General features: G+C 43.3%; 1 protein-coding gene and 1 long non-coding RNA gene across 2 annotated transcripts; one reads left to right on the top strand and one right to left on the bottom strand.

Moving 5' to 3' along the window:
* Positions 1-30,112: 30,112 nt before the first annotated feature.
* On the bottom strand, positions 30,113-63,204 carry LOC109907432 (teashirt homolog 1-like). The gene is made up of 2 exons (XM_020505396.2): positions 62,210-63,204; positions 30,113-37,176 (listed from the first exon to the last, which is right to left on the bottom strand). Exons 1-2 carry the CDS (start codon positions 62,247-62,249, stop codon positions 33,767-33,769), a joined length of 3,450 nt encoding a protein of 1,149 aa, XP_020360985.1. The 5' UTR covers positions 62,250-63,204; the 3' UTR covers positions 30,113-33,766.
* Positions 63,205-63,973: 769 nt separating this feature from the next.
* Positions 63,974-86,022, top strand: LOC109908400 (uncharacterized). The gene is made up of 3 exons (XR_002257661.2): positions 63,974-64,356; positions 67,600-67,720; positions 85,584-86,022. It is a non-coding gene; the product is annotated as an uncharacterized LOC109908400 (long non-coding RNA).
* Positions 86,023-144,179: the final 58,157 nt, after the last annotated feature.

The raw sequence follows: 144,179 nt of genomic DNA, 5'->3' as shown, positions 1-144,179 counted from the left end.
ATTACATTCAGGCACAACGTTAAAAGATTTATGTGAGTGGAGGGATAAAAAAAAGGAGCGAGGGAGAGAGAGAGAGAGAGAGAGAGAGAGAGAGAGAGAGAGAGAGAGAGAGAGAGAGAGAATATGCATTGATTAAAAGCCTCAGATAGTCCATCCAATACCGCCCTGGAGAACATCAGTTATTTCGCATTCTGACACAGCGATTGATAACTGGTAAATGTGTGCGGGAATGACAAATGCAGATTGAAACAGGCTTTGACAAAAACGATAACAGCATCGGTCTCGGAGAGCAACTGAGGTATGAGCAGAGGCTGTTTAAAATATTTAATCATTTTATGAAGGCTGCAAGATGTTGTTTGACCCTGGAGGAGTGTGAATGTCATGAGGATCAGAAATTGCCAAGACCTTGACGTAAAACAGAGGGGGGAGGGGGGGGGGGGGTATTCCAATTTTCTGTTACTTGGTCTGGACCCCTGTCTTGAGGATATAGAAAATAATATATTCACAGGCAAGACAGGGAGAGGGGATGATATGAAACTATTTGCACTAGTTCTATCATTATCAAATATTAAGAACAGAGCAAATACAAATAGGTTGTTGTCTGCTTTCTTGCCAACAGGCAAGATGTTAAGAAAAACAAAACAAATATACAATATGTATATTTGTTACAAATTACAAAGCAATCTGAACATGATAACAAAACAGGAGGAATTTAATTCCAATAAGGTGGCACAGTTACTTACCGTATTAAACTTCCAGACATTTTAAGTCGCTGCCCAATCATGCCCATCATCCTCTTTTGTAGACAGCAGCATTCTGAATCCCTCTCCATATGGCACTTGGCGGGGCCCTGAAGAGAAAAACAGCGGGAAGTGGGAAATATGAAAAGATTCCAATCCCCCCATTCCTCCCCACCTCCCCAATTCCAAAGACCCCTATAAGGGAACTTGGTCATGTTCGTTGAGGTTTGCATCGGAAAGTTTTGCAATGGGGAACGAAAATTAGCGTTTCTTATTAGACAAGTTCCGGGAAATCCCTCCCTGTTTCAGTCAGTTTCTTCCCAATTGGTGCCTAAAGAACATGATCTTTATCTTGTCTACTATAGCATTTGGGGAAATCAGCCCCCGAAACATTGACCACCAGTACAATCCTCTTATCAAAGTCTGATGTCTGAGAAGCAACAGACAATTAAGAGGTGCCCACTAATGAAGGAGATTAAGGACTCATAGTAACAAGCATTAAAAGGATTTGTGTACATGGGTCACAGACAAAGGAGATAATACACTGCATGACCAAAAAAGTATGTGAACACCTGCTCATCGAACATCTCATTGCAAAATCATTGCCATTAATATGGAGTTGGTCCCCCCTTTGCTGCTGTAACAGCCTCCACTCTTCTGGGAAGGCTTTCCACTAGATGTTGGAACATTGCTGCGGGGACTTGCTTCCATTCAGCCACAAGAGCATTAGTGAGATCGGACACTGGGCAATTAGACTTGGCTCGCAGTCGGCGTTCCAATTCATCCCAAAGGTGTTCAATTGGGTTGAGCTCTGTACAGGCCAGTCAAGCTCTTCCACACCAACCTAGACAAACCAATTCTGTAGGGACCTCACTTTGGGCAGGGGGGCATTGTCATGCTGAATCCGGAAATGGTCTTCCCCAACTTTTGCCACAAAGTTGGAAGCACAGAATCGTCTAGAATGTCATTGTATGCTACAGCGTTAAGATTTCCCTTCAATGGAACTAAGGGGCCTAGCCCGAACTATGAAAACAAAACTTTACAGTTGGCATTATGAATTTGGGCAGGTAGCGTTCTCCTGGCATCCGCCAAACCCAGATTCATCCACTGGATTGCCAAACTGCCAATGTTTGTCTATGGAGATTGCATGTCTGTGTGCTCGATTTTATACACCTGTCAACAATGTGGGTGTCCACATACTTTCGCATATGTAGTGTATGTAAATTGAGAGCTCAAGCAAATTTGCCAAGTGTGATGTACCTGCTTTCGACATTGACTTATAATGTCCGGTAAATCATGCATTGATTTCAATGTAAGTACGTGCAAGTATTCCAGACTCTATGATTTGTGTGGTTCAATTGGAACTTCCTGCTTGTTACAGTTGCAGTTCATGAAACAACCCCATTCCGCCCACTGAGAGAGAGAGAGAGAGAGAGAGAGAGAGAGAGAGAGAGAGAGAGAGAGAGAGAGAGAGAGAGAGAGGCAACGTCTTGAGCCAGGTTCAGGAGATATTTCACAAGGATTTGGCTCAGCCTCTTAAAAACCTCATTGACAACTGAGATCGAAACAAACACTTCCACAATAGTTACCGTCAACTGTTCAGGATGCCATCATTGCAAGTAAGGTATTATTTAGATTTAGGAAGGAATCTAAATGTGATATTTTGTCATTTGTAGCAGTATTTCGGTGAGCACACACACAAAACACACGTTTCTAATTCCTTTAATACAAATGTAAATGTAATGGCAAAAATAATTATAATATAATATAATTGCATGTAAATAAAAAAACAAGCTTGTAAGCTAGGATTGGGTACCAATTCCTTTTCAATTATGGAAGTAAACTGGAATTGGATCATAATTTCAGTTCAATTTCTGAATTGAGTGAGTTGAAATGGAATTGACCCCAACCTATCATCATTGTTGTCTCTCCTCTGAACCATCCTTGTTCCAAGACATGGGAACATTCACCGATGCCAATACTCTCTGTTTCTCAACAGCAGCCCAGTTTTACAGTGCTCAGTGTGCCAGTTGGTGGCGTTTGTTGGCCCTTCTAGGTGCGTACACACATAGCATGTCCTTGAAAACATTGTGCTCTTCCCTCTCACACCTGCAAAGCTGTCATATTGGCTCTTGTCACTTTTCCCCTAAGGTTACTATACACGCTGTGGAAGGTGACTGAGGAGGAGAGGCGGACAGACAGTCAGTTGTACACCAAACCTGTCTACGGTTTGAATCAGACCTGGTTTCAACATTGTATTTCTTTTCTTTCAAATATTTTAGCTGTGCTTGCTTGAGCTTGCATGGTGCAATGGAAACACTTGAATAGTACAAAAAATGCAAATCCATTTTTAGAATTTATGCTACGGCAATGGGTGGTGAATTGATATAGTGTTTGCCAAATCAATGAGATTTCCGGTTCAGTTACCAAATCAAAATACTATAGACGATTTAAAACGAACGTCCAGATAATATTGAGCAAGAATAAAGATAATTTATTCAGAAATGACATCAACTCAATCTTTACACTTTTTATTAGGCAGTTTTAGTTCAGCATTCCACTTTGACTTCAGCACATTAGGGCCATGAAGCAAATGGTCCCAATAACTCTAATCCAACACTGGTAATAAAGTGTTACCTGTCCGTTTTTCATCATCATTGCTGGAATTTGATAGCTGTAATCTCAAATATACAGCTATGAGAGACTACAGAGGACCTTTTAGAGGGAGAGAGAGAGGCAGAGAGAGAGCATCGTTACGACACTGTACATAATAGGACATTTGAAACGTCTCTATTCCTCTGAAACGTTTACTGTAAAAAAAATATTAAAAAATCTGTCTATTTCACTTTTGTTTCGTATTTATTTCACTTGCTTTGGCAATTTAAACATACACTATACAGTGCTTTCGGAAAGTATTCAGACCCCTTGACTTTTTCCACATTTTGTTACGTTTCAGCCTTATTCTAAAATGGCTGAAAAAAAAACTAATGACAGCCTACTTGGAGTTTGCCAAAAGGCACCTAAAGACTCTCAGACCATGAGAAACAAGATTCTCTGGTCTGATGAAACCAAGATTGACTTCAGGACAAGACTCTGAATGTCCTTCAGTGGCCCAGCCAGAGCCCGTACTTGAACCCGATCGAACATCTCTGGAGAGACCTGAAAATAGATGTGCAGCAACGCTCCCCATCCAACCTGACAGAGCTTGAGGGGATCTGCAGAGAAGAATGGAAGAAACTCCTCTGGCTATTTCAGCCACACCCATTGCTGACAGGTCTATAAAATCGAGCACACAGCCATGCAATCTCCATAGACAAACATTGGCAGTAGAATGGCCTTTACTGAAGAGCTCAGTGACTTTCAATGTGGCACTGTTATAGGATGCCACCTTTCCAGCAAGTCAGTTCCTTACATTTCTGCCCTGCTGCAGCTGCCCCGGTCAATTGTAAGTGCTGTTATTGTGAAGTGGAAACATCTAGGAGCAACAACGGCTCAGCCGCGAAGTGGTAGGCCACACAAGCTGACAGAACGGGAGCACCAAGTCCTCAAGCAAGTAGCGTATATAAATAGTCTGTCCTCGATTGCAACACTCACTACTGAGTTCTAAGCTGCCTCTGGAAGCAACGTCAGCACAAGAACTGTTTGTTGGGAGCCTCATGAAATAGGTTTCCATGGCCAAGCAGCCGCAAACAAGCCTAAGATCATCATGTGCAATGCTATGTGTTGGCTGGAGTGATGTAAAGCTCACCGCCATTGGACTCAATCACGCTTCACCATCTAATAGTCTGACGGACAAATCTGGTTTTAGCGGATGCCAGGAGAACACTACCTGCCCCAATGCATAGTGCCAACTGTAAAGCTTGGTGGAGGTGGAACAATGGTCTGGGGCTGTTTTTCATGGTTCGAGCTAGGCCCCTTAGTTCCAGTGAAGGGAAATCTTAACGCTACAGCATACAATGACATTCTAGACTATATTGTACTTCCAACCTTGTGGCAACAGTTTGTGGAAGGTCCTTTCCTGTTTCGGCATGACAATGTCCCTGTGCACAAAGCGAGGTCCATACAGAAATGATTTGTCGAGATCAGTGTGGAAGAATTTAACTGCCTTGCACAGAGCCCTTACCTCAACCCCATTGAACACCTTTGGGATGAATTGGAATGCCGACTTCGGGGCAGGCCTAATCGCCCAACGTCAGTGACTGACCTCACTAATGCTTTTGCAAGCGAGAGAGAGAGTGTGTACAGGATTAATAGTACTTCAGGCATCTGCCGTATGATGCACAACAAATTTGATTTACTCCATCACTCACTTTAGGAGGATGACTCTACAACTTCACAACCAATCCCTCATCTTTTATTCAAAACCGCCCCTCCCCCCCATCTCTCTCTCATTCAATCTCCATCTACACCACACGCCTTCACACTTCCCAAACTTTGTTGTCATACTCTATGGCTAGACGGCAAGACACAGGTATAGCATAGCTATCTGACAGAGACATACTAGCTGGGTGTTTTAGAGGGAAAAATACTCCAAATGCCTTTAACCAGTCAGTAACACAGCGGGATGCCATGGCAGCCTCATGCCCTTAATAACGGTAGCTGTCAATGCAGACAAGGTTGCTGAACTCGAGAGGAACCTGTCAAAAACTCTGAGGCTGTGACTAGCAGAGCCACTAAACATGAGTACCCATTTGTACAAGCTGGGAGGGTTTGGCTGATAAAACGACCATCTTTCTTTCAAAGCTGGTTCAAATCAAGACCATAGTACGGTTTACCTATTGACATTTTAAGGCCTTGGTCTGCTTGTGTTAGTTGTAATTTACTGTTCTGAATTGGTCTTATTGAACATTGTGTGACATCAGGGGTTTGTTTAGAAGGTTAAAATGTCTAAAAGAATGCAGGTATGTCTATGACGTTGCGCTCTTGAATAAGCTCCATGTGTTAGACCATCAGACCACTAAAGTGTATAAAGAGCTGAACAATTTGTTGAAGTGACGGGGGTTCTCACTTTGTTTCATTGTCCAGGGACAGGTTACTACAGTTGTATTTCCTACACATACAAACACCCCTTTTATGGTAGAATGAATACATTTGGTACATACAGTACTATCTGACATACCCTAATGTGGAATGACAACCCTAAAACACCAATGACAACATGATGGTAAGGTACTTAATATTAATTCCACAAAAATATAAATTGTTTGTTATCACTGTCTTCCCAGTGACAGACGTTAAGCACAGTGACTCAGACAAAAGGAAGGAGAAGTTAAGTCAACGAGAATGGAGGCATGAAGATAAGTGAGAAGGGTATCAAATTTAAAAAAGGGGCAATATAAATGGATGAAAATTGATTTTAAGTTGTGATAGTTCCAATAAAGAAAATGCCAACCTAAAAAATGGGCTCACAAAAACACCTCAGAAACAAAATGGTGCCATTAACGATATAATAGGATTATAGTTTCCGTCTGTTTGTTTGTTATGGTGGATAAAGAAAATCAGCGTTAAAGAGAAAAAGCTTAACAGCACCCTGATATCACTGCCTCTGAAAATTAGCGGCAGACAGAGATCATTTGCATATTAATGTATTGTTTTCGGGAATTTGCCTCGTTAACTAGCCCTATCGCAGCGAACTAGCTATTGCCAATTATTTCCGCCAAGCACGCTGTCATAAACACGTAGAAAAATCTGCTGGTTCTGGGGTGTCATTTTTAGATAAAATGTATCGTCAAACCTATATGAATTTGCACCCCAATTATGAGAGCTTGAGTGATGCGTGAGTGGGAGGTGATTTATTTATGAATAACATCAAAGTTGAAGTGCGGCCACTTAATAAAATGTGGTGAAAACAGGCATTCTTTGTGTGTGTATGTGTGTGTTTTGTGCTCGTGTGGCACATCTTAAGTGGATCATTTTTTAAAAAACAAGTGGAATTGTCATTTGATTTTAATTATCGTGTACAAGTTGAAACAGTCCTTGATACAACGTTCTCAAAAAAGGCATATGGCTGAATACAAGAGGATAATGTGACAGGCTGTTAATTACAGACTTGGGTTATTGTCATTCTCTGGGGATAAACATGGTTTACACCACTACACACCTACAGTAAACAGAGGTTGAGGACACACGGGCCAGAATTCAATTGTACATTGAACAAAAATATAAACGCAACATGTAAAGTGTTGGTCCCATGTTTCACGAGCTGAAATAAAATATCTCAACAATATGAAGGAGTATTTCCGTCTGTAATAAAGCCCTTTTGTAGGGAAAAAAGTATATTTCAATTGACTGATTTCCTTATATGAAGTGTAACTCAGCCAAATCTTTTAAATTTTTGGCTGCATGTTGCGTTTATATACCAATTCAGTACAGACAATAGAGTTGCAAAGTGCAGTGAAAGTAGACAACAAATACAGTAGATACCTAGGCATTCGTTTAGAGGGTTAACACAGCATGCAGAATAGCCAGATTGAAAGCTAGTTGGTCATGCTTGTCTTACATATTCAGGCCCAACCAATGTAACTAACTCAAAACATTAGTCCCTCCGTTTTCAGATTCATCTCCCTATTCGGTTGCACTTCCACACAAGTTGTGTCCCAACTGATGAGTTTTATAGGGTACCCTGGGCTCAAGGTAGATTAACTTCCGACTCATCCTCTTTGAACTGCAGATTCCATTTCAGTGATTAATTTGCATCTTTCGACCATGTCGTTACACATCGCTGGTGGTCTAACTTGTTAGTGCTCTGTGGAGCTGCTATCAGAGGATATGAGGGTCATTGATCTCAGTCTCTGGTGGCTAACCCGTTCTCCATTCGTTCTCCCCTCACCGGTTCTCCATTTGGGCTCCCCTCACCGTGTCGACTTTCCCCCACCATGGTTCGCCAACATAATGACCATCTCTGGGCTAGTTTAGTAAAAAGTTGCCTTGTCGACATGACTGCAGTTGCTTGGGTTCAAAACATGGACCTTAGTGAAACGTAACCCCTCCCCACCCCCCACCCAGCCACCCACCCAGCATCCCCAAGAGAACGATGAAAAGGGGCCTGGAGAAAAGAGAAAGAAAAGAGAAGATGGGAAGGATGAGGGGAAAAAAAGAGAGTGAGCCCAGCTAGACGGATAAGATGGCAGGCGGTTTTGGCCCGGGCTTCACTCCACATCGCCCTAGCTACTGATCTGTTCTCCCGACACTGCCCACCGAGCACATTTCCATCACAGCAGCATCAAACTGATCAAAAAGCTCCTCAAATGGCTCCAGGCACTGCTTTCTGTATGGGCTTCATATTAACCCTTTCCTGGACTACTGGGGTGGTGTAACACAGTACATTGAGTGTCCATGTGTTGTACTATCAGAGAGTGAGATTCTAATTGTGGTGTGTGTGTATGTCTGTAAATGTGTAGGCAGTTTAAAGACTATCAATTCAAATTTGTACATGTGTTTTGTAAAAACAATACACTTCAATGTGTGTGTGTGCGTGTGCGTGTCTGTGTGTGTGTATACACTAGCGTAATTGTTGTTTGCATCTGAGTGTGTCATATTGAAAGTGATTAGCACAACGAACAGGCCCCAAGGTGCACTCAACCCGTGCTTATCTCTTATCTCTCACACACACATGCACACACACACACACACACACACACACACACACACACACACACACACACACACACACACACACACACACACACACACATGCCCCTCTTTCTCCAGCAGACAAGGCTACATGTGCTCTTGATGTTAATGATAATATTACCAGGCCCCAGGCAGGGGATTGGAATGGGCCTTGGTAATGACCCATTAAAGGAGGAGGAGAGTGGCAGCCATCCCTACTCACTCAGTGAGCCATCACAGTATACGCCTTGGCTTTAGATTGCAGTATTCATACAAGGTACACCATTGCTGTTTTAAAATGGTAGGGTTATGAGTACTAGTTGACGCTGATATGAACATTGATTTCGTATGTTTTACCACTACAAACTCAAATGGATGTTCTATAGGGATTTCGCTGTCTGACGAACCTACATCCCAACACGCACACACCCGCAAGAACGTATGCACGCACGTAAGAACACATGCACACAATCACTAAGGACTACTTTGAGATAGTACAATAAGCACAACTCTATAGCAGCAGACAATAGAGAACATGTTAAATTGATAGAGTTGCATGAACCAAAGGTCATGTTTATTGCATATAAACTAAAGGGTGTTCAGCTGGCGTCAGCTTGAAAACCTGCAGTAGGACGGATCAGTAGTTTCTTTTTTACAAACACATAAAAAATGATAACATCATACAAACATCAACTACATCGCACCTGCCCAGACCCACTCGCATATAGCCCCATCTCCAGCGCCCACATCACTTTCCACCACATGGCCTGAAACGGCACCATTTTGTTTCTCTCCGTAGCCCACACACTTTCAATATTTAAGTAATAAATCATTTGATTTTTTTCCATTGTGCTAATGACGGTGAATTGATCGATTTCCACATTGTTAGGATACGTTTTTTTCAAGATGATTGATGAGAAGAGAATCGTCCAACCCATCGGGAATCTCGCTCCACCCCCATATGGCATGTCTGGAAATATGCAGACAAATGGATTAAGAGTATGTTTACATAATAATACTTCTGACAGCCAACTTTCTAACTCCACCCACGACGTGACATAAAACTTTAACATTCTGTCATGGAAATAAATGTATTACTTAAGTCATTAACTCTTTCCATGCCTTTTTCTTTTCCATCTTGGACCAATTTATCTGAGAATTCTGAAAAGCTATTTAAGGATTTTTTCCGTGAGGTTATGTTTTTAGGAAGTGATATTAGTATGTATTGTAGAATACATTTCATTTTCTTCCATATTGTTCTAGTGTTCTTTAACTATGAAGTTGTTCATGTTCTTAGCGTTATCCTTTGAAAATGAACAAGTAAACACATTCTGGGGATCTTCAATATGAACCCATTGTTCCTCTTTAGTGCATTTAACAATATGTCGCAAGTAAAAGACTTGTTGATACAATTCCAAGTCTGGAAAGACTTTTGCCATTCGATTGCTTATAATTTATTAAACTTATGGGTGTCATATAATGGGACTCTCCAGATTCTTCTGGGTTTAATATAACTGAAATAACTGTTTGACACATGGAACTAGGAAGTACTGAATTGAGTGACGTGTGTGTTGTCAGTTGTGTAAATAAGGTGGCTACTTTTCCCAAAATGTTGAATAGAATTCTATAGAAAAGCCGTCCATTCCTGGTGCTTTTCTCTGTGTGAATGTCTTAACAGTATCAACATCTTCTTCTTTGGTGATCTCTGTTTTTAGTGATTACTTTTTGTCTGCTGATAATTGCTTCAGAGTTGTCGAGTCTAAGAAGGCTGTAGGATCCATCCAACTATTGTTTGAATTCTGATTTATATACATACACACTTTTACATGTTTTATTCATTACGTTGTTGTTTGTAATTAGCGCTTTTGTATCTTTATGTTTTCAAATTATAATTGGTTTAGCATGTATTTGTTTTGTGAGAGCTGTGCGATATTCACCAGGTTCATTTTCCATTAGGTAGTAGTATGCTTTATTTGAGTTTAACCTGTAGTTGCTGGCTCTCTTCAAATGTAAAAGATCGTATTCATTCTTAAGTTCCGAAATTGTATTTTCTTCTCTACCTTTTTCTAAGATAATGATTTATAACATTTGCATTGAAATGTAATTTCTGAACCAGATTGAACTTTGCAGAGTATGAGATTATTATCCCCCTAATGTACTCCTTAAAAGCATCTCAAATTCTATCAGAGGTCGGCTTTTCTCTGTCCTCTATGTCTACATTTGTAATGGTAAAAGGTTTAGATTTTTTAATTTACGTATTTAATACATTGGGGTCCAGAAGATTACATCAAGCGCTCTGGTCATTCTCCAAACTCTGTCACGAAGTGTATTTTCTATTGGTGTAATTAAACATGTTACCGGAGAATGATCCAATATCGGGGCGGCAGGGTAGCCTAGTGGTTAGAGTAACCGGAAGGTTGCAAGTTCAAACCCCTGAGCTGAGAAGGTACAAATCTGTCGCTCTGTCCCTGAACAGGCAGTTAACCCACTGTTCCTAGGCTGTCATTGAAAATAAGAATTTCTTCTTAACTGACTTGCCTAGTTAAATAAAGGTTATAAAAAAAAATTATCATGAATTCTTTTAATACAGTAAATTGTTTGGTGTATTTTTGGAAATAAGAATGTAGTAATTTCTTGAATAGCTTTTCTTACTTTCAGAAAAAAAGGAATAGTCCTTTGTAGTTGGGGATAATTGTAACGGTTTTCTTTAGGTGAAGTAGAGGCGGACCAAAACACAGCGTGATTATATTGATTCATGTTTAATAAACAAAAAAATAAACACGAACACTACAAAACAATAAACGTGGAAAACCAAAAACAGCCCTGTCTGGTGCAAAACACAGAGACAGGAACAATCACCCACAAACACATAGTGAAACCCAGGCTACCTAAATATGGTTCCCAATCAGAGACAATGACTAACACCTGCCTCTGATTGAGAACCATATCAGGCCAGACATAGAAATAGACAAACAAGACATCCAACATAGAATGCCCACTCAGATCACACCCTGACCAACCAAAACATAGAAACATACAAAGCAAACTATGGTCAGGGTGTGACAATAATAACATCTCCAGGTGTCCGGTAAATCATTTACAGAGATGAACATTTTCAGCTTCTTTGGAGGCTCCCTAAATTTGTGAATAAAAACTATGGATACATACATTGCACATACATTTAAAGAAAGAATTCCACTTTTAAGAAAGAAATACAATTACATTGTAGTATAATTAAGTTTTTTTTTTCACTCTCTCCAAAACCAAATCCATCCTCCTCCACCACCCCTCCCCATTCTCTCCCCCAAAACCAAATTTGTCACCACCTCCCTTCCTTGCTCTCCCTTAACCATCCAGACCAAGTTTATCCCAACCTCCATCCTTTCCCCTCTCCCTTCTTTTCAAACATATTTACACCCCTCTATACTACTACTTAATCATCCATTCTCCTTTATTCACACAGAACATACACCCAATGCCTACACACATCCATTCTCTACCGCCCTCCTAAACATATTCATATAGGTCGTCCTGTCCTGTCGTGTCCCTGTATATATCGTTTATTTTTAGTTTTTTACATATTTTCTCCACATATCTCTTTAAAAACATTTTGCTAAACCCTAAGCTTCCAAATACTCTCCTGCAACCCGACTCACCCAATGTAGCTATTTTTCCTAAAGTATTTATATTTACTTCAGGACCCCTCAACTGAAGCTAGCCAGCTAACCAGCGGGTATGCTAGCGGTCTCCAGCTAACCGGTCATCAGCTAACCTGTAGTTCGGAAAGCTCTCGCCTGTTCGTACAACGCGACTTTAACCAGAGCACAACGGACCTATTTATTTTTCATCCCCGGATTCCCACCGCAAACGGAACATCTTTCAGCTGGATTTTTCAGCAACTAGCTATCTAGCTAAACCGCAACCTCGGATTACTCCTGGCTAGCGTTTCCACCCACTTAGCTTGAAGCTAGCCCAGCCGTAGCACCTGCGCTACCACCGTAGCATACTCCTGAGCTACAATACCCGGGCCCACGACCGGTCTACCGATGTCATCGCATGAAGAGGAATAAACAGACTCACCCCATCGCGACGTCCCCCAAAGGCTAACTCTCTAGCCCTCGCTATCTCCCTGCTTGCTAATTCGGCCTGCTAACTGCTAGCTTGTCCAGCTCCGGCCCGCTAACTGCTACCTTGTCTAGCCCGGGCCTACAAACTGTTAGCTTGTTAGCACAGGCCTGCTAACCGCCTGAATCGCCGCGTCTCAAACGCTCACCGGACCCATATTTACTTTCTATCTCTTTTGACTTTTAATTTGTTTATACCTTCCGGAAACCTGCCTCACCCAATGTGATACGGAATCGCTATTATTTTTTAATTTATTTTTAGAACACACTCAAGAACCTCCAGAAGCTAACCAGCTAACTAGCTACAAGCTATTTAGTCATTGTTATTTTTTTTTTTACCTGGATAACACTTGCCAGGCCAGCTTCCCTGCCCCATCCACCGCTGCCCCCTGGACACTGATCTCTTGGCTACATAGCTGATGCACGCTGGACTGTCCATTAATCACGGTACTCCATTCTGCTTGTTTGTTCTATCTGTTGGCCCCGTTGCCTAGTCTACGCCATTTTACCTGCTGTTGTTGTGCTAGCTGATTAGCTGTTGTCTCACCTACTGTTTTAGCTAGCTTTCCCAATTCAACACCTGTGATTACTGTATGCCTCGCTGTATGTCTCTCTCAAATGTCAATATGCCTTGTATACTGTTGTTCAGGTTAGTTATCATTGTTTTAGTTCACAATGGAGCCCCTAGTTCCACTCTTCACGCCCCTGATAACTCCTTTGTCCCACCTCCCACACATGCGGTGACCTCACCCATTACTACCAGCATGTCCAGAGATACAACCTCCCTCATCATCACCCAGTGCCTGGGCTTACCTCCGCTGTACCCGCACCCCACCATACCCCTGTCTGCGCATTATGCCCTGAATATATTCTACCATGCCCAGAAACCTGCTCCTCTTATTCTCTGTCCCCAACGCTCTAGGCGACCAGTTTTGATAGCCTTTAGCCGCACCCTCATACTACTCCTTCTCTGTTCCGTGGGTGATGTGGAGGTAAACCCAGGCCCTGCATGTCCCCAGGCACCCTCATTTGTTGACTTCTGTGATCGAAAAAGCCTTGGTTTCATGCATGTCAACATCAGAAGCCTCCTCCCTAAGTTTGTTTTACTCACTGCTTTAGCACACTCTGCTAACCCTGATGTCCTTGCTGTGTCTGAATCCTGGCTCAGGAAGGCCACCAAAAATTCAGAGATTTCCATACCCAACTATAACATCTTCCGTCAAGATAGAACTGCCAAAGGGGGCGGAGTTGCAGTTTACTGCAGAGATAGCCTGCAAAGTAATGTCATACTTTCCAGGTCCATACCCAAACAGTTCGAACTACTAATTTTGAAAATTACTCTCTCCAGAAATAAGTCTCTCACGGTTGCCGCCTGCTACCGACCCCCCTCAGCTCCCAGCTGTGCCCTGGACACCATTTGTGAATTGATCGCCCCCCATCTAGCTTCAGAGTTTGTTCTGTTAGGTGACCTAAACTGGGATATGCTTAACACCTCGCCAGTCCTACAATCTAAGCTAGATGCCCTCAATCTCACACAAATCATCAAGGAACCCACCAGGTACAACCCTAACTCTGTAAACAAGGGCGCCCTCATAGACGTCATCCTGACCAACTGGCCCTCCAAATACACCTCCGCTGTCTTCAACCAGGATCTCAGCGATCACTGCCTCATTGCCTGTATCCGCTACGGAGCCGCAGTCAAACGACCACCCCTCATCACTGTCAAACGCTCCCTAAAACACTTCTGTGAGCAGGCCTTTCTAATCGACCTGGCCCGGGTATCCTGGAAGGACATTGACCTCATCCCGTCAGTTGAGGATGCCTGGTCATTCTTTAAAAGTAACTTCCTCACCATTTTAGATAAGCATGCTCCGTTCAAAAAATGCAGAACTAAGAACAGATACAACCCTTGGTTCACCCCAGACCTGACTGCCCTCGACCAGCACAAAAACATCCTGTGGCGGACTGCAATAGCATCGAATAGTCCCCGTGATATGCAACTGTTCAGGGAAGTCCGGAACCAATACACGCAGTCAGTCAGGAAAGCTAAGGCCAGCTTCTTCAGGCAGAAGTTTGCATCCTGTAGCTCCAAATCCAAAAAGTTCTGGGACACCGTGAAGTCCATGGAGAACAAGAGCACCTCCTCCCAGCTGCCCACTGCACTGAGGCTAGGTAACACGGTCACCACTGATAAATCCATGATTATCGAAAACTTCAATAAGCATTTCTCAACGGCTGGCCATGCCTTCCGCCTGGCTACTTCAACCTCGGCCAACAGCTCCGCCCCCCCCGCAGCTCCTCGCCCAAGCCTCTCCAGGTTCTCCTTTAACCAAATCCAGATAGCAGATGTTCTGAAAGAGCTGCAAAACCTGGACCTGTACAAATCAGCTGGGCTTGACAATCTGGACCCTCTATTTCTGAAACTATCTGCCACCATTGTCGCAACCCCTATTACCAGCCTGTTCAACCTCTCTTTCATATCGTCTGAGATCCCTAAGGATTGGAAAGCTGCCGCAGTCATCCCCCTCTTCAAAGGGGGAGACACCCTGGACCCAAACTGTTACAGACCTATATCCATCCTGCCCTGCCTATCTAAGGTCTTCGAAAGCCAAGTCAACAAACAGGTCACTGACCATCTCGAATCCCACCGCACCTTCTCCGCTGTGCAATCTGGTTTCCGAGCCGGTCATGGGTGCACCTCAGCCACACTCAAGGTACTCAACGATATCATAACCGCCATCGATAAAAGACAGTACTGTGCAGCCGTCTTCATCGACCTTGCCAAGGCTTCCGACTCTGTCAATCACCATATTCTTATCGGCAGACTCAGGAGCCTCGGTTTTTCGGATGACTGCCTTGCCTGGTTCACCAATTACTTTGCAGACAGAGTTCAGTGCGTCAAATCGGAGGGCATGCTTTCTGGTCCTCTGGCAGTCTCTATGGGGGTGCCACAGGGTTCAATTCTCGGGCCAACTCTTTTCTCTGTGTATATCAATGATGTTGCTCTTGCTGCGGGCGATTCCCTGATCCACCTCTACGCAGACGACACCATTCTATATACCTTCGGCCCGTCTTTGGACACTGTGCTATCTAACCTCCAAACAAGCTTCAATGCCATACAACACTCCTTCCGTGGCCTCCAACTGCTCTTAAACGCTAGTAAAACCAAATGCATGCTTTTCAACCGGTCGCTGCCTGCACCCGCATGCCCGACTAGCATCACCACCCTGGATGGTTCCGACCTAGAATATGTGGACGTCTATAAGTACCTAGGTGTCTGGCTAGACTGCAAACTCTCCTTCCAGACTCATATCAAACATCTCCAATCGAAAATCAAATCAAGAGTCGGCTTTCTATTCCGCAACAAAGCCTCCTTCACTCACGCCGCCAAGCTTACCCTAGTAAAACTGACTATCCTACCAATCCTCGACTTCGGCGATGTCATCTACAAAATGGCTTCCAACACTCTACTCAGCAAACTGGATGCAGTCTATCACAGTGCCATCCGTTTCGTCACTAAAGCACCTTATACCACCCACCACTGCGACTTGTATGCTCTAGTCGGCTGGCCCTCGCTACATATTCGTCGCCAGACCCACTGGCTCCAGGTCATCTACAAGTCCATGCTAGGTAAAGCTCCGGCTTATCTCAGCTCACTGGTCACGATGGCAACACCCATCCGTAGCACGCGCTCCAGCAGGTGTATCTCACTGATCATCCCTAAAGCCAACACCTCATTTGGCCGCCTTTCGTTCCAGTACTCTGCTGCCTGTGACTGGAACGAATGGCAAAAATCGCTGAAGTTGGAGACTTTTATCTCCCTCACCAACTTCAAACATCAGCTATCTGAGCAGCTAACCGATCGCTGCAGCTGTACATAGTCTATTGGTAAATAGCCCACCCTTTTTCACCTACCTCATCCCCATACTGTTTTTATTTATTTACTTTTCTGCTCTTTTGCACACCAATATCTCTACCTGTACATGACCATCTGATCATTTATCACTCCAGTGTTAATCTGCAAAATTGTAATTATTTGCCTACCTCCTCATGCCTTTTGCACACATTGTATATAGACCCCCCCTTTGTTTTCTACTGTGTTATTGACTTGTTAATTGTTTACTCCATGTGTAACTCTTTGTTGTCTGCTCACACTGCTATGCTTTATCTTGGCCAGGTCGCAGTTGCAAATGAGAACTTGTTCTCAACTAGCCTACCTGGTTAAATAAATGTGAAAAAAAAAAAAAATAATAATAATAATATGCACCCTCCTTCACTCTCCCATTCATATGCACAGACACATACCCACGCATACACCCACTCACACCCTCTTGCCCACACACACACACACACCACACACCACACACACACACACACACGCACACACACACACACACACACACACACACACACACACACACACACGCATACGCACACGCACACGCACACACACTCACATGCATACTCACATGTTTGCATGCATAGAATCATTATTGACAATTGTTGACATGCTAATTTCCTCTTTTATATTGTCTTTTCAGTGTCCATGTATCTCATTGGCTCTGGCTAATTCTATCGTTACTTCTTACAGAACAACAGTTTCTTAGGGACAATAGAGTCTAGATTGTATTGGGGGTAGGGTGAAGTACTATTGTCTCAGTATACGATAAACTGGTCTTGGGAATCACTGTATGTAGCCTAGTGTGCTTATCTGTTTTTTCCATTTCTGCCACTCTGCTGGGTACTGGGCTCTCTTTCAACTGGAAAGGTTTCCTGCAGCCGGTTTAGTGCTTCATTGGGTCTTGTGAACTCCTCTCCATTCTCTGTGTTCCCTTCCATACCAACAGTATTGCTTGGAATCAGAGTTGGTTTGAGTCTCAGTGTCGCTTTACCCACAGATTGGTATGCTGTTGTGTATACAGTGGGGCAAAAACTTATTTAGTCAGTCACCAATTGTGCAAGTTCTCCCACTTAAAAAGATGAGAGAGGCCTGTAATTTTCATCATAGGTCTGTCTGAGTTTACATACACTTAGGTTGGAGTCATTAAAACTCATTTTTCAATCACTCCACAAATTTCTTGTTAACAAACTATAGTTTTGGGAAGTCGGTTAGGACATCTACTTTGTGCATAACACAAGTAATTTTTCCAACAATTGTTTACAGACAGATTATTTCACTTATAATTCACTGTATCACTATTCCAGTGAGTTAGAAGTTTACATACACTAAATTGACTGTGCCTTTAAACAGCTTGGAAAATTCCAGAAAATTATGTCATGGCTTTAGATAGCTTCTGATAGGCTAATTGACATAATTTGAGTCAATTGCAGGTGTACCTGTGGATGTATTTCAAGGCCTACCTTCAAACTCAGTGCCTCTTTGCTTGACATCATGGGAAAATCAAAAGAAATCAGCCAAGACCTCAGAAAAAAATTGTAGGCCACCACAAGTCTGGTTCATCCTTGGAAGCAATTTTCAAACGCCTGAAGGTACCACGTTCATCTGTATAACCAATAGTACGCAACTATAAACACCATGGGACCACACAGCCGTCATACCGCTCAGGAAGGAGATGTGTTCTGTCTCCTAGAGATGAACGTACTTTGGTGCAGAAAGTGCAAATCAATCCCAGAATAACAACAAAGGACCTTGTGAAGATGCTGGAGGAAACAGGTACAAAAGTATCTATATCCACAGTAAAACAAGTCCTATATTGCCATTCCTTCAGCAAGGAAGAAGCCTCTGCTCCAAAACCGCCATAAAGAAAAGCCAGACTACAGTTTGCAACTCTGGTCTGATGAAAGAAAAATAGAACTGTTTGGTCATAATGACCATCCTTATGTTTGGAGGAAAAAGGGGGAGGCTTGCAAGCCGAAGAACACCATCCAAACCGTGAAGCATGGGGGTGGCAGCATCATGTTGTGGGTGGCAGCATCATGTTGTGGGGGTGCTTTGCTGCAGGAGGGACTGGTGCACTTCACAAAATGGATGGCTTCATGAGGAGGGAAAATTATGTAGATATATTGAAGCAACTTCTCAAAACATCATTCAGGAAGTTAAAGCTTGGTCTCAAATGGGTCTTAGAAATGGACAATGACCCCATGCATACTTCCAAAGTTATGGCAAAATGGCTTAAGGACCAAAAAGTCAAGGTATTGGAGTGGCCATTACAAAGCCCTGAAAAAGTGGGCAGAACTGAAAAAGTGTGCGTGAGCTTGGAGGCCTACAAACCTGACTCAGTTATACCAGCTCTGTCAGGAAGAATGGGCCAAAATTCACCCAGCTTATTGTGGGAAGCTGGGAATGTGATGAAATATATATATTTTTTTATAAATCATTTCCACTACTATTATTCTGACAATTCACATTCTCAAAATAAATTGGTGATCCTAACTGACCAAAAACAGGGAATTTTTACTAGGATTAAATGTCAGGAATTGTGAAAAACTGAGTTGAAATGTATTTGGCTAAGGTGTATGTAAACTTCCGACTTCCAACTATATAACATCCCGTTACTTAAATACACATCCAATTCTAGTTTTTCTCGTATTGGTGTTGTGTGGCACTTGGTGAATTTTTTTATTTGTTGGCTCTCCAAAATGTGGCTTGTGTGTGTATTAATAACAGAAGTGACTCGCCTATCAGTGATTTGTGTGTGAGTGGTACGTGTGTGTATGAGTGTGTGTGGGGGGTGAAACGTGTGGATTTTTCCACCGCAGTGCTGTCTCGTTCCCCTCGTTCCCGGTGACAGGTCTGATCAGAAAGTGATGACAGCCTATGATTGTCAAACAGCCTGTCGCTGAGTGGCAGATTGGCTTTGGCATACGCTAACACTCTCCCTCACTCCCCCCTCCCTTTGCCCCCTTCTCCCTGTTTTTGTCACATCTCTGTTTCCTGGCAGTCGGGGTTGGCTTAACTTGGAGTGAAAGTTATAAAAAAAACAACAACAGACACAGGCAGTGAGCATACCACCAGGGGAACTCAATCTCGGTGTGTTGTTGTGCTAGGGGAGTCATATTCAATGTCGCACGTCAAAGTTCCCACTGTTAGGTGAAATGAAAGGCATCGAAGATAGTGACAATGTGGGAGTCGCAGCTCGGGCTGAAGAAAGAGAGCTGGGTTTGGCGAGTGCCTTGCTCAACTCAAAATAAGGCCTACACCCATCACACTCAATGACTGGACAGGTAGGATACTTCCAGCACATTCTGATAGTCAGTAAAGAGTGTCAAACAGAGTGTATCCCTGGATTATGCACTTCCAGAGATGTCCACTGTATAAAATAGATTTAAAAAATGCTGTATAGATATTATATATTAAAATAAATGTTTAAATATTATAATAAGTGATAATGCTTAAGTGAATAATAACATTGCCATCCCTAATTTCATGAATTACTGTACCTCCCTACAGCAAACAACCCTGTGTATTAGAACTGAGGATAAGACCCAGATGCAGACAGATAGAATCACAGATGTCTATTGACCAAACAGGGGGCAGGCAAAATACAGGTCAAGGGCAGGCAGAGGTCCGTAATTCAGGGCAGAGTCAGGCAGGTACAGAACGGCAGGAAGGCTTGGGGTCAGGGCAGGCAGAATGGTCAGAACCGGGGAAACTAGGGAACAGAAACTTGCGAAAACAGGAAGACGGGAAAGCACGCTGGTAAGACCTGACAAGACAAGACGTACTGCCAACAGATGAACATAGCACACATGTATACATGCACAGGGGATAATGGGGAAGATGGGTGATGCATGGAGGGGGTGGAGATAAGCACAAAGACAGGTGAAACCAATCAGGATGTGACATTGAGTGCAGTATGGCAATGTCAACAACAATATATGGTTTAAATCTACTATACTATCACAGATGGCTCAACTTAATAAAAATGAGCTAGTCTTTGCTTTATGTAGAACTGGCCATTGCATTGCTTCTAGTTATAACCAGGACACGGTGGCTTCACCATCCAACCAGCTACAAGGGAAGGATGGATATATTAGAATGTATCCTTCAGAAGGACTTAAGCCCCACCCCTAACCCCATCACTGATGATAGGAGAATCTCAATTGGTTTTGCTCGACTTCTCACGCCCTCTCTTCTTCCTCTTTTTGAAAAAGGTGAAAGGTAATCGAGGAGAGGTGGCGGGGAGAGGAAATGTAGAAACAACTGCTCTTGTATGAAATGAAACTCTCCTTCTCCACTCATCAAGCAAATTACATTTACAGAGGAATCCAAAAAAATGTGTAAAGTGTTAAAATAAAATGTAGCTGGTTGTGCCAGACATTTTATAGATAGAAGACAGGTAACATATAGTTTTTAAATTAGTGGATGCTTTTCTCCTCTGAGAAAACAACAGCTGATTTAAATGGGGTGTGGTGGATTTCAATACACTTCCGTGGTAGGGAGCCGATAGAATACCGATGAGGTTCCTCAGCGGGGAGGAGGCTATCGAGGAGAAGAGGACACTCTTCCATTCACCTATTAACGAATTGACACTCTCCTCGACCACTTGGGTCACAGAGGAGAGGAGGATGGAGGAGTGAAGGAGAGGACAGATTTTTGCCCAGTTGAGAATCTCAGCATCTACGGGACTGAGCCATGCCCACCACCCCTCTGATTGGTTCTCTGGTCAATTGGGACTCTATGGGTGCATCTCTATAGTCAGAAGGGGTTTATTCTACTCATCTCCTCTCCTTATCTCCTGTTCTTGATCTTCACTGATCTGAAAACAGAAAGATTTGTTGTCTGCTCTTTCATTTCAGTACAGATGAAAAAGCACAATTAATTGAATTAAAAGACTTAATTATTTATTATAAAGCACCTCAAAACAAGGACTTAAAATCAGCTGATGCTCCCCTGGCTATTTACAGGGAGCATCCCTGGCTATTTACAGGGGAGCATCCCTGGCTATTTACAGGGGAGCATCCCTGGCTATTTACAGGGGAGCATCCCTGGCTATTTACAGGGGAGCATCCCTGGCTATTTACAGGGGAGCATCCCTGGCTATTTACTGGGGAGCATCCCTGGCTATTTACAGGGGAGCATCCCTGGCTATTTACAGGGGAGCATCCCTGGCTATTTACAGGGGAGCATCCCTGGCTATTTACAGGGGAGCATCCCTGGCTATTTACAGGGGAGCATCCCTGGCTATTTACAGTGGAGCATCCCTGGCTATTTACAGGGGAGCATCCCTGGCTATTTACAGGGGAGCATCCCTGGCTATTTACAGGGGAGCATCCCTGGCTATTTACAGGGGAGCATCCCTGGCTATTTACAGGGGAGCATCCCTGGCTATTTACAGGGAGCACCCCTGGCTATTTACAGGGGAGCACCCCTGGCTATTTACAGGGGAGCATCCCTGGCTATTTACAGGGAGCACCCCTGGCTATTTACAGGGGAGCACCCCTGGCTATTTACAGGGGAGCATCCCTGGCTATTTACAGGGGAGCATCCCTGGCTATTTACAGGGGAGCTCCCCTGGCTATTTACAGGGGAGCATCCCTGGCTATTTACAGGGGAGCATCCCTGGCTATTTACAGGGGAGCATCCCTGGCTATTTACAGGGGAGCACCCCTGGCTATTTACAGGGGAGCATCCCTGGCTATTTACAGGGGAGCTCCCCTGGCTATTTACAGGGGAGCTCCCCTGGCTATTTACAGGGGAGCATCCCTGGCTATTTACAGGGGAGCACCCCTGGCTATTTACAGGGGAGCATCCCTGGCTATTTACAGGGGAGCTCCCCTGGCTATTTACAGGGGAGCACCCCTGGCTATTTACAGGGGAGCATGCCTGGCTATTTACAGGGGAGCATCCCTGGCTATTTACAGGGGAGCATCCCTGGCTATTTACAGGGGAGCATCCCTGATTTGATTAATCCATTCTGTTGTAATAATATTCAAGCTCACAAAAATATGATCACCTGGGAATCTGTTTGAATTTTTTTTTAAGTATGTGTGACAAAGTATTCTCAAAGTGTGACAAGCTATAGGGCTCTGTCCCTCGCAAACTTTGTTGAAGTCAGCTCTGCTGCTCCAGTCGCAAGATCTGGGACACGGCAAACTCTCGGTGGAGATGTTAGGTAAGATGAAAGTGACAAGCCAGCATCCATCTTCAACTTGTCTATTTATATTTATATTCATATTCATGAGCCGTCGGACCATCGCGCCACCATGCATTTAGCGTTATTGTTAAAGGTGAACTTCGGCCTCCCTCCTGGCAGCTGACAGAGAACAATGACTCGAGCTGAGTGACAAAATACCAGCAGGCCTGCGTGCTAAATCATCCACCCTGACTCGGGTTCCGCAGAAGCCGAGGAATCTCATCTGGGGGACTTGTAAAAAATGACTCTCCCCTTCACTTTGGGCATTAAGTGGATTGTTTGTTCCCTTATTAATACATCTCTTTAAAATATATACTGTATGTATAGCATTTACTGTCGAACAGTAGGCTGAGTTCCGAGGATATGTCCGGTTCATTTACGGCCTTCCCGTTTTAACTGACCATGTGACTCCTGCAAACTTTTATCATTGTGTCCGTGTAGAGAGGTCCACGGGCACGTGTTGGAACTTTTGGCGCGGGGGGGGGGGGGGCACTCTTCATAAGCAGGAGAAGGCCGTTAACCTTTAAGCGAATGGATAATTCTAAACAGCACTGTAAAATTAATAGACTCTAAACATCAGCGTCGAAAGCAAGCAGCTTTGTCCACCACTCCGTAATCCGTACAGCCGTATATCAGTGGCTCAGCGCGTCCATTCACGACAGTTATGGGACATATGCTCTTAAAAAATAAACCATGACAGGACAAAGTGTTTGTAGACGTCTCTTTACACAGCATCGTATGCTACGGAGTGTGCTGTGAATGATTGCCCTATCTCTTAAAGTAAGCTGTTACATTGTGCACTGTGAGTCAATGAGAAGAGGTGAGTCAGGCACAGTGAGGTACAGTTAGTTTAACTAAACCACTAACATTTTCCATAATATGGGAAAAGCACAATAATGAGGAAGTTGCCCGTACCTTCTTTTCGGTTCAAAAGTCACCCCCTGAATTGCAATGGTGATCTTAGTTCTCATCATACACTACACTTGTTACCTTTGATGAGGCCATAACGAAGCCTCTCCAGTGCCCACCAAATACCCCTTCCCCCTCTAGAGTCTTGTTACTACATCAGATAGAGGGGAGCCAGCCATGTACGTGACCCCAGATATACATTATGCATAGATAGACTGATGGATGAGGATGGAGAAGAAACGGTGTGCCTTCAAAGTGACATGGCGGCAGGGATGTCAATGATGTCGGCAGCACCAGCGGCAGGGATACATATCAACATTGCTCCATCAATTTCAAATCAATGGGACATGTTTGTACATACCGTGAGTGCATCTGGTAGGACACAAGTGAGGTTCAGCCTGGTTCTCAGTACGGATGTATGACAATGTATCACTATTTTAGTTAACTTCTTTGTCTGTGTGTGTCCGTCTGTGTGTGTGTGCGTGTGATGGATATTGTATGAATATTTGAATGCTGCACTAATGGCGGGGGACAATTGAGTGAATGCGATTGTGCTGGTCACGACAAGTGAATGCTATGACCATGAGACTGATTGGGACTGCAGACTATTGCTGTTCCAATAGGGAAACATATTGTACATTTGATCAGTCAAAGTTATTGTTGACTCTTAATAAGAAGGACACTGCAGTTATGGAAAGTGTGTATGACTACCTATCTGGGCTTGTATACGACCATCCATTGAAGAAGGAAGTTCTACCCGCCATCTCCTCCCATCATCCCTCTGGAGTCCCTTCCCTGCGAGATTTCACCTGACAGCACTGCTGTACATAGAAACGCCTTCACCTCTCAACATTATGCGGATGCGTCGTCCGTGGTTCGAGTGAGCCTCGTTCGACAAGTGTCAGCAGCTTGCAGGTTTTCGGCTAATGATGCCGCACTGGCTCGCCCGCTGCCCCTCCGTAGGCTTCCGCAAGCAAGAAACGTCCATCTCGCTGATTATAAACAAAACCACCCCCCCCCCCCCCACACACAAAAAAAGCAGGAGGGAACATGAGCCACTGTCAAGTCAGACTTGACGAGGACACGGGATCTGTGTCACCTGAATTTACAGGCATAATTGTGACAGCCAAGTTGGGATCGCCCGTCTGGGACGTGTCACATTTTGGAGTTTGCGCTTATTCTTATGCAAATTATGTCAGGAATCAGGATTGGACAGAATGTGAATGAAACTCTAGACGTTACGGGACCCACCACAATGTCCAAGGCTTATATACCAACCATGTGACAGCAGTTTCTCTTGTACCTTGAGGGGGGGGGGGGGTGGAAAACACATAGACATTCAAATCGGCCAACCTGTGCCAGGAATAGTCCCACATAACAAGGGAATGTCGACAGAACAATGTTATGAACCTCAGACTACGGGAAAGCACGAGCCATCTCTTTTCCTCAGGCCCTAAAGGCTAAATCTACATTTCCTATACACAAATGGGGAAAGAGCTATCTCTGGTATTACTGATGTACACAGAGGCAACTTTTTTCCTCCTCGTATCAATTTAAGATTTGATTGCTAGAGGAATCCCACCGCAGCAGTGGTAGCTTTTGTTGCCCGTGGAGGCCCTATGCAATTACAGACTGAAGAAATACTATTCAGCCTGGGTGCAATTCAATCATTTAGTCTCGAATGCATGGAAATACATACCAATCTAACCACAATGCACGTGGACTGAGGGAAGAATACATAAATTAAACATAACAAATGTATTTCTTCTCATTGTTTGTACATGAGACGGTGTATCCCGTCAGTCAGAAATAATAATGGCTTATTCAGTCCCTTCTAGGTAAAACTAAGACAAAATAAAGGTGAAATAAAAAGTAAAGCCACTCAACGATGAAGAGGTATGCTTTCAGTTGCTTCCAACAGTGACTGATGCCAAAGCGAAGATGCCGCCGTCTGTCATCACCGCACACCTGCGGGTCCTCATAGAGAACGGGCATCATCAAGAAAAGCGTCTGATAGATTTCGAAAACACGGTTTGGCAGCCATCATTATTCTCCAAAGAGATTATTTTGTCACATCTCCATTCTTCATGAGCGTTAGACTCACCCTGATGAATAGTGGCACGCTCTATCTCTGAACACGGCTTACTTTTGACAGGGACACAACACTTTACAAGATGGCTCTCGAGTGACTGGGACGATTTCAGCAGGGAAAGATGTGTCAACTAGCATTGGAATTAACTCTCTGTCCGACATGAAGGGTCTTTTGGAGTTTTGAGTCTTCATTTCCTATCTTCGGGCCTGGAGACCAGGAACTGGTAATGGATAGATCAGCCATATTCAACAGCGGTTCAAATCCGAACCGAGAACAGGGTCATTACAGCCCGACGGTTCCAACAACAAACAAAAAAAGAAGGATAGAAAGATGGTGCTTTGTTACTATGGCAATAAATTACAATATCCATCCGGACCTTTGCCACCTAGGAAATGTGTGCGACTGGGCCTTCTCAAATAGTAGTTGAGTACCCCTGGGATAGATGACGGAAGTAGAAAGAAGTTAGCAACTAATCGTCTAGAATATGATAGGATCATAGTAGCAATGCAGAGTACGAGATGGTGTACATTTTAGGACATCTGTACTCTCTATGACACAAGTCCCGACTGAGATATAGGTGAGGTACATGTTGTTTAACACTGTGGTAAGGATTGTAATTCTATTCTTCTTCTCTTGCAGGTGATGAGTGGAATGAGAGCACAGAAATATAAGATGAGTGACATGGGGTTGTTGATATTATTTACACATTATTTCCTTTTGTAAGGAGGAAATTAATGTACAATGATATGTCTGCACAAGTCTCAATCCTTTACATTCCCTGTCCAATTGTCTGGCCACCAATACATCATGGAAATGTGATATTTAAAAAAAAGAAGTTTAAAGTCTCATTAATCTGCAGTACACTGCAGTGCTCGGACTGATTTTTCATTTTGATTATTATAAGTTGTAAAAACAAATAGAATTCGTGATGCCTTCTGCTGTACACACCCTTTTTGAACATCATATTTATGCTGTGGCCTTGTAGGGTAATGTTGATGACATCTAGACAATTTATTTATCCGTTTGTTTTACAGCAACAACAACAAAAATGGAATCGCAAGAGAACAAACAAAACATTGTCTGACTGACAGTCATATTGAGGGGCTGTGTTTGTGTGATGACAGCTCTTCCACAAGACGAGCAAAGGACATCTCGCAAAACCTCTATTCATATTTCCTGTGGTTGAAAGCAATGCTGGTGCTGTAAACATCAGGATAGTTTCATTGTTAATTCTGTGATTTTGCTTTTCTATCATGTATGTGTGCCACAGGAGGTTGGTGGCACCTTAATTGGGGAGGAATGGTATCGGAATTAGTGGAATGGTATCAAATACGTCAAACACATGGTTTCCAGATGTTTCATGTCATTCCATTTTCTCCATTCCGGCCATTATAATGAGCCATCCTCCCCTCAGCAGCCTCCTGTGATGTGTGCAGTATGTAATACCAGACCATGGGTTTTAATGGCCTTGAGCCTGCCTGCCTGGTCCTGTGGTCAACATATCAACTTCCCTTTATACATGAAGTTGCTGGTTGAGTGGTATAGTCCAGGGTCTCCCAAGCTTGGTCTCCCAAACTGGGTGCATGTTTTAGTTTTTTTGCCCTAGCACTAGACAGCTGATCCGATTAATCAAAGCTTGATGATGCGTTGGTTATTTGAATCAGCTGTGTAGTGCTAGGGCAAAAAAGTAAACGTGCACCTGGGTGGGCAGTACCAAGTTTGGTAAACCCTGGACTATACCACTCGAACAGCAACTTCTTGTATAAAGGGAACTTGATAAGTGGACCACATTTCAGAATTTCTCCAATATGTTTGTTCCATTAAAGAATATTTCCACCTGTTTGTACCTACTGAACAAACCTCCAGATGTTAGTTTTCCAAAGCAGGGTTTACCCCAATGTTTATGTCTCATGTTGCCTCACAACTTTTCTTCTGTGACTTAAATCTCTTAGTATGTGTTTTGTTTTCTTTTATGACTTCCAGGTACTGAACACAAGCTGCTAGGCACCACGGTTCCTCATTGTTTTGTATGAAGCGCCTCAGGCGAATGTACAAGAGATGTGTGGGGTGGCAGTACTGTGTGTCATCTTAAATACCATCCGGAAGAAACCTGCCATGCCCCCTTTATCAAGTCCCCAGGTGACTCAGAAAAATTGGAGGCTTAATTTTATAATACACCTGAAACAGTTAAGTCCCTCAGAAATCCTGATTTTAATGACAATAGCCCTTATTCTCTGTATTTCGGTGAGAGAAGTGACTAAGCCTACTGTATATTCCCATTTCCTCTGGTAACTTAAATTTGAAGCTATTCCTACTAGGATTAAATGTGCTGAGCGTCAAGTCTTTGAGTTCTGATTTTCCCAAGTAGTCAGATGTTGACAAAGAACCTCATCTCTTACTGTACTATACAATATGTATGTTACCAGTTCTATCTAACTCAATCATTGGATTAGACAATGCAATCAGCAAAATAACAAGTTTATTTCTCCACCAGTCAGACTGTGGTAAATTTGATACTATTTAACCAATGATTTGCCCCATATGACATACATACCACATATGACTATGTTATGACATCTGTCATTACCAATCCATGACATTCAACAGAGATTTGTAATATTATTCGATTGACATGTGTTCGGTTTTGGACAACTATATTTGTCCATTCAAGTAAAAGAGCATTTGAGATGATCGTGCACTCAATGCATATTTGCTCTCATACCCATTATTGTTATTTTCTCTGTGGCCCCGTGTCCATGACACATAATTGGCCCATAATTGAGTTGAAAGGAGTAAACGTTGGATTCCCGAAAGGAAACTGACATTTACCAAATAAGCAGGAGGCCCACGAATCCCCCCGGAATCGAGGCAAAACCATGCAAATCTGCTTAAACTGTGCCTATCTCCCAATGTTGCTGTCTGCTCCACAGGTAGCTGCATTGTGGCATTACTTACGATTACAGTGATTTACATAGTCTAAGTACTAGGACCATGCTAAGATCCTTAACATAAGGGGGAGGCCATCACCAGAACCAGCAAAGCGCTGTCTGCTATGAGAAGATAGAGAAGATTAGCCCTTTCCTGCAGTCAATGACCAAAAGCGCCCTCTTTGGCCTCATGGGTTATGTTAATGTTTATAATTTCATAATTAATAAAGATTTTTAGGAAAATCTGGTGTTTCTATATATTTCAGTCTTCTGTGATGTATATAAAGTGTATTATTGGTATGCAAACTCAAATTGTTATACATTTCAACTCTATATCTTCTTTTTTTAACCCTCTTAAGGGTAAAAAAATGACCCTCCACTATGTAAAACAGCAGAGGAAACCCACCTAAATGATATTAGCTTGTGAAAGCTGTTCAGGGGGCTGATACTTGTCCTGATCCACCTGAGGCTGCAGCTGGGGCAGGTAAGAGGAGAAAATGCCAATTTGCCACCCAAAGAAGGACTGTAAAACAAATACTATGTGCTGCAAATGTCAGAAATATTTCTGCAAAATCCATGCACACACACTTGCATGTGCTAATTAGAGTTGATTGATTTATGCTCTTCGCATTTTTGTTTTGTATCGATTATCTTATTTTATTCTTATTTATTGCTGTTGTTTGCACCCACCAACGAGGTGTATAATGGTTAAAAAAAATGGGAGAAGACTAGTATTTGTAGTTGAATTCCTAATTGTACAGTATATAAGAATATATCATAATATTGCCAAAAAAGTTCAAGACTTGTTTCCCTTCAATAAAATGCATTCAAAACTACTTTCTGCACATTTCTGCTACTTTCCTAGGCTATACAAGTGCTATCTCTTGCTAAAACAAATGTAGTAAAGTAAAGAAAACAATGACAGGTGTGTTGTAATATAAATGAGTGGTGTCCACTGATTAAATGCAGTCTTCCTGCATTGTGAAGAGGGAAGGTTGTTTTTTCATGCAAAATGGATTTGGGGTTTAACATTCAATGAAGGTGCTTTATTTTAGGGGTTTAGTGAAGGGGGGTCATTTCTTATCCTTAGAACAAGGGGAGTAGACAGAATGTTAAGACTACACAAGGGTTAAGCACATAACCATGTGTGTGAGGTGTATACTTTTGTTTCAAAGTAGATTTAAGACGAAGAGACCCTCTGTGTGACCCTAATTTAGCCCACTGCAGTAAAAGGTTAACTGGCGCTATGGTGCTAAAATCACTAATATCTCGAACCCATTTTCATTTAAAATCTCTTCAAAGTGCAGCTTGTTTTTTGTTGGTCCAGGAGACAAATTTCCTCGTTGCTGTGACTATTAATGCTCATTGGTGTGTGTCATCAAGAGGCTAACACAACATATACAATGAGAATAGTCAATATGAGTCTCTCTAATCAGTGATAGACAAACTACATACGAAATGTCATGTCTTGACCACTTAAAGTACATTTTTTGCTGAGGGTCTGGTTACCTTCAAGCCGAGAATTGATATATCCATTAAGAATAAATCAATGTTTTCCTGATGCTACATTGCCTTGTTAAAAAAAATCCCCAAGATAAATAACAAAGCAGAATACTGGTTTAAAGTTTATTTTACAATTGCAGAAACAAAACAATACTTTCATGATTTAGAGGATAGAATTTTGAACAGTATTAATGATACAACATTGAAATGTATAATTTCTTGTGCATTGCATGTTCATTTTGACATACAGTACCATGCACCAGAAGAGATGCCTGCGTAGTTACATTTAATCATGTAAACCACACTGAAGGACCTACTTTTCATTGAAAAAAAGGACATGTTCTGGCTCTACAGTATATATACAGTATACAGTGCCATCGAAAACTAATCAGACCCCTTGACTCTATCCATATTTTTTTTACGTTACAGCCTTATCCTAAAATGGATCAAATAAATAAAAATCCTCAGCAATCTACACACAACACTCCATAATGACAAAGCAAAAACAGGTTTTTCAATTTGTTTTGCAAATCGAAAAATAAAAAGCAGAAATACCTTATTTACATAGGTATTCAGACCCTTTCCTATGAGAATTGAGCTCAGGTTTATCATGTTTCCATTGATCATCCTTGAGATGTTTCTACAACTTGGAGTCCACCTGTGTAAAATTCAATTGATTGGACATGATTTGGAAAGGCACACACCTGTCTATATAAGGTCCCACAAAGCAAAAACCAAACCATGAGTTCGAAGGAATTGTCCGTAGAGCTCCGAGACAGGATTGTGTCGAGGCACAGATCTGGGGAAAGGTACCAAAACAATTATGCAACATTGAAGGTCCTCAAGAACACAATGGCCTCCATCCTTCTTAAATGAAATAAGTTTGGAATCTCCAAGACTCCAAGACTCTCTAGAGCTGGCCACCCGGCCAAACTGAGCAATCGAGGGAGAAGGGCCTTGGTCATGGAGGTGACCAAGAACCCGACAGAGCTCCAGAGTTCCTCTGTGGAGATTGGAGAACCTTCCAGAAGGACAACCATCTCTAAAGCACTCCACCAATCAGGCCTTTATGATAGAGTGGACAGACGGAAGCCACTCCTCAGTAAAAGGCACATGACAGTCTGCTTGGAGTTTCCCAAAAGGCACCTAAAGATTCTCAGGCCATGAGAAACAAGATTCTCTGGTCTTGATGAAACCAAGATTGAACTCTTTGGCCTGAATGCCAAGCGTCACTTCTGGAGTAAACCTGGTACCATCCCTACAGTGAAACATGGTGGTGGTAGCATCACGCTGTGGGGATGTATTTCAGCAGCAGGGACTGGGAGACGAGTCAGGATCGAGGCAAAGATGAATGAAGCAAAGTACAGAGAGATCCTTGATGAAAACCTGCTCCAGAGAGCCCAGGACATCAGACTGGGGCGAAGGTTCACCTTCCAACAGGACAACGACCCTAAGCACACAGCCTAGACAACGCAGGAGTGGGTTTGGGACAATTCTCTGAATGTCCTTGAGTGGCCCAGCCAGAGCCCGTACTTGAACCAGATCAAACGTCTCTAGAGACCCGAAAATAGCTGCACAGCAACGCTCCCCATCCAACCTGACAGAGCTTGAGAGGATCTGCAGAGAAGAATGGGAGAAACTCCCAAAATACAGGTGTGAAAAGCTTGTAGCATCATACACAAGAAGATTCTAGGTTCTGTAATTGCTGCCAAAGGCGCTTCAACAAAGTAAAGAGTAAAGGGTCTGAATACTTATGTAAATGGGATATTTCAGTTTATTTGTAATAAATTAGCAACATTTGATAAAATCCTGTTTTTGCTTGTAATCATGGGGTATTATATGTAGATTGATGAGGGGGAAAAAAAACTATTTAAAACATTTTAAAATAAGGCTGTAACCTACCAAAATGTGGAAAAAGTCAAGGGGTCTGAATACTTTCTGAAGGCACTGTATATACTATTTATACCTATATATAGTTAATTGTATATTTTTTCCATATTTCTCTATAAAATGACAATATAAAAATGCACACAGTACAAATGCTGAGCTGCAGCAAATAGCAAGATATGATGACATACATTTACACACGCTTGCTGATCATTTATGTATGTATCCTTTTTAAACTTCATTTACATGTTGAAACTGAAACTGCACACAATACAAAGAAACGTGGTATCAAAGCAAATATTTCAATACCACCATTAAATAATACTTGATTAGGGAAACAAATACTGTATGCAGAGAAAAGCTAAACAAATGAGTATTCTGTTGCCATTTGACCTACACATCATCCTTTAAAATGGTACATCCCTTACGCAATGTTGAGGTGATCAGGAGAAGAGAGAGTCTAAATGTTTAAATGTCATCTTGCCATGGAGTTTATTTTAACAACCCTAATGTGTACCTCATCATTGTACCCCAAAAGCACTTATGTAAAGTGCAGAAATCCTAATTCTTTTTTGATTAGTTGTAAACAACTAAACACCTTCATATCGATCATATATTTGCAAAATGTGTGGTTTTGTTCAACATTTATTTTAAAATGTTAGTTTCATCTTAAAGGGATACTTTGATTTTGGAAATGATGCCCTTCACTGAACAAAAAAATTATGCGCAACATAAAGCAACATGCAACAATTTAAAAGATTTTACTGAGTTACAGTTCATATATACGGATATCAGTCAATTTAAATAAATTCATTAGGAGATAATCAACGGATTTCACACGACTAGGCATGGGTGGGCTACATGGAAGCCAGGCCCAGCCAACCAGAATGAGTTGTTCCTCACAAAAGGGCTTAATTACAGACAGAAATACCCCTCCCAGACAATCCGACAGGTAAGGCTGTATGTGGAGGTCCTAGGCTGGCGTTGTTACACTTTGTCTGTGGTTGTGAGGCCAGTTGGACAAACTGCTATATTCTCTAAAACAACATTGGAGGTTGGCTTATGGTGGAGAAATGAAAATGTAATTATCTGGCAACAGCTCTGGTGGACATTCATGCCAATTGCACACCCCCTCAAAACTTGGGACATCTGTGGCATTATGTGATTAAATGGCACATCTTAGAGTGTCCTTTTATTGTCCCCACAAGGTGCACCTGTGTAATGATCATGCTGTTTAATCAGCTTCTTGATATGCCACACCTGTTAGGTAGATGGATTATCTTGGCAAAAGAGAAATACTCACTAACCGGGATGTAAACAAATGTGCGCACAGCATTTTTTAAAATAATATTTTTGTGCGTATGGAACATTTCATGGATCTTTTATTTCAGCTCATGAAACATGGGACCAACACTTTACATGTCGCGTTTATATTTTTGTTCAGTGTACTTCCCCAGAGTCAGATGAACTAGCATGCTAGCAGATACTCACAGACTTCCAGTCATTGTGCTAACACTAGGTAGCATTGGCTCGAGAAACTACCTCAAACTTCCTCCATACTGGACACAGAAGCATAAATATGGTATCCACAAGTTCATCGGACTCTGGGGAAGTAGATAAGTAGCCTCATTGCCAAAATCCCAAAGTATCTCTTTAATTCACTGAAAAACATGCAGACAAAAGATCATATAAATAATCTGAAAAAATTTGTGTTCAATTTAAAAATTAAATAAAATCCAAAACAGAACATGGCCCAGTTTTATGACAGCAGTTACTTCGGACTGATTCCAAAGTCTCAGTTAAGATGCAGTGCAGTATTGAGATATAGTGCAACGGTTCAGTAATCAGTCATATCATCAGCTTTTGTCCAGCTCATTTATGCTTTATCAAACTTTTCTAGTTCAGTGACAAAGATGAGGTGGTCCTCCGGAGACTTGCCATGCGTTTTGCTAAGGTGCAGTTTGACTGCATGCTTGCTGACAAAGGTCCGATTGCAAAGCTTGCACTGAAATACAGAGCACGAGTCTTCCTCATTAAGTCCCAGGGAACTGAACGTTTTCTCCGTTATCATTCTGGTAACTGCCTGCTGCTCTCTAAGGTGATCTATGGAAAGCTTTGAGATGTCCTTCATGCTGAAGCCTAAGTGGGACTCCAAATGATTTATGTAAGAGGAAGGAGTCCTAAACTGAGAGGCACAGTCACTGCAGAGAAACAGGGGCTGGCCCGAGTCAATGTTTTTCAGGAATTTTGTCCCGCCTGTCCGCCTCAGCTGGTACTTGACATTGGCCAGCCAATGGGAGATCGTGGTCATGGAGAGACCCGTGAACTTGCAGATATGGACCCGCTCTTGGGGGCCTAAGTCAGTCATGACGAACTTGCCGTCAGCCGTCTCCCGGAGACAGGAGGTGAACTGGGCCTGAAGGATGAGGAGGTGCTGAGGATTCCAGTTGGACTGCCGGCCTTTCCTTTTCTGGAATGCAGAGAGCTCCTCCAAGCCATCCTCGAATGCGCTGTTGTCCGCGTCAGATTTCTCAGAGATGGAGGATGGGGTGGAGGATTTCGGTGTCAGACGGCCGGTCAGGTTCTTGACCATGTCGGAGATGTCCATCAAAGCATTTTCCCGTAAAGGGGACGAGAGAGATTCAGACAAGCTTGAGAGAATAGGCCTGTTGCTGTTATTGGTGTTACAGTTGCTATTGTTGTTCGGCGTAGTGGAGGTGCTGTTAGCAGTGCGTCCATTCGTGTTTTTGGATTTTGTCAAGTCCATGGGTTGGTCATCATTGTCATAGAATCGATTGATTGACTCAACTTGCTTGACCTGATTGGAGTTGTTCATGGGCTTCTCCATCATGTTGTTACTGATCTTGTACAGCATTGCCAGAGGGTCTAGAAAGGGGGTGGCTGTCTTCGAGGCCTTTCCCAAGTGATTGTTCATGATGGACTGCAACGCACTGAGGGGGTTGACAAATGACTGCTCAGGTGAATGATCCGTGATGATTCCCAAGCCGTTACAGCCATTGCTGGCTACCGTTTTTGGCACATCTGCTCCGTTCTTCATTGCCGGATCCGCTTTGCCGTCTTTTGCCTCTCCCTCTCTGCTTCTAGGCTCGCTCTTATCCTCTACATCAATGTTTTTCACCGGCCTGTTGAGGCTATCCGGCATGGGTGACCCCTTCCGCTCCTTGGACAGTGGGGACGGTGACTTGGTAGAGCTCACTTTGCATTTGTCTTCTGACGCCTTCTCGTCCTTCTCCTTCTTCACAGAGACCTTCCCTGTGACTTTTTCCACCAGCTCCTCCATGGCCAGCACATTGTTCTTGTGGCTTGGAGGTGGGGAATGGCTGATCGGTGAATGGATCAGATTGCTAGAGTCAGAGGACATCACCTTCAAGCTGCTAGTGCTGAACAAGGGTTGAACCACCTGGACACTCTGCATGGAGGACTTCAGAGACCCATGGAGCTGGTAGGCAGCGTGGATGCTAGGGTAGCCAGCACCACCCCAGGTGGGCGTCCCAGTCTGGGCCTTGCTGATTGCACTTGACACTGTGAACTCTAAGGACTTCAGGATATCCAGACCTCCTTTGGGAGTCTCTTCCAGGTCTTCCTCTGTGAGATACTTGTAATGTCCAGCTTTGCCAGTTTTCTCACTTTTCTCAGTCAGATCCTCTTTCTCTTCTTTAATCTTATTCTCTGGTTCACTCATCTCCATTTTCTCCTCATGTTCCTCCCTTTTCTCTTCAGTGTGCGAGGAGTGCAGGAGAAGAGAATCGGGCTGTGACTTCACATTGGGCGCAGGGAGTCGTGTAGAGGTCGGCGGGAGAGGAATGGACTGCATCTTTTCCTCAACCAGGGGGTCAAACACCAGCTGCTTCCCCTTTTTGGACGCTGTGTTGGTCACTTTCAAAAAGTGTCCTGTGACCATCATGTGGGCTGTCAGTTGTTGCAGGGTGTCGTGGGAACTCCCGCACTCCATGCATTTGAGGATCTGGGCCTTGCGAGCCTCAAATTGCCAGGTGTAACTGGCGCCATTTTGGTAGCCGTAGCGGTTATTCGCTGTGACATAGGGGTTAACCACTTTCTGGTCTTTCGTGGTCTCCCCCAGGTGTACACCAGGTGTGTTGTGGACAGACTCTGGTGAGCACGGGGACACCAAGTCCTGAAATGCTCTTTTTCTGGTAGGTGGCACCAGCTTTGAGGTGAGGGCTGGCATGGGTTCTTTGAGAGGCACTTTCTGGTAGTGTTTTGTTTTGATCATGTGGACACTCAGGTCCTGTAGGGATTCAAAGGAATGGCCGCAGTACATGCACTTGAGAACCTTTTGAGCGTCCTCCTTGCCTTCCATCTCCATGAGGGAGCGCTTACGTGGCTTGGACCACCTCTTTCCCCGCTCCTCTTCCTTGTCCTTGTTGTCATCACGGTAGTGGCCTGACTCATTCATGTGTACCGTGAGCCCCACCAGCGTGTCATAGGCTCCGCTGCAGTCCTTGCACCGGAACTTGCTGGCACCGGTGAACACCGGACCGTAGAGCTTGTTGTTCTGCCGGTACAGCTGCACAGTGCTGAAGAGGCTCGGCTCGGGGAGGAGGTTATATGGTGTATGCTGCAGGGTTTTGGCCAAAGCTGCTTGGTGCCAGTCGTAGGTCACTCCACCGGTGCTGCCAGTGCTGACACCAGTGCCATTGTTGTTAGTGTTAGCGGTGCTTGTAGCGGTAGTGTTGCTGGTAGTGTTGGTAGGGGCAGAGGTGTTACTGCTGCTGTTGGTGTGGTTATTATTGTTCACAAGTCTGATAGTATTACTGTTGGCGATACCGTTGCTCCCCTTGTGGCTGCTTCCATTGCTGTTGCTGATCACACTGATGACCTTGTTGCTGTTGCTGTTACTTCTTAGCATGTCCTTGGTGATGCTGGACCAAGAGGCGTCCGAGATCAGGTTTGCATAGACAGCTTTCATCTGCGCCAGGCTGTCCTGCAGAGACAGGCCATTGGGGATCTTTAGGTGGTCTACTCCTCCTCTGACTGCCTCCTCCTTATCCAGTCCGTCCTTGGAGCGTGTGCTCTGGAAGTCGATAAGTTGGTCGCTGGTATCGCTGAGAGGAGAGGCGTAGCCAGCGTCGGGGTTGGTGCCATTGCTGAACGGGGAGTTCTGGAAGCTGAATTGGTCCCCGGCATCATCATCCTCGTTGCAGAGGTACTCGCCATCCTGTCCATCCAAGGAGAGCCCATCATCTTGCAGGTGCTCTTCATCGATCTTGTCATCAGCCTTAAATTCGTCCTCGTCCCCATAAGCTGAAAAACACAAGATGAGAGAAAAAAGGGACATCAGGCAACTCATTGGGGCAGAACATTCCTAATGGCACCACTCAAATTGATCAGATGTGTCCACCTGATGTGTATAAAGATTCTCGATGTTTGCATCCCATAATGTGCGTTTAATGTGTGTATACCACGCACGCGCGTATCTCTGAATGTGTAAAGAGTGGGTGAGTGTCGTGATTCTAAAGAGATTTTTGTCAATAGTCCTGGCGGAGGACACAGCTTTGCAATTATAAAGTGGCAAACATCGATATCTTGACTATGATAGATAGTCCCCTTCACTGTGCGGCCTAACGAAGGTATCGAACATTACGGCTCAGCAAGGGTAAAGGAGAACACAGATGAGCAAGATAAATATTTCCCCTTGAGTTCAAAAACTAGGGACACAAGCAAAATTCTACATGATGGAAAACCAGTTCCCAAAGCAGAAGATGTATATTAATCAACACAGAGTCCACTTGACAAAAAAGGTCAGTAGCCTACATACAGTATGTTAGAACTCTCATGTTTGTTGCTTTGTAGTGCCTTGATGTCTTAACTCCAAGTTATCATACACTATATAATATTGATGTACACTGTTGAATACAAAAAAAAGTTCACAGTCCTAAATCCCATCCTTCAAATGATTAGACTGCCCAGTAAAAAGGTGACCACAACAGCCACAAGCCAGTTCATGTACTAAAATGGCTTCCTCTTCTAGTTGGAGGGCACTGACTCTCTCTGAGTTTGATCCAGTCTCTGCTACCACTGTGCCACTCACACCCTGCCCGTCAAGTGTGCAATAAGTGGGCGAGCATGCCAGGCCCTCGGCTGGGCTAGCATAGAGTTGGCATAGGCAGTGGACTCCTCACAGCGTGGCACGTAGAAATCGCCGGTGGAAATGACATGACATGTTGTCACCATCCATGCTGTACTAGTTCTCAGGGAGCGGAGTGTGGCTGCTTCCGGGGGGGGGGACGGGGGACAGAATGTTACCCATAGAGGATGAGGGTGTGACTGAGTATACTTTCTCTACACAGACTCTTATATCAAGGTTCATCTACATACTATTTTGAAGTGCACTATTTAAAAAAAATAAAAAACGACACCAGTTATTTTTTCTTCAACACCAAAAAAAACAACAATCAGGCTGTCCTTATGTGGCCTTTCATCAGATAAAGAAGATATCATAGGTAACAACAGCATGGCTATGGTATGTGTCTAATGAAACTGCATTTGCCTCTGGCATTTACACTTTTAAGTGTTGTCAGCCCTGAAAAGGGAATAATGGAACTCTGTCAGGCCACAACAAGATAGAAAAGACACGCCATTTATTTAATGACCATTAAGGAAAGTGAATGAAAGCCACGTGACTGAGTACTTAACAAGGCACTACCTGTGTTGATCAGCTGCCAGGCTGGTTATCTTTAATGGAAGACAACATGTGATTGCAACCCCTGTAGCCAAGCAGGAATCATGGCAGACATTTTACTTTGAGAACAAGCCTATAACCAGCGTCAACCGTCTCTCAAGTAAAAATCCAGGCCCTCTGGACTTTGAGACAATGTCAGACTTCAACTGTCTCTAAACGGCACTAGGTAGCAAATAAAAAATTGTAGAGGAACAAATGTCCAACAATCAAATGTGTTCCAATTTCACAACACTATGTCACGTTTCACTCGAAATGAAAATGTGCTGTATCTACATTACGTATGTTCCATATTGTAATGGTAAAGGAGAAATACTGTAAATAGAGAAACGGTCAGAGAGAGCGAGGGGGAAAGAGCGAGTGAAAGCGATACAGAGACAGACAGATGGAGACTGCTCGGGCAGTTCACTCTATCCTTCCCCATAAGATGCTTGTCCAAGGTGCCAGTATCAGTCTCTAGCGAGGAGGCAGATGTGCTGTCAGCTCCTGAACTGCGCATGCCGCTCAGGCCCATAATCGAAGAAGACATAATACCTGATGTTTGTGAGCTGCCATTTACTGCTGCCTGAGAGAAGCTGGAGGGCCATAAGCAACTGACTAGTGTGTGTGTGTGTGTGCTGGTATAAATGTGTATGAACATCAACTGTAGCGTGTACTGTATACACACAAAAGGTAATAGTATTTTGCTCACATAATACCTGGAATCTATCTATCCGGTACTACAACTAGGCGTATCCCAGAGCCCCACATCACACCCTTTCACATATAATCCAATTAAAGAACTGACCACAACAAAAAATGTCAAAAGTGCATCCGTCAAGAGCATTCCGTATTTCACTTCATTGGAGCGTTTGGTTGAGTACCTCAAAGCACTGACAACTCTCCCATCACTCTTACTCTCTCACTGTCTCCAAATAGCTCATCACACTAAGCAACACACCAAAAAAATAATCAATTAGCGTCTCCACTATAATTACCCTTAGCTCTGACTGAGCAGAGTGGGTAAAGAGGGAACGCCTTGACAGAAGAGACAGACAAGAGAACCTGACACTTCTAAAAACAATGCCAGTCTTTTCCTGCACACACACACCTACACCTCAGCCTAGATCACCCCACATACACACCCACACCCCAAACACGTACTTCCCCCGACATCCCCAGACTGCTGCCTCCACCTCGGAAACCATCCGTGTCAAATCATGTGTCAGTGTGAGGGTGGTGGGTGTCAGCGGGAGGGCGGTGGGTGTCAGTGTGAGGGCGGTGGGTGTCAGTGTGAGGGTGGTGGGTGTCAGTGTGAGGGTGGTGGGTGTCAGTGTGAGGGTGATGGGTGTCAGTGTGAGGGTGATGGGTGTCAGTGTGAGGGTGGTGGGTGGTGGGTGTCAGTGTGAGGGTGGTGGGTGTCAGTGTGAGGGTGGTGGGTGTCAGTGTGAGGGTGGTGGGTGTCAGTGTGAGGGTGGTGGGTGTCAGTGTGAGGGTGGTGGGTGTCAGTGTGAGGGTGGTGGGTGTCAGTGTCCACCAACAAGCCTTTTCTTTCAGCGAAAGAAAAAAAAAACATAAAAGCCCATTTTTTTTCTTCTTCTCTCCCTCCTTTTTTGCCATCTGTGTAAAAAATAAATAAAATCAAAAAAGCTCCTGGTTTCACCGGTGGCTAATAAGGCAATCAGTGATGGGGAGATGCTGACAAGGCGCGTTGAGCCGCCCGCTTTCAAGCCTCACTCAGAACAACAGAGAGAGGGAGAGGAAGGATTCAAATAGGGGGAGGGGAGGACGTCTGTTGTGGTTGTCAGTCAACAAAAGAGAAAAAGAAAAATAAGCCCACTTTGTGCTGTCACAGAGAATGGAAGAGGAAAATAAGTTTGTAGAGACAAAAAAAGGAAAGACGATTTGGTTAGGTGTTAGCTGACAGAGGTGTGAACAAGAGAGTTTTGAGTTTGTCTGTCTTTGGGTGGGTCAGATGTGAAATCGACTGTAACCTGAGGCAGCGAGATAAAAACGAAAGGTTTGTGTGCGTGTATGTGAGTGAGCGTGGGTGGGTTTGTAAGCATCTATGCGTATCTATCCACCTGGTGTGCTAGGGAGATATTCTGTACGTATCCATCAGGCCTGTCCCTGTGTGTTTGTGTGTCTCAGTACGTTCATGTGTCAGTGTCAATGACGTGTGCGTGTTAGTATGTGTGTGTGCAAATGTGTGTGTGTGTCAAACACAGAGGGGACGTGTGACAGCTGTGGAGAGGAAAGGGAGAGCGAGGCCATCTGCATCCAGAGACGAGCCTGTCACTTTGGCACAGGCTTCCTCCAGACAGGTGACACCTCGGCAGGACACTACCGGGCCTTTACTGTCACACACACACACACATATACACACACACACAAGTTTACAGTACATAGACAAAAACAGACAGACATTCATACAGTCACGCACATGCAAACATGTACAAGCCTTCTCCAAGCCAAGCTCAAATCTGTTTTATAAACTTGGTGGTTTGAGCCTTGAAAGCTGATTGGCTGACAGGCGTGGTATATCAGACCTTATACCACAGGTATGACAAAACACTTATTTTACTGCACAAATGATGTTGGTAACCAGTTTATAATAGCAATAAGGCACCTTAGGGGGTTGTGATATATGGCCAATATACCACAGCTAAGGGCTGTGTCCAGGCACTCTTTAAGAACAGCCTTTAGCTGTGGTATATCGGGCATGTACCACAATTCCTCAGGCCTTATTGCTTAAATATAATACTGCATTCATCAAAGAAATTGTTATTTGTCATGGATAAACATAAAAAGAACCATTGTCCTCTTACAGTACTGTTTCTGCATTGTCTATATGGCCCCGTGTTTGTGATAGTATGCACAGTGAATTCCCAACTAGCTGTGCTTTCACTCACATGCACTGTGTTGACACGCTCAAACATTGCATCGGAACAACTTGAGAATCAACCGGCGAGACAGGCCCCTCTGCTTCAAAACAAATTAGACTAAAATTAAGTTTTGCTTTCCCGAGAGAGAGCCGGCAGTTTCTCTCTCTATATAACGTCTGAAAAATGGAGTCCCTTCATATATATTTTTCCTGGCTCGTTTCTCTTGCGCAAATCTGTCACTTAAACCCGTAACACTATCTATCTGTCACAGGGCGCAGGGGTTACACCATTTGGCTGGTGTCAAACTTAACCAAAGCTATCGTGAGGGAAACAATGTGAGACAGGGAGCGAGAGCAGTTGAGCGAGAAGCAGCACCACCGAATTGCAACTCACACACATGTTATACACACACACACACACCCCTCCATATTTATTTACTCTGTCTCGGAGAAGAGGGCCAATCCCGGCAGTCATTTGCGGTGCTAATGTCCAATTCCGCCTGCTCTCACTCCGCTGATTTAGCCCGTGTCGGACTCTCTGCTATTCCAGACCGGCAACCGAGTCGCCGTTTAGACGCCCTTCAAAATGGGGGCCGAAACGTGGCCAGTCTTATTCCTCTCTCTCTCTCTGCTTTCCTTTGTCACCGGGCCCTCTACTCGCTGCCACTTAGCTGTGATGGCTTTGGACAGGCCTGATCAGTGTGTGTCATTTGACCTGCACGATGTGTGCATGTGTGTGTGCGCGCGAGAGAGGGGGGGACAGTGGGACTGGCTGTAAATAAAATGACATTATTATTTCCTCTGTCCTATCATGTAGAAAAGCCAATTATGGTAATGCACCGCACGTCAGGGGGCATGTCATTTCCTCCCTCTCTCCTTCTCCCGCTTTCTTCTTCTCCGGGACAGCCACTGCTGCACAGGCCTGGGTGGCGTGATGCTGCTGTCTGTTCCAAGCGCTCGCGGGGCCTACGCTACAGCAAGCTGGCGTTAAGGCCTACTGCCTACGTTCGCTAAGGCTAACCGAGGAAAAACGGCCTTTTCATTTACGTCTGTGTGTGTAAAAGGGTCGACAGCATAGTTTTCATTTCGAGATGATTCTCATAGTCGTTCCTTTTGTTCAAAAAAAAGAAGAAAAAAGGCCACAGAGCATCCTATTTTTTGGGCATCTTATTTACTGTAATGGTGAGGGACCTCTGTTTTTTTAGTACATGACTGCTGTTGGTGTACAATCTCCTTTAACATCATTTTTTGCCATTTCAAACCAAGGAACAAACTACACCAGGAAAGAGCATTCAGTTTTTACCCATCTTTTTCCATCATACAACCCATGCTTAGGGAGTTACCCATTCACTGATTAGCATTATTGTTGTGATTATGTCCACTGCCTTTTTTTGTTGCCTCAAGACAGATTAAACTTTATCCCAGCCTCAACAAAAGTGGTGGCCTTTGAAGTTCTGAGGCTTGTTCTACATGGACCCCGCCCAGTATAAAGTGACATTGATTTTGTTTGCCGTGGATCTTGTGGAGTGGTCGCTCTAAATTAATATCTGATTTCCCCTCAACTGCCTGCTTATAAAAATCTGCTCACAGTTCACAGCCCCCCCTTCCCCCTGACCATGTGGAATAATTGACCATATGGCACAATACCTGCAGGGCCTCCAATAGCTGTTGTACCATTCCAGCAGGCCGTGCAAATTCATCTCCTCGGCTTTCCAAAATGTCCGGAGGTGGAGGAAAACCATGTTTATTTTCTATTCAATTCACTAAAATTATCATCATTTAAGCCAAATTTGTGTTCATACATAACATTTCTGCCTATTTTTTGTAAATAGATATTAAAGATACAAAAGTTGTATTAAGATAATTTGATATTATACACCTGTAGCATGGTATCAAATGTATAACGCATTTGTACCTTCTCATCCACCTTTCTCTCTCTCTCAATCTCACACACACCCCAATGTAAAGTCTACTTCGTCCGATAATATATATATATATTTTAAGGTTGTGTAGCACACTTTCCCTATCATCTGCAGTACACTAACTTGCTGGCCACAACAAAATTATGCTAATGACCTGCTAAAATGGGTCATATAGACAGAGCATTTTACATTAGCTTCAAACAATGGGGTGGGGGGGGTCGCTAAGGGGAGGTGACTGGACTAATGGGTTGTGGAGGGGGAGTTCTGTCAGTTCACTCTTATATCCCTGTCCAGAAGAGGGAGATCAGTCCGACATGACTTATCCTGACCACCATGACAACTTTACTCACAGCAACATGAACAAGTATGTCTTCCATCACATGTTCTTAGTCATGGGGAAAAGTTCACCTTGACCATTAGTTGAAAATGAAACAACTATGCAAACCTCTTAACCTAGGCACCGAGGTAATACTAGGCCTAACTACTAACACATTTCCAATACCCATCCAAACCACACAGCATTGACATTCCCAGACGCGGCAAGAGCTTTGGAGTGATCGTTGAATAATTGATGGGCTCAATTAGCGTATTACTCACAGTTAAAAGGATACAGACTGGTGTGTAGATGTACAGTGAAAAGTATTAGTACACCAGAAGAGGAGTATCACCTCCCCAGATCTGTGCCTCGACCCAATCCTGTCTCGGAGCTCTATGGACAATTCCTTCGAACTCATGGCTTCGTTTTTGCTCTGACATGAACTGTAAACTGTGGGACCTTGTATAGACAGGTGTGTGCCTTTCCAAATCATGTCCAAACAATTGAATTTACAACAGGGGGACTCCAATCAAGTTGTTGAAACAGTTAAAGGATGATCAATGGAAACAGCACGCACCTGAGCTCAATTTCGAGTCTTATAGCGAATTTAGTTATTTCTGTTTTAATTTTTTGTGGATGTTTGTAATTGTTGATCTTGGGGCCTCCCAAGTGGCACAACGGTCAAGAGCACTGCATCGCGGTGCTTGAGGCGTCACTACCGACCCGGGTTCGATCCCAGGCTGTGACACAACCGGCCGTGACCAGGAGTCTCATAGGCCGGCGCACAATAGGCCCAGCGTCATCCGAGTTTGGGGAGGGTTTGGCCGGGGGGCTTCACTTGGCTTATCGTGCTCTAGCGACTCCTTGTGGCGGGCCAGGTAACTGCAGGCTGATCTTTGTCATCAGTTGAACGTCGTTTCCGCCGACACATGGGTGCGGCTGGCTTCCGGGTTAAGCCGGCGGGTGTTAAGGAGCGTGGTTTGGCAGGTCATGTTTCGGAGAACGCATGACTTGAACTAAGCCTCATCCGAGCCAGTTGGGGAGGGGGGTAAAAATGTTGATCCTAGGTAGATATAACTCTATAACTCTTCGTAACAAATTAACGATTTAACAACATACCTGTTAGTTCATATACGTGAAGACATTGTGGGTATTATAATTTTGTTTAAACTAACAACAAGCAGTTTGAAACCTTAAAGTTATTTGATTTATTCTTTGCGGAATCAGTTAACTATAAACAAACAATTTTGAATTTCACAAATAAACTTCTGATAATTTGTCATTTTACTCCCCTGCTCTTCGCTCCTGCATTGCAGTACAGTCTCTCTCCTTCTTCCCTGTTCTCCCTCTCTCCTTTCTCCCCTCCCTCTCTGTTTGTCCATGTTCCCTGGGAGCCAGCTTTGAGCAGCCATAGCGACGGTTGCAGTCAATAAATCACCTTTCCCCCCCACTGTCAACTCCAGGCTGCTCAGAGATGAGACAATGGCCATTATATCATAAGCACTGCAGAGCCAACCCCCATCTGGCTGGCTGCTTCTGTTGAAACCCATGTAACTACAAAGTCGCAACGTTTCGCTAATCTTAGCTGAATGCTACAGAACAGAGACTAGTATAGCCTCTGCCCCCATTATTGCCAATTCTTGAAATAATGCAACCAAAAAGTCCTAACGTTTTGCTAATGTTAGCTGAGCGTTAGTGTAGCCTCACACCCACTTGGTTAAGCTTTGGGAGAAACCGCCTGGAAGGTTTAGCTATTAAAGTTAGTGAAGCCTCTGCGTCACATAGTTATTTCTGAAGAGCTACATTGAAAAACGGATGGTTTTGGAAAGGTTAAAGTCAACATTGGAGTGCTTCTGGTGCCACTATAAGCACTCATGCTTCGCTTAGTGTAGTACATTTTAATTCATACACAACAGGTTCTAGGATAAGCATTTTCATAGACTAGCTGCATTGACCATCTTCCCTCATTCCCCGATGTCTTTGGCAATGGTAGGGTCAAATTGAATCATCGTTGTATCACTATCTACCTCTTCATTCCACAGGCATTGTTTGACTTCAAGGAATTCCTGGGAGTTTGACGAAATTCAGTCCTTACTGTTTCTATCTATCTATCCTAGTCTTTTCTCTGCACTGACTAAACCCCCCAAAAAACGGATTAAAACAAACTGAAATCAACATGCACAAGAGATCTCTGGGAAAAAGAACAAAACAAAAAATGGGGCCTGTCCCTTTAAATCTCCCCCTGAAGTCACCTGTGTACTGCCTGCCCCCTGACAGTGGAATTTCCCTGGCCCAAACAACAGCTGCTCCCATCGCCTAGCAACAACAGGTTGATGGATGACCCCAAAGACGATAATTACCATAAATCACTCTCTTTCTGCAGAGGACAGGAGAGAAAATGGCAAGGGAGAGAAAACAAAAGTATTGCTCAGATACACCTTTCCATGACCCCTGTTGCATCAGTCACACTTTATTTGGTGAATATTTCCCATGAGGGAGAAAAATTTGTATGAGGCTCCCTAATTGGATAATCACTGGTTGCTGCCCAATCGGCGTGGCCGTAAAAAAAAACGCCGCAGCAAGACCTTTTGCTAGAGTTTCTCAGGAGTCAGAGACAGTATTTCAATGGTTACATTCAGTGAATATAGTCTAAAATGAAACAGGATAAAATTTATTTAAAAAAAAAACTACACTGGAGAAGGAAAGAAAAGAAAACAAAGTGGATTATGAAGGGAGAAAGAAAGTGCAGGGGAGTGAATAGTTGTGTGACTGAGTGAGTGAGTGAGTGAGTGAGTGAGTGAGTGAGTGAGTGAGTGAGTGAGTGAGTGAGGGCCATGACCTCACCAGTTATGTCTGGTTGCACAATAACCCATCAATCAACCCTTCCCTGTACCCTCAGCCTTCCCCTCTATTTTACATGGGCCATCCGCTCTGTACACCGCTGAGGAACAACATGCACACACACAGGACACACACACACACTCTTCCCTGAAACTGACCCCTTGTCTCTGCGGGGAAAACCCACACAGCTTGTGGATGAGTCAGATCAGAGGAAAGACACACACACGCATGCACATACATACACACGCACGCACGTACGTATACACACACACACACACACACACACACACACGCACGCACATACACACACGCACGTACACACAGACGCGTACGGACACACTGATTGCCAAATCGAATTTGCTGATCATATGAGAACATAGTCTACATTCCACAAAACAATGACAACTCCATTAATATCAATGCAAACAACGTGACAGAAAATAGACCTTGTTACAACATAGCATTACTCTGTGTTGTCAAGTTACATAATTTAAACAGTTTAAATGAAGTGTTACTGGAAAGTTAAGCGAGGGAAAAAAAACTAAAAGGGGGTCAAGAAAGAGTAACAATTCTGTCAGCCCACATGGGAGTGTTTGTGCGTGTGTGGGGGGGGGGGGGGGCGTGAGGCCTATTCCTGATGGCCGTGACAGTGAACAGTGAACTGACAAAAGAGGGAGGCAGAGGGGGAACGAGATAGAGCCCCTGAAGGAGGAGACGCACTAAATCACAAACTGGCCTCTCACAGAAGAAACCACGTCACTGGGGATCAATGCCTACATCTCCGATTGTGTGTTTGTGTCATGTTGTGTGTTCGTATCATGTTGTGTATTCACAGTGGTGTGTGTGCGCCTGTGTTGAAATTTCCCAGGGTAGGGACATGACTCTTAGTAAACCATCCATAACAGCTTAGAAGAGAGAAGCAGTAAGTGAAGGAGGGAGCATGGTGAGAGAGAGAGGAGAGAGAGAGGAAGGAGAGAGAGAGAGAGAGAGAGGGGGAAAAAAAGGAAACCATCGCTCAACACAACATAATATCATACTGAGGGCTGACTATGGAACATTTTAGAAATGGCGCCGAAAGAGAACCTTACCGCCCTGGCAATTAAACTTTTGCACAGCTTCTCAAAGTGCCCACCGACCGTGCCACTTATATACCGCGCCACGTGGAAAAACACACACACACCTTACACACTCACACTGTGCCACCCATGAACACATACACCCAGATGGTGTCCACGAATACCGCAACGATATCCACTGCCCCCCTACCGTAATCAATCTCTGCTTTAAAGACACATCCATCGGCAGCAATGTTGATGGGGGTGGTGGGAGGATATAAGAGACAGGGGGGAGACGAGGTAAAATGGAGAAGCGTGACTGCTGGGTTGACCTCGGATAAGTCGGGAAGGGCGATGTGTGTGTGTGTGTGTGTGTGTAGGGAGGGCAGTAGTGAGTGACTTGCATGTGGCATCCAAAATAAATTAGGCTCATGAAGACAAATGAAAAGGGGTCCAGGCGAGTGACTTGGTGGGAGGGATGGAGGGAAGGAGAGGGAGAAGTCGCAGAGGGAGAGGCGGGAGGAGGAGCAGGGTTATGGATGGGTACATGGGAGAGGAAAACGAGAGAAAGAAGAAGGGATAGAGGGATACGTAGAGGATCGAACAGACACTTACTCACTGTGTCCACGTGTATTCTATCTGTGTATCGTACAGACAACCCTTTCTGAGCTCTCCCTCTTTCTCTCTCCCTCTGTCTCTCAGTCTCTCTCCCTCGTTCTCAGGCAGTGTCATGTGCGGTCCAGTCTGTGTAGTTTCCCAAGGCCTGGCCCCTCTATGATAAATGACACGTGTCATTCTGTCAGCCCCTGCCACCGGAGCTGGGAGGCCCCTTAGTGATGTATGACCCAGCCATGCTGGGCTAGAGGAAATCAGGGCCTTTTTGGCAACAAGCACCAAGAGAGCACAGCCCTTTATACAAGACCATGTGTGTGTGTGTTCACAAACTCTGCATGGAGATATTTGAGAACACACACCTACGTAGGAATGTGGTCACACACACACACATAATGAAAAGTTCCACTGGTTCCATTAAACCCTATCAAATCTCCCTCCACCCACCCCAGGGACACTGACTTCATTTAATATGCTGAATATCTCCAAATTGGACTGTTCATTTTACATCTCCTCAAGGGGGAGTGTGAGTGCATGTGTGTGTGTGTGTGTGTGTGTGTGTGGTGCAGCAGAAGCTGTCAGACACACTAGCAGAGGGAGACAAATCATCTTCATGGTCTTTCCAGCTGTTTCCCAAATTTGGTGTGAGGGGGAGAGAGTGAAAAGGCTTCACTTTGAGTTGTGTTGCTTGACGCTTCCCAGAGCCAGATAGCTGACAAACCGTGCCAAGGGGAATGGGACACTGTGGTACCACACACACACACCTGGTCTGTCAACACCCTGCGCAAGCAGGAATAGGAACCGAGCCAGCATCGAAACAATACATAGTACACACACAGAAGACTGAACAAAAGTACAAAAACAATAATAGACTTTGTTTCGATAGAATATATTACTGTGTAATTCATCATTGTAAATAAACAGTGAAAAAAATGCCTTATTGCACCATAACATACAATCTGGTCTACCTGGCAGATCTGAAAGATATCCAAATAAAGGAAGAACGAAAAACAAAATATTTCACTGACAGAAGTCTTTCATCAACCACGTACTGTAGACACATCCACCCACACCTGCCATTTTCTCAGATGTCTGAAAAATGTGTTTCTTAAAAAACAAAAACAGCAAGTTGGCAGACAAAAACACACACACACACACACACACACACACGAGGGATGGGTGTTGTGTGGGACCACGGTGGTAGTGGGGGTCGTGAACTTTGGATGACCTCATTTGATTGGCCGCTGGGCCGAGCTGAGACTCCCGGGGGAAAAAGGGAGAGAGGGAGAGAAAAAAAGAGAGTCATTAAGGAGTGAGTGATGAGTGGCAGGCATGGCTGACCCCTCTCTCTCTCTCTCTCGCCCCTCCCTCTCACTACTTCTTTGTTGCATGTCTTTCTTTCCCTCTATCCTTCTCATGCTCTTTCTGTCTCTCTCCCCTATGCCACTCTCCCACCCAACCTGATCCTCCTTCCCTCACCGTTTGTCGCTCCTCCTCTTTTACATTCTTTCTGCCCTCCCCTCTTTTCTTCCTCTTTACCACTCCACCTCCGGCCTTTTCTCTCCCCCTCTCACATCATGCCGTCTCCCTCTTTTTCTCAGTCTCTTTTTCCTCACTGTCTGCCCCAAGACTTAGACACTCTATCCCTCTGTACAGTAGCGCACGCACACTCGCACGTGGCTAATAGCCCTTCCACTATTGGCAATGAACAGACATCTCTAATTCTCGATTACCAGGTTATCAGTATAATGATCAAGTGCGATTGAACGTCAATCTGCAGAGCAGTGAAACCACACACTTACACAGTGTGTGTTTGAGCTCCACTACATTCCATGGAGAGAGCAGAATCAACGATCTACAAATCACCTTGCATCACATTATGTGATCAAAGGGATGCCCTCAAAGTAACACTATTAATTGGATAAATTATAATTTGTTGAAATCCTACCAAAAACACCTAATTAACATCTATAGTCAACAATTAGCGTTTTAACCTCTAAACCTGTGACCTCAAAAGGCAGACAGATACTGAAGGCGTCAACAACAAACTGGGTCAATGATTGATGGATGATTGACAGTGATCTGGAAAACATGGATGTTTGAGTCAGCCACAATAGTTAGCTAATGTTCAACTTAGCTAATCATTGCCTGACTCTCGCTGTCTCACTCTCTGTGTCAGACAGACAGAATTCAATCATTGCAGATGGCTTGATTAGTTTTCCCCGCTGTGGGAAAGACGAACAGACAGCAGGATTATGAAACAGAGGGATGAACAGACAGGCAACTTGAAAGAGAGTCAGAATAACGGACAAACACGTCTTCAGACAGACTGTATGAGAGCTTGAGTGACAATGCAGACATGAGAAAGAAAGACAGAAAGAAGGACCACACGAGAGATCCAGTGAAAGGGCATACAGACAATTTGAAAGTCTGAGAGTCAGACACAAAAACAAGTCTTCAGACTGACTTTATGAGAGACCAGGTGACAGGGCAGTCATGAGACAGACAGAGGGGGGACTGGGGGCACCCCACCGTTTCCTAAGAAAGACGACTTAGAGCCGAGCTTAGAGCCCCCCAGTGACTGACACTGTCTGAGTCCGCGTCGGATCAAATAAAGCTTGCAGGCAATTTTGGGGCCCACATGTGGCGTCGAACAATCCCACACACTATACAGTAAATTCTTTCCCCAACACCTATGGAGAATCTACAACTAGTATGTATGGCGCTACATGACTATTAAGAGTGTTATGCAAAGGAAATGCACATATACACATGGGTTTGCCAGAGTACAGCATAGGAAACACTCTCTCCTTTTGTCTTCTAGTACATATTTTTCAAAACAGACTTGCTGGCTCTGTCCGGTTACACCGGAGAGGGAAGGGGATAAATAAAGAGAGAATAGTGAGAGAGTATGAGAGAGTAGACAAAACGAGAGAATATGAAAGAGGACCGAGGTAAAGAGATCGGGAGAGATGGATGGATAGAGAGATAGCAATAAAGGAGAGAGAGAGAGAGAGAGAGAGAGAGAGAGAGAGAGAGAGAGAGAGAGAGAGAGAGAGAGAGAGAGAGAGAGAGAGATAGCAATAAAGGAGAGAGAGAGAGAGAGAGAGAGAGAGAGAGAGAGAGAGAGAGAGAGAGAGAGAGAGACCATGACACAGAGAGAGATTGAGTAAGGAGAGAAAAATGGAAAGAGAGAGAGAGGTGAGGATTCAGCAAAAACCCTGGCGTCTGGTCCAGTCTCAAGGACAAACTGTCATCTGTGGGCCGTATCCATTCCCAGATGCAGTATCTTATCTACAGGGCCCAGTAAACTGTTGTCCAAAAAAAAATGATATTCATTGCTTTTCAAAAGACACTTATCGGTTAAATAAACACTCCTTGGAGATAGAAATTCCCCTCCCGACACACAGTCTCATGTGCTGAGGCCAGCTTTTATCCATCACCTCGCAGTAAAAACAGCACCAATTTTTATTTGTCTTATGTCGTGATATACTGTGAACACAGACTTTAAGAGTTGTGGATTTACAGTGCTTTCGGAAAGTATTCACACCCCTTGACTTTTTCCACAGTTTGGTAGGTTACAGCCTTATTATAAAATGTATTAAATAGTTTTTCCCCCTCATAAATCTATAAATACCCCAGAATGACAAAGCAAAAACAGTATTTTAGAATTTGACAATTTATTAAAAATAAAAACAGACATCAAATTTACATAAGTATTCAGATTCCTGACTCAGTACTTTGTTGAAGCACCTTTGGCAGCGATTACAGCCTTGAGTCTTCTTGGGTATGATGCTACAAGCTTGGCACACCTGTATTTGGAGAGTTTTTCCTATTCTTCTTTGCAGATCCTCTCAAGCTATATCAGGTTGTATGGGGAGCATTGCTGCACAGCTATTTTCAGGTCTCTCCAGAGATATTTGATCGGGTTCAAGTACGGGCTCTGGCTGGGCCACTGAAGGACATTCAGAGTCTTGTCCAGAAGCCACTCCTGCGTTGTCTTGGCTGTGTGCTTAGGGTCGTTATCCTGTTGGAAGGTGAACCTTCGCCCCAGTCTGAGGTCCTGAGTGCTCTGGAGCAGGTTTTCATCAAGGATCTCTCTGTACTTTGCGCCGCTCATCTTTGCTTCGATCCGAACTAGTCTCCCGGTCCCTGCCACTGAAAAACATCCCCACAGCTCCAACTCCAAAAAGTTCTGGGACACTGTGAAGTCCATGGAGAACAAGAGCACCTCCTCCCAAGCTGCCCACTGCACTGAGGCTAGGTAACACGGTCACCACTGATAAATCCATGATTATCGAAAACTTCAATAAGCATTTCTCCACGGCTGGCCATGCCTTCCGCCTGGCTACTTCAACCTCGGCCAACAGCTCCGCCCCCCCCGCAGCTCCTCGCCCAAGCCTCTCCAGGTTCTCCTTTACCCAAATCCAGATAGCAGATGTTCTGAAAGAGCTGCAAAACCTGGACCCGTACAAATCAGCTGGGCTTGACAATCTGGACCCTCTATTTCTGAAACTATCTGCCACCATTGTCGCAACCCCTATTACCAGCCTGTTCAACCTCTCTTTCATCTCGTCTGAGATCCCCAAGGATTGGAAAGCTGCCGCAGTCATCCCCCTCTTCAAAGGGGGAGACACCCTGGACCCAAACTGTTACAGACCTATATCCATCCTGCCCTGCCTATCTAAGGTCTTCGAAAGCCAAGTCAACAAACAGGTCACTGACCATCTCGAATCCCACCGTACCTTCTCCGCTGTGCAATCTGGTTTCCGAGCCGGTCATGGGTGCACCTCAGCCACACTCAAGGTACTAAACGATATCATAACCGCCAGCGATAAAAGACAGTACTGTGCAGCCGTCTTCATCGACCTTGCCAAGGCTTTCGACTCTGTCAATCACCATATTCTTATCGGCAGACTCAGTAGCCTCGGTTTTTCGGATGACTGCCTCGCCTGGTTCACCAATTACTTTGCAGACAGAGTTCAGTGTGTCAAATCGGAGGGCATGCTGTCCGGTCCTCTGGCAGTCTCTATGGGGGTGCCACAGGGTTCAATTCTCGGGCCGACTCTTTTCTCTGTGTATATCAATGATGTTGCTCTTGCTGCGGGCGATTCCCTGATCCACCTCTACGCAGACGACACCATTCTATATACTTTCGGCCCGTCTTTGGACACTGTGCTATCTAACCTCCAAACAAGCTTCAATGCCACACAACACTCCTTCCATGGCCTCCAACTGCTCTTAAACGCTAGTAAAACCAAATGCATGCTTTTCAACCGGTCGCTGCCTGCACCCGCATGCCCGACTAGCATCACCACCCTGGATGGTTCCGACCTAGAATATGTGGACGTCTATAAGTACCTAGGTGTCTGGCTAGACTGCAAACTCTCCTTCCAGACTCATATCAAACATCTCCAATCGAAAATCAAATCAAGAGTCGGCTTTCTATTCCGCAACAAAGCCTCCTTCACTCACGCCGCCAAGCTTACCCTAGTAAAACTGACTATCCTACCGATCCTCGACTTCGGCGATGTCATCTACAAAATGGCTTCCAACACTCTACTCAGCAAACTGGATGCAGTCTATCACAGTGCCATCCGTTTTGTCACTAAAGCACCTTATACCACCCACCACTGCGACTTGTATGCTCTAGTCGGCTGGCCCTCGCTACATATTCGTCGCCAGACCCACTGGCTCCAGGTCATCTACAAGTCTATGCTAGGTAAAGCTCCACCTTATCTCAGCTCACTGGTCACGATGGCAACACCCATCCGTAGCACGCGCTCCAGCAGGTGTATCTCACTGATCATCCCTAAAGCCAACACCTCATTTGGCCGCCTTTCGTTCCAGTACTCTGCTGCCTGTGACTGGAACGAATTGCAAAAATCGCTGAAGTTGGAGACTTTTATCTCCCTCACCAACTTCAAACATCAGCTATCTGAGCAGCTAACCGATCGCTGCAGCTGTACATAGTCTATTGGTAAATAGCCCACCCTTTCACCTACCTCATCCCCATACTGTTTTTATTTATTTACTTTTCTGCTCTTCTGCACACCAATATCTCTACCTGTACATGACCATCTGATCATTTATCACTCCAGTGTTAATCTGCAAAATTGTAATTATTTGCCTACCTCCTCATGCCTTTTGCACACATTGTATATAGACCCCCCCTTTGTTTTCTACTGTGTTATTGACTTGTTAATTGTTTACTCCATGTGTAACTCTTTGTTGTATGCTCACACTGCTATGCTTTATCTTGGCCAGGTCGCAGTTGCAAATGAGAACTTGTTCTCAACTAGCCTACCTGGTTAAATAAAGGTGAAATAAAATAAATATAAATAAAAATGGTGATGGTGCCAGGTTCCTCCAGAAGTGACACTTGGCATTCAGATCTTTAGGTGCCTTTTGGCAAACTCCAAGTGGGCTGTCATGTGCCTTTTACTGAGGAGTGGCTTCCATCTGGCCAAGCTACCATAAAGGCCTGATTGGTGGAGTGTTGCAGAGATGGTTGTCCTTCAGGAAGTTTCTCCCATCTCCAGAGGAACTCTAGAGCTCTGTCAGATTGACCATTTGGCTCTTGGTCACCTCCCTGACCAAGGCCATTCTCCTCCGATTGTTAAGTTTGGCCGAAAGGCCAGGTATAGGAAGAGTCTTGGTGGTTCCAAACGTCTTCCTTTCAATGTGGCAGCAATTTTTTTGGTACCCTTCCCCGGATCTGTGCTTCAACACAATCATATCTATGAGCTCTATGGATAAGTCCTTCGAACTCATGGCTTGGCTTTTGCTCTGACATGCACTGTCAACTGTGGGACATAATATAGACCAGTGTGGCCTTTACAAATCAAGTACAATCAATTAAATTTACCACAGGTTGACTCCAATCAAGTTGTAGAAACAGGATGCAATAAAAACAGGATGCACCTGAGCTCAATTTCGAATCTCATAGCAAAGGGTCTCAATACTTATGTAAATAAGATATTTCAGTTTTTTATTTAACAAATTTGTAAAAAGATCTAAAAACCAGTTTTTGCTTTGTCATTGTAGAGTATTGTGTGTAGATTGCTGAGTATTTTTATTTCATCCATTTTAGAATAAGGCTGTAACGTAACAAAATGTGGAAAAAGTCAAGCCGTCTGAATACTTTCCGAAGGCACTATATTTTATTTTACCTTTATTTAACTGGGCAAGTCAGTTAAGAACAAATTCTTATTTTCAATGACGGCCTAGGAACAGTGGGTTAACTGCCTGTTCAGGGGCAGAACGACAGATTTGTCGGTTACTAGTCCAACACTCTAACCACTAGGCTACCCTGCCACCCCATGGTCAATCTGACAGAGCTCTAGAGTTCCTCTGGAGATGGGAGAACCTTCCTGAAGGACAACCATCTCTGCAACACTCCACCAATCAGGCCTTTATGGTAGAGTGGCCAGACGGAAGACACTCCTCAGTAAAAGGCACATGACAGCCCACTTGGAGTGCCCTGTATCCTGAATGAAGGGACAAAAAGATGAGTAGCATCGCAATGTAAAAATCTCGACTCTAACCCTACAAGTAAGTTAGGGAAAACAAAACAAGGGCTTGACACATTTCAAATTAAACTTTTACAAGATGATACAACAACGTCTTGTAAAGTGGCACATATTACTTTTCAGTTAAATGTGTTGTTGTTAGTAGATGTTTCTCCAAGTATGGCAGTTCAGTCACAGATTCGTATGGCTTATTGATGCACCCTGTTGTGTCTGGAAAGCCTTATAGACTGAAGTCTGTAACAAGCCACTGATTAGGGGTTCAACATACTATTTTCACTGGGGCTGGCTAACAGAAATGCACTCAAAGTATTTTGGGACTGGTCTTCGGGACTAAAAGCAATTTTAAATGGAGATTCTCAATTGAGAATGCTTTTTATTGGAGGAATAGATTTAATCTGGGTATGGGATAAAATTAACCTTGCTGACACAGCAATGTCCTCTGAGTGATAGGAAGAGAATCTGATATTTGATCAACGCAGACGTCAAATGAATCCGAAGAATGTCCTCGCACAATTTACTTGGAGCACTAAACTCCAACACCCATCCATCCTTAGTATTTGCGTGCTCTAAGCATGAGGAAACTTATGCCGATGTCATGAAAATTGTCAAGTGTCAATTGGCTGTTCGTGACAGGTGACTTGATTCTATGTTAGCATGATTCCACTAGCTAATATGGAACAATGTTGCCACCGTTAAGTAGTCGTTAATACACGCTACCCTAAAAAAAAAAGCCTCTATCCAGAGTACAAGTGCACACAATGAAACTACTATCTGAAATGGACCTGTATTTCATTCTGCCCCCTCCCTCAGCTTGCCCAAGGGTCTTAAGGCTCCTCAGCATCAAATGTAGGGCCTGTGATATGATAGAGAGTGATTGTTCTAAACCCTGCTGCCTCTAAGGAACTATATATCCACCTAGCAACAAGCTGTAGGACAGTATGTGTGTGTGTGTGCGTGTCCAACATATATCCACCTGGCAACAGGGCAGTGTGCAAGTGTGTGTGTGTGTGTAGTGCAGACATCTAATTAAAGGCTAATAACACTGCATGGGGAGTTACTGTCCCTCGTAAATCAATGGGCAAAATAATTGCTAATACACTGGTTATCGATTAGCGCAGCTAGCTGCCGCCCAACGGCTAATTTTCAATGGGGGGGCTGCGACTGTGGCCACATGTTAACACAGCGACAAGGGTAAAGTGTTATTTCTCTCTCTCACACACACACACAAACACAGCTGGGTTGGGGGGGTGGGTGTAGTAGAAATGACTGGGGGCCTTGGCAGTAATTCTTAATTGACACCTGTCAGGGTAATGGCAGCAGTCACAGCTGCTGGGGGATAATTTCTCCCCACTCCTGTTCATCTGTCACTTTTAATACCTTTTCCTCACAGCCCCCCACCCCCCTTTCTTCCTACATTTTTTTCTTTCTTCCCTCCACTCACCGTTAAATGCACTCTACCACATTAGTGTTCAAAGCCTCTGTTATGGAAATAAAGAAATAATAAAGATGCTTTTTATTTGTATGATTTAGTTTAGTTTAGTACAGATAGACTCAGACAGGAAGTAGGAAACAGGAAGTTGGGGAGGAGCTACACAAGGTTCCAGAATGTAGATTTTTTTTCTGAAAGGCAGTTACAAAGTCGGACATCAGAGAGATGCATTTTGTTTATTTTTAATTGGTCATTCGGATTAAATATAATCAATGCTAAATATGGTCACAAATACTATTTGCTTAAATGTATTGGCTGAAAGTCACTGTCCAAAATATAAAATATAATATTGGCCTTGTGCCACATGCACTAAACAGGCTCTTCACAGTCCTATCAATCTTTTCCTCATAGAACAGTTTGTGAAAACAAAAGAAAAATGAAGAGGTCATACTGTGTCAGTACACAGCGAAATCCAGTTGCTTTAGCTAATTGACAAAGGACTGCCTAACATCATACACCCGCCACAAAAATCCCATGTGTCTGGTACTTATCAGTTAACACCCGGATGACTCTGACACACGTCCACATTCTCAATCACACACAGAAGCCTTGACATAAGCTCAGAGACGACTGGAGTATAAGCCTACAAATGACCCCTATCCTCTAAGGTCAAAGGAAACATTAGAAAGGCGGGGGGAAAAAAATAACATACACATTGCTTTGTAACAATAACACACAACTTCCTCCAAAACACACACACAGAGCGTGGGCTTAGATGGAACCCGTTCAGACAGGGACTCCCCAGAGTACACATTGACCTCAAGAGAGTGTACTCTGGACTTCCACTCTCTCTCCAGGTCATGACTCGCTCTTTCTTTCTTCTTTTTATTTTATCGTCTCGCTCTCCGCCTCAGTCTCACGCTGATAGAAACGAGTGGACAGATGAGATGTCAAGCCACACCGAGGGAGGGGGAGATGAAGAGGAAATACAGCTGCTCCGTTCTCCTTGGATACTATGGTTTCCCATACACGTACTGGAAGACTAAACTGCAGGATTGTAGAAAGTTCTTCATTGTTGTAGGTGTGGAGATTGTGGAAAGATATATATATATATATATATATATATATATATGTGTGTGTGTGAGAGAGAAAGCTCGTTAAACCCAGGGATAGTTTTACCTCGGCGGCGCTGCTCCTGAGGCGGACGCCTTCACACCGCCACTCTCTCGGCGCTCTTTTAATCCAGGCATATTTTCAACACCCTTTCTTTTCCATAAGAGCAGTCATCGATCTTCATTTGTCACTTAACCTCCACGTAGATGAGGAACGGGACTATGTGTGTGGAGGGGTGGGTGTATATATATGTGTGTGTAACTATTTGATTTCCTATAGGCCTACTGACCCCACATGCAAATTGAAACTATTTGCGTTGAGAAATAGGGGGGCAAACATGACTATCGACTTCTAGAGTCAATGTCGACTGTTAATGACACTTTGCATATCTCCGACTATAGCTAGGGTAAAGAGACAGTGGCTGCTACATACAGACACGCACAGACTCACACATACTGTACTACAGCTTAGTTTAAGAGACCTGACAACCTGCAAAGCTGCAGTGCTACCAAAACGTTTAGTCTGAAAACACAGGAAGAGAAACCCCAACAGTACGCAACATAATCTCTGTTCGTAATGGAACACCCGCTTCATAACAAACTGTACAGATGGAAGATAGAAATCAAGCAGCGTAATGCAGGACAATATGCAATACAACATATCCAATGTACTGATGCCTAAACCAGCACATCTTATAACCCTGTTATAGGACACCTGTACAAAACTCATGGAAACTCGGCTTAGATCAGCCATTATCTAGCAGTGTTCGTTTGCCTCGGCGACTTCAACTTGATTAGCCAGATAGTCCTTTTGTCACCTAGCTGCAAGCCCCCCACCCTGAACCCCTTCGAAATAATTGAGTTAATACTGCAACTGGAGGTGTGTGTGTGTGTGGGTGTGTTAGCAAATGTGCCTTGTGTGTGGGGACCTTGGCTAATATCAACTTGATTACATCAAGCCAGCTGCAGAACTTGACACCTTGCTGAATTTGTCAGCATTAATCGGCGGGGCCCTGTCGCTAGATCCGTCAGCATCCCAGATAATTATGGAGTCGTGCTAACGATGCCACTAGCTGCCGCCCGCTTGTCGTCGTACGAAGGGAGGAAGCTTGACTTATTTTTCCCTCCCTCCCTCGTTCGGGTGATAATTAAGAGACGGAGACTCCTTTTCATGTAGCAGGCAGGGTTTGGTTGGGGAGAAAAGGAGGCATAGATCGACATCACAGAAAAGGTGTGTTTTTATTGGTCGCCGTTTCTTGTTTTGGTGTCATTGAGGTGATGATTAAGTATCTGAATATTATGGAGTTTTTCCTGGGTAGGTCTTACCGTGACATTTTACAGTGTAGAGGTATAGAAGAAAATTTTCCTGAAATCAACACATTACAATAAGTGACAAAGGGTATTAGTACTACAAGACAAGGCCTCAATTTCATAACCCCCTTGGAGAGAATATTGGCATTCTGCACTCTTGTGGTACAACATATTTAAGCAGCATTTGCAGGTCAAAGGTTATGTCACACATACGCTCTAGTATGAAAATAACAAAGCTTCTCTGGACCCATTTGTTCAGAAACTATTATATAAAATGACACTCGCGCTACATAGGCTACCGATTTTTTAAAATCTCTGGCTTGAAAATGTATCAAAGTACAGTAAGCCTACCCTGGACTTGCAGGTCACTCCAAATAAGGGTGATAAAACACACCCAAAATGAAAACGAAGCACCCTCCTGAGATCAAACGTCAACAAATGACTGCAGCAAAAGTCGATGCTGCTCAGATTGCACCGCATTGAACGGAACTGCCAAAAGGAACAGATGCAGCCATGTTGTTACAAATGGAGGGGAGATTATGTATAGTTACTGGCCATACTAGACACAAGGTACAGCGGCATCCAAGGGGCTAGAATCCACCACTAAAGCATGGACCTCCATTTTAAAACAGTCGCTTTCAGCTAAACAAAGCTAGTTGCTTTCACATTCTTATTTTCCTGACTGCAGTGTGTGTTTAAGTCAAGATTGTTATTTAACTTTCAATACATGATTTGGGTTGTGTGTGTAAGTGTGGGGTAGTGGTGCTTTTTTCAGTAATGAAGAAGTCTCTCTGTCACACACACTCAAACAAACTATTTTTTGTCACAGTGTTTTGATGGAGACCACCATGTGTCACACAATGGAAATAATGGAAAGACGATGCCTGCCAAGTTTTGATTGACCATTACTGCCAGTGATGTATGTTCCCGTCACAAATCAGACAATTAAATCAATATTCAAAAGCTGGATGGGAGTCGAGCAGGGAGCTGATGGCTTGGTTGAGTGCACAAGCTGCTGGGTCAGATAATTCAGCAGCATTTTGTACATTTCAGTGCATGGTAAAACTAGGCTAAAGCACACAATATAGTCCCCTTTAAGTGTACACATTGGATATGTGCATACTATGTTGAAGTGCATTGCAGTTTACCGGTCCAAAATAATGTCTTTTTGCACAAGGTTATTGAATGCTCCGATTTAGTACATGCATTCACAACAGTCTCAAGCCATTGTATTTATTAGGAGTTGACTGTAGCCTACATGCTTACTGACAAAACCCCTTCCCTTTTGCCCTTTTCATTCGGAACAATTTTTTCACTAGTTTATCCATATCACCTATTTATACCAGAATATCCTCACATTTATATTTCTGCTTTCAAACTGAATTCACAACCCCACAGAGTTAAAAGTAACTCCTTCCCAACCTGCTTAACTTCACATTTCCAAAGTCTGTTTAATATTCTAGAACTGTTTTGTTCAGCAGCAGTCGTTAATGCCTGAACTTCAAAGGAAGATTTCTCATTAGGTGATTGGTGGAAATCCTTGTCAATCATTCCATGTTATAAGAGACAAAGAAAAAACGTCTCCAAAATGACAGGCTCAACTCTGGTCATCTTTCATGATACTTCATGAAAACTCGTTTGTGTGTCAAATACATTTTTGTGCACCTCCCCAAAAATAGAAGGAAAAAAACCGCACTATCAAAGCGGGGGAAAAAGTGTGCATACTGCATAGTCTATATCCTAGAATAGAATCTAGGCTACTCTGAAAAAAGCTCTTTCTATTGTGGGTTGAGTATAGCATTGCATTGGTAAAGAGTAGCCTAGTAAGTCTGGGGGAAAGTTAAAGTTGCTTCTTTGAGGAGGATATTGTCGACGTACTGTAGGTACTCTTAAGAGTATTTGAGTGTTACTTTCTGATCTTGACACGCCCCAGCACCCTCCCTCTGCTTCATCCCTTGTCCCTCCCCCCATGGTCATTAATCGCAAAGTATTTACCCCGCTTGGGAACTTTTCTTTCAATTTGTCTTTTCTCCTGCTCCTCGACAGGGGGAAAAAGTTGTCCATTGAGTGGCTCAAGCTGTCAAGCGCATGCGTGTTTCCATAGTGAATGATTTACTGACGCTTAACAGGAATGAATAGATCAAAGGTAGTCGCATGACAGACGATCAATCAGGCATCAAATCAAGGATGGCAATCCCCGAGTGTAACGCAGAGACTTAAACTACGCGCCAGCGACTAGTTTTTCATGGGTACTTAAAGCCGAAGATATGCTACTAGATCAAACACACGTCCAATTGCATTAGGTATATTATATGTGTTTAAAACTTCAATAGGCCTATGGGTTTTGACAACCTATATGTGAATATGAACCCGTGACAAAAAAAAGAGGAAAGTATTCGAATTAGGCTTAAATACTTTTCTGGACCAAAAAATATATATGTTGATCTCCTTTTGAGTGTAGCTAAATATGTATAACATAGTAAGCTATATTTATGTTTCGAATGTGTGTCTACTTAGGGCTATTTGAAATAAGGATGGGAAAATGCGTCCTTGAGAGTATTTTATGGGAGGGAATTGGGGAAATAGACTTCAGAGTTGTACTTACCTACGGACCGCCTTGGCGCTTGCTGCTTTCTCCTCGGCATGCTGCTGGTAGACTTTCCGCTTGACTTTCATGCAGAGACCAAAATAAAAGACGACCCAAGAGGAAACCAGTATGACGAAACCAAATAAAATAACGTAGTTTTGTCCTTCTCTTCAATAGAATCGGAATAGAAATTTAGATTCCCGTTCTTTTGACTGGCAAAGGAAGTCTAAACGTCAGTGAAAGTATTATTTAAAAAGAAAAAAACATCTTTCAGCGAATGTTTGTCAAATGTGAAGAAACAAATAGCCTGTCTCTCAACAAACTGATGTTTCTCTGGAAATGTTGAGTTGAAAACAGTTTTTATAAAACCTCTGTTTTAGGTTTCAGTCTAGCAGTGGAGAACATGGACATCCGCCAAAAGCTTCTTCAGTCCGCGGAGCTTCCATTAAAAAACAAGGATTCCAACCCCGGGAACGACACTTTATAACAGATTTTCGCGTTGAAAGTAGAAGTCTTTCAATGTATCAAACTTCCACGGCGATGGAGAACGTTCCAAACTGTATTTCCGCACAGGTGCTGTTCCGTGGTTCAATCTCTGCAAGTAGACACAACATGGGATAGAAGGAGATTGGCATTAGAGGGTTATGTCAATCAGTCCGTGTCAGTCATATCACCACGGCATTACAGATCAAATGGCTATGCCGCCAATAGGCTACTCTCCGTCTCCTCGCGCAAACTAAACACCCACAGCTAGGCTCGGATAGCCTATTCCGACGAAGCTCACAAAAACGATGCCCTTTCGGCTTTCATGTGGACAGTTGATGTATTACCGCTCCAAATACTTTTCATAAACAAACGAAACGCCAACAGCTACTCCATGAACCGATACGAATGTGGATTTATTGGTTATTTTTTTAAACTCCACATAGTGAAGCTGGAGTCTCGTCTCCGCAGTGAGAAATATGTACCGGGGATGCGCGACTGATCAGACAGGCTCAACTGATAGACAGACACATCGAGTTGCCTTTCCTGCCTCTCTGTTACTCCACCCCTCTGGAAGCGTCACTCTGACAGTCAGAGCCCACCTGTCAATCTTTTTAATTGTTCTGTTGTTTTCTCTCTATTCTTTTCTATAACAGGATAATAAAACACCTCATGTCCAATGCAATGCTCTGGGAAAAAAATACTCTCCACGTCCATGCATTATGATAGTTGGTTTCACCAAATTCGTTTTGAGTGTATGAGGCTACACGTACTGCATGTCTTATGCTACTGTCCTCATGTTACATGGACTGCAAAATGGAGAGAAATTATCAACACAAAAACACAGAAAAGAACACTGACGGGATATTCTGTATCTGGTCTGATATTCAATTCTCTTCTGAAATTCATTCTTTCATTAACCTTTTAGACCATATATTAGATTGCAAAGCTTCTGTATCTTGAAAAAAATATATATATACAGGCAGCAGTTGGGAGGAGTTTTTTGTTGTTGTACCTCTTCGTTGACACCTCTAAAAAGGGGGCATTGGAAGTTGCAGATTGATTCGTTACACCTTGCTAGGAATTGACTACTTTGCATGGGGAAGGGGAGGGGCACAGAGTGCAGAAGTCCACTGTAACTGAAACAGTGCACTGCTCTCCATCCCTGCGCATTTATTTTTAAATCCATTTAATTCACTATGTTATTAACATGTCAATACAACAACTTATTCTGCCCGACTGCATTGAGGCAGAGTATCTATTTGGTCAATAACTCAAATAGCCAAGCTGTTGAAAGTATTCTAAACCTAGGACATCAAGAGAACCCCAATTTACCGTGAAGTTGAGTTTTCTTCTATTTTTTAATGAGATGCTCTTTTATTTTGGCTACTCTGTGGGTACATGTGTTACATAAAGCACGTTTGATGTTGCTAAGTAGGCTAGTTTATAACTTCGGTAGCATTGAAGCGGTGTTACGTTGCTCAGCGGTAGATACGCACCGTTCCACCTACCACCCCATGCATCAGATATTTTGGAGATTTTCCATCACCACCATGGCTGCCGCTTCTTGCTAATGCACCAACTCAATCCACATTCTCGGGCGCACGACTTCATTTTTGCGATACGGATTAATTTCCCAACGCCCAGGCGGCCGGCAGACGAACCTTGTTTAACTGACCCTGGTGAGTTCTCGGAATTTGCACCATATGTTAACCTCTCTTATCTGTTCATGCGGAGTGCACTTCATTTTTTTAAATGTTAGATCTTTTTCTCAAGTCAAAAGGTAACAGATGATGAACCAATAGACTATCGTTAGGATTTTACCCACTCAAATAAATCCTTACCTCGCAGTGCGCGCGACATACTTGAGACATTGCCAGCATGCTATCAAATTTATCATCTATGCAGAATGGTTGTCGGAGGGGGCAAATAATGTGGCAATATTTCCAAGTACCGCCCCAACATCTGCCTATCTATCCATTCCTCCATCTACCTCGACATGCCTGTCGCGATTGATGTTTCTTACGTCACTAATCTTCAATCAGAAAGTGCATCGTGGAAGTAGAGTTGGCAAGGACAGGCGAGGGTTTTATGCACTTAATGGACAGAGCACTCTGTGTTACAGGAGCTTCTTCATAGGGAATAGGCCTACAGCGTTGTTAACGGTTATAAGACTTCTCTAGCTGCGTTTACAATTGTAAGTGTTCAGTTTGAACATTGGAATTTAATTGGTCTTGAAAGGTTTTGTCTCATGTAATTTCATATTCTTAAACTACATTATTTTCCACAGATATTGCTATTATTATTAATATTGTTGGTATTATTATTAGTGTCATTATTATTATTATTATTATTACAGTTAATTTAACATAGGATACCAATGAGATTTGTTCGGCTAAGACTTATAACAAAACCAGAAAAACATTTTGGTCAACTTTGTCCAAAAAAAGGAATATATGTTTTGTGCAGATTGATACCTTATTGAATTCTATACAATAGATCCAATGTTGATCTTTGAGAACTTTTATCCTGCCTTAGTTGTGCGTCCTTGTGCATCTTGTTTGGTCTTGTTGCTTTGATAATTTCTTTCTATAAGCCATTGCTTGCACCTTTGGTGTAATTTAGGTATAGACCAGTTAACATAATTTAGAAATTAGGCTATTAGAAATATTACAAAATATTCATCCAAAACTATGTAGAATAGAGTGTATTGCATTTATTGTAGGTCCTAAATTGTTGCCTGTTATTCACTATTGAATGCTCTAATGATTACAGAAAACCAGAACTAAATATTTTTCTCAAGGCAAACACCTGCTCAGGAGAACTTTACGACTACTTCATAAAGGTTCATAGTGAATGGAAACACTTCTAGACCATACTTTCCAGCCCAGGCTCAATAAGGATGCAGTTCAACTTTAACTCAAAGGGATTGTCATTTGACATTCCTGATTAACTTGCACACAATATTCCTGCTAAAGAATTTGTTTAATTCAGAGTTCATAGTGTTTTTGTCATCTAAAAAGCCCTGAGTGTAAATCATTTTCACTAGGCATTGTGTTGTATTCACAATAAGATGTAATGGGGAAAATAATTAGGTCATCCTCATGTGTGTTTTTAACCTTTTGTATTTGCTAAATTAATTATTTTAGAGAAAATAAACACTTTCATAATATGCATGGTATTGAAAATGTGGTAAAATGTTTATGCGATAATGATCATATGGAATGAAATCTGACTTTGAGGGTATATTGTAGGCTTATACTTTAATTGAGGGTATATTGTAGGCCTACATTTGTTTCTTATGGAATCTAGATACACATATTATGTGTTATGTGATATTATCCAGATTTTTACACACCAAAGATCACATTATGCTGTTTGCTTTCTTATCTGCCCAAAGGAAGGCAGTCTCATGCAACTCACACATACACACATGCATGCACAAGCCTTCACATTGCAGACGGATGCAGGCTCGCAAACACATACACTGGCCTGCAAACACACACCTACGCACACAAACATACACACACACACACACACACACACACACACACACACACACACACACACACACACACACACACACACACACACACACACACACACACACACACACACACACACACACACACACACACACACACACACATAAACTCACACACATGTGGTGATATCAGTGTGTTGTGGCCCCATTACAGATACATTGTAACTATAATTGTTGCTGAATGTCCCCGATGACTCAACGCAAGCCCTATCACATAGGGTTAAACTGGAAAACAAGATGGTGGTTTCTCTGCAGGTACCCCGTGCACATGCATAACCTCTCGTAATGTGTAAGTCAATGTTAACAGCAGAGTAGGTTCTGTAGTGTCCACCACTATTCACAATTTGCTGGTCTTTTATGTATTCGTGAAAGGAAGAAATAGAGGTAAGGACGCATTACTCCTAACACGTTATCGTTTATTGCCCGTGTGAATGCAATTACATATTGGATATACCTTATTTTAGGTATTTAAGACTCTTACAAAGAAGATTCCACAATACCATAGTGCCAAGGCCCAAGAAATCTACAGGACACAAAAAAAGCAGAATTTGAAGCCAGCATTTGTATTAACTTTGAATAGAACTTTAAAGCAGCCATCCTGATAATACTTTACACCACACAATTCATGCTATCGCGAACATTGGAGAGTAACTGAGTTTTTTTTTAAAGAACAGTGTGATCATAAGAGAGACATGGCTGAATGCAGAGTCGGACGGCACCATGGTATGACAGGAGTGAGAGCATGGCTACCATTGTCAGTAACAACACAGAGCGTAAACCGGGAGGCCAGACCATAACTCGCTGGGCATTGGGTCCACGTCCACGCTCCCTGGAATTTTCTGGAAATTGTGTTGCAGTTCCCTAGAAGTGGGTGTCTGAGGAAAAGAATGGCATATCCTGTGACAATATTGAAGGGAAAATGGGGAGATTTTTGTTTAGATTTGAAGTTCCAGGTGGTAGCGCATTTGAAACGTTTCTTTTTTTCCCTTCTTTCTCTTTTTTTCTCTCTCTCTCTCTCCTTCCTTACAGCCAGTCATAATGAATCAGTGCATTATGGTCCAAAAAGCTTCCAAGCTACACAATCCTAGGACGCCATCACACATGTCCACACACATGTATGTCAAGATCTTACACATTCGCAAACAATAACATGGCATAGTCCCATTTTCCCCCCCTCTGCGCATATCAAGTACCTTTTCAAACTGACACAATGACAACACGATGACGAGTCACCCTCGTTTTGTGTCACCGTCGTCTCCCTTTTTTTATCTACGTTGAAAAACACTCCCCTCAGTACATGTGAACATGTTCGTGTAGTTGGCATGTACTGTATATTTGCACACATTATGTTCTTCTTTCTTGTTCTTTCTTTTTTTTTTAGATTGGTTGACGTGAACACGCACAGATTGTATGGATGGTGTACAGTGATACCAGTGAGAATGGAACTACTATTTCACCCCTGCTTCTAAATACTACATTGGCTGAAGGCCCAGTGCTAGAAGGTGAGGGAACATTCCAAAAGTAGTGTACTGTTTACGAATACAAACAACCTCATCCCAAACATTTATGTGATATACAGTATACACAAAATGTACCTGTATATAGTCAAAACATTTTGACCCTTTTATTGATGAAGTAAGGATAAGATATTTAGCTAGAGATAGATTACTCTCTACCCAAACTTTACTGCCCCTTAATGTAAGCCTGAAATGGGTGGCAACAATGGAATATCCAACAACTAAAAGTAATGAAAGTTAGAAATTACTTTTATAGGCCAACAATTGGAGAAAATATGTTACATACATTAGCTGATGACACTTGATTAACGCATTTAGTTTTTGCATTTTATCTTCCAATATAATAATTATTAAATGTAAAGTTTGGATACAAAGTGCTATGCCTACATGCACTTTTTATTAAGTACTAAAAATGTTTTAAATCAAAGCTTCAGATAAAATGTTTGATGCCTCTATTGACCTGCTATCGCACAACCTCATCAGTCACACTAATAAATATTTAATCAGACAAATACAGTTGAATGCAAACATGCTGTTTCTACAATAAAGAGAAAGACATTTAACTGCCTGGTTATATGTGTAGCATTATCACTATTACTATCACCATTATCATTGTTTGAGGCATCACCTCAAGCAAACAGAGACCCTCCAGCCGTAACACACCAATGCAAGGGTAACTGATGGAATGATAGAATCAAGGGTTTTTAGTGTGGGGGATGAATTCCATGTCGCTTCAACTCCATAATATAATTGGACATGCCATTCGAATGTTATGATGCTCATAACGTTGCAATGTACTGTAACTTGTCCTATTGATCCATAGCTATACTCTTGATTCACCATTGAGACCATTGTTACATTGATTACTTACTGCCTCAATCAGTAATCAAATGGTATAAGTACTATTTACAATTGAAGCACTATTAACTACGTATAATGTTATGGTGAAATGACTTTGTGCCTGAGGAAGAACTCTAAGCTTGTCAGCTCAAGATTGCAGTTCTTCCACATGCACAAAGTCTTTTCACCATAACATACTTCTACTAAACTTTGAATAAAATATAGCCATTCACATATTAAGTTTCTTTTTGCGCTCATTGTCATTCAAGTAACAAGACACTTCTAATCGGAGAGATTTGTGGCTCACGATAAACCTCCTCTATATGGTACATAATCTTCAATCAATGATGGGTCAAATGAAATCCCATGCATCCATTGACAGCATGAATATAAGCATATATGATTAAAAAACAATAAAGAAGTGGGGTTTACTTTGACACAAGGTATATCTCCCCATCTATCAGATAAGGACGTATAATTAAAATGTCACCTAGCCTAGAAGAACAAGAGCTCTGATAGAGCTTTATACCCACAACTCAATTACTTCTGTAGTTTTTCACCAAATGTTGATGAAGAAACGTATCTGAAGTAGAGACGCGAGAGATGACACACTATGCCGTAATTTTGACAACGCAATTAAAGGTTCATAATCTCTGCCGGGGTCTTTTGATTACCCCAATTTGCACGCCCCAAGATGATGAAACGTCCCATGGACGTTATTTGAGGATGACAGATGCACAGCAAGTTCATTATGAGCCATACTACTAGGTAGCTAAATTAAAATGGTGTTGAGCATGCTATGGATATGTGGACATGTACAGTATAAGATCTATAGATATCGATTCACTCATGATTAAATTGCTCTGCTATAGCCAAGGCCTAGCCTTTTTGGGGCCCTAGGTGAGATTTGATTGGGGGGACCCCAACCTCGCAGATAAAACATTTAGGTGACCCCCCTCTTGATGGCGGAGAGAAAAATCTACATTTTAAAGTACATTTCCTGCAATTCTACAAAGTTTGCCATTGGATGTAGAGAAAGTATTGCAGTTCAACAGCAAGTGTTCTGCAATTCTACACATATGTTACCCGATTCAGGAATCTAGGTGTATGCCGCAATTCACGACTTCACAGGAAAGCCGTTGGAACATAAAACATATTTGTTTTTATCCAAATGCGGTTTTTGGCAGAAATGCCTTCTTGAACATGTGAACTTTCATGTGCCTTAATAACAAACGTGTATGTCATCTGTAAATACAAATACATTTGTTAAATTACGAGCCTTGTTGGTTGAGCCACAGAAAAAGTTAGCAAACTTCCCACTAGCCATGATTGGCTGAGATAATGAGTGGGCTGGAGATGACGAGGGAGGAGTTCAGCTTGGTCTGCCATAGAATCTCATCAGTCTGTGTTGATAATCCTGTCGAACGTGGCTTTAAAAAAATTGTATTGTGTAGTGGAGGTGCATAAGTGTGTCTCACCACTTTCTGGAGGATCAAGTTTTGAAATCAGTGGAATTAGAGTATGATAGCTAAAGTCTTTGGATTACATCTTCAAACTAAGGGCAATGGTGGCATGGCATTCCTGACACGGAGACGCATCCATGCACGATGATGTATACAGGTAAGATAGCCTATTGTTAGCTAGTTACATTTTCAGATATTACTCATTTTCTAATTTTGACAGAAAGTGGTTTAATTTCAAACTAAAGTGTACTGTTAGCTAGCTAGCTAACATTAACTGGCTGGCTCCGTAGCTGATGTTATCATTCGTTTCCCAGAGCCGTTTGCTGTTCTAGTTAGCTAACATTAACATGGTTGGTTAGCTCACAGCACTGTGGCATTGTTGGCACTGTTCATTGTTGTTTAACTAGCTAACATAATGTTAGCTGGCTGGCTCGTTAGCAAACATTATGTGACGTGTGTGAACTTACACTTTACCTAGCTAGGTACATTGTTTACCTAGCTAGCTATATGTCTTAAGCTAAAGTGTATTGTTAGCTACCTAGCTAACGTTAGCTGACTGGCTCCCTAGCTGATGTTATTATTCATTTCCCAGAGGCGTGTGTTGTTCTAGTTAGAGCCTAGTGTTAGCTAGCTAACATTGAACATGGTTGATTAACATGGTTTAACTAACTAATGTTGGCTGGCTGGCTCGTTAGCTAACGTTACTTGACGTGTGTACAACACCCAATGAATATGGCCAGTGTCAGTAAACGTCTGCAAAAAAGCGTAATGAAATTGTTGCCAGCAGAGCTGGTTAGGCTGTTTTCATGCTATTCAGAGTGTCAAGTGTGTGCTTCCAGAGGGAAACGAGATGGGTGGGGCTAAATCGAGGCTGAATGGGTGTAGGCAAAGAAGAGCTCTTCACTAGATACCAAAACATTCAAAAGGCAATTTTCTCAAAAGTGAGTTTACAAGCTAATCAACTTTCAAAGCAGAATTAATTTCCCATTGTTCCTCAAATGCATATACCATTTTGTAGCTCTGAGTCTCTACTTTTATCTAATGTAAAAAACACAATTTCAAATTTTGCTACATAAGTCCGAATCCAGGGGGTGAGTCACATATTGCCATGGTGCATATTTTTATTGTTGTTGCAATATTATAACTAATTTCATTCTACTCATTTTGCTATGGGGTGGAGAGAAAGACTTGCAGTAACAAAATCAATGGGGGCCACCTGGCCACGTGCCCTTAGTGCCCAGGTCGGTAATTCAGCCATGATTACTACAAGTTTAAATAGCTGGGTAGACTAACTTACCATTCTAAAAAAATGAATGACTGTCAGTGACTGAAATAGCAAGAGGAAAACTGCTGGTGGACAAGCAAATTTCAGGATATTGCATCTTGTTTATTCTACTATTCTAATGCTCAACAGTAAGTTGAGACCGAGTTTTATTTATTTTTATGGCCGGGGGCCCAAGGTGATTGCCTATGTCACTTATGCCCAGGGTCGGCCCTGACTATTGCTATGCTATTACAATTGAATTGATCCCAAAAAATAATGACTCTTATTAAAGAACTTTAGATGATTGACTAAGATCATTAAAAACAATATCGCTCGCTGTTAAGATGTAAAGGTTAGACTGTGAAGCCTAATTGTTTGAAGGTAAAAATTCACACAGAGAGAACACAAACAAAATCAAGTCTCTGATGATTGCTTGTGCGTCTTCAAATCGTTGGGCTGATTAAATTGATGTGTTGGTTAGTAATAATTACACCACAATAGAAAAACATTTACTGTGTCATTATTCCATGTCAACTTCAAACATTTTAATGTTTGCCATGTTTTATGCTATAGTCCTATTTACAGTTTGCATTAAGCTTTGTTGTAGGCCTACTTTATTTTCATTGTTGTTGTCCTTTTTTTCCCTAACAATTTTTCTACTTTGTTTAACTTAATCATTGCTTGAAAGCAAGTTCTCTGTAAATTCTACACATTTTGCCATGGTGCGGAAAGAAAATGTTGCAATTTTATAACTAATTTCATGCAATTCTACTTGTTTTGCCATGGGGCCGAGAGAAAGAGTTGCAGTTTAAAAGCACATTTACTGCAATTCTACACATTTTGCCATGGGGGGGAGGCAGGGTAGCCTTGTGGTTAGAGCGTTGGACTAGTAACCGGAAGATTGCAAGTTCAAATCCCCAAGCTGACAAGGTACAAATCTGTCATTCTGCCCCTGAACAGGCAGTTAACCCACTGTTCCTAGGCATTGAAAATAAGAATGTGTTCTTAACTGACTTGCCTAGTTAAATAATGGTAAAATAAATGTTAATTTGATATCTGAGTGAGTTACTAACTAAATCAATCCACCTGGAGGTCAGGGCTCCTGGGCATGTGCTCTTTGTGTCCAGTCGGTAATTTGGCCATGATTACTACAAGTTTAGATAGCTGGGTAATTGAACCCTAATTGAGTGATTGTCAGTGACTGACATAACAAATGGAAAACTGCTGTTGCACAAGCACATTTTGAAATTGCACCTTGTGTATTCTACTAATCTAACGCTCAACAGTAAGTTCAGACCCCAACTGATTTTTATTTGTTTTTATGTCCGGGTGCCCTCGCCTTAAGCGATTGCTTATTGTCACGCCTTGATCTGTTTCACCTGTCTTTGTGATTGTCTCCACCCACCTCTAGGTGTCACCCGTTTTCCCCATTAGTCCCTGTGTATTTATTCCAGTGTTTCCTGTTTGTCTGTTGCCAGTTCGTCTTGTCTTGTCAAGTCAACCCAACCAGTGTTTTTTTCCATGCTCCTGCTTTTTCTTATCTGTCTTTTGTTAGTCCTCCCGGTTTTTACCCTTGCCTGCCTTGACTCTGAACCCGCCTTCCTGACCATACTGCCTGCGCTGACCCCGAGCCTGCCTGCCACTCTGTACCTCCTGGACTCTGACCTTGTTTATGATTTTATTTCCCTGTCCACGACCATTCTCTTGCCTTGGATTATAATAAATATCAGAGACCCAAACCATCTGCCTCCAGTGTCTGCATCTGGGTCTCGCCCTGTGCCCTTAAAGTACGAACTGGCCATAACAGGTTGGACCAGCTCCGCCACGCTGTCTCCCTGCAGGGAGCCATCATTGGGAGGCATGAGGAGCTACTGCTGAACCTTTTGGAAGGGCTTTGCTCCCTGACGGAATGCCACAACCAAGGGTTCAAGGCTATTATGGAGCAAATCAGCAAATCGGGGAGCCAGCCTACCCTGGCTCCCTGAGAACCCCGCTTACCTCCTCCGGAGTGATAATCTGGGGATCCTGGAACCTGCCAGGGTTTTCTTTCTCAGTTCTCCCTCATTTTTGAGCTGCAGCCATCTTCGTTCCCTTCAGATCGGTCGAAGATAGCGTATATTATTATGCTAATGCATGGAATGGCACTCTCCTGGGCTACGGCAGTTTGGGAGCAACAATCAGCTATTTGTCGTGATTTGGATGACTTCATGGCAGAGTTGAGGAAGGTTTACGATTCTCCGGGATCCGGGGGAGAGGCGGCCCGAAAACTACTTGAATTACGTCAAGACTCCAGTAGTGTGGGAGACTACGATGTAGACCTTTGCACGTTAGCCGCCGAGAGTGCCTGGAATCCAGAGTCCCTATTTGATACCTTCCTTCACAGATTATCAGAGGTGATAAAATATGAGCTAGCTGCTCGGGAGTTACTGGTGGACATCGATTCCCTCATCGCCCTCACCATTAGGATTGATGGACGTCTAGGGGAACGCAGGAGTGAGAGGAGGACTAGCCTAGGTCACACTCGTCTTTCCGCTGCGGTTCGCTCATCTCCGAAGGAATCCGGATGACCCCGAAGGCTGTTTTTCCGAGAGGATCCGAGGCCACCCAAGCTCCCTCTAGAATCATCGACGATGGGTGAGTTGGATTCACCAGAACCTATGCAACTGGGAAGAGCTAGATTATCGCCTAGGGCACGTTCACACAGGCTAAGTTCCAATAGTTGTCTGTATTGTAGTGCTGTAGGGCATTACATAGCCACCTGCCCAGTGAAGAGACCTGAATCCTTAGTTGGTACAAGTACACTCGTGAGCCTGACTGGGAACCCTCTAATTTCCATTACCCAAACTGCTTTTTATGGGATCTTGATGTGGGGAGACTAGTCTAAGTCTCTCCAGGTGCTCATTGACTCTGGGGCAGATGAAAGTTTCATGGACGCTACCCTGGTATCAGAACTAAGTATCCCTACCCATGGATGCCAGGGCACTGGACGGCCGCTCCATCGGAAGAGTCACGCACAACACAGTTCCCAGTAATATGCGGGTATCTGGAAACCACAGTGAGTCAATACAGCTTCTCCTCATTGAGTCACCCCACATCTTTATTGTTTTGGGATTTCCTTAGCTCCAGAAGCACAACCCCGATATTGACTGGACCACGGGTTCAATCCTGGGTTGAAGCCCGTTCTGCCATTCACATTACCTGAAGGCGGCGCAGCCTTCCCTGGAACGTCTGCCTCCAGGGTTGCATACGACCTCGAATCTCTCTGCTGTTCCTGCAGAGTACCATGACCGCCTGGAGGTTTTCAGCAAGGCTCATGCTACCTCCCTTCCTCCACATCGTCCTTATGATTGTGCTATTGACCAACTCCTAGGCACCACACCACCTCGAGGCCGGATATATTCCCTGTCTGGTATGAGTGGCAGATGGCTTTCAACACTGCCTGTCGACACAATGAGTACCTGGTTATGCCGTTTGAACTCACCAACTCGCCCGCTGTCTTCCAGGCCCTGGTCAACGATATGCTCCGGGACATGTAAATAATTTAGTTTTTGTCTACCTCGACGACATCCTGTTTTTTTTTGTTCTGCCCAGGAACACATTCTCCATGTTCGACAGATCCTTCAGTGCCTCCTGGAAAAGCTCCTTGTAAAAGCTGAGAAGTGCAAGATCCACCGCTCCACTATCTCGTTTCTGGGATACATCATCGATGAAGGGAATGTTCAGATGGATCCTGATCTGATGGGTTTGGCAGATGCCAGGAGAATGCTACCTGCCCAATGCATAGTGCCAACTGTCAAGTTTGGTGGAGGAATAATGGTCTGGGGCTGTTTTTCATGGTTCAGGCCCCTTAGTTCCAGTGAAGGTGTTACGAATCCATTTGGCCCGGCAGTCTAGGGGGGATGGTATCGAGACCCGTATTATAACTCATGCAAAGTGCAATAGTGACAAAGTAACGGTGAGAATGAAAATAACCACAGACAACTAATATGACCGTCAAACACTTATTTGAAAACACACGGTAACGAGGGGGCAGGAAAAGGGGCTGAGCTGGATCCAAGGAAAGAAACAAATATCCCCAAATACCGTTAAGTGTAACGCTCGTCTTCTTCCTCTGAGGAGGAGTAGGAGAGATCAGACCAATGCACAGCGTGGTAAGTGTCCATAATGCTACTTTATTTACATGAACACCAGAAAACAAAATAACGAGAGAATGAAACAAAACGAAACGAAACAGTCCTGAACGGTGAATACAAAAAACACAGAATAATCACTCACGAAACACAACTGGGAAAAGGCTACCTAAGTATGATTCTCAATCAGAGACAACTAACGACACCTGCCTCTGATTGAGAACCATACCAGGACAAACGCAAAACACAACATAGAAAAAAGAACATAGACAACCCACCCAACTCTTGCCCTGACCATACTAAAACAAAGACATAACAAAGGAACTAAGGTCAGAACATGACACTAAGCTAGACTAGCCTACTACTATACAGCTAACTAACTAACCAAAAATACAGTGGGTGGTCCACCCAAATCGTAACACCACAGCATACAATAGAATTCTAGACGATTCTGTGCCTCCAACTTTGTGGCAACAGTTTGAGGAAGGCCCTTTCCTGTTTCAGCATGACAATGCACAAAGCGAGGTCCATGCAGAAATGTTTTGTCGAGATCGGTGTGGAAGAACTTGACAGGCCTGCACAGAGCCCTGACCTCAACCCTATCGAACAGCTTTGAGATAGATTGGAACGTAGACTGCGAGCCAGATCTAATCGCCCAACATCAGTGTCCAACCTCACTAATACTCTTGAGGCTGAATGGAAGCAAGTCCCCGCAGCAATGTTCCGAAATCTAGTGGAAATCCTTCCCAGAAGAGTGGAGGCTGTTATAGGGGGGACCAATTCCATATTAATGCCCATGATTTTGGAATGAGATGTTTGACAAGCAGGTGTTCACATACTTTTGACCATGTAGTATGTCTTAAAGCATAATTGAGAAATAATTATTTGAAGTTGGAATATTTGTGACATTTCGGCCCTAACCAGTCTTCATTTAAGACTATAAAGTTTAATCTGTAGGTGCTGCAAAGCAAACATTGGTGTTATACAAAGCCTTAACGATTGCCCTGTAATATGAGTAGTATTTTGATTTAAGTTCAAATAACCTGACATTAATTTATGCATATTAATAATATAAACATGAATATTGAACATTTACATTTTTTGATTTACCTATTTTTTAAATACAGTATCTTGTTGAACATAATACACTCTACAACCATATCAAAGTGGTATGTCTGCAACTTAGAGTTATAATCCAATTGGTTTGCATTACCAACAGAGTGAATGTGAAAATGGATTCAAAATGGTTGCACTCTGGCTGTTGATTTGCAGGGTGTGTAATGATACAAGTAAAAGGAGGGCTGTGACTCGTTAAATCACTGATCATCCATTATATTGACCAGATACTCTAGTGACCACTCTAACAATGAATAGATGTTGTTTAAAAAAATGGAAGGCAGTAGGGAGGCAAGATCAGGTGGGACCCTTGTAGCCAATGAGAGGACAGATACATGTGTGACCGACAGGCACAATGGTTTCCACTAGTTACCACAGCCACAAAGTAAAAAATGCATGAAAACAAGAAATTGCTTTTTTGTCTTCATTTTAGGTTAGGGTTAGGCATAAGGTTAGCAGAGTGGTTAGGGTGAGGTTTAAAATATAATTTTTAAAATAACATTTTTGGAAATAGGTTGGGTGCATGACTTTGTGGCTGGGGTAACTAGTGAAGACCAGGCACAACTCCAAAATAAAGTGTTTTTTCTCAAAGTTGCAGGGATGTCACATGTTGTACTTATATCGGTACACTCGTAACAACCTAATCATTATGAAACTTCTATTCGATCAATTAATTCACACGTAGCAAATAAACCACAAAACATTTTTTATAACCAAATACAAAATTCTCATTGACCTCCATGGTGAGTGAAAAAAAAAGAAAAAATGCCACCTGCTGGAGAACACCCATTTTGGGCCCAGTTTTCCCTCACTTCGCCTCTTCCTCTCTGGTTACAGTGTCTACTATGCAAATGTCTCTATATAAAATGGGTCATAACTTTAAAACTAGCAGAGATCCCACTCTGGATCTTTGATATGCCCGTAGAGTAAATTATGTTCTAGTTTTGTGAGGAATCACCCCATTCGAAAAATGTACTACTCTTACAGTATTTTTCCTGAAGGTATTTTTTCATTGTGGATTTGTAGAGGGTGTGAAAGTAGCTAGCACATTGACTTTAGCATATTTGCAATTATTCTGATTAAACGGATTTTGATAAAAATACACTATCACGCTGAAGAACCTATACACAGACTACTTGCTGTGTATACAGATGTAAGATCTTAATTTGAGCCATTTTGTTACAACAGTATAATAATCACGCAGCAACAGGAAATATTAATTATTATGTGGATTTGTTGTGGGGGGTTTATTTTCCATTAGGAAAAAAAAAGAGGGGCCCCTTCTGCACATAGGGGGGGACACTGTGTATTGGGCCCCTCTTTTAGTCACTGTGTATCGGGGCCCCTCAATAGTCAGAGGGGGCCTATATACAGAGGAGGCCCCCGATACACAGAGATGGCCCCCAATACACAGAGAGGGCCCCCGAAACCCAAAGAGGGCCCCCGATACGCAGAGGGGGCCCCTGATACGCATAGAGGACCCCTGATACGCAGAGGGGGGCCCAATACCCAGAGGGGGCCTATATGCAGAGGAGACCCCCGATACCCAGAGAGGGCCTCAAATACCCAGAGGGGGCCCCTGATAAGCAGAGGGGGCCTATATGCAGAGGGGGCCCCGATACCCAGAGGGGGCCTATATGCAGAGGAGACCCCCGATACCCAGAGAGGGCCTCAAATACCCAGAGGGGGCCCCTGATAAGCAGAGGGGGCCTATATGCAGAGGGGGCCCCGATACCCAGAAAGGGCTCCAAATACACAGAGGGGGCCTATACTCAGAGTGGGCCCCGATACCATGAGAGGGCCCCAAATACGCGGAGGGGGCCCCGATACCAAGAGAAGGCTCCAAATACCCTGAGGCAGCCTCAAATATCCATAGGGTGCCCCCGATACTCAGAGATGGCCCCCGATACGCAGAAGGGGTCTATATGCAGAGAAGGCCCCCGATACCTAGAGAGGGCTCCAAACACCCAGAAGGGCCTATATGCAGAGGAGGTCCCCGATACCCAGAGAGGGCCTCAAATACCCAGAGGGGGTACCCAGAGGTAAGAATAACAGAGTCTTTATGGCTGGGGCATGAGTCACCTATACTAATGTGGGCCACTTCCTAAACACATACTCTCACTCACTCACTTAAACAGTTGTGTCTCAGGACAGACCAGGGCTCTGGAACAACCTTCAGAAAACCTTTATAGCACTGCTGTATTAAGTGACAGATTTCACTTTTCAAAATACCAGCCATTGACATGCATACCCTTTGAAGAACCCTTTTGGGTTCCATCTAAATCTCTTTTCACAGAAGATTCTACATGGAACCCAAAAGCATTGTTTGTACCTAGAACCAAAAATGGTTCTACCTTTAACCAAAAGGGTTCTCTTATGGGGAGAGCCGAATAACCATTTTGGAACCCTTTTTTCCTAAGAGTGTACTTTCCTCTCCTCCTCTGATCCTTTTGTTGTTTTTGACACAAGCACTCCACTGCCAATTAGCCTTTTTTTGCCCGTTAATTAGAAAAGTCAAGCAGTGAAATGTTTGTCTTTGTCAGCTCAGCTAGACAGTACTACATTTTCTCAAACAGACAAAACAGCACTGCATCAGTAATATTGACTGTCTCTTGGCATAGTGGAAACATTATTTTTTTTCATTGCTAATTAGTTTGTAAAGGACATTTATATTGTAATGACAGCATTTACTGCAATTTAAAAGCACATATTTCATTTATTTTGCAGATCTAGTGTTGAGAAAATAAGAACTGCCCATCCCAACATTAAAAAGTGAGCTTGCACTTCTTGCGTAGTCGTTTCCAGTATGATTCGCCAAACCTTTTACGTCTCCACTAAAACAACCATGCAACATGCCCAGTGGACCACATATCAGAACTCAGGATAAGATGCAGGCAGTTCGAATCACATAAGTTTATTTACAAAACAGGGGTCAGGCAAACGGCAGGTCAAGGGGCAGGTCGGTAATCCAGGGCAGAGTCCGTAAAGTGCAGAACGGCAGGCGGGCTCAGGGTCAGGGAAGGCAAAATGGTCAAAACCAGAAGTACTGAGAAAACAGGGACTAAAGAAAACAGGGGTACGGAAAAACACGCTGGTAGGCTTGAAGAGACAAGACGAACTGGTAACAGACAAAAAGAAAACCCAGGTTTTTAATGCACAGGGATCCCAACACCCTACCATCCACTAGGGACAGCACAAGAGCTTATTACCGGATAGGCTTGCCACGAGCTAGGGTGTTTGGGATGGGATGGAGGATTGGTTTGAACTGCGAATCTATGCTTCTGAGAATCGCGGGTTCAAAACCAGTTCTAAGCACTTGTTTTGTATTTTTTTTTCTGTTTCAAGCCTTAATCCTAACCTTATCCACTCAGAATGAATGCCTAAAGTTAACCCTAATGCCTACACTTAACCAAAATCTCCTAATGTATTCCTAAACTTACCTGTCGAGGTTAGTTTCACTTTCACTTTTGCTCGGTTTGATTGACAGCTAACAAACAAAAAATATGCCATAATAATAACCACAACACTGCTGTAATCTACCAACTACAGCACAGATGGCTCCACATGCAATAAATAAAAGGGCTAGCCATGCCATATCACTGTTGCTAGTTATGGCGAGGTGTATATTTGGAGATTGAACATGCCAGTAACATTGAATGGTCAGTCTTATAAGAATGAATCTGACTGCAGTTGATAATCTTGATAATGTAAATGTAATTTCTTTGGGATTTGGTTGAGCAATTATGTATCGCTACTATTGGTGTTCCAAATTGACAACTCTCAACAGATTATTGTCTTTTATGTAACTAAAATGTCTGTATTCTATATTGGTCGTCCCATGTAGTTTGAGGAACGTTTTCATGAAGGGGAACCTCTTAATTAGGTCCTCTGTACCTCCCTAGTCATATTGAGGGATGGACCTCACAACGTTCATTAATGATAATCAGCAGGAGTGATCACATGGCCACAAACCCAGTCTCTGAGGACCTGGCACTTGAAAAGAAGCCTTAAATCACAGAGGGGTTCTTAATTGCAAAAATATACCAGCCACCTCACTAACAAGTTAATTGGGAAAACCTTTAAAAGGTTCCTCAAGGCCGATTCTCAAGGAGTTGTTGGTGATCCTCTTTCACATCAAACCATTTACTTCATCTTTTGTCATTCTGTTTTACAGTCGCAGTTTAGGGTAAAATGTAGTTTGTAGTGGATAAGACCTCTTACCCCAAACAGTATTTTAGAGGGGGAAAGCTGGGGCCTATTAAGCAGGGCAGAGCATTCACAATGTTGTACATAGAAGGGTTGCTCTCTTCTGAACAGGCCCCAGTACCACAGACTTATGGAGGACACCAGCCTGCTGTGAAGCTTGAGCCTGAGGGTGTCTTAAAATGTGCACCTTACTGTTCTAATGGGCTCGACGGACATTTCCTTTGAATCTGTTGTTGGTATTTTGGGTGTTATTGTGAAGTCTTTGCGCTACATTACAACTTGTAGGCCTGCTCAAGAGCGGCAGTCATATTTTTGAAGGGACACTGATGACTTGTGATTCATTGAATGTAACTAAATACAGTACCTGAAAAGCACTGACATATCCTGAAACTATTATTGGCCGAACCCCTGGTGGTAGCCTATGTATTATACCATCTTCAAGTTTTTGAATCATACTAGATTTATAACCTACAAAATCAATCGGTTTCTCATTGCTAAAATGTCTCTCTCGCTCTCCCTCTCTCTCTTTCTCTTTTGCTTTGGTACAGGTCAAATGAGGAAGTCATTTTTCCGTGCTCTCACATGCCCCTGCCAGACACACACACACGCACACACCTGACCTAATTGCTCAATCTTACCAAACTAATTAATCACAGTAGTCTAATCACAGTGACAAGGTTAGGTGGGTGACATTCTCCAAAATCTCCCCCTTTTCCCCTTAAAACCCTTGTGCGTTGACAATCCAACGCACACACACACTAATAATGTGTTGTGAATATCTGGGTATAATCTGAAGTAAATAAGGACTTTAGACCACTTACAATACTCTCAACAGAGAGGGTCTCTCGCGCTCTCTCTCTCTCTCTCTGTCCCTCAAGGGTCAGTTTTATCAGAAATCATTGAAAACATATCTACAGATGTCGGCTCTTAATCGACTACGGGGTTAACAGTATTGCACTTCTAACGTAGCCTACTTTTGGCCAGCTAATAGCCTAACCACTGATTATGGACTAAACGGTCAAATTATTTTGCTGTGATAATAGAGGTAAAATTAAGATCCTACAAATATACGCATATGACTGTGCCCTACCTGTTTTTGAAAGTTAGTAAAGTCACCCCACAGAGGTGAGACTTGGCATACTATGTGTGTGTGTGCATGAATGTGTGTGTGTGGAGGAGGAGGGGGGGGGGGTATGGGCGTGGTCAGACTGCTCCATTAATCAAAAAGAATGACACCACGTCGTCCCCGATAGGACGGCTTCACGAGCATTAGGGAGGAGGATGGGGAGGGGCAGCCAACTTTATTAATCAAGCACTCTGATTAATTGTTATGAAGTGTCACCCATAAATTTCTCCTTTGGATTTAATAATCCTTGAGGAAGACTTAACAATCTCTGCCGCGATTTTGAGTTTTATTGAGGGCTGTGTGAGGAGAGGGAGAGGGAGAGGGAGGCTGCTGTGACACAAATAGCTTCTCAGTGGACTGTTCTTCTCAGCTTGACAGTTATGAAATACAATTATCAGTGAGATCTGCTTAAGAATTCATCAGTGGCGCCTCTGTCTTTCCAAGGAGAGTGAAGGTGGGAAAACTACTCCATACAAAGGAAGTCTTAACTGATAAGACATTAAGATATCTCATTCTCCCCACCCCCCACAGTCCTTAAACTATCATTTCAATATCTTTAAGGTTTTTTTGTCTCTGGGCTTGTAAAGTAGCATATATATATTTGCATGGATTCCCGTGCATTATATTAAAGCAAAAATAATTTGGTAATCAGGGAAGATGGCGAATGGCATGTCGAATGCAAATCACCAGGATGGGCATCATTTGTTTGAAATGTATTTCTTCTGCTTTCCATTAAGGTCAATAATAGTTGTTAATCTTGCCGGGCGAGGGAAATATACTGTCATCTAATCGTGCAATGCTCTGTCAGGTCTCGTGGTGACAAAATCATGAAACGCAAGTGCTTTCAATCAATTGCCATTTTGAGAAAAGAAAATGTAATGATGTAGGTTGACTATATGCAATTATCATTCCGTTCATATTATTATACAGTATCGTTGTGTTTGGTATGCATACTTTGAGTACATATATTTCAGGCCCGAAGAACAAGAGCTTACACTCATTGATGAGTTACTGAGCAATATATTCAGATAAGCACCACTGATCATTCTGATTGGTTGTTATGAGCCGAGGACCTGCACATATAATGGTAATCCTTAAATATGAATTTTGAGCGCCGTGAGAATAAAGTTGCTCCAAGCCTATAGCCCAATGAAGCCCTGAACAGGGGTGGTGAGGTATAACTCAAATGGGGAACCATGAGGTAAGAATGGTGGAGAACCTTGGCCCAACTCAAAGCATAGCTTAACCATAGCCCATTAGCCATAGACTATCCCAGTCCAGCTGGGTTCCCCACTATACTGTACCTATGAACTGTATCTCCCTAGTATATACAGTGGGGAGAACAAGTATTTGATACACTGCCGATTTTGCAGGTTTTCCTACTTACAAAGCATGTAGAGGTCTGTAATTTTTATCATAGGAACACTTCAACTGTGAGAGACGGAATCTAAAACAAAAATCCAGAAAATCATACAATGTGATTTTCTGGATTTTTGTTTTAGATTCCGTCTCTCACAGTTGAAGTGTACCTATGATTTTTTTTAAAATTACTCTACATGCTTTGTAGGTAGGAAACACTGCAGATTTTGCAGGTTATCTATATATCATAGCCTTAGCCTAGCTAAATCAAGTAACATCATATAGGCTAAGCCATCTTAAACAGCAATAGTCCTACACCAGTCCTGTTTGGCTCCATATCTATATATCTCCCCACTGCAATCTATACATCATAGCCTTTGCCTAGCTAAATCAAAAAACATATCGCCCATCTTAGTCGTACCTCAGCACACACACACACACACACTACCCCCTCCCCCTGTCTTGTCTGCCCCAGTGGTCAAGGACACCCATATCAGCAGGCGTCAAGGGAGGCCCCATCCATCAGAGTGGAGTATGGGTAATGGAAGCACCCCATGACAATGATCATCAGCACCGCAAACAATGGTCCATAAACATCCTCTGACAAGTGGTCAACACAGAGGAGGGAGGGAGTATGTGTGTTTTATAGAGATAGAAAATGTATGTGTTTGTGTGTGTGTGTGTATGTGAGAGAGAGAGCGAGAGAGTGTTGCTGTGTGTTTGAGAGAGAGTGAGTAGAGAGTAGCCAAGCAGAGACGGAGAGAAAGGGAAATAAATATTGAGGTAGACAGCCAGACAGTTGGTTAGGGAGAGGGATGAATTAATTCCTAATCAACATACTTACAGAACTGGGAAATCGCCACAACATCGAATCACACAACGAAACAACATGCTTTCTCTCAAAGCTCTCTGTCCTGTTCTCTTTGTTTTGTGTATTATTCAGGAGGATCCAGGACCTCACTCATACTTCTCAAAAAATAAGAGTTCCAGTTTGAGGACGTTGTTCGCCCATCAGCAAATGATGCCCAATTAGGGGAAAGCTGAATATTTCAAAGTAAGAAGGAAGTGTGTTTTTATTCACCGAGTAGAGCTGTTGTTATTTCCCAGTCCCCCCCCCCCCCCAACCCCCATCAATTTAATTAGCCAACATTTGTCTCGGCTTTCCCCTGCTCTCTGTTTATCCAAAACATCAGGAGTGACACTGGCCAATTAGTACAGTGAAATTGTTTATCCCTCCGCTGCGCCCTGCGCTGGAATATTTTCTCTTAACACAAGGGAAGGAGGGGGTGTTGGCTACAAAAAATAAAATTATACAATTAAACACAGGGAGTTGTCATTTTGTATTTTTTTCCTCAACTGAGTACAAGCTTGACTGTGGATGCTTTACATTGTGTTGAACGTTGATGAGCAAGTTACCTTTCATTGTGAATCTGTATGTTGCAAACTGCCAAAATTGACCATAGGTTTGCTTGTTTTATGGCCATATATAGGAATCCTAGAAAGAAATTCAACAGAGGATTCAATAATTGGCTTGGGTGTGCTACTAATGATTTTCTGCAATACAAATAAATGATAAAGTTTCAGATTTCATTTTTTTGTCCTTTTTGTGTTCATTTCTTCTCATACACTTCTATCTTAAGGCAAAGGTCAAAGCTGAAAACGACCATGATTTATAGTCTTCAAATTAAGACAGCCATTAAGAATGTCTTCAAAACGCTTTTGGACGCTGTTGTTAAGCGCGGATGACATCTTCGGGAATTTTGCTAGTGGCTACATGATTGATGTGCTGAATGCCGTTTTGATGCTTTGAAAGCTGGAGGTTTTTTGAAGTACATGATTGTGAAGTGCCAGCATATGCTTAGCGAGATAAGTCCTTTGACACGCAGACATCACAGCGAGGGAATCTATCGGAGTTGCTTCCTCGAGTGTCCACGCCGAGTGCTTTTCAAGAACGTTTACGTGACTGTCAAGGCCAAGTGCCATTTCTAAAACGGATACATACACACATGCACATCTTGTTCACAGACAGAACGAGAGACAGGCGGAGACAGCTGTCATATAAAAAGGAACACAAACACATGTATAAAAAAATGTGTTCAATTGAAAAAGATCTGAAAAGAAAGTACTGACAGGGCCGCTCCATTCAACCAATCAATTAATCAATCAAAGCTGGTTGCTAGACTTTCTAAAGATAATCCCTATTCTGCTACATTAACACATTTTAGATTGATTTAATCAATTTAACAATGTTTACTGTGATCAAATTAAACTTACTTCACTAGTTATGTGTCAAGCATATTCCCTGTTGCAATTGAAGTACTGTATCTTGTTTTTGTCCATACAGGCATTATGACTGAACAGGGCCCAACTCTGCTTGGCTCTCTGACTTGAATGGAAACAATACAGCATCTTAGAGAAAGAAGCAACAACTCTACGTGCAAGTTTGTCACTGTACGACCAACCCAGGATGTAAACCACTGTACACCACAACACACACACACTTCCAAAGCCATCTGATTGTGTTGTCTATGTATTTTCTCCTCCGTGGTGGATAAGGGATGGGGAATGAAGGTGGGACTCTGGCCTGTGCTATGAGAACAGTCATGTGACATGACAAGGGCAAGACAACAAAAAAACATGACAGATCCAAAAAGAACAGGTATAAAGACATTGTAAACAATAGATATAGAATCTAATAATTCCAATTATATGGTTGTAACTTGCTCGGAACATCACATTCTCCATAAAACAATGTTAATAGTATGAAATTATTGAATAAATGTAAAAAACTGTATCCCTCCCCTTGCAATTCCCTGTCAGCCATATTGTTTTATTGTAGTGTACGTTTGAACAATGATAACGAGTGGTGAATGCTGGGAACCAAAAAGATACAAAAGCTCAGAACAAGAACAGCTTGCGACTGCATTGCCTTTATATTGGCAGAGAACTACAGTACCACCCCTTGGCGACAGGAGGCACCTCCATCGAGCTTCGGAGGCCCCATGACTTTTAGCTCGGGGCACAACATCACAATCACAGCAACTCATGTCACGCTAGGGGGCCAATCCAGGGCGCTGACAGTCAACAGGAATAATGTAAGTATTTATAAAAGGGCACAGTGTCTTTTTTTTGTGTAATATTTTTTTCAAAATAGGCGAAGGAGTTCAATAGAAAGAAATATGGAATATATGGGGGGGGAATACCTTGATAACAGTTGTAGGGTTTTTTGTGGGTAAATGAATTCAGCCTGCTATCTTCCAACTCAATTGAAGCCCACTAAGCTAAAGCCTAGGCAAGTCCTAAGGTCTCAGGCAAGGTTACTCATCATGCAAGCCCGGTTCACTGAACCAGTTCCGTCACAACTGTGACAGCACTACGGATATTCATTGGCTGCAAATTGAAAGTTGAAGTCGAACATAAATAATCCTATCGCCTTTGACATGGATTCTGGTCCCAATTGAAAACCACTGGCTAACGCAATCTCGGTAAAGAAATTGAAGGCAGGTAGGTGGTGGTTGGCCTTTGACACGCATACACACACAAAGGGAAGGGTTAAGCATTTTGCTGCCTCACTCCGGTCCTAGACTTGTTGCACCGCAGTAGATGGGAGTGTTAACTGTTGACACTGACACAAGGAAATCAAAAATGTCAGAGGGTGAAAAATAAAGGCGTCAGAAAAACAAAATCATCATTCAGCTCTCTGACATTCTGGAGGGCTTGACCTCGGGCTGTTGTGGTGACCGTATTACTGCCACACTGGCGCTCACGAGTCATGAAGGCAGTCCAATTCCACATCACGGTAATTAGGCTTCTCCAAGCTCTGATGCTGCTGATGGTCATCAGTAGCCTACCAAACTTGTTGACTGCCTGTTACTCAGCACTCTATTGTCCCTCTAATCACTCTGACATCAATGCAAATGTCATCGAAAATCTAAATCAAACACTTCATCAGAGCTCACGTTGGCCAACGTTTCTAATAGTGATGGCCGCTAATAAAAGAGGAGGATCCCATCAGCTTTCTATGGGCTAGGTCTACTATATTTATTTCTCAACGTTCCTAATATTAAGCACATTGCTTATGTTTACAACAGGAGTATAGCCTTCCTGACTGGCATGAAAATAAGCCACTGGGAAAAGCGTCCTCCATTCGCTATTTGAATGCATAGATGACATGTCATTTTTCCCGCTGCTCCTATTTCGATAATGGTCCTTTCTAAATTGAAACAAATGCCACACATTTATTATTTAGTATATGTAAAGACAAGATTAAATTAAGAATAGTCTGATGGATGATAATATTATCTTATGAATGATATATTATCACTTGTGAATGATGTGTGGAACCCAGGAGATGCTTAAATGTGTTTATGTAAATGAACGGTCAATTACCGTGAGACCGACAGTTATTTGCTTGACAATCACAAGCTGATGAAATGTCATCGCCACCACAGCACTACCTTGACCTTACCAGACATCTGGCTGGTCAGAGATAGTGTGGAGGGAAAGCGGCCTAATCAGGCAGAAGGTAGGTTTGGCAGGCCTTAGCCTGCATCAGCCTGGGAGTATGTGACTCGTTTCAGGAAACTAGGTTTATGTCGTACGACAATACTTCACATGAGAGGCATTTGACTGTAAAATGTAGAAATGCCTTCTGGAACATGTGAACTTTAATGTGCCTAAATAACAAACTTGTATGCCATCTGTGAAAATGAAGATATTGTTAAATTACGAGCCTAGTTGGTTTAACCATGGAAAAAGGCAGGAACCTTCCCGCTAGCCATGATTGGATGAGATAATGGATGGGCTGGACATGCCAAGAGATGAGTTTGGATTGGTCTGCCATGTAGCGTGCTTCTGTCTATAACATGAGCGGCTCAGTTTGTGTAGGTAATCCTTTCTAATGAGGCTTTTTTGAAAGATATCACTAGAACTACAGAGGGAGAAGCGTTCATCCATGTAAGAGAGTCTAGCTAGCTACATTTTCAGATATTATACGTTTCAAATTTTTGCAGAAAGTTGTTTTCATTGCAAGTAAAAGTGTATTGTTAGTTGGCTGGCTGGCTCGCTAATTAACATTACATGTATGGTCTGTTTAGTAATATTAGTCGTATCTCAGAGCCATTTGCATTGCTAGTTATAGCCTAATGTTAGCTAGCTAGCTAACATTGAACCTTGTTGGTTATCTTTAGCAACCTGTAGACTCATGCAGGGTAGTAATGTTGGGATTATGGGTAATTGTTTAGCTAGCTAGCTGGCTACATGTTAAAACAAAAGACTCCACAAATTATTTTTCTTTTAATTTAACCTTTATTTAACTAGGTAAGTCAAATTCACAAATTCTTATTTCCAATGACGGCCTACCTAAAGGCAAAATGCCTCCTGCGAGGGCGGAGGCTGGGATTAAAAATAAATCAATGAAATATAAATATAGGACAAAACATGCATCACGACAAGAGAGACAACACAACACTACATAAAGAGAGACCTAAGACAACAATATAGCAAGGCAGCAACACATGACAACACACCATGGTAGCAACACATGACAACAACATGGTAGCAACACAACATGGTAGCAGCACAAACATGGTACAAACATTATTGCGCGCAGACAACAGCACATAGGGCAAGAAGGCAGAGACAACAATAAATCACGCTAATCAGCCCTAACTGTCAGTAAGAGTGACCATGATTGAGTCTTTGAATGAAGAGATGCAAGAACCATTTCACTTTGCCATTTATAAATCAAAATCAAATCAAATGTATTTATATAGCCCTTCGTACATCAGCTGATATCTCAAAGTGCTGTACAGAAACCCAGCCTAAAACCCCAAACAGCAAGCAATGCAGGTGTAGAAGCACGGTGGCTAGGAAAAACTCCCTAGAAAGGCCAAAACCTAGGAAGAAACCTAGAGAGGAACCAGGCTATGAGGGTTGGCTAGTCCTCTTCTGGCTGTGCCGGGTGGAGAATATAACAGAACATGGCCAAGATGTTCAAATGTTCATAAATGACCAGCATGGTCAAATAATAATAATCACAGGCAGAACAGTTGAAACTGGAGCAGCAGCACGGCCCGGTGGACTGGGAACAGCAAGGAGTCATCATGCCAGGTAGTCCTGAGGCATGGTCCTAGGGCTCAGATCCTCAGAGAGAGAGAAAGAAAGAGAGAATTAGAGAGAGCATACTTAAATTCACACAGGACACCGGATAAGACAGGAGAAGTACTCCAGATATAACAAACTGACCCTAGCCCCCCGACACATAAACTACTGCAGCATAAATACTGGAGGCTGAGACAGGAGGGGTCAGGAGACACTGTGGCCCTATCCGATGATACCCCCGGACAGGGCCAAACAGGAAGGAGATAACCCCACCTACAGCCCCCACACCACTAGAGGGATATCTTCAACCACCAATTTACCATCCTGAGACAAGCCCACAAAGATCTCCGCCACGGCACAACCCAAGGGGGGGCGCCAACCCAGACAGGAAGATCACATCAGTGGTAAACATCAATGTCCTGTGCATGTGACAAATAAACTTTGATTTAATTTGATATAATGTGTGTTTGCCAGAGACGGTAATGTGAAGAACAACATGACATGCACCAAAGTCAAATTAGGATATAACGTTAGGCCAATGAGACAGTGTCCAAGTTCAAAAAGTATCCTATAAAATGCACTGCTTTTATTTCGTCACACTCTGTAATTAGCTTGCCATTAACTTGTAAATAATCATCATGTTGTGAGTTTATTTTCCTGTCATAATTCATACAAATTAGCTAAAGTTAAGACGTTGTCAGCTATATGATATGGTCATTACGGTGTGTGAACTTGGCAGGGATTATAGCTGTGAGTCTTTTTGGGTGAGCCTCGAAGAGCTTTGCACACCTGGATTGTACAATACTTGCCAATTATTCTTTTTAAACTTGTCAAGTTCTGTGAAGTTGATTGTTGATCATTGCATTTTCAAGTCTAGCCATAGATTTTCAAGCTGATTTAAGTCCAAACTGTAACTAGGACACTCAGGAACATGCAATGTTGTCTTGGTAAGCAACTCCAGTGTATATTTGTCTTTGAGTTTGAGGTTATTGTCCTACTGAAAGAGGAATTTGTCTCCCTGTTTATGTAAGAAAGTAGACTGAACCTGGCTTCCTCTAGGATTTTGCCTGTGCCTAGCTCTATTCCGTCTCTTTTTATATAAAAGAAAAGCTCCCTAGTCCTTGCCAATGACGAGCATATCCATAACATGATATAACCACCACCATACTTGAAAATTAGAAGAGTGGTGCTCAGTGATGTGTTGTGTTAAATTTGCCCCAAACATAATGCTTTGAATTCAGGACAAAATGTTCATTTTCTTTGCCACATTTTTTGCAGTATTACTTTAGTGCCTTATTGGAAACAGGATGCATGTTTTGGGAATATTTTTATTCTGTACAGACCTCCTTTTCTTCCTTCATTTAGGTTACTATTGTAGAGTAACAACAATGTTGTTGATCTATCCTCAGTTTTATCCTATCACGGTATTGAACTCCATAACAGTTTTAAAATCACCATTGGCCTCATGTTGAAATCCGGGAGCGATGTCCTTCCTCTCTGGCAACTGAGTTAGGCAGGATGCCTGTATCTTTGTAGTGACTTGGTCTATTCATACACCATCCGAAAGGTAATTAATACATTCACCATGCTCAAACGGATATTCAATGGCTGCTTTTTAGTTGTTTTTTTTACCCATCTACCAATAGGTGCTTTGAGAGGCATTGGAAAATCGCCCTTGTCTTTGTGTTTGCATCTGTGCTTGAAATTCAGTACTCAACTGAGGGACTTCACAGATAATTGTATGTGTGGAATACAGAGTTGGGGTAATCGTTCAAAAATAATGCTAACCACTATTATATATTTTTTTGTTAATTTCGAAAATGTTCCAACAACAAAATGCCACTTTGATGTTGTGGGGTATTGTGTGTATATCAGTGACACAGGCTGAATTTAATTTATTTTAAATTCAGCCTTTAACACAATAACATTTTGAAAAAGTCAAGGGTTGTGAATCATTTTTGAAGCCACTCTATATTCTTTAGAGGTCATTCTATTTTTTTCTGCTTTGAAATTAAATGAACCTGTAGAATATCTAGGACATATTTTACACATTAAACTTTTTTCTCTCCCTCTTTTAATTTCGATCCAAACGTGTGAGTCAAATTCAGAGGCGGTCCCCGAGGATGTGAAATGCCATTAGAACAGTATTATAAAAATATTATTGACCTTTGCGATACTGTGCTACTGGATGTCCAGCATCGTCCTTCACTGGGTTTTTAAGACAGAATATTATTAACATATGCCAGTCTTAATAAATGTTCTGTGTCACTTTATGAAAAAATGTAAGTACAACTATATCGTTTTTATGACCCTGTAAAGGTGAAGGCAGCACATATTAAGTTTTTCATGCACCGTGAACTTTTGGAGATGAGCTGCAATAGGTTACGTAATTAATTTCTACTCGCTGCAAACTCGGAGCTATATATTTTCTCCTTTTCCCTCTGTAGTTTATTTATATATTTTTTACCTCTTCGTGGCATGATAGGCCTTTTCAGGAGGTTTTAGTGTGTGTGTGTGTCTTGCTTGAAGATGGTGCTGCCCTGAGGCCACTAGATCCCCACTGCTGCCACCAAATGTAGTAGCAGTGTGTGTGTATCACAAGCAGTGGAGGCTGGTGAGGGGAGGACGGCTCATAATAATGGCTGGAACAGAGTGAATGGAATGGCATCAAACACATGGAAACCATGTGTTTGATGTATTTGATACCATTCCACTCATTTCGCTCCAGCCACTACTACAAGCCCGTCCTCCCCAATTAAGGTGCCACCAACCTACTGTGATCACAGGGTATATGTTTACATATTTGTTCTGTATGTGTAATAGGAACGGAAAGTTCTCGACCAAAACATTGCATTTTTACTTTGACATTTGTTTGTGTCCTTTTCTTTCCGTGGAAAGGAAATGGGGACAAAATCAAATATGGATCAAAGACTGAGAACTAGTGTTCCAAACACCAGGCCAGAACTGGCTGACATTGAACTGTGACCAGTAGGAGGTCAGTAGCTTCAGACCATGTATTGCTCTGTGCGTATCAGGAAGTGGAAAACGGCTGACATATTTTTTTCCCCCCCTAGGATAAGTACTATGCCCAATTCCAAATAGAATTGGATGGAGCAAAACCCTGCACCCACACCGGCCCTCAACTGTTAAGATTGCTCACCCCTGTGTTAGGGAGTACCAGTCACATTCTCCAATACCATGTTCATCTGTCTACAAGCCAATGAGTATTTTTGCCACGGGTCTTCAGAGGCAGACGGGGACACTGGTAAAATTCCCAAACCCATTTATTTTTTCCAGGAGATTATTCCCAGTGGGAAGTCCTGTGTGACAGTCTTTGAAGAGAGGGTGAGTGCACCAAATAGGCTGAGGTTTCCTACAGGCATTCACAGAGCAATAGGTTATTTGGGGTTACATGCTTACTACAGTCAGTCAACTCAGAGGAAAAATTTAATCTGACGTCAGTTGTTATAACTGCTTACGACAAGTGTTGCTACAGTTGAAGACGGAAGTTTACATACACCTTAGCCAAATACATTTAAACTCAGTTTTTCACAATTCCTGATCTTTAATCCTTGTAAAAAATCCCTGTCTTGGGTCAGTTAGGATCAACACTTAATTTTAAGAAAGTGAAATGTCAGAATAATAGTAGAGAGAATGATTTATTTCAACTTTCATTTCTTTCATCACATTCCCAGTGGGTCAGAAGTTTACAAACACACAATTAGTATTTGGTAGCATTGCCTTTCAATTGTTTAACTTGGGTCAAACGTTTTGGGTAGCCTTCCACAAACTTCCCACAATAAGTTGGGTGAATTTTGGCCCATTCCTCCTGACAGAGCTGGTGTAACTGAGTCAGGTTTGTAGGCCTCCTTGCTCGCACACGCTTTTTCAGTTCTGCCCACAAATGTTTTATAGGATTGACGTCAGGGCTTTGTGATGGTCACTCCAATACCTTGACTTTGTTGTCCTCTTCTTATGTCCTCTTCTTCCACTAGCGGCACCCCTCGACAACATTCCGCTGAAAAGGCAGTGCGCAAAATTCAAAAATATTTTTTTTGAAATATGTAACTTTCATACATTAACAAGTGCAATACACCAAATGAAAGATTAACTTCTTGTTAATATACCCACTGTGTCCGATTTCAAAAGGGCTTTACAGCGAAAGCACAACATATGATTATGTTAGGTCAGAGCCTAGTCACAAAAACACACACAGCCATTTTTCCAGCCAAAGAGAGGAGTCACAAAAAGCAGAAATATAGATAAGATTAATCACTAACCTTTGATGATCTTCATCAGATGACACTCATAGGACTTCATGTTACAAAATACATGTATGTTTTGTTCGATAAAGTGTATATTTATATCAAAAAATCTCAGTTTACATTGGTTCAGTAATGTTTTGCTTCCAAAACATCCGTTGATTTTGCAGAGAGCCACATCAATTTACAGAAATACTAATAATAAACATTGATAAAAGATACAAGTGTTATTTATAGAATTAAAGATATACTTCTCCTTAATGCAACCGCTGTAACAGATTTCAAACTTTACGGAAAAAGCAAACCATGCAATAATCTGAGTACGGCGCTCAGACAACAAATCAAGTCAAACAGATATCCGCCATGTTGGAGTCAACAGATGTCAGAAATAGCGTTATAAATATTCACTTACCTTTGATGATCTTCATAAGAATGCACTCCCAGGAATCCCAGTTCCACAATAAATGTTTGATTTGTTCGATAAATGTCACGTTCTGACCTTTATTTCCTTTGTTTTGTATTTATTTAGTATGGTCAGGGCGTGAGTTGGGTGGGCAGTCTATGTTTGATTTTCTATGATTTGGGATTTCTATGTTTCGGCCTAGTATGGTTCTCAATCAGAGGCAGGTGTCATTAGTTGTCTCTGATTGAGAAACATACTTAGGTAGCCTGGGTTGCACTGTTTGTTTGTGGGTGATTGTCTATGTTAGTGGCTTGTGTCAGCACAGGTCTCATTTGTAGCTTCACGGTCGTATTTGGTTTATTGTTTTTTGGTTACTCTTTTGTATAGTGTTCAGTTCTTTCTTTAATTAAAATTCACTATGAACACATATCACGCCGCATATTGGTCCTCTGATCCTTCTCGCCTCTCCTCTTCAGATGAAGAGGAGGAAGACCATGACAGAATCACCCACCAACCAAGGACCAAGCGGTGTGGTAAAAACAGCGACGACAGCAGCAGCAGCAGCAGCAGCAGCAGCAGCATCACAGGACTCCTGGACATGGGAGGAGATACTGAACGGAGAGGGACCCTGGGCACAGGCTGGGGAATATCGCCGCCCCAAAGCAGAGCTGGAGGCAGAGAAAGCTGAGCGGCGGCGATATGAGGAGGCAGCACGGCAGTGCGACAGGTACGAGAGGCAGCCCCCCAAAAAGTTTTTGGGGGGGCAGACGAGGTGTGGTACTAAGCCAGGTAGCAGACCTGAGCTCACTCCTCGTGCTTATTATAAGCAGCGCATTACTGGTCAGGCACCGTGTTATGCGGTTAAGCGCACGGTGTCGCCAGTACGTGCCCATAGCCCGGTGCGCTATAGGGCAGCCCCCCGAGAGTGCCATGCGAGTGCGGGCATCGAGCCAGGGCGTATGGTGCCTGCTCAGTGGGTCTGGTCGCCGGTACGCAGTTTTGGTCCAGGGTATCCTGCACCGGCTCTGCGTGCTGTGTCTCCGGGGCGCTGGGAGGGTGCAGTGCGTCCTCTGCCTGCGCTCCGCTCGTACCGGGCAAATGTGGGAGTGGAGCCTAAGGGAGAGGTGCGTGTAGTAAGCACTAGATCTCCCGTGCTTACCCACAGCCCGGTTCAACCTGTGCCTGCACTCTGGAGGGTCCGGGCTAGAGTAGTTGTCCAGCCTGGGGAAGTGGTGCCAAGGTTGCGCACCAGAGCTCCAGTGCTCCCCCACAGCCCGGTCCTTCAGGTGCCTCCTCCTAACACCAAGCTTCCTGAACTTCTCCCCAGCCTGGTGGTTCCTGTGGCAGCCCCACGCACCAGGCTGTCTCTCTGTCTCCTCCCTGCAGGTGGTCCTGTCTGTCCGGCGCTGCTGCCGGAGTCTCCCGCCTGTCCGGCGCTGCTGCCGGAGTCTCCCGCCTGTCCGGCGCTCCTGCCGGAGTCTCCCGCCTGTCCGGCGCTGCTACCGGAGTCTCCCGCCTGTCCGGCGCTGCTGTCGGAGTCTCCCGCCTGTCCGGCGCTGCTGCCGGAGTCTCCCGCCTGTCCGGCGCTGCTGCCGGAGTCTGAGGCACCAGAGCCCCTCAGCCCAGAGGCGCCAGAGCCCCTCAGCGCAGAGGCGCCAGAGCCCCTTAGCCCAGAGGCGCCAGAGCCCCTCAGCCCAGAGGCGCCAGAGCCCCTCAGCCCAGAGGCGCCAGAGCCCCTCAGCCCAGAGGCGCCAGAGCCCCTGCCCCTCTGTCCCGAGCTGCCCCTCTGTCCCGAGCTTCTGCCCCTCTGTCCAGAGCTTCTGCCCCTCTGTCCAGAGCTTCTGCCCCTCTGTCCAGAGCTTCTGCCCCTCTGTCCAGAGCTTCTGCCCCTCTGTCCAGAGCTTCCGCCCCTCTGTCCAGAGCTTCCGCCCCTCTGTCCAGAGCTTCCGCCCCTCTGTCCAGTGGGGTCATTGAGAAGGGTGGCCATGGTTAGAAAGCCACGGAGGCAGACAATAAGGCGGACTAAGGCAATGGTGAAGTGGGGTCCGCGTCCCGCGCCAGAGCCGCCACCGCGGACAGACGCCCACCCAGACCCTCCCCTATAGGTTAAGGTTTTGCGGCCGGAATCCGCACCTTTGGGGGGGGGGGGGGGGGGGTACTGTCACGGTCTGACCTTTATTTCCTTTGTTTTGTATTTATTTAGTATGGTCAGGGTGTGAGTTGGGTGGGCAGTCTATGTTTGATTTTCTATGATTTGGGATTTCTATGTTTCGGCCTAGTATGGTTCTCAATCAGAGGCAGGTGTCATTAGTTGTCTCTGATTGAGAATCATACTTAGGTAGCCTGGGTTGCACTGTTTGTTTGTGGGTGATTGTCTATGTTAGTGGCTTGTGTCAGCACAGGTCTCATTTGTAGCTTCACGGTCGTATTTGGTTTATTGTTTTTTGGTTACTCTTTTGTATAGTGTTCAGTTCTTTCTTTAATTAAAATTCACTATGAACACATATCACGCCGCATATTGGTCCTCTGATCCTTCTCGCCTCTCCTCTTCAGATGAAGAGGAGGAAGACCGTGACAATGAAGTTAATCTTTATGTCCAAATACCTCCTTTTGTTTGCGCGTTCAGTACACAATCCAAACGCACAACGCGCGATCACTAGAAGTTCCGTTACAGTCCGTAGAAACATGTCAAACAAAGTATTTAGGATGTTTTTAACATAAATCTTCAATAATAATAATAATTCTCCAACCGGAGAACTCCTTTGTCTTCAGAAATGCAATGGAACTCAAGCTAACTCTCACATGAACACGCGTCACCAGCTCGTGGCACTCTGCCAGACCACTGACTCAAAGAGCCCTCATTCCCCCCTCCTTCACAGTAGAAGCATCAAACAAGGTTCTAAAGACTGTTGACATCTAGTGGAAACCTTAGGAAGTGCAATATGACCCCATAGACACTGTGTATTCGATAGGCCAAGAGTTGAAAAACGACAAACCTCATATTTCCCACTTCCTTGTTGGATTTTTCTCAGGTTTTCGCCTGCCATATGAGTTCTGTTATACTCACAGACATTCAAACAGTTTTAGAAACTTCAGAGTGTTTTCTATTCAAATATACTAATAATATGCATATATTAGCAACTGGGACTGAGTAGCAGGCAGTTTACTCTGGGCACGCTTTTCATCCAAACGTGAAAATGCTGCCCCCAATCCCAAACAGGTTAAGCCATTTTGCCACAACTTTGGAAGTATGTTTGGGGTCATTGTCCATTTGGAAAACCCATTTGCGACCAAGCTTTAACTTCCTGATTGATGTCTTGAGATGTTGCTTCAATATATCCACATAAATTGTCCTGCCTCATGATGCCATCATTTTGTGAACATGATGCTGCCATCCCCGTGCTTCACGGTTGGGATGGCATTCTTCGGCTTACAAGCCTCCCCCTTTTTCCCCCAAACATAACGATGGTCATTATGGCCAAACAGTTCTATTTTTGTTTCATCAGACCAGAAGACATTTCTCCAAAAAGTACAATCTTTGTCCCCATGTGCAGTTTCAAACCATAGTCTGGCATTTTTATGGTGGTTTTGGAGCGGTGCCTTCTTCCTTGCTCAGCGGCCTTTCAGGTTATGTCGATATAGGACTCGTTTTACTGTGGATATAGATACTTTTGTACCTGTTTCCTCTAGCATCTTCACAAGGTCCTTTGCTGTTGTTCTGGGATTGATTTGCACTTTTCGCACCAAAGTTCGTTCATCTCTAGGAGACAGAAAGCGTCTCCTTCCTGAGCAGTATGACAGCTGTGTGGTCCCATGGTGTTTATAGTCGCGTACTGTTGTTTGTACAGATGAGCGTGTTACCTTCAGGCGTTTGGAAATTGCTTCCAAGGATGAACCAGACTTGTGGTGGACTACATTTTTTTTCTGAGGTCTTGGCTGATTTCTTTAGATTTTCCCACGATGTCAAGCAAAGAGGCACTGAGTTTGAAGGTAGGCCTTGAAATACATCCACAGGTACACCTCCAATTGACTCAAATTATGTAAATTAGCCTATCAGAAGCTTCTAAAGCCATGGCATTTTCTGGAATTTTCCAAGCTGTTTTAAGGCACAGTCAACTTAGTGTATGTAAACTTCTGACCCACTGGAATTGTGATACAGTGAATTGTAAGTGAAATAATCTGTTAACAATTGTTGGAATAATTACTTGTGTCATGCACAAAGTAGATATCCTAACCGACTTGCCAAAACTAGTTTGTTAACAAAGAATTTGTGGATTGGTTGAAAAACCATTTTTAATGACTCCAACTCCAAGTGTATGTAAACTTCCGATTTCTACTGTATGTCTGGCTTTATGACAAGCGTACCGTAGCGTGTTACCAATGTTTTAGAAAACAATGATGTTGTTGGTATCACACAAAATGGATTGAGGAAGCCACTATGACATTGCTTAGTTTTCTCTGAACACTGAAGTAAGAAACTCAGTTAAATACGAACTCAAATGGAATATGCCCTTCAAGTAGTGCACAAACATTTTAACTGCTTGTTGAAGACACGCATCTTGATAATTGAAGGGGTAGTTATTGAAACCTGTCTGACATCTCCTTTGTGTGTGAAAAATGGGGTATCGTTTTGTTCTGCTTCCTGTGATAATTGGTTCCTGGCTTTTTTAATCTTGATCTCTCCTTTCCCACTTCACAAGCAAGACCGACTTTTTATCCGCAAGGTGTTTTAATTAGTGTAACAAGCTCTTGATTTCCAAATGTTCAGAAGCGATTAAAATGTATTGTGCTTTACTATTAATCAGTCAACACACTATTTTTCTGTCCCATGCCTAAGGTTCTTCTAGGTAATCACTGTGTCCTATTTCACCCGAGATGTCGCCACTAAATATCTTAACACAAAATATATCATTAAAAAACAGTACACTGAATGAACAATAGTGCTCTGTGCTGTATCATATTGAATTGTATTTTATTCTACTGCACTGAATCATATTGAAATGTACACTATGCTACTGTACTGTACCTCTTGATATTGTATGTCTCCGCATATATCTATCTTCTATTAACTGACTCTTGTGACATTTCCATGAAATAAAGGTTGCATCACAAAAATCTAACTGTACCTTTCCTCCTACTGCGTGCGATCCCACTAGACGCTAGAAGCTTTGTTCTCTGTCACCAGCGATACCCCGCCGCGACTTTCATTTGGCTCACAGTGTGTATCACTTGTTAATTAGATAAGCATACACACACAACATGGCTATTATTTTGTATGGGCCACTATTCCTGGATAAAGGCACCGCCACTATGACACGGAAACAGCCTTTATCATTCAGCTAAACACAAATTACCACCGTCTTTGAAGTTCTCTTTGCAACGTTTCATCAGCCCTCCCGCTGCTATGAAGTAATGTGAACGACTTCCGAGAGGCGAATGGCTCGTCATGCAAAATGAAACGTCTCGTCAATTATTTGCTTTCTTTCAGGCGAACTGTATCGTATAACTATTGAAAACTTCACTTCTTCTAACAACCTCTAACTAGACTCGTTTCTGGCGTATCTTTGTCATGTTTGGACCTGCAAGTGTAACGGCAGTGGTTCGGTGAACTGCGCTCGCATGATGAGTAACGTTGCCTAAGATCTGAAGGCTTGGGTTAGCTCCCTGAGTTAATTCATCCCTGGGCTTTAGTTCAGCGGGCTAACACATGGGCTAATACAGTCTTGTGGTGCACATGAGATCTGGGTTTGAACACCCGTTTGTCACATTGGTTCCATGACTCAGATGGGTCTCGACACGGAGGAGGTCAAAGGGGGTGAAATGTAACAGAAGTCGTTCGGTGGACAACAGTTGCATGATGAGTAACAGTGTCTGAAACCTGAAGACTTGCGTTAGCTCCCCGAGCTGATGTCCAGGCCTTAGCTCAGCAGGCTAACACAACAAACCCACAGATACTTATGGTTCAGTGCAAATAGTTTCCCTCTCCTTCTCTATTTTACCTCATGGATAAAAACAAATGTATTGAAAAACTAAGCAGCAATAGACCTATCATTCAACATATCGTACACCTCTCAGGTTTTAGAAGCATTCTGGGCAAGTACCATTGTTACATCTACGTGCTCCTGGCAATATCAATGTCAAAGCCGGTGGAGCAATTGAGAGCAGGCCTCTGTTTGAAAAGTGTAAGGAGTGGAAGGCTGTGTGTTTGTGTGTGTGTGTGTCTGCAGAGGGAGAGGCAAAGTGACATTTGAGGGGCACTTTACAGAAGCGGCGGCAGCCAGAGATCTTCGGTATCACCTAAAGAGCCTTTGTCAGTCATTGGAAAGCTGTCACCTTTCAAGGGGCTTGATATGGGAGGGGACTGGCTGACAGGTGGGAATTCATGAGAGGTGTATGACGGTGGATCCCGGCGCTGTTAGTGTGTGTGTGTGTGTGTGTGTGTGTGTGTGTGGAGTGAGTGAGTGAGGCCCTTTGTCTCAAGAGGATGGGTCCCCTTCAGGGATCGGGCCATCGATCTGATGCAGAAAGAGGAGGAAGAGAAAAGAGATGTTTTCCTTAGAAAAGGGAGGCACACGTTTCCCTTCTGAAAATGTCTTCCAAATACATACTTCCAAATATATACTGATTTTCAATTAAGGAAAATCAAAGAAGTATAATTTAAACTTTTAATTTGCAAAAGCACATCCTAGGTCAATCAGGTGACTTCCCATACATTTAATATCTATATAGTTTAATTGTGCAGGTGTATTCTAGGAGTAAGTGTCAAGTTCAGTCAATTTAAGGAAACAATACAAATTGAGTTAATTCCCTGAATTGAATTGGCGACATTTGATTTGACCCTAATCTTGTTGGGTTCACCAATGCCAGAATAAAACTAATGCAACCCTATATACTGTACCTCAGAATGCATTGCAAATTAAGTCAAGGAGTTAACCATCCACTCAAGTCAAGAAGTTCCAAGCATTCCAATTCAAACCCAGTCCACACCATATCATCAGAGTCTTCATCATGTCACTTCTCTGTGTTAGTTCAAGTGCTTCACATCGACGTAATATATACACAAGAGGACGTTAGCTACTTCGGCCATTATTCCAGCACTCTGCTGAAATGACTTGAGCTCACTGCCACAGAGTCTCACTGACTTGAGCTGTGAACACAAAGCAATCAAGAGAGTTGCTCTCACCTCCGCTCACAGTGCCACCCAGACTGAGTAAGACTGAGTGTAAATCATGCTGGAACAACTGAATAAACACATCAACCGCAATGGCAAATTGCAAGGCTTATTTTTTGCGTGTGTGTTTGATGCCTGCGTGTGCACATGTGTGCGTGTGGTTGTATGTGTGTGTCCGATTGTCTGCTCGTGCATGTGCTAGTGTGCATGCCGAGCATATGTGCCTGTGTGTGCACGTGTGTTTGTGTGTTGATGTAATAATCTGTGTTCCCCTCCATATTACACAGTTCTCCATCGCAGTAAATGAGTTCTGTCAATGCTCGTGCATCTCAATTACAGCTGGGAGACAATAGGCAGCAGTGGCGGAGGATGTCAGAGAAAAAAAAAAGTTGGGGAGGGGTGGAAGGAGGAGGTGGGGGTGTGTTTTGTCACTGCCACCGCCACGTCAGAGCCACCGTGTTTGATAATCTGACTGCTCTCACACTCTCACTCATACAAAACCTGGCGTCACCATCACTGTGTGAAAGAGACAGAAACTCCTCCCCCACATCCAGTCTAAAGCATTGTGGTCTAAAAATCTTTTTTTTTTTGTCTTTGACAATAGCTCTATTAAAGCAGAATCATTCCCAAGGGATGGTTTTAATCAAATCATAGCAAGTTTTACACAAAATCTTTGTTTTTTCAACCCTACTAACTGAGATCACACATATAGCTGAAGTCGGAAGTTGACATATACCTTAGCCAAATACATTTAAACTCAGTTTTTCACAATTCCTGACATTTAATCCTAGTAAAAAATCCCAGTTTTATGTCAGTTAGGATCACCACTTTATTTTAAGAATGTGAAATGTCAGAATAATAGTAGAGAGAATGATTTATGTTAGCTTTTATTTCTTTCATCACATTCCCAGTGGGTCAGAAGTTTACATACACTCAGTTAGTATTTGGTGGCATTGCCTTACAATTGTTTAACTTGGGTCAAACGTTGCAGGTAGCCTTCCACAAGCTTCCCACAATACGTTGGGTGAATTTTGTCCCATTCCTCCTGACAAAGCCGGTGTAATTGAGTCGGGATTGTAGGCCTCTCGCTCGCACACGCTTTTTCAGTTCTGACCACACATTTTCTATGGCATTGAGGTCAGGGCTTTGTGTTGGCCACTCCAATACCTTGACTTTGTTGTCCTTAAGCCATTTTGCCACAACTTTGGAAGTATGCTTGGGGTCATTGTCCATTTGGAAAACCCAATTTCAAACAAGCTTTAACTTCCTGACTGATGTCTTGAGATGTTGCTTCAATATATCCACATACTTTTACTGCCTCATGATGCCATCTATTTTGTGAAGTATACCAGTCCCTCCTGCAGCAAGCAGCCCCACAACATGATGCTGCCATCCCCGTGTTTCACGGTTGGGATGGTGTTCTTCAGCTTGCAAGCCTCCCCCTTTTTTCCTCCAAAGATAACGATAGTCGTAATGGCCAAACAGTTCTATTTTTGTTTCATCAGACAGGATGACATTTCTCCAAAAAGTAAAATCTTTGTGCCCATGTGCAGTTGCAAACCGTAGTCTGGCTTTTCTATGGCGGTTTTGGAGCAGTGGCTTTTTCCTTGCTGAGCGGCCTTTCAGGTAATGTCGATATAGGACTCGTTTTACTGTGGATATAGATACTTTTGTACCTGTTTCCTCTAGCATCTTCACAAGGTCCTTTGCTGTTCTATGATTGATTTGCACTTTTCGCACACAAAGTAAGTTCATCTCTAGGAGACAGAACGCGTCTCCTTCCTGAGTGGTATGAAGGCTGCGTGGTCCCATGGTGTTTATACTTGCGTACTGTTGTTTGTACAGATGAACGTGGTACCTTCAGGCGTTTGGTAATTGCTCCCAAGGATGAACCAGACTTGTTGAGGTCTACAATTGTTTTTTATGAGGTCTTGGGCGATTTCATTTGATTTTCCCATGATGTCAAGCAACGAGTGACGGTAAGGCCTTGAAATACATTGAAGGTATGTTCTTGAAATACATCCACAGGTACACCTCCAATTGACTCAGAATCTTCTAAAGCCATGACATCATTTTCTGGAATTTTCCAAGACGTTTAAAGGCACAGTCATCTTAGTGTGTGTAAACTTCTGACCCACTGGAATTGTGATACAATGGATTATAATTGAAATCATCTCTGTAAACAATTTTTGGAAAAATTACTTGTGTTGTGCACAAAGTAGATGTCCTAACCGACTTGCAAAACTATAGTTTGTTAACAAGAAATTTGTGGAGTGGTTGAAAAACAAGTTTTAATGACTCCAACCTAAGTGTATGTACAGTTGAAGTCAGAGGTTTACATACACTTAGGTTGGACTCATTGAAACTCATTTTCACCTTCTGACATTTCCTAGGCTCTCTGCTGCTTCACACAAAACCTCATAATAGCAGCTACCCACATCTGGGGTGATAGAAGGAAAAAATTTCCTCAACATAAAATAAACAGAATTTTTCATGCCAGTCGGCAACTTTTCAAGACCATCAAACAGGACTAAAATTGAAAAAGAGTGAATGAAAGAAAAGGAAAGACTTGGTAGCTAGGTGGAAAAGGGGAGGAGGGGGGGGATGGGTGATGGTTGAAAGAAAGGAAATAAACTAATCCAGATAGATGTTGATTTAAATAAGTAAACCTCGCCGTGTGTCTATTTTCAGCGGGGCTGACGAGACGAGACAAAAAAAATATAAAAAAATAAAAGAGAAGAAGAAAAAAAAAACTTCACCGAGTTGAATTTATCAGCTTGGCACCTGCTCCAGAACATTCTTGATGAAGCAAAGGTTGTCTTCATTAGGCACATTAATATTCATGACGCATGGTAATTTTGACACAGAAAAGGTCTCGGTAACCTTTTCGAGTGTGAGAATTTTTTACTTCTCAAGGAAATTATAGTCCGGCAATGACTTAATTAATGCCTGCTTTCTTGGCCAGGCTTGAGGACCTGTCAGTTTGGCACTGCACGGGCTGTCAGACAACGCCAAAGGCTTGGGGAGAGAAGGATTGAAGGAGAGGAGAGGAGGTGGAGGAGGGGGATAGAGACAGACAACGGGTATACACATCTTTGCCCGCAGAACAAGGCCATGCATTTTTACCTCAATTGATTTATTTACCATTGCTTACTCTCTCTCTCTCTCTCTCTCTCTCTCTCTCTCTCTCTCTCTTTCTATCTCCTTCTCGCTATGTCTCTCATGACTCCCTATTCCAGGTTTGTCTTCATCCTTCTCTGTCTTTCTGACCTTCACAGAGTTAATGCTTTCCAAAGGAGCTTGAAAGAAGAGTTAACCAATGAAACATTTTGGAACAACCATCACATTATCATGTCCACATTTTAGAGAAAGGAGAACATTAGAAAACACATTTTGATGAAAACTATGCCAAGTGTTCAGTTATTTAATCACTTCTGCAGGTCAGGTACACATATTAGCCTGGAGCTAGCCCATGCTAGGTCCTTTCTCCCGGCTAGCTAAAGAGGCCCATCAGCCACTCCTGGGCTAATATACCCAGACACCTTCTACTGCCGGTACGGGGCAAGGAAACCCACCGATCCTTCACGACTGGACTACGACGTAATCTACTCGAGGGGGTACTCAACTGGCCTCTACATCGCGACCATCCCTGAATGCCCATCCTCTAGCGTCCACTATACCTATACCTATAGGTACTATAGCTACTATAGGCCACTATACCTATTTTGCCAATTGGACTTGGATCCCTCTGCTACTCAGAACCCTACTAATCCATCACGACTGGTCAATCGACGCCACCACACGTGGAGGCCGAAACAGACTTTCCTCCATTGAGACGTCCCTCTAAGGCCCTTCTGCTAGCTTCCTAGCCCCGGTCGGCTAGCTTGCTATCCCGTGCCTGCTAGCTGTCTGAATCGCCGTGTTTCCAGCCAGACCAACCACTCACTGGACCCCTATTGATCACCCGGCTACGCATGCCTCTCCCCAATATCAATATGCCTTGTCTATTACTGTCCTGGTTAGTGATTATTGTCTTATTTCACTGTAGAGCCTCTAGCCCTGCACAATTTGCCTTAACCTACTATTCAGTTCCACCTCCCACATATGCGGTGGGATCACCTGGTTTAAACGTCTCTGGAGACAATACCTCTCTCATCGTCACTCAATGCCTAGGTTTACCTCCAATGTACTCACATCCTACCATACCTTTGTCTGTACATTGTGCCTTGAATCTATTCTCTCAGACCCAGAAACCTGCTCCTTTTACTCTCTTCTCTGAACGCACTAAACAACCAGTTCTGATAGCCTTTAGCCGTGCCCTCATCCCACTCCTCCTCTGTTCCTCTGGTGATGTAGAGGTTAATCCAGGCCCTGCAGTGCCTAGCTCCACTCCTATTCCCCAGGTGCTCTCATTTGTTGACTTCTGTAACTGTAAAAGCAATGGTTTCATGCATGTTAACATTATAAGCGTCCTCCCTAAGTTTGTTTAATTCACTGCTTTAGCACACTCTGCCAACCCGGATGTCCTAGCCGTGTCTGAATCCTGACTTAGGAAGTCCACCAAAAACCCTGAAATTTCCATCCCTAACTATAACATTTTCTGACAAGATAGAACTGCCAATGTGAGCGGTGTTGCAATCTATCCTGCAGAGTTCTGTCTTACAACCCAGGTCTGTACCTAAACAATTAGAACTTCTACTTTTAAAAATCCTTCTTTCCAGGAACAAGTCTCTCACTGTTGCCGCTTGCTACAGACCACCCTCTGCCCCCAGCTGTGCCCTGGACACCATATGTGAATTGATTGCCCCCCATCTATCTTCAGAGCTCGTGCTGCTAGGTGTCCTAAACTGTGACATGCTTAACACCCTGGCCATCCTACATTCTAAGCTTGATGCCCTCACCAGGTACAACCCCAAATCCGCAAACACGGGCACCCTCATAGATATCATTCTAATCAACTTGCCCTCCAAATACACCTCTGCTGTTTTCAACCAAGATCTCAGCAATCACTGCCTCATTGCCTGCATCCGTAATGGGTCTGCGGTCAAACGACCACCCCTCATCACTGTCAAACGCTCCCTAAAATACTTCAGCATGCAGGCCCTTCTAATCAACCTGGCCCGGGTATCCTGGAAGGATATTGACCTCATCACATCAGTAGAGGATGCCTGTTATTCTTTAAAAGTGCCTTCCTCACCATCTTAAATAAGCATGCCCAATTCAAAAAATGTAGAACCAAGAACAGATATAGCCCTTGGTTCTCTCCAGACCTGAATGCCCTTGACCAGCACAAACACATCCTGTGGCGTTCTGCATTAGCATCGAACAGCCCCCGTGATATGCAACTTTTCAGGGAAGTTAGGAACAAATATACACAGGCAGTTAAGAAAACTAAGGCTAGCTTTTTCAAGCAGAAATTTGCATCCTGTAGCACAAACTCAAAAAAGTTCTGGGACATGGAGAATAAGAGCACCTCCTCCCAGCTGCAGAGGCTAGGAAACACTGTTACCACCGATAAATCCACTATAATTGAGAATTTCAAAAAGCATTTTTCTACGGCTGGCATTGCTTTCCACCTGGCTACCCCTACCCCAGTCAACAGCCATGCGCTCCCCACAGCAACTCCCCCAAACCTCCCCCACGTCTCCTTTACCCAAATCCAGATAGCTGATGTTCTAAAAGAGCTGAAAAATCTGGACCCCTACAAATAACCCAGGTAGACAATCTTGACCCTCTCTTTCTAAAATTATCTGCCGAAATTGTTACAACCCCTATTACTAGCCTGTTCAACCTCTCTTTCGTATCGTCTGAGATTCCGCTGCCGCGGTCATCCCCCTCCTCAAAGGGGGAAACAGTCTAGACTCAAACTGCTACAGACCTATATCTATTCTACCCTGCCTTTCAAAGGCAAACAGATTACCGACCATTACCGACAATTTCGAATGGCACCGTACCTTCTCCGTTATATAATCTGGTTTCAGAGTCGGTCATGGGTGCACCTCAGCCAAGCTCAAGGTCCTAAATGATAACATAACCGCCATCGATAAGAGACATTACTGTGCAGCCGTATTCATCGACCTGAATAAGACTTTCGACTCTTTCAATCACAACATTCTTATTGGCAGACTCAACAGCCTTGGTTTCTCAAATTATTGCCTCACCTGGTTCACCAACTACTTCTCTGATAGAGTTCAGTATGTCAAATCGAAGGGCCTGTTGTCCGGACCTCTGGCAGTCTCTATGGGGGTGCCACAGGGTTCAATTCTCGGGCCAACTCTCTTCTCTGTATACATTATGATGTCGCTCTTGCTGCTGGTGATTCTTTGATCCACCTCTACGCAGACGACACCATTCTGTATACTTCTGGCCCTTCTTTGGACACTGTTTTAACTAACCTCCAGATGAGCTTCAATGCCATACAACTCTCCTTCCGTGGCCTCCAACTGCTCTTAAATGCAAGTAAAACTAAATGCATGCTCTTCAACCGATCGCTGCCCGCACCTGCCCGCCCATCCAGCATCACTACTCTAGACGGTTCTGACCTAGAATATGTGGACAACTACAAATACCTAGGTGTCTGGTTAGACTGTAAACTCTCCTACCATACTCACATTAAACATCTCCAATCCAAAATTAAATCTAGAATCGACTTCCCATCTCGCAACAAAGCATCCTACACTCATGCTGCCAAACATACCCTCGTAAAACTGATCATCCTACCGATCCTCGACTTTGGCGATGTCATTTACAAAATAGCCTCCAACACTCTACTCAACAAATTGGATGCAGTCTATCACAGTGCCATACTTTTTGCCACCAAAGCCCCATATATTACCCACCACAGCGACCTGTACGCTCTTGTTGGCTGGCCCTCGCTTCATACTCGTCGACAAACCCACTGGCTCCAGGTCATCTACAAGTCTCTGCTAGGTAAAGCCCAGCCTTATCTCAGCTCACTGGTCACCATAGCAGCACTCACCCGTAGCACGTGTCACCATGGCCTATTTATTGCCTTACCTCTCTTATCCTACCTCATTTGCACATGCTGTATATATATTTTTTCTACTGTATTATTGATTGTATGTTTGTTGATTCCATGTGTAACTCTGTGTTGTTGTATGTGTCAAACTGCTTTGCTTTATCTTGGCCAGGTCGCAGTTGCAAATGAGAACTTGTTCTAGCCTAGCTGGTTAAATAAAGCTGGGAAAAAATACACAGTTGAAGTTGGAAGTTTACATCCACCTTAGCCAAGTACATTTAAACTCAGTTTTTCACAATTCCTGACATTTAATCCTAGTAAAAAATCCCTGTCTTATGTCAGTTAGGATCACCACATTATTTTAAGAATTTGAAATGTCAGAATAATAGTAGAGAGAATTATTTACTTCAGCTTTTATTTCTTTCATCACATTCCCAGTGGGTCAGATGTTTACACACACTCAATTAGCATTTGGTAGCATTGCCATTAAATTGTTTAACTTGGGTCAAACGTTTCAGGTAGCCTTCCACAAGCTTCCCACAATAAGTTGGGGGAATTTTGGCCCATTCCTCCTGACAGAGCTGGTGTAACTGAGTCAGGTTTGTAGGCCTCCTTTCTCGCACACGCCTTTTCTGTTCTGCCCACACATTTTCTATAGGATTGAGGTCAGGGCTTTGTGATGGCCACTCCAATACCTTGAATTTGTTGTTCTTAAGTCATTTTGCGACAATTTGTAAGTATGTTTGCTGTCATTGTCTATTTGGGAGAGCCATTTATGAACAAGCTTTAGACTGATGTCTTGAGAGGTTGCTTCAATATATCCACATAATTTTCCTGCCTCATGATGCCATCTATTTTGTGAAGTGCACCAGTCCCTCCTGCAGCAAAGCACCCCCACAACATGATGCTGTACCCCCGTGCTTCACGGTTGGGATGGTGTCCTTCGGCTTGCAAGCCTCCCCCTTTTTCCTCCAAACATAAGGATGTGCATTATGGCCAAACAGCTTTGTTTTTGTTTCATCAGACCAGAAGACATTTCTCCAAAAACTACAATATTTGTCCCCATCTGCAGTTGCAAACCATAGTCTGGCTTTTTTATGTGTCACACTCTGACCATAGTTTGCATTGTTTGTTTCTATGTTTTGTTTGGTCAGGGTGTGATATGAGTGGGCATTCTATGTTGTATGTCTAGTTTGTCTGTTTCTATGTGTTTTGCCTGATATGGTTCTCAATCAGAGGCAGGTGTTAGTCGTTGTCTCTGATTGGGACCATATTTAGGTAGCCTGTTTTGTATTGTGGGGTGTGGGTGATTGTTCCTGTTTCCAGTGTTGGTATTCACGTTACGGGACTGTTTCGTCTTCGTTCTTTTTGTCGGTTCATTGTTTAAGTATCCCATTAAAAATGGATATTCATCACGCTGCATTTTGGTCCTCCTCTCATTCACCCGACGAAGATCGTTACATTATGGCAGTTTTGGAGCAGTGGCTTCTTCCTTGCTCAGCGGCCCTTCAGGTTATGTCGATATAGGACTTGATTATAGATAGATACTTTTTGTACCTGTTTCCTCCAGCATCTTCACAAGGTCCTTTGCGGTTGTTCTGGGATTGATTTGCACTTTTCACACCAAAGTACGTTAATCTCTAGGAGACAGAACGCGTCTCCTTCCTGAGCGGTATGACGGCTGCGTGGTCCCATGGTGTTTATACTTGCGTACTATTGTTTTTACAGATGAACGAGGTACACTCAGACATTTGGAAATTGCTCCAAACGATGAACCAGACTTGTTGAGGTCTACAATTGTTTTCTGTGGTCTTGACTGATTTCTTTTGATTGTCCCATGATGTCAAGCAAAGAGGCACTGAGTTTGAAGATAGGCCTTGAAATACATCCACAGATGCACCTCCAATTGACTCAAATGATGTAAATTAGCCTATCAGAAGCTTCTAAAGCCATGAAATACATTTCTGTAATTGTCCAAGCTGTTTTAAGGCACAGTCAACTTAGTGTATGTAAACTTCTGACCCACTGGAATTGTGACACAATCTGTCTGTAAACAATTGTTGGAAAATGTACTTGTGTCATGCACAAAGTAGATGTCCTAACCAATTTGCCAAAACTATAGTTTGTTCATCAGAAATTTGTGGAGTGGTTGAAAAATGAGTTTTAATGACTCCAACCTAAGTGTATGTAAACTTCCAACTTCAACTGTGTGTGTTCTAACTATGATAAAGCTGTGTCCAACATGACGCCTAGTAGTTGTTTTTTTTTCACTTGTGTTCGACAAATTAATTTGGGTTACAACAGCAAGCACATATCTTGATCTAATTATAATACATTTAATTTAAGAAATGTGTGCCTGGCACCTACAACCATACCCCATTCAAAAGGTACTTAAATATTTTTATTGATGGTCGGAGTGGGTTGGTGTACAAAACATTAGGAACACCTTCCTAATATTGGGTTGCACAACTTTTTGCCCTCTGAACAGCCTCAATTTGTCAGGGCATGGACTCTACAAGGCGTTGAAAGCGTTCCACGGGGATGCTGGCCCATGTTGACTCCAATGCTTCCCACAGTTGTGTCAAGTTGGCTGGATGTCCTTTGGGTGGTGGACCATTCTTGATACACACGGGAAACTGTTGATCGTGAAAAAAACAGCAGCATTGCAGTTCTTGACACACTAAAACCGGTGTGCCTGGCACCTACAACCATACCCCATTCAAAAGGTACTTAAATATGTTTAATTCATCCTCTGAATGGCACACACACAATCCATGTTTCTATTGTCAAAGGCCTAAAAATCCTTCTTTAACCTGTCTCCTCCCCTTCATCTACACTGAAGGAAGTGGATTTGACATCAATAAGGGATCAATAAGGGATCATAGCTTTCACCTGGATTCACCTGGTCAGTCTATGTCACGGAAAGAGCAGGTGTTCCTAATGTTTTGTACACATTCATGTTTTCGGGTTGTGTTTCATTTCATTTGAACGACTTCCACAAGCATTTGTGACTGCAGCGTATCACTGGAGGCTAGAGGACGTTCTGCCAGATTAGAGCTTTTTCTCTTTGAGAAGGACGAGGAGCGAGGACGCAAGGAATCAAGGAAAGACTAACTGAACCCAGACAAGGCTCATAGTCACACTAAGATATTCCAGTAGACACAATTGTCTGGCTCCATCAGGTGAACGACATCCATCCGCTTCTTTTCCTTGTCGTTGAGTGATCCGTTGACACTATTTCCATACACAACATTTCAACCTCTCCCGAGATGGTGGTAAAGATGGTATAAAATGGAAATATTACACATCCAACCTGTATCCATCTCTGTTTGTGTCTTTGCTCTTCATAACACACATACACACCTGTACACCCCCACAAACCAAGCAATGCACTGCAGCCTACGGAAAAACTGGTTTCCGCGAGTGAATCATGGCGTGTCTAGCCAGCATCAGGCGGAAAAAAATGGGAACATAAGGGAGCATTTCCTTTATCATACCCCATAAAAAGAGTAATTTGCCGGAGCCCTTGTAGCACAATATGGAAGGCGGTGTGTTTCCCTGATAATGTAGAGATGACAAATGGTTCCATACTGGGAGGTTCCCCCCTTTCTGTGTTGCTTGTGTAATAAATTGTGAGGAAAGACGGGGGAGAGAGACGCTGACCAAGAGCTACATATAGAGAGAGGGGGAGAGAGACGCTGACCAAGAGCTAGATATAGAGAGAAGGGGAGAGAGACGCTGACCAAGAACTAGATATAGAGAGAGGAGGGAGGGAGAGAGGGGGGAGAGAGACTCTGAACAAGAGCTAGATATAGAGAGAGGGGGAGAGAGACTCTGAACAAGAGCTAGATATAGAGAGAGGAGGGAGGGAGAGAGAGACTGAACAAGAGCTAGATATAGAGAGAGGAGGGAGGGAGAGAGAGACTGAACAAGAGCTAGATATAGAGAGATGGGGGAGGGAGAGAGAGACTGAACAAGAGCTAGATATAGAGAGAGGAGGGAGGGAGAGAGAGACTGAACAAGAGCCAGATATAGAGAGAGGAGGGAGAGAGGGGGGAGAGAGACTCTGAACAAGAGCTAGATATAGAGAGAGGAGGGAGGGAGAGAGGGCGGGGGAGAGGGGGAGAGAGAGGGGGAGAGAGAAAAATAGGGAGGGAAAGGAGGGAGAAAGAGAGGGATATTGGGGGGGAGAGAGAGTCCTGAACAAGAGCTAGAGATAGAAAGAGGAGGGAGGGAGAGAGAGAAAATAGGGAGAAAGAGAGGGATAGGGGAAGGGAGAGAGAGTCCTGAAACCTATACCCACCCCGTCCAAACACAAAAAACCCTTTGGCTATACCAGTGAACAAACATGTGCAGACACACACCTGCATGTTGACAATCCAACACACGCACACACACACTAATAAGTGTTGTGAATACCTGGGTATAGTCTGAAGAAATTAAGGACTTTACACCACGTACAATACTCTCAACAGAGAGGGTCTCTCTCTCTCTCTCTCTCTCTCTCAAGATTATTCAAAGGGCTCTCAACAGGTTGCACTCCCATCAAAGGGCTCTCTTTCTCTCTCCCGCTTTCTCTGGCTCTCAAGATTATTACACATTCAAAAATTCGCATCCAGTATTTCAACTACTAGTTCATCACCAAATGACATGATTGTACTGCACAAACACTGCCACAGATCCATTGATTTGAAATCTTGACAATTCTATTTCAATAAATACAATACAAGTCCTCTTACCGTCATGTTTTGAGTTGTACCCGACACAAATCTATTGTCACACTATAAATATTTCACTATTGTACAGATTAATTCATTCCAAACGAACACATATGCCTTGGGCACTATGTATGTGTCAAGTGTGGATTTGATAAATATGTAAATTGTGTTGTCGTAGATATTGCCAATGATCAGGTGTGCGTGCATGTGTGTCATATCTTCTACTCAAGAACTCCTCAGTGTCTCTGTCAAGTCTGCCTTGTCAGGGCAGACTGTGTTACTTTGATCAACCTTATAGTTCAAAGTGAAACCTGCCTGGATGAGTATGTGTGCGTAACTCAGACAATGGGCGTGTTTGTGTGTGTGTGTGTGTGTGTGTGTGTGCGCTGGTCGCAGGTATTGTATAACTATGGCCTTAATTCAATGTTCCATAATGCAATGTGCCTTCATACAATCACAATGTTGCTCCTCCAGGCTCATCTTCTATAGAGGTTTTCATTCCAATTCACATCCTTCGACCTAAAGCGTTATGTTATGCACCTAGCAATATGGAAATGGAAATATGTCACTGTTGCCCAATGCCCATTTTCAATGATTTTAGCTTCAACTGCTGAATTTGTTAACAGATCAGTGTGAATGTATAGGGATAATACAAAATTATTCAAAGACTTCCATCTCAAAAGCTGCCAAGAGTCACGTCTGGCTGGTCGCTACTTACACGCACAAACACACTAAGACACTGTACATGAAAACACTTAAACCGGCTCATATATGCACATACTGACAAACGCATACACATACATGCAATTAATTCCCATTTCACTCCTTGATGCAATCATGCAACCCCCACTCCACTGTCAAGCCCAAGGTCTGTATTGGCCGTCAAGCTCTGGCGCGACGCAAAGAGAAGATCTGGTCTAACGACCAACCAGAGGGACTCGTGTCTGATGCAACTCTTGCACTGAGCAACAGCAAAACATCCACTCTGCTGAACAACAAGTTGGCTTTGTCTTATTATTTTGACATCAGGAGTGTCTCGCTCTCACGTCCAATGGCACGGAAGACGACCTGTGACACAGTGCAAAATTGAAGTCTGAACTTGAGATCGGCGCACGCAACTGTGGGGTTGAGAGTTCTCACCCAATTCTCCCATTGGCAATGCTTGTTTTATGTGGAAGTCAGTTTGGTGCGCAGATCTCAAGTTAGGTTTCGGCCAATGGAGAATAAAAGCCCATGAGAACACCTGTCAATCCTAGAATAACATAATGATGTCTGCTCCCTAATCTGAATATGACAATAGTTAGTGGATGGTGGTCTCTCTTCTCATTCTCTCTGTCCTCCCTTGATATCACCCTTTTACATTGTTCTCAGTATACTCGTCTCACCACCTCTCTCTTCCTTTCTGTTGATAACGTTGTCTCCCGCCATCAGTTGCCAGTGTTAATATATCCACTGCAGTTCCCCATAGTAGCGCCTCACATTGAGCTCTTTTTGAAATGTGCGACACCGCCACTCTTTCATTCTCTCATGTCTCCCAACCCCTCATTCGTTTGTCCCGAACTCCCTCTCCCGGTTCTTTCTCGCCATCTCTTTTTAACTTGAGTGTGCCTGGTCCCCACTTTACTCCCTCCCTCCTTTGTCTTATTCCAGTCCTCTATCTTTCTTCCCCTCTCCACCTCCACCCCTCTCCTCCCTCATTGCTATATGTGTCCATCTCCCCGTCCAGTGGATATATGCTGGCCCCATTGCTACTTCTTCCTGTAACATTCTTATGGGGGTAGGCAGAATGTGTGTGTGTTTGCGTGTGTCCATGCATGTGTGTGTATATAGGTTGCTTAAGGATTCATTTTGCTCTGCCATCCATGGATCAAAGTGACACATGGTCATCATCAGCACATTATGAACTATGGGCGCCTGCCACAACGGACACATTGTTCCCCATATCCTGATATGGACAATATAAAAGACCCCGCGAGCCGAAATATCACTCTTATCACTCCTGCGCACTCCTGGATTCAAGTAGTATCCGTTATCTTTCAAATTATTTAGGTGTCTGTTTGAGCCCGTCGGAAGTGCATTTGCACATTAGGGACCACTCCATTGGTTCCATTGCGCCAGGCATGATCATTCATGTGTAGCTCAAGGATTTTCCAAGGAAACAAATAGTATTTGAGGCAAGGTTCGTATCACTTCTGCTCTGTGCTGGAGTGAGGTGTGGAGGGAAGGAGTGCTCGGAGAAATGGGACAATCAGATGGCAGTTAGGGTTTCTTCCCTCCCATTATTCAACTGCTCTCTGTCCACACATGATCATTCACTTACTAGAGAACGATGCCTGGGTGCAACGTGAATAACATGAAGGCAGTTGTAGAGCAAGCTGGATCCTTCACAAATGAGGTTATTTGATAGTCTAAGTTTGGACATGGTCGCTACGTGGTCGCCAAGGGGGTGGCATTAAAGGGAGATCTGAGAGAATGGATAGGTGGGCATCAGTCATTTTAATCACCTGCTTCATTATTCAGTGAAGAGATGTCACCTGCTCCTACATACTGTAGTACCGCATCGGGGCATTGGAAGGCTGTCGAGTTGAAGTGCCAATTTGGCATGGGCTCCAAGGGGATCCATGGAGGGCCAGGTTCCCCAAAGCCTTAATATTATTTTGCTTATATGTTGATAAATGAGGCCCACTGTAAATACTGTAAACTAATACTGTAGGCTGTCCAAGAACAATTAATAAAGAACATTAACATATGCAATATACATGTAATAACATATGCCAATACACATAGAAAGTGGATATGCATGGAGGCATGTCACAATGGTGAAATGTCAACACAACTTGAGACACTGTCATTTTAGGAGACACGGCAGTGCTACTGTACCTAGCAAAATAGTGTAGAAGGGATTGCTAACAAACTCTAATCAATTAGCTGTCTAGCTTAGCGTCTTGACTAACTGTGAGGCGAAACAATGAACTTATTTACCATTAACTAGCCACCGCAAATCTCTTTGCTAGCAAGTGTGTCTCCAAAACGGCAAGGTGTCCCCAGCAATGATTCCTTTTTGACGCTCTATGACGTCTCCACTTTCCAAGCGTATTCAATAAGTTTTTTTCAGCATTTTCTAAACGTATTGTCATCAATAAGGCCGGCTTATCAGACGTTTGATTGTTAAGTATTAGTATTAGTCAGTAGACTATGACCTAAATGACCTAGTTAACAGAGCTCCCTTCTTTTCAAAGTGACAGAAGCGCCCTGAAACTGTTCCATGAGGACGTTCCCCGTAGTCAGAGACGCCGTGGTACTTCTTAATGTCACAGTGTGACGCATTACTGTCACCTGGCATGTCACTCCTGTCCATCATCCACGCTGCCTAAGTGGAGGGGGGGGGGGGGGGGGCACTCACATGTGTCACTAACACCCCCATATTACAGCAGGCTCCAAACATGCTAATGCAGGGGGTGTTCACTGGTGTATAGGACAGAGGGGAACACACACTCGTGCAACCACACAAACACAAGACACACAACACAGATCACACATAACATATGGAATTGTTTTAAGATGGTCATACCAAGGACCATTTAGCTATATGATTTAGATTTTAAAATATATATATATATATATATACAGTACCAGTCCAAAGTTTTGACACACCAACTCATTCAATGGTTTTTCTACATTGTAGAATAAAAGTGTCGACATCAAAACGATTAAATAACACACATGAAATCATGTAGTAACCAATTAATTGTAGATTTTAGATCCCCCAAAGTAGCCTCCCTTTGCCTTGTTGACAGCTTTGCACACTCTAGGCACTCTCAACCAGCTCCATGAGGAATCGTTTTCCAACAGTCTTGAAGGAATTCTTACATACGCTGAGCACTTGTTGGCTGCTTTTCCTTCAATCTGTGAACCAACTCATCCCAAACAATCTTAATTGAGTTGAGGTTGGGTGATTATGGAGGCCAGGTCACTCCATCACTCTCATTCTTGGTCAAATAGCCCTTACGCAGCCTGGAGGTGTGTTTAGGGTCATTGTTCTGGTGAACCAGCCATGCTGGTTGTGCCTTGAATTCTAAATAGATCACTGACAGGTCACTGACAGGGGGGGGGGGTGACACTGTGACCTCATCTAAAGTTAAAAGGGCCAACCAGGTAGGATATTACCCCACCCCCACCCAAAGCACAGCCCCCACACCACCAAAGGGACAGCAACAGACCACTAAGTCCGAGTATAGCCCACGGAGATCTCCCCCACTGCACAAGCCCGAGGGGGCGCAAAACTGGATAGGAAAGATCAGGCCAGTGACTCAACCACACACACACGTAGCAAACAGATCATGACACACTCATTCAATCCATCATTCCAGGGCACATGCATATTCAAAAGTTCAAGTACACACGCATAAATGTACAGTATATTTCTGCTGTTAGCGCTTTTATCGCCTCCAAATACTTGTATCAATACCGAAACAAGAGCCTGACTTCCCTAGATCCCTAGACACCCGGGACTCAATACAACAACAACTGTGTCTCTGAAAGGGATTGCGTTGGAGCGATGTTACGCTGGATATGTTGACGGAATAAGCGTCAATCAAACGGGAGCGAGACGCTTGTGTGTTCCCAGCTTATTCTGTTGTGTTGTTCCCTCAGGAGCTTATCTCCAATCATCAGTGCCAGGCAACCACTGTACACTCCCGAGGGAGGTCCAAATGCCTGGGGAATCAGGCTTCATTTAGCCCTCAAGAGCCTCTCTCGCCGTCTCGCTCTTCCTCTCTTTGGCCGACTAAAACTCTTTCCTGCTGTCCTTTCTCCTCTCTCTGGTTCTTCCCCTCGTTCTTCCCATTTGCTGTGTGTGACTCCCTCTTGCTCAAATTAGTCCTCTATGTTTTTCTGCCACCTCTCTAACTCTCTCATCGTTCCTTCATACAAACACTCTCCCTCTTTGTTTCTACCCCTCTTTACTCACACCTTCTTCTCCTCTATGTATTGAGGATATCTCGTTTCCATCTCTCTCATCCTCTCCTCCCCTCACACCCACATGCCGTCCCTCCCTTCTTCCTCTCTCTCTGTCTCCCTCTCTCAATCGCTCCCTTTATAGTGCGGCCCCAAACAGACACAGAGAGAGATAGTCACGGATAACGACGGGGGGGGATAAAGAGTGCTGTAACACAGGAGTCGCCTGTAGCTCAGCCCCTAGCTTCACAAAGGCCTCCCCAGAGAGGAGAGACGATGAGGGGGCCGCCAGTGATCCGCGTGCTGGCTCCGCTTACTGGAGTGGATTAGAGTCAGTCAACTGAAGGGAGGGAGATGAGGGAGGAATGGAATGGGCGAGAAAGAGAGAGAGGAGAGGAGAGGGGGAAAGGGAAAGAGGGTGCGAGAGCTAGAGTTGGGAGGATGGTAGAGAGAGAAAGAAGAGGGGGCAATGGGTAAGAGAGAGAGAAAGAGGGCGAGTGAGAAAAAGAGTGAAAGGGAGAGAGAGATTGAGGCTTTTGACTTCTTGAAAGCACTCTTTGGCAACAAAAAGCATTGTTAAATGAAGGAGGGCGAGCAAGAAAAAGATTGAGAGAGAGAGAGAGATTGAGACTTTTGACTTTTTGACAGCACTCTTTGGCATCAAAAAGCATTGTTAAATGAAGGGCATTCATAGACGAGTGGAAGAGAGAGAAACTGCAAGAGGAAGAGTAGATATCTAGGGGTAAAAAAATATATTCATTCATTCGTAGTATCAAAACACACTGGCACACCTAATGGATACACAAAATGTGTAGGTGTGTGCATGCTTGTGTGTGATGTATTTGAAACTCCTAAGTGATTAGATTATTGCTAGACAAGTGACAGAGAGAGAAAGAGAGAGAGAGAGAGAAACAGAGGGGGAGAGAGAGAGGGGGGGAGAGAGAGAGAGAGAGAGAGAGAGAGAGAGAGAGAGAGAGAGAGAGAGAGAGAGAGAGAGAGAGAGAGGAGCAGTTTCAGTTCTCACCATGTGATGGCTTTATTTCTTGACAGGCTTGGCAATGAGCAGTCATTTGGAGACTGAGGAAGATGCTCTGCGTTCTAATTGGAAGAGGGAGAGGTAGAGTAGGTATGTGCGTGTGTGCGTGCGTGCGTGCGTGTGTATGTATAATACAGATAAATCATTGACATCTCGGAGTGAACAAAGGAGATGGGCCAAATGATTGAGTGAGATATGGTGGGATGAACAATGTAGATGGAGGTGGTAGAGTAGTGTTGTATGAGAATAAGTTCTATGTGAGTTTAAATGGCTATTTGGCTGCAGACGGGTGAACGCCAAGGTCATAGTGGCTATGTTTGTGCCCCCTATTCCATCCACTCTCAAAGCCCATATCAGAACTGCCAGAGAAAAACCCCATTCTACAGTGTCACAATGAACAAGTGCATACACACACACACACCACACACACACACATACACACACACACATGCACTTTGTTTGTCTATGCAACTTTTAAAGGAAATGTGCTCTGCGATCTCGGAGACCACATTCACTGTAAACGCATATGTTGGCTCAATCGGAAGTGACCTTTAAATGGCGAAGAGCCACCAACACACACACGCACACACACTATCTCCGGCCCCCAAAAAACACCAGGCAACCAGTAACGGTGCGTGGGTAAAATCACCGGGGAAGCCAGATTTTTTTTTACATAATACAACCTATGTGTTGTGATAATTGAATTGTCTTGCTCTATAACCTGTTAGTTCATATGCCTTGACTCTGTATTCTATAGGCCTAAGACAATAAGAAGACACAGTGGCAGAATACATTCAGAGCAACATCTGTCCGGTGAAGTCCACAAAGCATGTTGCATGTAACCAACAGTTACATGACCTACAGCAGGGTCAAGCAAGGTAATGCTGCCGACATTTTCAGACCACTAAACAACTCTTGATTTGGAACCACAGAGAGTGATGGCAAGGCACAAAGAAAACAGGAGCTGCCTCCACTATTCCAACATCATTTTCAACTTCAACATTTCAACAAATCACTTATGTTGAGTCTAATTTAGTGACAACTAAAAGATACCAAAAACCATTTAGTCCCAATCAACCAAAGCTAAATATGATGTGGCTGCCCATGTTTCTGATTTCTGTGTGTGTGTGTGTGTGTGTGTGTGTGTGTGTGTGTGTGTGTGTGTGTGTGTGTGTGTGTGTGTGTGTGTGTGTGTGTCCGTGCAAGTAGAAAAACATGTTGACTCCCCCTACTTTTCGAGGAACGCCAATGCCATCCTCCTCTCTTCATGTTGACGAAACGGTACACTCTTTTATTTCTTGTTGTATTTGGCTACCTGCCTAAAAGGCTTGCTCGCTAGGCTAACTTCCTTTCAGGGGGTAACGTTAGATAGTTAACATTAACTTTCTACATCTAGCTACTGTACATATTGAACTTCCATCCTCTCAGGCCAGGGGCACAATGTATGAATTAATGGTTGGATCACCATTATAATCATTGTCCTGTATGGAGAATTAAGTAAAACCACAAGTCCAAATCCCAATGTCCATCCATGGCTAATTTAGCTAGCTGGCTAGCTAGCCACTGGAGGACAACGACACAACGAGATGCAACAATTCAAGTTGTTTTCTGCTCTCAATGCAATTTGACAGGAGTGACACCAAATCCAAACTGGCTTCCCTTGAAAAAATGTTTAGGGTGCGCCAGGACCATTCACAGTTTAGCTCACTCAGTTTAGCTCAATGCTGATTGGCTATTATTTTATACTTTTTTTATCAAGGAAGGCCAAATGCTCGCTGGCTTCTCTTGCATTCAATGCTACAGACGGCAACAATGGCATCTTCTTTTGGACCAGACAGCATCAGATAGAGGGCCTACACATACAGAGACAGAGGGGGCGCTGTTTCGCTCGCTCTGAAACTTTCTCCAGTGAAATACATTCAGCCTCTTGAAGGAAAATTATGATTTTATATGTAAATTTTTTTGGCAAGGCCAGGGCAACTCTAAAGTCCACTCCTCACCACATATCTCTCTCCCTCCTTTACTCACTCACTCCATCCCTCTTTTCTTTTTTGAATTCACCAATTTAATTACCTCAAGTGCTGTCAGAGGCGGCCTTGAAAAATGGCTCCTATAAAACACAACAGCTTCAATCATGAGCGCCACGATTCTCCCGCCGCTGCCACCGATCTCACCCAATCCCTGCCTCTAATGAATTCATGTTGAAATGTGCAGGGGCTCACTAGTCATGAGACAAGCCGGCGCGAGATGTGATTTCAGATGGTTTCCCATTCTTTATGTCCGCCTTTTGGAGATGGACCTGGATGAGATGGTGAAACGTGTTTTAATCCCATTAGTGTAGAGGGGTGAAGGAAACGCCTGTTGGGTCCTGGGATAGGTGTGTTGGGGCTGTCCCCTGTGATTTCACTGGCACTTATAGGGGAGAGAAATGTTAAGTTACTTGTGTAACCCTGGTTTCATGTCACATGCCTCTACCCCGTCGACACTTCCTGTAAATATGAAAGAAGTGGATAGATATAAGCAATGCTAGTAGCTCCACTTTGGCCGCTGAAATGCTAGGCAAAAACAGTTGCCCTACAACTTAATCCAATGCAAAGACAATGGGGAAAAAAGGTGTGTTCCATTGAATTGAGCCTGTAAGCTGTAGCATGTACATCTATGTGTAAAGCATCAAGAAGATAAACATGTCCTCCTTCTCTAAGACAGCCGTGACAAGCGTCTCATACCTTCACCTCATTTCCCAAAGGTGAGGCGCAGTGATGCTGTGATGTTGATTTAACAAACACTGATGTGTTTTACTTCTGTACTTTACCTCTGCAACATCAGCGGAGGAACGTGCCAGGATCCAGCATGGAGGATGTGAAGACATTCTACGCAGCTTCGCTAACACGTTGACGTTTTTCCCTCCAAGACCTCCCACTTTGGTTACAAAGAGGACTCGTTTTAGTTTAGCTTGAGCTCTGTTTGACAACGGCTCACGTTTCAGTCTCTTAACTTCCAGTTTCTTGTCAATGGGTGTTATCTTTTGTTCACTGTACGGTCCGTGTTGCTCTTCTCTTTTGATTCGTTTTTCTACAACAGGGAAGATTTTTTATTTTACCTTTATTTAACTAGGCAATTCAGTTAAGAACAAAATTCTTATTTTCAATGACAGCCTAGGAACAGTGGGTTAACTGCCTGTTCAGGGGCAGAATGACAGATTTGTACCTTGTCAGCTCGGGGGTTTGAACTTGCAACCTTCCGGTTACTAGTCCAACGCTCTAACCACTAGGCTACCCTGCCGCCCCAGATATAGTACGTTACTTAGACACTTCATCTGTAGAATCAATGACTTGGTATAGTATGAAAATAATGGTTTGAGTCTTACACCAAATATCTGGGCCCAAGCTGAACTAACTCTGAACCAACTAACAAAAAAACACGCAAGTAAAGGAACATTTTTTTTATTTGACAAACGCCATTACTGCCAAACAGGACTGTAATCTTTTTCTCCTCCTCAACTTGAGATCCCACAATTACCAAAGTCAAATCTGACGATGGGGGAAAATGAATGAATAAATAAATAAACACCTCTTTATATGGAGGTAAGAATAGCACTCGTTATCACAGGTGAATTAGCACTTTCCTTTTCGTGTCAAAAAATATTAATAATTGTATCCCTTAGCAGCTTCTCCCATGAGATGTAAAAAGAAAATGGAGGAAGTAATAATGTACGCCGACCACCAGCGGTGCTAATTGATGCTTTCAGAGCCTTGCGTCAATGTTGCTGTCGTACTATGAGGGTGTCTAAAAGGCTCTCGACGAAGTACTGAAGTTAGACCAGTTTTAAAAAAAACATGTTTTCCACAGTACCCTTAGGAATGGAGTGGTACGCTACTCACCTCCACAGAATGAAAGCGTGAATATCCCGTTTGTATTTCAACCACCGTACGAGAGACCATCAATGACAAAGAGAAGGGAGCAGTGGTATAACACTGCGTGAGGCGGGAAAGAAACTTCTCGGAGTACCTAAACAATTTCATTTTGGAAGTGTCAAGACATTCGCCACCACAGTGAAGAGACACCAAAAGAAAGACAGAAAAAAAAGAAACACACACCAGACAGACAGTAATAAAAATTCATCGAATTTGCTCTCCCGACTAAAATGGATGACGGCAGCGAGGTCACATTGCCTCCGAGACGATGGGGTCAGAGGGCGCAAACACTTCTGAGAAAAGACAGCATATTTTCATGCATCATGTAGCAGCTAAAGATTTTCAGGCTGAGGGGAGAGTGGCGAGGGGTGGGGGCGGCAAGCAAGGGGGGCATGTTTCTGGTAGGGGTGTGTGTGTAGTCTTTCTGTGTTCGTGTAGCTGTGTGTGTGTGTGTGTATTCTCCTTGTGTTTATTCCGTCTGGGTTGTCACTCTTCCCACCATAACTGTGTCATGCACAGGCCTTTTCAGCTTTCGCCCTCTGTGTGTGTGTGTGTGTGTGTGTGTACATTGATTTACATCCTGGGTTGGTTGTACAGTGACAAACTTGCACAGAGAGTTGTATCTGTATGTGTGTGTGTGTTATGTGTGTGTGTGTTTGTGTGTGTGTGTGTGTTGGGGCTAGGGTAAGGGACAACGCGCTGTAAGGGTGACACCTCTCGTGCCATGCATGTAAAACCATCTTCACTTTGACGTCCCTTGTTCATCGCTCGAAAGCCTGCCACAGGGGCAACAAAACCTGTTCGATACGAGGGACGACAGCACTCATTCGATGGGAGCCTGAGAGCCTGCGAAAACCAGCTTAACATGATTGTTCCAACGCGAGTGACTACGACTTGACACAAGCCCGAAAGCATTTATTTTAAGATTTTTGCCCCCCACCCGCCACTGTTTGTCATGAAGGGGGAATTATGTATTATGACATCACAATAGCCGGATGAAATATAAGCTGAGATGGGGGAGCTGATTGTGGATAGGGCTGCGAGGGTTTTCATTAAAAACAGCAAATCGCTCATAAAAAAGATTAGGACTGGACAGTAGCAACTCTGATAGCATAAGGCTTCTGTAGCAGGCTAATCATAACCAGGACTAAAATGTTTTCTCTTGAAGAAAATATAATTGTCTGTTTGTTCATAGTGTGGTAGTGCTATAGGTGTGCAAATGTTACACATGGCCCACATTTCGAGTGAAAACATTTCACAAATTGTGTGTCAAACGATTCACATTTATCTGTGAAAGCTATACCATCGTTTTTAGCTGATTGGTCTGTGAATAGGATATGTACACATTTTAATATCAAAATCGGCCTTCCCTAGGAAATACATCAAGATACCTATGTACTTTATCAGGGATCTTGTTGTTTAAACTGTATCCAACTAGCGTTAAAACATAACGTTTCCTACATAACATCCACATGCATCTATTGTACCAATAACAGCTTCTTATCCTTCCGGATGCATTTTACACCCGAGAGGTTCTGCAAACCCTCCATTGCTGGTTTGAGTCTACTGCACTTGAGTGAGAGGATGTGACACGTTAGCTTGAGGTTCTGCCTCTAGGCCTCAGACATGCTGGGCATCATGGCCTATCAAAGAGGCTCTACTGCCGTGCAGTTCCCCCACATTAACTTAATGTGGCATGCCTTACCGGTTTACGCATCCAAATCCATTACCTGACAAGAACAAACAACGTGTGAAAAGTTGGCGAAGGAGGTACGAAATGGCAATGAACTTAGATGATTTTTAACATGACAATAACTTCCTTGTTTCATAATTCACCCGGGGGGGCAAACCTGGTTAAGCCAACATCATATTGACATCATTTCAACCTTGCCATTTACCTAATATCGGCTTGTAATGCAAAAACGCAAGCTTCATTAACCACAAACCCAGGAAGGGACTTCTTGTTGGTAAATAAAAAGCGTACAAACGACTGCGTACTTGCGTCCTCCTACAGTATTTAACCCTACATTGAACCCCTGCAGCACAGTGCAGATAATAGAACATTTGGTACGTGGTATACAGGAAAAAGAAATGGTAATCAGCAAATAGTAAACGTTGATTGTTCCAAAAAAAAAAAAAAAAAGAAGGTGTTTCTATGCCATTTCTCATTTGCGCGGCAGGGTGCCCTTGAAGGAGTAGACAACAGATGGGTTCGGCGCTGTAGACATGAAAGGCTCTTTGGCTCATTCCATCAAAGGCGTCTACTTCGTTTCCTAGCTTCCTCTGTTTGCTGTGACGACTAGCACTTCACTTTAGCAGTGCATTTCAGGAAATGTTCCCGACAAAAAGGGAAGGTGGCTCACGCTGCACAACACGAACAGCGGAGTCGTTCTTGTCAGAACAGCGGAGTCGTTCTTGTCAGAACAGCATTGTTTTGTTCACATAGTGAAATGGACCGTTTAGCACAGGGTTGCTGGTTCAGGTACTAAGATAAACAAAATACTATGTATTTATGAGCATCGCAACTCTTGTATATTCAGCGGCATCTGACAAAAGACAGCAGACATGCACAAAGTGCAACGTCTTGTGTTAAACAACACAGCTAGCGGATTGCACATGTACATATGTGAAGGACGCCGCTCTGGTGCTTGCTCAGCGAGCACCACTTCCTCCTAATTCGGCTAACGCGCAGGATCCTCTGCCTTGCTAGCACATGTGACCGCCCCTCCTGAAGCGTCTTAGCGGTAAGCGCCAATCGAAACGCTAGCTAGTTGGTGGCGCAAGTGGGGACACTTCAGGCTGAGGAGGAAGTTACACACATCCCCATGTGTTCCCACACACAGGAGAGAGAATAAATGTGGAGACTTGCATGAATTGATTGTTGTAGTACCGCATGAATCCTTATTGCAGTACACAATCTGTGTCACGCTCAGCAAAAAGGAGAACATCAACGCAGAGGGTCGTAGCCACTGCCATTTGTTCAGTTGCGTCGAGGTCTTTGAAACCCGGCTAAACCCGGCTAATCTACCTTTCACGAGATGAGAGAACAGAAGGAGCACACGCTCGCCACCCCTCCTCTCCACGCCCATTGATTTATTAACCAACCCCACACCATTGTTTACTGTTAATTGCTATTAAATTATACTGCTGTTCCGTGCAAGATGACATTTCAGCGGGAGTGGCTGTACAGCGAGTCATCGGGTTTTTAGCCCCGTATGAATTCAAATAGCACAGGCTTGGGGTGAATTAGAGTGCAAATACATCTAATATGCAAATGGTGGAGGGATGGAAAGAGATGGAGAGAAAAAAAAAGAAAGAGATTAAGGAGAGAAAAAGAGCGGCGGTGTGAGATTGATAGAGAATAAAGTGAGAAAGAAAGAAAGAAAGAGAGAGACAGAAAATAGAAAAGAAAGAAAGAGACAGTAGCCGTCATACGGTCACAGGTATGTCAGTCGCGGGGAAAAAAGCAAGAAAATAATGGTCCTGTAGAAGACAATAGCTTCAGACAGGCACACAAAAGGTTCATTAGAGGGTTAACATTATCAGTGAGAAGGAGATAGAGAGGAAATATCAAAGCGACATGTCCGGACTCAGCTGCCCGCCGCCAAAACCTGCCAATCATCGTGACGACTGTTGATTTCTGTTTGTAATCTGATGCTCATTAAGATGGTGGTGGCGGGTGGCATTGATAGGGCGACGGAGGCCGGTCACAGAGGTGGACAGCAGGCAGAGAGAGAGAGAGTGAGGGGAGGGAGGGAGAGAGTGAGGGGAGGGAGGGAGGGAGGGAGGGAGGGAGGGAGGGAGGGAGGGAGGGAGGGAGGGAGGGAGGGAGGGAGGGAGGGAGGGAGGGAGGGAGGGAGGGAGGGAGGGAGGGAGGGAGGGAGGGAGGCATAGTACAGCTACAGATGTAGGATCTTAAGTTGAGCCAGTTTGCTACAGTAGGAAAATCATCCTGCAGTAATCAAATTAAGATCCTACATCTGTAAGGGGAGCTGGGAGAGTGGAGGAGTTGTGACTGTTGATGTGCATCTTCCAAGTGGATGATGCGCAATGGTGGTGGAGGTAAATTGATGCCCCATACACACACACACAGTAGAAGGACTACTGCACTTCACATCAATAAGCAAACCACAGGCCTCAAACAGGAGATATTAGTTTGAATGAATGAAAAACAGTAAGCATCGTGACCGACTGCTAGAGCTTCTCTCCACTGAGCTACAGTGAGCCGCATTATGCTACCAAGTACTAGTGTTTTGCCAAGTACTAGTGTGGCATGTGGAATAATCACACCGCAAACAACCCCCCACAACCGTGTCATGCACAATTAGCGCTGAACGTCAACCCGTGCTAAGAGGCCCCCTGTTACACACTGGCCAAGTTATCGATTGGGCTTGATCAATCAAGTTGCCGGTGAGTGCGCTATAAGTGCCCGCGTCATGACTTGTACACTAGCATCAGGGGAGCTGTCGCACAGCACTTACAATCAATTACCGAAAATAAGCCCCTTAACCCTCCTCGACGGGTTCCTAGATAGTATTCATTACACCCAGAGTACGATGGTCAAGGCGAGGGTAGGGGTGGTTGGGGAGGCTTGGGACCCCTAGCAGCTGTATTCAGAGTGACATCACTAGAGGAGAAAGGGGGCGGCGGGGACACATCTGGACAGGCACCTGCCAGGCAACCTAAGCAGCTGGGGTCCTAAAAAAAAACACAACTAATCCTAAGCAGGGATACTCTAGATAATGACGAGATGGTCTCGTCTCTGTCCTAACAATGGTAGTCAGTTTCGCAAAGGCGAGGGCAGATAGGCAGAGAGGGCAGATACCCATGTGAACAACATACACAACTCTGATATAAAATGCAACTGCTAACATACCTATGGAACAGGTCCTCAACAAGCAAAATAACACCCCAAAACCATTAAATGAACTGAGTGTAATGAAAGACATAAATAAAGAGAGCTTGTTGGCTCTCTTAGGTCGGTTGCATTAGGGCCGTAAAACATTACGTTTTGTGTTAAATATTTCATTTGAAAGGTGATGGTGGTGGGCACAGTAAAGCTATAATTTCCCTGTGCATTGAGACATTTATTGCATACTGCCAGTACAAACAGGCCTGTCTCCTCTCTGACCTCTGACTGGCCCTAAGAGTGACACTGAGTTTTTCAAACAGAAAGCTGATACTCATGTTTCTGAACATTAAATATGAATTGATTTTATTGCTACAGTACATACGAATGTAAATCAGGCAGCTAAAGAAAAGGGTTAAAATAATACTAGCCCTTTCAGACCTCAGTCAGTGTTTTCATTCTCAACATTTATTTCATACAATGCATAATATCAGAGCACGACTCTATGTAACGAAACAATAGAATATCCATTACGGATGTAGTGTCAGGGTCGCCATAAGGAGGAGACCAAGGCGCAGCGTGATAAGCGTACATTCTATTTTATTAAACGAATGCAACACTGAACAAAACTATACAAAATAACAAAACGAGCCGTGAAGCAATAATACTAGTGCGAAACAGGCAACTAAACATAGAATAATAACCCACAAAACCAAAATGGAAAATGGCAACCTAAATAGGATCCCCAATCAGAGACAACGATAAACAGCTGCCTCTGATTGGGAACCAAATTCAGGCCACAATAGACCTACATAAACCTACACAATACCAAAACCCCATAGATATACAAAAAACCCTAGACAAAGCAAAACACATACGACTCTCGTCACACCCTGACCTAACCAAAAATAATTTAAAAAACCTAAGATAACTAAGGTCAGGGCGTGACATGTAAGGTCTTAATTTGAGCAATTTTGCTAGAGTACAGCAGGGAAAAAATCCTGCAGCAACAGGAAATTATTATGTGGATTATAATGGATTGCTACATTTTCACAAGGGAAAATCAAGTCTGAAATTCCAAAGTGGAAATTAAAAAATTAAGAAGCATTTCTAAACCTCAAATACACAACACGTTTTAAATTTCCTGAATTGCAGGAAAGTTCGCCTGATCCGACATCTGTAGCTACAATTTCCAAACACCAAACATACCAAGTGTTTGCAGGCTCATAAGTGAGTTATAAGCTAATCTTGCTTCCTAATAATGAAAAATAAGCAGATCGTACAACACAACCAAAAGGAAGCAAGACTCTTACTCTTCTAGCTCTTCCTACAGCCCATGTCTATTAATTATTGTTTCCAGAGTGACAGGAAGTAGGATGAAGGTTGCCGATATACACTGTTCTAAGGTCAGCGCAATGTCCTTAAGTTTAGCATTTGGGAAGGGTAAGCTGGTCCCAGATCTGTGCATGTGGGCAACTTCTACTAACAGCATGGCACAGCTAGAACAATGGTGTTAGCAAACTGCACTACCATGTCACGTTAGCATGTTAGTAAGTTATCATAATAGCACTTTGAGCAGGGGAAGCAAAAAGGAGTCAGTACTTCTGGGTTTGAAGGTGACACTGCTAAGTAGATAACGTGACTAGGCTCTGTATCCAGGCCAGTGGTGAAGGGGTTGGGTTAAATGCGGAAGACACATTTCAGTTGAATGCATTCAGTTTTGCAACTGACTAGGTATCCCCTTTCCCACACATTCTCTCTCTGATACACACATACACACAGCACTGGTCCACCCCTAGAGAGCTGCCTACAAGGTCGCACCCCTCCCCGGATATGCCCGTGTCACAGAAAAAAAAAAAGATTATAATTTCAGCCATGTTCACTCTCACCTGTACACTGGTAATAAATCTTGTTTGGTGACAAAAATGTCCAATTAAAATAGGAATTGACAGAAAAATAAGGTTGTGAAAAAAATTCTGGAATGCCACCTCAAGGACAAAGTGGCTGGTAATGAAGAGAATAAATGAGTGTGGGATATAATAATCTTTCTAGAGCAATCGTAAAAAAAAGGTTGTTTCCATAGGGGCAGATATAAACTGTTGGTAGTTCAGTTGTAAGACTAATATGTGTTTTCCTACAGCTAACTTCTATCACTGAATAACTGTGTTCCTTTGTTAATGTTATTGAACAACTCTGTTACTTTGTTACCTCATGTAATAACAATGTAATAACAATTGTTACAATGATTGACACTTCGGCACACCATACAGAATCGTCCGGCCTGTTCATTCATAATGATACTGTAACGTATTTGACGATTATGAACCAACCCTCTGGTTGTCACCGTGGAGATACTCCCCGTGTAACGAATGGAGTCGTCACGACAACACAACGGAACCCCCCCCCCCCCCCCCCCCCCCCCATTTACGAATCCCTCCATCAACTCCCAAAGGGAAGGAACTTCGATTACTCCCACAATTAGCTGTGTCATCCCTGGATTAAGTGGTCAGGTTTGAGTTTTGAAGCCAATTAGCCTATTCTTTCTCGCTGATTTGTTGATTAATTATGGATATTTAGGTGGGAAAAGAGACGTTAATTCTGAATCAAAATTGAATTATGTGGTGTAATTAGCCACAAAGTTACATATTTTTCCTCTCCATCTCACGTGATATGTTCATAGTCAAGCCGATTCTGACGCTGTGACACAATTGAAAAAACAAAATAGATCAGACTATGCATTTACGACCTTGGTTTATGTGAAAAGGCATTGGAAGCATTAACTAGCTGTTAATAGCCTTTGGAGCAATGTTTACTCCATTGTCAGCAAGTTGCCATAAGTGCTCAGTGTTGCTATCCAGTGCTCAAATCCAGAATCAATGGGCTCTTAGAAGCTTGTTATATTGATGCATCATTTTAAGGCCTTCTTCCTCATCAATGCTTTATGGCTTGGTGGCTATTGGCATTTATTGTTGACACATTGGCTCCTTAAATGTTATTTACGGCGCCTGCCACTCTGTGGTTCAAGCAAACGCCCTTGACTCAGACGATGAAGCAGATATTTGACTTTGCTACGTATGAGCGGAGGAGCGCGGCAAAGGTCCAGCTAGAGCTGCGGGAGCATCTTGAACATTCAGCTTCTTGAACTTTTACGGTCCAGACCTAGACAGCAGGCGACTATGGCCCAGATCTGGCGCCGAAAAGTGTCATATGGCCCAGAACATGTCTGATTGTCTGCAACAGCGCCCCTACAACCTCAGGCGGCTGAAGAAATTTGGCATGGGCCCTAAAACCCTCATAAACTTCTACAGATGCACCATTGAGAACATCCTGTCGCCACTGAGAGCATTCTGGATGCATCACCTCTTGGTATGGCAACTGCACCGCCCTCAACCGCATGGCTCTCCAGAGGGTGGCGCGGGCAGCCTGACTCATCACCGGTGGCACACTGTCTACACCTTCTGGACATGTACAACACTCTGTGTCAAAGGAAGGCCAAGAAGATCATTGAGCACCTCAGTCACCCAAGCCACGGACTGTTCATTTGGCTACCGTCCGACAGACAGAGTCCGTACAGGTGCATCAGAGCAAATAGACTAAAAAAACAGCTTCTTTTAGCGGGCCATCAGACTGTTGAACAGCCACCACTAGCCATCTACCAGGTGATGCACACTCACAAAACACACACACTATTACAAGCTATTAGATACACACCTCATACTCACAAACACACACACACACACACTATACACACACACACACACACACACACACACACACACACACACACACACACACACACACACACACACACACACACACACACACACACACACACACACACACACACACACACACACACAGCAAATGCTGCTGTCCCATGTTAAAGAGACATTAAACCACTGGATACTTTCCGTTTCACACGGTGTATTTAAATACTGTATTCTTCACACAGCTCCTCCTAATGTTTCTACTACTGTACATTACATCTGTAGTTACACTGTTTATACACACCACACACTTATTTACAGTGCCATCAGAAATATTCACACCCTGTGACTTTGTGTTGAGTGACAGCCTGAATACAAAATGATTGCGTTGAGATTTTCTGCCACTGATCTACACATAATACCCCATAATGTCAAATAGAACTGTTTACAAATTAATAAAAAATGAAAAGCTGAAATATCTTGAGTCAGAAAGTGTTTAACCCCTTTGTTATGGCAAGCCTAAATAAGTTCAGGGGTAAATGTTTGCTTGGCAAGTCACATAAGTTGCATGGACTCACTCTGTGTGCAATATGTGTTAAACCTGATTTTTAAACAACTACCTCATCTCTGTACCCCACACATTCAGTTATCTATAAGGTCCCTCAGCCGAGTAGTGAATTTCAAGCACAGATTCAAACACAAAGACCAGCGAGGTTTTCCAATGTCTGAATACCGAAAACGTATTTAAATCAAGACATATGTGATTTATTTTTTATTTGTTAATTTTTGTTTACATTTCTACTTCCACTTTGACATGACCAAGTATTTTGTTGTAGCTTGTTGACCAAAACACAACAAAATGTGGAAAAAGGGTCATGAATACATTCTGAGGGCACTGTATGCACTGAATGTACAAAACATTAGGAACACCTGCTCTTTCTATGACATAGCCTGAGCAGGTGAACGCAAGGGGAAATCTATGATCCCTTATTGATGTCACCTGTGAAATTCACTGAATCAGTGTAGATGAAGGGGAGAAGACAGGTTTTTTAAGGATTGTTAAGCATTGAGACAATTGAGACACGGATTGTATATGTGTGCCATTCAGAGGCTGGATGGGCCCAGACCAAATACTCAAGTGCCTTTGAGAACGGGGTAGGAGTGTGTTTGAGTGTGTCACCAGTTTGAGTGTGTCAAGAACTTCAAAATGTTTCGTCCACTCATGGATTCCTGACATAGCTCACTCTATTATATCTACGGCAATACATATCATCCTCAACACATTTTGTGTAAATTCATCCGGTGTACATACGTTTGCATAGATTGTATTTGGATTACTAGTACAGCGCTACTAGTTGGGTTGTTAATTGAATTCGTTCCCACATTGATTTTCTCTGTTTGTGTACTTTTTTTCAACGTTTTACTGCGTTTTTAGGACCCAGTGACATTAGCATTTTGCGGCGCCCGTTTTAGCATCTGCTAAACTGTGTACGTGACCGATAGACTCTGATTTGATTTGACTTTGTGGGTAATACCAACCCTGTCACACTGATATGCTCACTGAGGTCAAGTTGTAAATGGTGACCTTGTAGATGTGGGCTGAACATAAGCCATACAAATGTAGTCGCCTGTATGCTATGATACAGTTCTATTGGACAAAATACTAAACAAGTAACGGAATAATCATAACTACATAATTACACATTGACTGTACTGGGGGTTCCAACATTTTTGGTGTAGCTCACAGGTTAGACCACTCCCTCCTGAGGGTGGTATAGTTATTCAAAAATACTATTAGCACAAGACTCACATCTCTTGAACATGAGGCCGTGCATCTGACAACATGAGATTACCAGGTCTATATCCCTGTCATAAGCAAACCGGTTACAAGGCTGAAATGACACAACTCTTCACCCTATTCTCATTCTTATGCCACCCATCATGGATACGTTTACACTACCTCATCATTACTAAGACGGTATTTGTCCAATATATACACAGATATTGTTATCCATGGCTTGAATGTGACTAAATATATCCATTTGTGTAACAGTGGGAGGTTTTGCTCTTTGGTTCTCCATCTTGTAGGTGAGGTGCCAGAGAACCAGGAGAGCATCTACTGAATACCCCTTTTCATCCTGCATGGAGACAGGGTGGGCTGGACGGCGTAAATATTTAGCTCTATCGAAGTTGGCCAAGGTTCCTAACCTTTAGAGGGATAGATTGATGCGTGCCTGGGAGCAGGCTTTGCCAAAGACAATTCGGGAAACTTCCTAAAGGCTGCCCACTGGAGAATGTGTTTTAAAGGTAAACCAAGTAGGAGTTGGAGAAGCAGCTGCCAAAACAGTTTCAATATTAGGATAGAGTTGTCCTAATATTGGCCCTGTAAACCAAGCCTCTGGTATCATAAGGAAGAAGAATTTCTCCTTCCTTGGAGATATCTAATTTTTGTGATTTCTTGCCTGATAGGAGCGTTTATGGTATTTTTGCCACAGTTTCCCTCCATTTTAAATGCATTTCACTGCCCATTTCTCACATTTCAATCTCAAAAGAGACCGTGACACGATGAAGTAGATAGTCAGACTTATCATAATTACCATAAAAAATATCTAAGGCTTTGAATTTGAATTAAACACACATAGCTTTAAGATTAGCCTCAAAATGGAAGTGTGACACATTCAATCATGACCACAGGTCAATCTGATTGGCAACTGTATGAGAATCAACTGAAGGGGGTGGTAAAATTCACTTCTAATGCTCCAGGAAACAGAAGATCACAAGACTTGATCGCTTCCAAAGTCATTTACCTTCTTTAAAAAAATAAAAGAACAAGAAATAACACCGTATTCTCATAGACAAAACAAATACTTTCATGCTCAAAATATATCATTTTTAACCAGAGGTCCATGTAAGATCTAATGTCATTTATTTTTTATTTTTTATCATACCTTATGAACTGTGTGATGTGGTATTCTGTAGAGTAATATACAGAAGCTCCTTCTATTGCCATACATGACAACCAGAATAGGTCTTGAGCCAGAGAGAAACGAACCCTTCACTGCACACCAGCTCTAGATGTATGAAGCCTGCATGATGTATGAAGTCTCAGGAAAATACACCCTTGTCATAATGAACATGCACAGTTAAACAGATTAACACAGAACCATTTGGTCTCATTCCCTTTTCCGATTCTCTAATTGCACCGAGTCCTCAAATAAAAGGACTAAGAAAGGAATACAAAAACACCATACACAGTCTGAATGGCCATAACCAAGCTCCAATGAACTGGACCAAGAGCCACTGTATATGTCGTCATAGTAGCTTATTATAGTCAAATTAACTTGACTCCTCACAAAATGCCATTGTGGGCGATAAAAATGATTGTCAAACACACAAATGACTGGATCACGGAAGGATTGTTTCCATCTCTGAATGCCATTACTACAGCGTCTTTAGAGAGCGACCATTTTGCTCCTATTGTCTTGCTCTCCATTCAAACAGCATTGCCGTCATAGGGCCTTGAATAAGCCTATTCCTCTTATTCCTTTTAGCCATCCATTTAGCCATTATTTCTCTCTTATTGTAGGCCAACACTGGAATGGAATGTATATTACCCATTTAGAAACGGATTTGGCATAGGGAAAAACTCCCTTTCAGTTTGACAGAAGTCTTGATTATCTTGAGTGGTTGGACATACAGTATCTGCCTGCATAACTTATTGCCTGACTATCGAAGATCTGCCATTTTATACCCCCTCTCCCGCACAGAGAAAGTTGTGAGTAATCAAAACATCTATGGTCGATTGCTTTTATCTGTCCGGTCGTTTCAGATCCATTAGAGGCACTTGATAAGAGCAGAGGGAATTAAATACTTGGAATTGTGATGGAATTGTACTCACATGGGGCCAATTGTAGGGAATATTTATATATTTAAGCCCACCCTCCGGGTTATTAGCCATAATATGGCATTTTGACCTGCCAAGGTTCTCCTAGGTAACAATTCAGTCTAAAATGAGCTGAAGGCTAACAACGTTACAGTAGGCCAGGGGTTACCAAACTTTTTTGGCCCACGACCCCAAATTCTTGCAACCGGAACCATGTGAGAGAATTTCAAAAAAGAATAAACAGCCAATGTTTACTTTTTCATTTGGGGCTATGGCAGTCAGTTGAAATACATTGTAACAATATTTCTGATTGTCTTCTCAACTCACTATCACCACCTTCATATAGGGCTATGACAGTCAATTGCAAATTAGTCTGACATAATAGATCTTATCTCATGGGATGGGAGTGCATGTCGCGTCAGAACCTCTCAAAGGTCAGAGGGTGTGGTCGACAGTGCGCACCTCATCTCTGCTGTCACATCAAACCTGGATTGATATTTGGTTTTGATGCAGACTAGAGACCTGAATCCAGCTTCACACAGATAGGAGCTGGCGAAGGATACCAGGAGTTTTATGGCGCTTTCATGACAACTGGGAACTCTGAAAAATAGGTCTAATCATGACGCCAGTGATCTTCAGGTTGGAACGTCAGAGCTACAGAAAGAGTATTCAGTTCTTTTGAACGCGGCATTAATGCTCAGAGGGAGATTAGTCAAGAACCAAAAATCCTCCGTAGTGACCCGTGAATGCATTCGGTCACATGACAGTTTGATCAGCTGTTCGATTTCACTTACCGGCATGTCAACTGAGCCAGGATCAAACAGATTGGGAAGTACAGTGCCTTGCGAAAGTATTCGGCCCCCTTGAACTTTGCGACCTTTTGCCACATTTCAGGCTTCAAACATAAAGATATAAAACTGTATTTTTTTGTGAAGAATCTACAACAAGTGGGACACAATCATGAAGTGGAACGACATTTATTGGATATTTCAAACTTTTTTAACAAATCAAAAACTGAAAAATTGGGCGTGCAAAATTATTCAGCCCCTTTACTTTCAGTGCAGCAAACTCTCTCCAGAAGTTCAGTGAGGATCTCTGAATGATCCAATGTTGACCTAAATGACTAATGATGATAAATACAATCCACCTGTGTGTAATCAAGTCTCCATATAAATGCACCTGCACTGTGATAGTCTCAGAGGTCCGTTAAAAGCGCAGAGAGCATCATGAAGAACAAGGAACACACCAGGCAGGTCCGAGATACTGTTGTGAAGAAGTTTAAAGCCGGATTTGGATTTGGAAAGTTCAAGGGGGCCGAATACTTTCGCAAGGCACTGTAGGTCCCAAAGTGTTCTTCCAAGCGTTGAAGGTGGGCAGTCCTCACTCTTGTGGGACACTTACTGATGCTGTTTTCTGTTAGAAACATGGGCAAGGGGGTATGGTTTCGCTTTTCAAAGACTCTCTCTCTCCAATAAGAATTCTGTCCTCTGAATACACTGATTCAGTCACTCATCTACAGAATGTTTTGGGATTTCCCCTTCATGCTTGCGTTCAGGTCGTTCAGTTCCAAATATGTCTGTTACATAGGCAGGAAGACACAAGCTTTCTATTCATTATACAGAAAGTCAACCAAGTCTGTCCACTGAGAAAACAATTCCTCTCTCAATCCGAAAAATCTTTCCTACACTCCCCCTCGATAAGCACCAAGCCGCGGTGTGAAACACAACATTGTCCTGCTCTGATCTCATATCGCCCATATCGCCAGTTGCTCTCAGTATATCACACATTGCGTCCATACGGCAGAGGGAGACACATTCATAACTAGAATGCAGAAGGCTTGCCCACCGTTCCCGTTTTAGATGGTGCCCCATCTACGCAAAAGCCCACCATTCAATCCAATGGAATCTGTTTTTCCGTCAACATAGCCACGCAGCACACTGTACATCTCCTGTGCCATTTCATGCACAGGAATCGTGAGACAGAACAATATGTTCTCGCGAAAAGCATCCATATAGCGAGCAAAAGTCAATGCATGGGCATCTCGGCCTTCACAGCCGAGATGGAGCGCATAAGCTGGGGAGTTTGAGTCGTTCAGTCAGAGTTTCCTCTTGATTGCTAGCAATAGCATGCATTCTTAGTTTAACAGTGTTATCTGACAAAGGTATTGATGTGAGTTTATGTGCCTCTGCCTCCCCACATAATGTTTTCAACATATCAATTGCGGCCGGTAATATCAGTCTCTGCAATAGCGTTTGGTTTCATAGCGTAGCAGGCCTAGCCATTCACTGTGGGAATGATTCAAGAGCAACGGTCAAGTGTAGCCTTTTCCCATATCTATGGGCACTCTCTGGTTGAATTTGATCTTTTAGACTTCAATCATTTTCATTTTGATTTTTAAGGCTAACCACATTACAATGATTTTGATATTTAAAAAAATCTCAGAATTTTGGGAAATTCTCCCGTGACCCCATTTTCATATCAGTCGACCAGCCTCCCTAGTAGTAATCTTTATCAATAAAATATTGCCATTCTGACCACAGGTTTCACAACCAACAGGACTTCAACCTTCTACATACATACACACATACCTTACCCTTTACCTCTCCCCCCCACACACACAAACGCACGCACGCACCCACCCACCCCCACACACACACTACATTTCCCTGAAACATGAAACAAAAAAATAACATTGTACATTGTTTGACATGATATGTCTTAGGCATAATAGTGTGTTTTATTACTTAGTATCGGAGTCAAAGTGCTGTGTATTTAGGGGAAAGGGTTGCTTGTGTTTTGGGGTTATACATGTTTTATTGACCTTACAGTAACAGCTGTTGATAACTTTGTGAACCTAAATGAAAACTATCGCAAAGCAAAGTCTGAGATATACATATCCACACACACACACACTCACACTCACACACACACACACACACACACACACACACACACACACACACACACACACACACACACACACACACACACACACAATCACCCACCAACCAACTCACCCATTCTAGGACCAGCCTTCCCAATGTCAACACAAACCTTATAGCATTAGGAGTAAAAAACAAAACTGTCATTGAGTCAGTACTTAAGGGCAACATCCACCTCACGCCCCCCTCTCTCTCTCTCAACAAACTCCTGTCGAGTGATGAAATATCATCTTAAATCAACGGAGGGATTAATAGAGGGAGGGGACGAGAGAGAAGGAGGGAGGAAGAAATACATGTGTAGGGAGGGAGATTCTGCAAGGTGCCAGGGCTGTCCTTGACCCTATTGGGGTCAGCAACTCTAGACATGGCACAGCCATAATACACAAAAACAACCACTGAGGTCAAAAAAAGGGGAAAGCACTTCTGTATCTATTGCAGGAATGGGTTGACAGTAAAAATAACTCAGTAAAAATAACTCTTGTCTCAGAAATTGTTAGATTTAGTAAGAACGGTTTAGAAAAGCTCACTATGTATGTGATTCACATTAGTCCAACGGGTCACTGATCATGTCAATATGTATGTTCGATCTGTCAAAACGAACTGGCGGCAGGTAGCCTAGCGTTTAAGAGCGTTGGGCCATGAACCGAAAGGTCGCTGGTCGTTTGAATCACCGAGCCGACTGGATGAAAAAAGATCTGTCAAACTACATTGGAAGTGGTAACGCGCACAGTCATGTTTCAACACTCTCCTCTTCACCAACATTGATACACATTGTGGGATGCCACAAATGACAGGTGTTATGTCATTTTTTCTGACAGTGTTATTACAACAGCCACTCCACGATAGTGTTGGAAAAAGCTTTTAACACTGACCGTAACCAGTTGGGCAGATGATCCATTCCCCTCCTCCCTACCATGTTACAACTGGCAGAGCAGAGATCTGACTGGGAGAGAAAGAGGAGAGAGGGCTTTACCGCAAACAAATTGATTTAATGACAACACTCGAAGTGTCCATTCCATGACCCTAGCTAACCTCTATGCCGCCGCATGTAGAGGATATGACATGGACGATCCATATTGTAGCTTTTCTTGTTCGTTTCAATTGTGGGGGGTTTTTCTCTCCAAAGGAATCAAAGATGTGACACATAGCAATCACCATCAATGTTCAGCGCAGAAAAGTTGATTTCTCAAATCAAACGCTTGAATATAAATGTTGCTTTGAAGGTAGCTATTTACATTGTGACCAGCTCATATTAACCACATGATGCAATACACAATGCATGTGTTGCATGGTTTGACATTGACTTGTTTGTTTTACCGACAGACACTGAACACATGGATACGTTCAAGATACTCGTCCTTGTGCATCTTAACAGGAGGAAAATGTACACTCATTGCATGCACTTGTTCACGTGCAAATCCTGATTAAATGACAATGTTACATTGCATAGGAAGTATATTAACAACAACAAAAAATATAACAATTTCATATCCTATTTCATATTCAGACAGGCAGGCCAACTTTATAACGTATGGTGTCCGATCCGCAAAGACAAACCCCCAAACGTTCCCCCCTTCTGTTCATGGAGGGAAGTTACATGTATCAGGTGCAGGCTTGAGTTGTGCTGCAGCAGTTAGGTTTCTAGCCCTTCCACTTTCTTTCGCCACAGGGCCAGCTATTATTATTAACATCATTTGTCTGAGACGCTCGCCGGTTCAGCAGGAGCTATAAAGATGGCATGGTAATAAACGACCGCGGGTGTCTCTCTGGCCTGGGCCTGTTCCTCATCTGCCACCTCATCCTCACACACACACACGCACGCACACACACAAACACACACACACAAACTTGACTATCCCTAGCAGGGACGGGAGTGGCGATTTGTTTTCCTGCAGGTCCCCACTCTGTCTATTGTTGTTTGCACTAAAGGGGACAAATTCAATTCATTCTTATGACAAGAAAGCACTGATACAAGGGAAGGAGGAGCAGGAAAAGGAGGAGAAGGAAAAGGAGGAGGAAGAGGGGGGGGGGGAACAGAGGATGTGACTGCCCAAGAGGAAACAAAGAGACAAGAGAAGAAAGGGGAAAAAAGGTACAAAAAAGTTGCTGAATGTGAACTTTTAGGAAGAAGGGAAGCACCCTGGTCGAGTACTCACTCAGTCAATTTTACTTGTGGGAGTGGTGTTCTTCAGGCTGCAGCTGTACCTATTTCTTAATGTGAGTTGCTACTCCTGAACCTACACCTACCATGGCATACGTTTTTATACTCCCTTTGTTGGTTTGCTTGTCGGAAACGAACCTGCACTGAAGCAGAATCTAGACATAACAATGTTGAGTTGTTACGTCTGGAAACACAATAAATATAAACAATCAATTACACTCCTTCCGGAAAATGTAAATGAACTACAGTTTCCCCTATGTTCTTGTATAACCAGTTGGACAACATAACATCTCCGGTTAAAATGAATACCCCTGGCTCAGTCATAGGAAGGAATCGGAAGCCAATTTAAATATATGTCTCCGAAGCCATTCACAGGAACCATGGAGAAATTAATATTCTTCCTTATTTTATTCTACCATTTTAAAAAAACAACACCTACTTTTCTGCAATAAAAATCATTGTGAATCTCCCCAGGAAGTCTGCCATAGGACCTGGCACATTAATAATCCTATGCTCATATTCAAATGTTCTGTCAAAAGCTAAAGAAAGATGGAGTGCCTTTCTGTGGCGAAAGCTAAGATTGAAGACATTCCCATTGACATTGTTAAAAGTTTATGAAAATATACGAATCCTCAACTGTCATTGGCCACTCCACTCCCAACTCCCGCTGCAGTTCCAGGAGAAATCGGTCTTTTAATCAAAATGATCGAATACCAGCAGGTTGGATTGAGGGATATGAATAAAACAAGTGGGTTGGGGTCGATTGTGAGGAGGAAGGGGGTGCTTTGAGTCATAACCGCGCGCTTGCATACGAAAACACACAATTGGATTGCATTTCTCCGCACTCTGACAGTTAAACACGTGGGCGGCCAATTTCAAATGAGCGCTGTTCAGATCCGATAGCGAGTCAAACTTCCGTCAAATGGAGACATAATGGTGGCGTCTGCCATGCTTAGCCTAACAGATGCTGGGCGTATCACGTTTTTTCTACCTATGAACCTGAGTGACACGATGGCAAATCAGGGGCTTGTTTAATTAAACTTTGTCCTGCCTTGCATTTACATTGAAGGATTGTGGGATATCGGAAGGCTGGACAGAGGGTGGATTTTCTCCTGGAAGGTGAGCTCAATGACGAGGACACCATAAAGGTCTTGACATGCCCAAGGACATTTGGTGTCCACCGACTTATGGACTCCAATAGGTGGTCATTTCTCTTTGACAGTTCAATTGGTCCATCAACAGTGAAACCTCCTTTAGTGGAAAGCACATTCATTCTAAGCAAGGAAACGACAAACCCAAAGGGAAAGTGAATCTTCAGGATTCATGAAGTGAAAGTGAAAGTCATGCAAAGCTTTAATTATTGCCTTTTAATTCATTCAAAGCTCATTTGCTTAAAATACTGATGATACCAAAGGACTCTTCAACACACAAAGTCAAGCCACTCACCTTTAAAGGTGTAGCAACCAAAAAGCTGAGGGATGGCGTCCATTTTGCACCAGTACACCCTCCTCCTCCCCACACATGGCAGTCTGGTGGGAGATGGTAAGATGGAATGTCTATACACAGACTGGGAAGGAGAGTGATTGAGCGCCGCAGGGCTGTTCTCATCATGCCGTCTGCTCTATCTCCTCAATGTACTCCATCATAGCCACACAAGGCTCTAAGGGTGTCCCTGGAGGCACGGGGGTCCTGACCCTCTGCACCTGTGCTTGTCTGGTCGTAAAGGGAAGAAGACAACACACCTGCTAAATCAAGGGGGTGCACCACGCCTGTTCCCAGGAGCCATAGTGCCTGTTGTATTTTTGATTCTTCTTGATTGGCTAGTAGATCCACTCATGGTTTTCTAGGGGTTGTTTTTGGAGAGGTGAAACGTTCAGATTGTTGCAGATAGAAGTTGTATAAATAGAGCTTACACGGATCCCTATTCTACATTACAGACAATCGTATCTGTTCTACACAACACATCTCTATCTGAATGTTCGGTAATGTTGCAGCGTTCTGAACAGGCCCCAGGTCTTAAACACACAGCCGATTAAAAAGGGTCAAGAAGACAATACTAAAGCTACCCTGTCTAATATGTCCTGTGATGGCGAGAGAGGGAGATAAAATATTAACCTGCAATTATACATTGTGTATTGTGAGCACTCAGCTAATCTTAGCTCTTTAAAGTCACAGCTCATTGTTAAATAAAGCTGTGACTTCTTCACACCTCTTCACTTGGTCATATATTGTTCAAAAGGCTTCAATCTTGTACGACATTTTGAAAATGGTTCCAAATCCCCCCTCACACTTTCTCTATATATTTATTTTGATAGAAAGGCACTGAAGAGAAAAGGAGGTTTGAAGCGGTCTCCGAATCTGCACAGCCTGTCACAATACAAAAACATGTCTCTTTCAGCTACATGTGAAGCATGCGTAATTGAAGATAAATCTAGTGTTTCTCTCTCCTCTCCTTCCCTCTTACTCCCATCCTTGCCATGGTTACCGTTGATGAGTGGTAAATTGGAAATGATCCCGAGTCTGAACATCCAGGCAGAATGTCGTCCCATTATGGCCCGTCCGTCAAGGGAGAAAGAAATTACTCAGCCGTCAATCTGGCCATCAAATGAACGGGATTGTGGAATTGATCAATGGAATAAAGGCAGAAATACAAAAAAATCCCACTATAATTCCCCCCTTCCACTGCAGTGGCATGAATACATCAAACGCAAATGGATTTAGTCATTAACTCCTTCCCTGCCTTCCTCGTTTGTGTGGAACCAGTCTAACGACACTCCACTGTCCCAATTAGATGGACAAAAGGAGAAATAATTGCAGATTAAAGAAGAGAAACACATGAAATCATATAGGTCAAACCCCCACACCCCACTGATCTTAATACTTTAAATAAAAAGTTTGGTCTGCAATCGAGGGGTCTGCAATCATTTCGTGGCAGAAGAGAATGAAAAGACCTCTTGATCGCCGCAAAGCTAAATTAATTGCGCCAATTATTCACGGCCGAGAATTGTCTAACGCAGGTGTTGAACTGAACTCAAATCCTCCCAGGCAACTCAAATTCTCTCGTTTGTAATTGGCTGCCCGGCTTCAATAATTGATTGGAACAAATGTGAAATGGATTAGAGGGTGTAAGGGTCCTCCATCACAGGCTCTCTGGGCAGCTGAGAGTTTATGGGCATCATGGGTCAGAGCCAGAGGGGACACCTGCACTGATTCACTAATCTTTATATCATCCTTTTTTCTTGGCTGCTACAGGGATAATTGAACTGACCATCCGCATGTTATAATGATCAGTGGAAATGGTGCAGGGACTGGCTGTTTGGTGCACCTAATGAATGACGGATGACTGGTGGGGACATGTGCTTTATGCATGTGTAGCGTATTGGGATAGTTACTATCACTTCTGCAACAGGTTTTACAACCATAACTGAAAACATATGCCCATGAAAGACACAGTGAAACAGTACTGAATCTAAATGTAATAAAATACTATTTGTGTGTGTGTGTGTGTGTCCTCACAAGAATAATAAACCAACTAACATTCAGAGAAGTGAGGACATTTTGCCCGTCCTCACTTTAAAAAAAGGCTTAGGGTTAGAATTATGGTTAGGGTAGGGGTTAATGGTTAGGATTAGAATGAATAATTAGGTTCAGCTTCAGGGAATGTGTGTGTGTGTGTGTGCAGGGTTAAATCAAAGGGGCATAGATTGTGTATATGTGTATTTTACTGTCTTTCTCACACACACACACACACACACCACACACACACACACACACCACACACCACACACACACACACACACACACACACACACACACACACACACACACACACACACACACACACACACACACACACA

Source organism: Oncorhynchus kisutch, linkage group LG17 (genome assembly GCF_002021735.2).
Source record: "Oncorhynchus kisutch isolate 150728-3 linkage group LG17, Okis_V2, whole genome shotgun sequence".
NCBI lineage: Eukaryota > Metazoa > Chordata > Actinopteri > Salmoniformes > Salmonidae > Oncorhynchus > Oncorhynchus kisutch.
Note: the sequence above shows the minus strand (reverse complement) of the source record. Positions and strands in the feature narration are given on the sequence as shown.

What these genes read in the sequence shown, in the direction of transcription:
- LOC109907432 (XM_020505396.2), bottom strand. Translation starts at nt 62,249, where the DNA reads ATGCCGAGGAGAAAGCAGCAAGCGCCAAGGCGGTCCGTAG. An exon ending in AGCGCCAAGGCGGTCCGTAG is followed by an intron (nt 37,177 to 62,209) that starts GTAAGTACAACT and finishes TGTGTTTTTCAG; the next exon opens with CTTATGGGGACGAGGACGAA.